Source organism: Homalodisca vitripennis, chromosome 1, assembly GCF_021130785.1.
Source record: "Homalodisca vitripennis isolate AUS2020 chromosome 1, UT_GWSS_2.1, whole genome shotgun sequence".
NCBI lineage: Eukaryota > Metazoa > Arthropoda > Insecta > Hemiptera > Cicadellidae > Homalodisca > Homalodisca vitripennis.
The window spans coordinates 24,489,028-24,633,206 of NC_060207.1; the positions used below are offsets into that span (position 1 = coordinate 24,489,028).

Here is a 144,179-nt window from a genome sequence, read left to right on the forward strand (position 1 = left end):
CCTAAAAAGGATTCAGATAATAGTTCTTCATCTTGTTCCGGAGTTTGGTGAGGTGTTGTCAACACACGGGAAGACTGCTTGATACCCACCTGAACCTGGATTTGGTTAGAGACAAGGGACATGGTGTCCAGTTGTACAGGATATTGAATAGATGATAGAGCAGCAGAAATAATGATGTCTGATAGTTCGTTACAATCAGTAGTTGTTACAGATTCATAAGATTTGCATGTGCTTCTTAAAGAAGTCCATATTTTTATAGAAGAATTCTCTAGAAGTATTGTCTTTTTATGAGCTCTTAGATTTTTGACGAACTTTGGTCAAGAAGTGTTGGTTCAGTTTTTTCTGGTTTGACTGTCTCCAGGAGTTGAGTTGGTGTTTTGAATTTTTTGGACCTTGGGTAAACTTAAGAAATACTCGTAGTCAAACCATGAATGTTCATTTTTTATTTAATTGTTTTAATATTTTAACCATGACATCTGACATATATTAAGACTTGTGCTTAGTATTTTTTTCCAGCATGACAAGTCCATCTGTGACCTGTAATGGTTGGCAAATATAATACAGCCACTGTCTCTTCCACACTTTTCGCACTTCGGGTGAGAGAGACAGCGAGTAATGGCTATAAACACCTACTGGTCATCTCTTTGAATGGTTACTATGTAATAGTTTCAACATTTTTGTACAAAAATTATATAAATAGTAACAACATATCGAGCTTTTTAAATAATATTTGGCTTAAAGTGCATATTTTCTGTGTCTATAAACATTGGAAAAGTTTCTCAGAATATTTAATAAATTTGGAAAATAATTATAATATTTAGGACGTGTGTACAAAGTTATCTGACCCTGAACAGCTGTTGAGACTTTCAGCTGAAGTTCACAAAGTGGTAGAAACATTTGTTTACATTTAAATTTAAGAAAATATTGAATAATTATACAGTGCTTGATCAGTAGTGTTATGCAGATTTGCAAAGACAAAGTTACTATCTAATTTTTTATTTTAGAATGCATCAGTGGCGAATAAACCATCTAATGCATTGAAAATAATATTATACATTGTTCTAAGATTCACTTTGATGTTAAAGTTATTGCAACCAGTTGTCTCCCTTAACGATTTTACAGTAGTTGAAGGAAAAGCAAAGGGATTGCACACACCTCCCCTTATATCAGAAGCAGAATACAAGTGATTGAAGTAGATGCATTTTGGCTAAAGCAGTCTTTAAGCTTACGTATGCACATATTTTCTTGATTGGGGTAAACATCAATATTACTTATAGCACTAGAATCATAGCAGACCATAAATAAATGTTTAAAATCTAAGTTTGATTCCAAAACCAACTTATATGTTTATTTTCTTGGTCAATGCAACACCATAAATTCAACTGTGGAACCGTAAATAAATTAGAGTGGAAGTGAATTTAATCGGTCGTATCTCACTCATGGTCACAGTAACTTTTCAGTCATACTTAAGTTATATATTTTCTTTATTAGGTCAAAAAAGCAAAATATCATTATGGCATTTTAAACATCTTAAACAGAAAGTAATTAAAGTCTAAAGTAGACGTTTTTTAATCAATGTTGGTATATATTTTCTTGATTGGGGCACAAGTCAAATTCTACTATGGCACTTGAAATACCTTATATAGAAAATTAATCCAAAAAGATGGCAGTTGACTCTTTTTGATCAAATTAGGTTTTTGAAACTTATATGCATGTATTTATTCATACAAAAAACCCTAAAATAGAACTAGTCAAAATTGTATTGTCGTTTTGAATTTCTCGACCATGGATACTGAAATAATATGTATCTGATATGTCTACTAATGTTTAAAAAAAATAATTATTTTGTGTTGTTGTGCAGTCTCCAAAAGTTTAAATTTTCACTTCAGTTATAGCTACTTTTGTAGAGCATAAAATAAGAATAATTTTTATCTCAGATGGCTGATGAACTTAAAACTTGTAATATTATTACCATTTAACATATTCTGGGGGGGGGGTGCTCCCTGGTATGAAAAATTTGTAATGGTAACCCACCCTTTTGGTCGTCCTAGATACACCTATGATTGCGTGCATATGTGTTCTGAGGGATAGTATTGCAGATTAGAGTATCATTAAATTTAAATACATTGTTTAAAGTATATTTATTCACCTTATACGATTGATTGTTTTTCTGCCATAATAGTTAACTATAATATTGATTCATAAATACCACCAAACAATCAAACCGTAAATTTAGTTAGTGCCCTAATTTTAGTCTTAAGTAGTGAGAAAAATTATTTTAAAGATAAATTAATAACCACAAAGTTAATTATTAAATGACAATATGAATACATTCTGAACTAAAATTTACTTGTATGTCACAATCTTTAATAAGTTAGCTTATTATTAATCTAATATGCATAACTTCTAAACCATATGGTTTATAATTTTATTATAAAAAGTAAACATATTCATACTGATATTCTAATTTAATTTGTGTCTTTTTTTGGTTTTGTAGTTTTTTAAGCATAATAATCATGGACCAGCAATGACAAATGCATTTTCAAAATGTGTTATTGTAGTTATTATTAATTAATTACTGATGTCTTACAATAAAAGTTCCTGAGTGAGACTTGTCATAATCAATTGAGAAACAGTGATTCAAGAGTATTTCAAAGTGTTTTACAGAAAAATATCCAGTTTCTATTTGGTACCTACTGTTTTATTCAAATGAATTAAGTATTATATACTGATAAACAACAGTAAATATTGGTTAACTGTGTTAGAGGGGAGTATGGAATTTATTATTTTGATTTTGTTATCACTTTGTTCAGTAGTTTCTTCTAACAGTGAAAGTAATCCATTCAGTGTAATTAGCTTGAGAACAGATTCTTTTTTAGATCTTAGAAGATGCAGAGTTTCTCACAGTGGCCTTGAATATGATGGAACTGTTAGTGAGACAAAATCTGGCCTTATTTGCCAGAATTGGGAAACTCCAAATCCTGTCCATAAAACAAAAAGTCGTTTTAAACCGATTTGGATTTTCCTGAAGGGAGCAAGAGAAAGGCTAAGAACTTCTGTCGAAATCCACGTCACTGGTCTGGCAGGCCTTGGTGTTATACTCTGGATTTAAACGTGACAGAGGAAGATTGCAATATACCACTTTGTGTCAAGAGGGAATGTCGGTTAACTGGGATAGGAGCAGAGTACGCAGGCTACACATTTGCTGCAGATTCCAAGCCGTGTCTATACTGGTCAGATGTAACAAGCAACCAATATAAACAAGTGCAATATGATTCACTGTTTCCCGACAGAACTCGGAAAGGCGCAGAAAATCATTGCCGTAACCCTGATGGAGATATTGGAGGTCCATGGTGTTTTGTTGCCCCGGAGTCCCAACCATCTGAAGAAGAAAACAAGTCAGTTGTAAAAGCTTATTGTGGGATTCCTTTTTGTCATCCTAAACCTTGCATGGTGGCAACAGTTAACGTCGGTAGTCACTACAATAAATATCATTCTGTCTTCTCCCTGATACCATTTGATTTGACTACCATAGAGTTTTCAGCGAGATTGTGGAATCCAGAAGAATGGAAGGACGGAGAGCTGAGAATAGCCCTCAGCAGCGTACCTATTCCTTCCACTGGCAGTTACATGAGAACACAGAAAATCGGAATTGAGATAGTTATTTCAAACTATAAATCAGGCATAACACCTGGAGATGATGAGAAACCTGATTGGTATATAGAGCCAAAACTTTTGAGTGGGACACATTGGAGAGATCTCGAATTAGCTTGGACTAATAATTTTATTAGCCTCAAAATAAAAGGGAAATCGTTATACATATTTAGTAAGGATTTTAGTGGTAAGGGTGAAAATCTGGCCAATGAAAAGTTGAAATATTATAGTATCCAAGCAACAAACGCACTTTGGAGTTTTCCATTTTGTTCTGATCAATTTCCTTATGAAGAGCACATCACAACTCATGGTGATTTTGACAGGCGTTGGCCTCTTCCAAAAACTAATTTAGGGTTAGAGTTGCGATTTTTTGTTAGAGGTTTTCACACTGCTATACTGGAGTTAAAAGCCGCTGCTATGCTACAATATCCAAGTATACAACTGACTTTCATAAATTCAAAAATGGACAATTTGACTACTTTAACAGTAAAAGAGGATTCTACTACTGAAAGAAGCCTCTTAAAAGTAACTGATTTTAACGTATCATTAACGTATTGGGAATGGGAAGAGTTTGTCTTGCATGTGGATGGGCCTTCTTTAGAATTAACTTGGGTTAAAGATTCTAGATCTGTTTCAATGTTGCACGTGACTTTCCCAACTATAAAATCTTGTAAATGGTATTCTATAGGTTCCAGACAATCAACAGTTCATTGGGCTATTGGTGGGTATCCTCCTCCTCATAAACGTAAACTTCCAGCTGAACTACCAGAATGCATGATGGAAAAAGGAACAGGAGATTTCAAAGGATATCAGTCAGTCACTGCAACAGGACTAACTTGTGTTCCTTGGAATGATCACAGTGTAAGTAGCAAGTTCCGTGATAACGACTTTGTAGATGGCTCGAAAAAGAAAGCAAAAAATTACTGCAGAAATCCATCGCGTTCAGTTGAAGGACCATTCTGCTATGCTAGAAAGTTGTCAGATTATGGACCTGTTGTTGTCCAAGAAAATTGTTCTCCACGACAGTGTAGGTCCAAGGAGTGCAAAATGGGAGGGACTGGTAATGACTACATAGGGACATTGAACATTACTAGTAGTGGGAGGATATGTCAGGGCTGGACTGTGAAAAAACCTCACTATATACCTCAAAAGTTGCTTAATAAAGAACTTTTTCCTGAACTGTCACTCGACAGAGTAGATAATTTCTGCAGAAATCCTTCACACGGTATTTCTGGCCCTTGGTGCTATACTACCAGTACCAACGTTGAAGTTGATCGTTGCAGTGTACCTGACTGTGACGTGGCAGATGAGTGCACTGTCATTGTAACTGGTGGGAATGTTGTCAGGCAAAATGTATATATTTTACCACTTTGGAAAACAATCGGGCTTGAATTTAAAGTGAAAAATTGGGATCCAAGGTGGAATGAAGGCCTCAGCATCATACTCTCTTTATCAAGTAAAAGCGTTTATTATCGTTTAGTCATTGGAGGCGATGATAATAACAATGTAATTCTGCACTATGTGCATCCTTTATATGGAGAAAAATTACTCAAGACAAAGACAGTCGCTCATATAATACCTGCTGGTAGTTGGGCTGCGTTTGTATTGGTAATTGGTTTTGGAGAAATCTCTTTAAGGCACAGTTCTGTTCCTAACGCATTCTTTAAATGGAAATCTACTTATAGTGCAGAAATAAGTCCTATTCAAGTAAAGTATCTGTCATATTCAACTCTTTCTGGTAATCACTCAATTGCACTTAATTTTCCTTGTAAAGAATGTCATACACATATCACACCAGCAGGAATTGTGAGCATAGTTTATCCACTAAATTGGTGGAAAACACAAACTTCTAATCCAAAGGTAACAGAATTAAAATTAAATATTTTTGGATCTGGGGCATTTGTGGTGATGTTTATAAGAATGATTGAAATACGTTCAACTTTCTTGGCAGTTGAAATCGATGGACATGGACGTGTTATGATAAAAGATGCAAGTTCAGTTTTAGCGTACAGTAATCGAACGTTAAAATTCACAAACTCTAGTGCGTGGACTAGTTTAAATTTTCTGATTACAGAAAAACAGATATCACTGAAGTCTGGTGAAACACCCATTATTAAATACCAGTCACGTAGTCCTCTGATATTTTACTTTTTTACTTTTTCTGTGTCTCAAGATACTGTTACTTGGAGTGCTAATTGTGAACCACCAGATATTACTGCCAAGCCAATTAACGGAGGTTGGTCCGATTGGGGTCCATGGCGATGTAGTGTCACTTGTGGTGGAGGACATGGGAGACGGAGACGTGATTGTACTAATCCAACACCCAACTTATTTGGTGAACCTTGCAGTGGAGTCAATGAAGAGGAAGGGGAGTGTAATGTATTCAAATGTGGTGATGTACCTCCGGATTTTTACAAAGAAATAACAAATTCTATAACTAAGGAGGCACATAACATAAGGAAAACGGTGGGTGACCATTTGGTGGTGAAGTGTGACTCGCTTATTTTAGAAAAGTTAAAAGATGTATCACCGTCTACTAAAGTAGAATGGACTAAAGATGGCGTGCCACAGGTTTTGCAAGAAAAAATAGGTATTATAGATATTGATAAGTTTAAAATAGAAAAGGAAAGCGTTACTTTAAATGACAGTGGTATTTATATTTGTTCTTTAGAGGCAAAAAAAAATAAAGCTGTAATTAAACTTATTGCAGTGACTGTCGTTACGGACACTTACACTATGTTTGTAAGGGAAGGTTATAATTTTGTACTTGACTGTCGAGCTACATCGCTTACTTATGTCTTTAACGGACTTACTCAGTTCTGGGCTTTCAATAAAACATTGTTTGAGAACCATGGAGCAACATCTTACAGTCTGTTAGATGTGGATATCTTGGGTGCGGTCAAATCTGATCATCAAGGTGAGTGGGAATGTGTGGTTGTGCAAGCGCAGTACAATCTCACTTGGGTCACCACATGGTTTAGGCTGAAAGTAAAAGAAGGTTCTGCATTTGCTTTTATGTTCGACACACTATTTATTGGAAATTACTTCACGTTGTTTGGAAAACACTCCAAGTGGAATTCTTTCTTTTTTCTTTTGTTTTTATTACCTGTTATCTGTACAATTAGTTTCATGATTATGAATTACAAACGTATGGGTAAAAGTATAATAAATATAATAAAAGAGAAACTAGGTAAATACGCTTTAAGAATAATGACTAAAATCCAGGAACCGGCTAATGAAGGTGGAGAGGATTTGCTAGGTCAACCCCAAAGAACATCAAAAGTATCAGCCTCAAATAATGAGTACGTTCAATTTAAAGACAATACAGTATATACACAATCTCCAACAAAAAAACCTGTTATTAAAAAGAAACTGAACCAGAGAGGCTCCGGTTCTGCAAGCGTTGCATTTGAAGCAAAAAATCAACAAAGGAAAGTTTCAGATACTGTTAAAAGTCAAGAACGTAGAGGTCAGCAAAGGAAGATGTTAGAACCTGGCAGAAGGCAACATCCTGCAGATCTCTCAGCTCAGGTCCATCAAAGCCGCTAAACAGAAGAATCTGTTATGACAAGTCAAAAGATAAGCAGTCACTTCATGACAAAACAAAAAATAAAAAAACTATTCAAATTAAGGCCATCAATGTCAAGCTTCAAAATGACATAATAAAACTCATTATATATGACTTTTGTTCAATAGAGACCTAGCTCTGTTTCATTGCAAAATAATGTGCATTGTAAGATTTTGTAGAAGTTAACATATGTAATAGAATTATTTATTATTCTTTTGGTATATAGAGGTAGAAACGTACATAATAACATATTGTACAAATTAAATTTAATTGAGTTTAATCTTGATTTTGTAAATGTATGTTGACTTTTATGAATAAAAACATCTTTAATAAAAACAAGTTTTTTGTTTGCTGTGTAGCATGCCTAGTTAATATTTTGTAACTGATTTTAAATCAACTTAGCTAAGATATTTGAAATTTTTGACATTGCTCAAAAAATTGACAATTTAATAATAATAATACATATAGATATAACATTTTTACATTGGTAATATGGATAGTTATGATGAAAGAGATCAAGGTTAGAGCATGAATCACATGTACTGCAGTTTGCGATAGCTTTTTAAATCGCTTCCTTGTCTGTTAAGTACAACAATTTCTTAATTTATTTTATACTGACTTTACTGACTTTTTTTTAAGGACTAGAGTTTTTAAATGTCTGAAATAGTTCAGAACTAACTAGAACTAGGTCGTGATCTAAATACTTCTGTAGTAGGGTGAGCTGAAAAAGTCCACTTCAGTCGATCAAAACCATATTATATGTTTAAAAGTTGTGTAGTACATCTAGGATGATCAGCATAACATGTTAGGTCATAATATCACATGTTTTTGAATAGTTGATATTTTGAGTATTTTGTAATGCATTTAGATTTGTCCAATCATAACTTGTATATCTAAAAAGCTTTGTAAAAAATGTAGAATTCATAGTGTAAAATATTAAGCCCTGAGAGTTCATATTTTTAGACTGTGCATTTGCATAGAAAATTATGTTTTTATGAACAAATTTAATTTTAAACTAATTAATAGTAAACTTTTCAATGCTAAAAAAGGCCCTGGTAATGGTTAAAGTTATGTTAAAAGTTTCTTTAACCAATACAGAAAATAATAGGTTATCATAAGACTTTTGAATAATAAAAAGAGAAACTACTCTCCAGCCCTAGGATAACATCATAGATCTGCTTGAGATAAATGAATCGTAATTGGTGGTTATATTACAATTAGATACTGTCATAGTCAAATCTTATCAATTTTATTGGATCTCAAATTTCCTAACACATGCTCTCCATGCATTGCTTTACTTATTTCGTGCTCCAATAATGCTGCAGATGGTAACTTTGCGTATAAGTTTTCTGCTGCCATTTACCATTCCAACTAAAATGTTTTTATAGGTGGGGAAAGTAGCTGAAGCTTTGTGAACACGTGTGTATTGCTGCTTCTTGTGTTCATCTGTAATGTAACTTGAGAATTGCATAATTTTCTAAAAATTGGTTGCTCCATCTTCTGTGTTGGGTTCCATTTTATACTGAACCAACTAGGTGGAGAGAGATCTTCACACCGTATTTGGTCAAGTTTGTCAAGCTTTTGGATGGTGAATCAGAACCTATATACTATCTGAAATTGTGGTTGTAACTGCAATACGGTTGGCAGTTGTAACCCATCTAGCATGATTCAGCATTCCTAGAATTCTGTCTCCAAATCCAAAGAGACACTCACTGGTGCGAACTACTCGACAAATATAAAACGAGTATTTCTGAACGGTACTGAGGTCTTTTCTTAGGCCAAAAATTAATTCTTCAACAGGGCCTTCGGTCACTTCAAACATAACAGAAGGCAATATTTGGCAGTTGAACAAAGCTTTCTCAACTGACCGACTGTAACCTGAAGGACCAGTTTAGCCACCATCCAAAAATTAAAACAGGTGTATTGCATGGCAGCTATAGTTTGTATGTAACTGGCATACTGCATGAAGTACAATAGTTTTCCAAGTCTCTCTTCTAGGGTTCTTACTACCCATCGTGTTTACCCATATTTATTACCCATATGTGACAGCTGTCACATCCTAAATAAAAAAGTTCAGACAAGGTTAAATATTTTTCAGACGTACTCTATAACTGAGTTAGCTGTATCTACAGCTTTTTCTGGTATAGGTTTTACATGATCTAGATATTCGGAACAGGTTCTTGTATGAGTGATTCAACTGGTTTTTGTAACATCTCACCAGTGCTTTTTACATCTTCACTTGTTAATGTATCAAGTTCAATCGATTCTTCCATAAAAATATATAGCTTAAACATAGGCATATCTAGGACGACCTAAAGTGGGGGGAGGTTACCACTAGAAATTTTCCCAGGTAAGCTGGGGTACGGAAGCTTCCCAAAAATATGTTAAATGTAAATACAGTAATATTAAAAATTAGAAGTTTGACAGACGTGTTAGAGCATTATTATTATTCTTATTTTATCCTCTACAAGAACGGCTATAACATAAGCGAAAATGTACCCTTTTGAAGACTGCCCAATAGCACAAAAGAATTTAAAGAAATTACGCTGTATTAATGAGAATAAAAAAAGCTCAGGAAAATGGCTATATCTTATGAACTAAAAGTATCGTCCTCCACATTTTACCTAGAATGTATACGTTCTAATATGAGTTTTCAAAATACATATCTTTTACATACATATTACATGTGTTTTACTTGAAAATATGGGCGTATATTTATATTACTTAAATAATTTATTTAAATAATATGTATTAGATATTTAAATGTTAAGAAAATTCAAACCATGTCATCCCTAATAAAAAATATTGGGATATAAATTGACATGTATTTTTATAGATGATATATTTACTGTGTATACAACTACACAAATTTCGACACATGAAATTATTAATTGTGTGGTTTTTTACCGCGGTTGAGCGGTCGACGTCCATTATGTGCATTGCGCATAGACGCAGCAAACGCTCGGTGATGAACAAATATAGATAGACATACCGTACAAAACACGAACTTCAAGTTAAATATAATTTACAAAGCACGATATTTCGTTACTTTGGTTGTGTAATTTTGGGTTGTCATGCACAAAGTATGACAGATACATATGTTATAGCGATCGGTTAGTAACTATCGTTATAATTAATGAATATACACGAATATAGATCGACAAAAGATAAATCTATTTTGTTTTTTGCCGATTTTAATTTCATAATACTAGTGACAACAAGGACTCTGTATATATATATTAGACATTCTTTTGGGTTACAGTTTTAGACAAACTATTACAAGCATCAACCTGAGATCTGACAGGGGAGGCACTGTGTAGGCAATACTTTTGTAAGTCTTTCACATAACACATTTTTCTTTTATTTAGCAGTTTCTTAGAAGCAAGTACGTTAAACCTGAAAAAATAGAACTGATAATTCTTATTATAAACAGTATTGAAAAACATTGCAAAATACAAATTGGAATAATGTATGCAATGAAAAAAATGTTGAGAAACAAATCATTAATTTTTTATAACCAAAGTTTCTTAATCAAAAAATTAGAAATTAACAGACAAGAACTTCAAGATGCTTATATTTTACATATCAGTTTCCTACCAGAATTAATAGTTTTATAAATCAAAGAAGTTTGATCATAAAACTTATTGCTATAGTGCAATTTGACCATGCTGAGGGCTTGACTGTTGCTTTTGGCAACCTAGAAAATTATCACCAAGTCCATTTTATTATAATTATTTATTTATATTATATTACTGAAATTGATGTAAACAAAACGTGTTCTAGTTTGGAAAATAAAACAAAGAAAAAAACCTTTAAGCCAGATATTATTTAAAAGACCACGATATTTCTTTACTTTGATTATGTACTTACAGATTTTGGGAACATTTCATTAAAATGTTGTAACATAAATTAAATAATTTATTTCATAACCTCAGATATACAGGGTGATTCGGTTAGTGTTACCGGCACTTTCTGAGCTGATTGTACTATAAAAAATAAAGAAAAAAGTTCATATAAACATGGGTCCGGAAATGCTTCCTTACTGGGTTATGGCCAATTGAAGATTTCACCAAAAATTGTGTGCAGGAGGTCAAATGATGATTTGCCGCGTGTTTATGAAGAGATATTTATAGGCGAATGCAACTTTTTCTAACGGATTTTTAGATGAGAAATTGAATAAAGTTCATCTCATAGCTGTATCTCATTTAGTTTTTTTGTTATATACTACAAAAAACAGAAATAAAAATAATTTTGAAAACACTTTTTTAAGGTTTAAACGGACAATTATTTTGTTAAATAGGCATTGAAGACCCACATTTTTACAAAGAAACTTGCAGAAAATTTAATTCTGAATAAAATTATGTGCCACACGGCTATTAACAGCGAAGTATTAGTTTTCTGGAATTTAATTTTACAACAAACATTCTACCAAGCAAGAAATACGTATTTAGTAAATAAACACCGTAATGTAATGGTATAAGGTACAACAAATAATTGATTAGCATACAATTGTAAATACGATTTTAATAGATTAATGCTCAACTAAAAAAACAATAATACTATTACTTTTTAGGACTATCCAAATGGTTACATCATGTACCTACAAATATTTGTCCCGTTAGCTTTACAGAAGGTAAATTATGTTTTTATAAGTTGGTATCACAAATTAGCTGTTCAACAATACACTGCAATTTATTGAGGAATCCAAATTATTTGTTATCAATTCTGTACTAGTTTAAATGAGTGCAATTTAATACAATTAATTTACTACTCGTTTGTTAGTGAAGTGTATTTTAAAGTAACTTACTATCACAATTGCAATGCCTTTGTTATTTACAACGGAAGAATATGCCGACATGGTATTTGTCTTAGGCGTTTGTGACGGAAATGCAACCGCTGCTACTGCAGAATAACCGAAGACGATTTCCTAATCGCAGAGTTCCAAACCCAAAAACGATCAGTGGATCATTTCGTACCCTAAGAGTAAAAGGTAAACTTCCTAGTATTAATAATTATCGGGATCGCCCTGCCCAGAATAATGTAGATATGGAAGAGGCCTATAAATCATGGCTACTGAAACGCAGTCCTGGTGTCAGTACACGGCGTCCTTTCTAGGCGATTCGCAGTGTCTCAGTCTGAAGTATGGAGAACTTTGCGCAAAAATAGTCATGTTCCCTTACCATAAACAACAAGTTCAAAGTATTCAACCAACAGATCCTCCTCTTCGATTGGAATTTTGCAACTGGTTAATTAGAAAACCGTCAACATCATAGAACCATTTTATTCACTGATGAAGCTCAATTTACCCGAGATGGCGTCAACAACCTTCACAATGAACACACTTGGGCAGAGGGAAATCCACATAGTACAATCATGCGCAACTTTCAACACAGATTTAGTGTAAATGTATGGTGTGGACTCATTCATTGATCGATTAATAGGACCATTCATTCTCCGAGGACATCTAAATTCCCGCATGTACCTAGAATTCCTTACAGAACAACTACCACTATTATTAGAAGATGTTCCATTAGCAAGCAAGGTGCAATATTATTTATCAACATGATGGTGCCCCTGCCCCACTTTTCCCATAATGTAACAATGCACTTAAACGAGCAGTTTCCCGGGCGATGGATTGGTCGCGGTGGACCACACACTTGGCCACCAAGATCACCAGATCTAACTCCATTAGATTTCTGTATATGGGGTTGGATGAAGACCCTGGTGTACCAGGAAAAAGTAAATACACGTGAAGAGTTAATAAATCGAATTGAAGATGCCGCCGCACAAATCAAAAACAATCGTGCAGCGTTGCGGAGGACAACTCGATCAATCAGAAAGCGAGCTGCTAAGTGTATTGAAGTACGAGGACTGATTTTTGAACACCTGTTATGAAAGTGGTACGTAGTATTATAAGCTTTAGATGAAAAACAATAATTTTTATTTAAAACTTAATTTAAATTGCATCCTAATAAATCTTATGTGTAGGCTACTCTATGTCATTAAAATGCGGTTTTTCCTTTGCTTTGGAATTTCTTGCTTGGTAAAATGTTTTGTTGTAAAATTAAATTCCCAGAAACTAATAATTCGCTGTTAATAGCCGTATGGCACATAATTTTTATTCAGAATTAAATTTTTCTGCAAGTTTCTTTGTAAAAATGTGGGTCTTCAATGCCTATTTAACAAAATATTGTCCGTTACGTTAAACCTTTAAAAAAGTGTTTTCAAAATTATTTTATTTCTGTTTTTTGTAGTATAACAAAAAAACTAAATGAGATACAGCTATGAGATGAACTTTATTCAATTTCTCATCTAAAAATCCGTTAGAAAAAGTTGCATTCGCCTATAAATATCTCTTCATAAACACGCGGCAAATCATCATTTGACCTCCTGCACACAAATTTTTGGTGAAATCTTCAATTGGCCATAACCCAGTAAAGGAAGCATTTCCGGACCCATGTTTATATGAACTTTTTTCTTTATTTTTTATAGTGCAATCCAGCTCAGAAAGTGCCGGTAACACTAACCGAATCACCCTGTATAAGAAAGTTCACCACCAAAGGGTTGAAAGTTTATTATTTTTATTTTTATAGTTAGGCCAACTATAAAACACGATTTGATAAGCATTTAGTTTTGTATGCATCTTACACAATTTTGGTTGAAACAGTACCGGAGAAGTGTATAGCAGTAAATAACAAGTAAAGTTAAAGAATTATAATTTTTATAAATAGTAAAATCAGCAATCTAGAAAATGTTTTGTTACTTATATATTTATTTTTGTTAGTACTACTACTATCTGAATTCATTAATAACACAAGCCACTAATACGAGTTCACGAGTAGCGTCAACAACGAAAGCGATGAGAAACTACGTTGAGATACAAAATTAGCCTTTCCAGAAGACTGGAACCAGAAGACTGGTAGGCAGGCGTTCATGGCCAATGGCCATTGCTCGCTGTCTCTCTCTCGCTCGAAGCGCGGGAAGTGGGGTCTGTATTATGTGTGTCAACCCCCACAATTCGCAGACGGATCTCGTCATTCCGAAATCTTACGAAAACATGAGGTCTTGTGGTTTACTATAAGTAAAATATAATTTAAAATATCAAACAAATCCAAACAAAGCTGAACTATGTTACATTGTTCGACTACAAGTTTACTATTCAGTTTAACGCAAGTTAAGATATATCTTGAAATATTTGTATATATGGGGGGGGGGGGTGTTCAACCCCCAACACTTTCTCTCTCCTGAATAGGCCTATGGACCTTGAATGAATTTTATCTTCACTGATTACAGATTACATTTATTTGATCGTATGACAGTCTCTAAGTGTAACCCCCCACCCCCCCCCCCCCCCACCCCCCCCCCCCCCCACCCCCCCCCCCCCCCACCCCCCCCCCCCCCCACCCCCCCCCCCCCCCACCCCCCCCCCCCCCAGACGCTAGGGCCGCGCTAAGTAACTTTGATTGTTACCGTTCGAATATTTACTATCTGACCTCTCACTCCTCAGATGGCAGTCCGAACGCTCAACTTTTCCGTGCCTCAATTCCTAGAATTGGATATGTTATCTCTGTGTAATTGATACAATTAAAGCTCAAGTCAGCAGGTGCGCATTGGATCCAAATGTGCACCAACATAACACAACGTAAGTTTAAAGATAATTAGTTGTGTTGGTAAACCAAACCGTTGCCGCTTGGACCGCTGTTGAACATCCGTTCTACAGTCTGACAGTAACATCAATTTTCGTCTGACCATCATTGTATCACTGTATCACTGTACACTGATCATCCGCATTCTAATGAAATACTGCCCTTGTTAATGTTTTGTCGTTTATGTTATGATACTCGTGTTTTGGTATTATTTATTTAGTAATATCGATTATTGTTATTGCTATTTATTCTTATTACCGTTAATCGTTTTGTGCCAATTGTCTTAATTTAGTGTAAAGGCATAAGTCTACAGTATGAAAATAAGGTAGACTGAATTAGTATACTAATAAATAAGGTATTGCATAGCCATCGGTAGTGGAAGATTATGGGTGGTGGTATTCCATGCATTTATGTAATAACACCTTTGTATAGAATAAATCATTGTTTAATTTTGTTGTAAACTTCAGTTCAATCAAAAGAATTCTCGAAAGGTAATGTTTTATGTACATTTTGTTACTCTCTTGGCTTTACTTTCGTAAAAGGCTGGAAAACAATCGATATAAATATCGATATTACAATCGTATATGTAGTAAATATTCGAACATAGTATTAATATTAGTCTATGTTCACATTTTATAGTTTAATTTTAAAAAAAAACAAAAGTTAAAACGGTGGAAAAACTAATTTAATGATCAACTAATCATTCATCTGTGAAAATATAATTAACACACAAGGAAATACTATTGAACTTTTTACAAGTACTGTACGTATGATTTTATAGATAAATCACAAAGATGTAAAGTGTGCTATGGCGATATGAATTGAAAAGGTAAAAGTGTTTTGGGTTTCTGTGAATCTTTGAATTAATGTGAACAGTCCTTCGTTACATAAACACAATATTGTTTATTCTCTAAAATTGGATTGATTAAAATTTGTTCTACACAGCATTTGCATTTTTCAATTGCCTTTAACAACATAACAAATTTCACATTCTTTTGGATATGAAAAAACCTCTAATGAACTTAAGTATCTTTGTAATTACAGGCTTGAAGAGAATAATTGTATTATTCCTAGATTGATACATTTCTTTTTCGATTTCCTGTGATTAGCTATTATAAATATCGATCTTTTTACATGCAATATCGATTGTTTTGCCGGTCAGTTTCAATAAAGTCTAATCTATATCTTCGTATTATTAGTCATAGACATGCGAACCAATAAATATTATAATTCATTTTACTTTTTCACACAAATTGTAATACTTTTATATAAACTCCCATTAGTGCCAAAATTTTTTGTCCATACAGAATTACATCCCGCTTAATAATAATGTGTAATATATTGACATCATAACAATAACCATGCTTATAAAACTAACATTGTGCGCGCAAAATGTTTTTCATATCTTATTAGTTAATTATATTATTGTTTATTATAAACACCAGTTATTTTATATTTTCCATACACTTTAATTCAATTCAGCTATCATATGGTTCTTGTTATATATTTACATTTTTACTTAGAAATACAATTTATGGAGATTTCTATAATTAATTTTCGTCTTAATGTTTTCGGTCCAAAGGAAAAACAACTTGCAAAAATTAAAATTGAAGACAGTACTGTCTGAGAGGTTGTTCACAGAATATTAAAATACATTAACTATCTTAAACCTTTGAACCGTACCCTCAAGCAAGATTCCAAACCTAAATTGTTAGGAGGGGGAAAAATTGCCATTATTAAACTTGTACGTCCAAATGTTATACCGTGTTTTAAAGGGTAGATTCACGATAAAGGCGGGCACCCGGGTATTTTATATCGAAGAATGTATAATCATTCGATACCTAAATATTTCGTATCTCAAATCCCTAGACCTTCAATTGATATAAAAAGTATAGTCCTCAATAAACAATCAATATTGTTTTATATGTAACTAATATTAATTTTTTTACCACGTGATTAAACAAATTATTATAAACAAAAATTTAAAGGAAAAAACTGAAGACAACCATATTTGCCTCCTCTCACAGTTATCAGTTTGTTTCTTTTCCACAAATTATCACATATAATGGGTTTTTCGGTAACGAGCTCCCAACCAATGTTTGAAACAACGTAAAAATATGTCTTTTATTCACCCCTATTTTTCAAAGCAATGTTGTGTATCTTTTCTAAAATTGACTGGCCATTTCTTTTAATGATCAAATGTCAAATTATGTAAAATTGAAACATTACCTTACGTGTATTATTTTGAAACAGTGTTTACAGCTGTTGATAATAGATTTATTAGAGTTAACTGTTCATATTAATTAATCAGTATCGATTGATTATAATCGAGTTGTTATGGTTTAAGTAACTATCGTTTTCTAATTTCGATATTAAAAAACCGGGTTCCCGCTTATCGTACCCTCCCCGTTTTATATTGCTACTTTGGTGAAACTAAGATAGTCAATATAGCTTTATTCAATAAGTATTGCATGTATAGATGAGAGTAAGCTGTTTACGCTATTTTGCGGTGTGTGTGTGTGTTGTGTGTGTGTGTGTGTGTGTGTGTGTGTGTCGTGTGTGTGTGTGTGTGTGTGTGTGTGTGTTCACGCCACATTTTCAGTGGGATATATAACTAATGCTAAGGTGGCTACTCGGATTGTACCATTTCTGTTATGTGAATGACGAAATTAAAAACCTTATATTCTGAAACAAATTGCCCCGTAGAACTCAGAAAACGGCTGATATAAATAGGTTTAATAACAGGGGCATTACCCATAGGAGAGTTATATATAAAGATTCAATCCCCTCAATCCTTAAGCTCCAAATTTATCCCGTCATCAATAAACATTCCTGTGGAACCCTCCTCTAGATATTAAGCCGCATCTAAAACCTCCGATTTTTGTCACCAGTGTAACCCGAACATAACTTTGATCGGGGCCAGATTTTTAGATTTTTGTCCTTCTTCACACTATGGGTGCAAGTTGAGTACGCGTGCAGTAGAAAAGAGCTAATCAGTATTGGTTGGGCTGAAAAAGTATGCACTCATTTTTTTTTTTTTTTTTTTTTTTTAGTTTCCAAGTCAGTGTGTTCCATAATTAGTTATACTAATGATTATTTATAGTTGACGTAACTATGCACTTCTTGTTATTTGTATTTTATCCCCATCTGCCATATTGATTCTTATGTTATTTTATGCGGTCGTGTTTGGGCTACAAGTAATTTATTTACACTCTGTCGTTTTACATGAATTTTATTAAACTCCCAAGCCTAAAAACTTTATGGTATTCAACTTAATTGAAACCGAAAACTACAATCATGTATTTAAACACCAGGGATCCTGAAATTACTATCGAAGAGTACTTCGCGAACCTCTTAAGCGTAATCATCTAGTCCTGTGATTTCCCATGGGAGCTTTTTCCCCGAAGTTACTAAAGCTTTGCCATGTTGTTCCCGAACTCTGGAGTCATAAAGGTAATCCCGGATGTTTAACATTAAAACTTACAGATCTGGTGACTAATACTTTTTTCAGTGGGAAGAAGCTCCTGGGAACAGTCTTGGTCCTTTTTTCGATCGTCTGGAAGCCATTTGTTGGCTGAGTCTTTATTATAAACCCTTGACAGTACGGATTTATATAAGGAAAATCCCACTACAACCTCCCACCAACTCTTTACTTTTTTACAAGAGTTCAGATACTGGAAGACTTTTGAGAGGGGAAATCAAATAGATCGAGAAATATTTCGACTTTACAAAATGCTTTCGATCAAAATTGGATCACAACAGTCTGCTACTCAAGGTTCGCAACATATGGTATTGGCGACCCCCTCTTCTCTCTAGGACGGTTATCTTATTAAGGAAGGCGGATCTAGGTGATAAAACCTTCCTACATAAAATATCATAGCCCATTTACCCCAAACGTCTGGATATCTCTCAGGGATCACGTTCTGAGGATTTCATATACTCTTCAAATACCTTTTTCTTATCAATCGGCCTAGCAGATCACACTTACGTCAAGCTGGTTGTCCTATTTGTTTGCGGACGAGTTCGCCAAAAGTATATGTTTAAAATTCGAATCATACAGGCGATGCCTCTCCGACTCCAGGCTTCTTTCCTCGATGGAATTGAAGAGTGGTGTTATTGACAATAGCATGACTCTGAACTCATACCAAATTCTCCCTTGATGGTTACCTTTCTTTCTTTGAGTTTTCGAAGGAGCTTATAGACTGCTGTCTTCGACATATCAACTTTTGTTGGTCCATTAATTGCAAATATTTTCATCACTCTATTAAGGATCTTTGGGATAGCCTTCACTAATGAATTGAGACTCTTGAGGAGTATGTAGATTTAACATAAATTAAACACGGGCAACCAACCTTCTCGGCTTATTTTTGTAGCAAGATCATCTAGAGGCATTAACAGCCCCTAGCACTCGGAACACTTTTCTGTTATATCTACGTCTGCCAGCTCCTTGAAGTTATTAACAAATAGTGTGGTCATCATATCTTAGGGCCAATACCTTCAACACATGTTGAGGTCGATACAGAGCAGATTTTTTGACGGAATTGTTGGGGTTCGTCAGAAGGCATGCAATACCGGGACGTAGATGTTGGAAACAGCTCTTGAAAGTTGACTTGGGCCCTACCTCTGGTTCAGCGATCTCTTTGGTTCAGCGATCTGTTTTGCTGATAGTCATCTTTTACTACAAGTAGTTCAAATGCGTGAAAGATCACTAATACTAAATCTGCTGATGGAGAAAACTGGGCATACATGCCCTCTTTGAAATACTGAGGCCCCTTCTTCAAGAAAACACGTTCTAAATCAATTGTTATCGGAGGTGGCATCACCATGCGTTTGTTGGGATCTGACGCATGCGTTCCTTGACACACAAAAGAACCTCCACAAAAAATTAAAATGTAATAATTCAAGACGATTGGGAGTGTTTCTTTTTTTTTTATATAAATTTAAGTTTTATATTAACAATAAGAAGAAGCTTGGTAGAAAGTATTAATTTCGTGTGTTGACTTCCCCCTACATGGACACACTGTGGATACTTCATGATTGTTGGTACAACACTGGCAATGATGGATTCGCCCCGAGTACTCAATTACTTGAACGGTGACGACCTATTTTCAAAACTAGAATGTCCCACTTCTCATCTCGTTACCCACTCGTCCCTCATCCTAGGACACTTTTTATAGTGTCTCCAAACAAACTGTATATTAAAGGCTATAAATATGAATTGTGCGTGTTAATTCTCCCCTACATGACAGCACTGCTGGAGTGTGTGGATCTTTGCATACAGAGGGCAGACAGAAAAATCAGTTCTTGAAAATTCTACATTTCGTTTAGGTAGTGTCTGACGAGGATAGCCTATTATATCGAAACGACCTCACAAAAATAAAAAGTTTTAAGTATTGGTTTGTGTGTTTTTACATGTAATTCGGTTAAAATCTAAGCTTCTTAATACTTATGTAGACAGCAATCAATTATCTTTATGTCCTTCCCATAACCAACAATCAATCCTAAATACTTTATGAACTGATTGCTATTTACAAGTATATACTATTAAATCTAAAATGTCCCAGCAATAATGATATTTCCACCACCATCTTCAAATGGCCATTTGTTTATTCGCATTATGAGGACCATGAAAAGGAATTTCCCAACAAATAACTTTCCAAGGGAGCTATTTTCCGGCCACTGATGTCCACTAACTAAACTGTTCCCTTATGCACCATTACTCATTTACGACTAGGATCACACAAGCCCTTCTCTCACTCTTTTATCTTCTTGCATAATAGCAAGGCCATTAAATATTACATTCTCAGTCCACTGTGGTTACTTTTTTACTTAATGACTAGCTGGTGGTTTATATTACCGACCATACATTCTAGGTTGAATGTAAAACCACTGGAGTTTTATTTGAATATATTTCTGTAAAAATTCATAAAATTGTTCTAAAGAACTGAATGAATTATTTACTAATTTATGTGTATATTCGTATAAACACGGTACTATGGGTGCATACACAAACCCTTTACACAATATTACCTGAAAGGTTTTAGGCGTTTGGTGTTCCACACGCGGTGTACACAGGGAATAACAGTTTCTATAGTCATTCTACTCACTGAGTGGGCTCAAGTTAGGTACGTGCAAATCTCATATTAACTTTTAAACAGGCATATTTCTTTCTACATTTATTTGTCTTTTGTTTTCATTGAAAAAGGACGTCTGACGGGATTTTAAATATTCTTTTTTACATCAAAATCTTCCAAATTGGAATCGAAGATAGAAAACATAATTTCCCTACTTTCACAGAGATTCATTCTACCATTATTCATCGTACTAACAATGTAATGCTATTAACAATTCCAACAGTGATATGAAAATATCTATTACCCCCCCCCCACCCCCCCCCCCCCCCACCCCCCCCCCCCCCCACCCCCCCCCCCCCCCACCCCCCCCCCCCCCCACCCCCCCCCCCCCCCACCCCCCCCCATTCTCCGATCCTTCCACGCGGCTCACAACATGATCCTGCAGGAAGAGGGGATGTTGACGACTCTGACGGCTGCGGTAGTGCTGCCTCTGGTTACTACCAACAGGTACGTTGTATGTGCCTGTAACGTTGGAGACAGCTTGGCATACGTCTACAGTCCAAAGTATGGTGTACGTGAGATCACACAGGGCTCACATGATCTCCATCGAATGCGTGATATGCGTGACGCCCTCGGGGCATTGGGTCCTGTTGACGGCCAGAATCCCGAGTTGGGTAACTTGACTTGCTCAATGACCGAAGTAGAACCTGGAGATATAATATTCTTGACATCGGACGGAGTTTCAGACAACTTGGATCCTGTTGTCGGTAAATTCACCGGGTCTCCCGACAGTTGAAGCTCACCAGCGCCATAAACTCACATTGCTCAGAACTGAAGACCTTCTGAGGAACGGAGTGTCAGGTGATGGTCCTGCCGTTTCAACAGCACAGGACGTCGTCATGTTGTTGATGGACTTTGTCACTCGGCTGACAGCAGCCAAACGAAGAATCCTAGAGGATGTGGAACTCTACCAAGAGGCTGGAGGAGGGCCTCTGTCCAAAGGTGAACAACGAGCACGCCGCAAAGATGTTTGTGCCAAATTAGCTATGGTCCCCGGAAAATTGGATCATGCTACTGTAGTCGCATACACCGTTGGGAATTCTCACACATGATTATTTTAAACCTTTGCATTGCTACATATATGTTTGTATTTATTTGAATTTTTGCTTTAACTTTTCACTTCTGGAGTGTAAATTAGTTTACAGTGCCTAGATTACTAATGAGCTATTGCAGTTAAGTCTATAACATTTTTAATTATTCATCACAATTATGAATAGAATTTAAAATTACCATTGTTATAACATACATTAAAGCGCTTCTTTGTTGCATTAATTCATTATTCATTGTGTGATACTAATGCAATACATATACTCACCTTCTTTTGTTCATTTTCATGATTATTTAGTACGGTAGGATATAATATTTTAAGCGTAATATAATGTAACATTGTAAATAAAATCAGAGTAGGTATTGCTTTGTAAATGTTTGTTTATACTTTATTTATCAAATAGATAGGGACAATCAGTCAAAATGTGCAATTGATAACATCACAGAGATGTCTAAACTATTTTGCTAAGGAATGGTTCGATTTGTTTTTCAGAGGTATAACTTCTAGTCATAAGGTTGATTACGATGGATAAGCTGTTGTAAGTTACACTTTATCTCAAGTTTAGATTTACTGTTCACAAAGTTATCGTATTATGATAACACTAAGTACATACCACTTGAAACAGTGACACACGTTACAAGTACCAAGTTTAGCAAGTAATCAAAATTATTATTATTAAAAACGTTTCTGCGTACATTCCTGTATGATTATATTGTAACTTTTTACTAGTGTCATGATGAAATGATTATGTAAAATAATAAGACAACTTGTTTTTAATTCAGTTTGGGGCCTTATTTTAAATTTGTGAGCATCTAAAAGATGATTATATGAAATATAACTTTGAACCTATAAATCAATTGCAGTTGTGAGAAATTTTGAAAGCTTTAGTTTAACCTGTTTTACTTAACTATTATCGTCAACAATGTGGCTAGTTTGACTAGGAATTTCTGGTTGTGTGTTCATGATGGTCCTTCCCGCCTTGATTTTAGTCTGTCCGTCTATTCCACTCTGAAACATGTGCTAAACAGGTTTAATCTTCATTCTATTAGATAAGCATCCCTCATAATTCTACAGCTCAATAGAAGTCCCATTGTTCTTTTGGGTGAAACTCTGTTTGTTTCACTACAGCTGGTTCTCAATGTTTTATGTTGATTGTTTTACGAACACACTGTGAATACTGTTGGTGATAAGTAATGTGCCTTGTTGAAGTGTACAACACTTATTCTGTAATTCACTTCAGTAACGTACATTACATATCCATTTTCTTTATTAATATTGTAATATTGATCGGGAGAGAAAACAATCTTTTATTTAGTACTATTCTTGATAGTACAGAGGAAAAGCTCTTTTAAGCGGAAAATAACTTAAGGTTAAAGTTTGTATCATTGGCAGTTATGCAGCAGAATAATTATGTTTAGTGATGTCAAACATCTCAGTTTGTGTCTAAGAATTCAAATTTATAATAATTATTTATACTTTCAATGTATAAATCCTAAATTCTTTTATCATTATCGTAACAGACATTACAGTTAGTAGTAAAAAAAAGCAAAAGTAAAGTTACTGTAAATGTTATACTAAGATATGGTTAGTATTAACTGCTGTAGTTGGAGGGTAGAGCAATTTATGATTGTTTATCCATAATATAAATTTCCTGCAGAATATGTGTTAACTCATTCCTGGATGTTAATTTTAAACATTATAAAATATATTTTAATATTTTTCCGAAAATTACTTGCATTTTATTTAAGACTGGATTGACCACATGTGTCAAAGCATTTTGTATTTACCTTACAAAGGTAAGGTTGGTTTAATGTCCTGTATTCAATAATTTTTAACCCAGTGTTAGTCGTGCACAATCTCAGACTTGGAAGAATCCTTGGAAAACACCGGCAAAATAAGTAGTTTTACACAAAAATTATGGAAAAGGAACGTAATATCATTATAAATCTTAAAATACTGAATAAAATTGTTTAAGTGTATTTAAAACTTAACTTTTAACACTGTTGATAAATTACAACACTAATTTTAGTCAAACAATTAAAGTAAAATGTTTAATTAGAGAAGTTTAGAAGGAATGAAATTAGTAGCAAACATAGGTAGCTCACCAGATCAGGACTCTACGTTCTGATGATTTGTTAAAGCTCTGTTTTATTTTATTTAGTGAGTTCTAAATCTCTACTAGATTGAAATATAGGTTTGCAATCCTTAAAAAAGTGTTGTGAACATTTTTCAGCGCACGTAGTGAGAGTGTGCATGACTAACACTGGGTTAACCAAATTATTGGAGTCTTCAGTGCCCTTGAGATAGAGTCCCACTGGTCAATAAATATGTGGACTCAGAAGTTGACAGTAAACAGTAACGTAGTGTCTTGGTTCCATTCATATCAGAATGTATTGTGTAAACCTAGGATAGATTCTCATTCTCCGTACGACTGGTGTGCAGAGTTTATACATCTCTCGGTGAACAGAGCTTAAGATTTTCACATTAAGATTTTATTACATCGACTTTCCACACTTCATCTTACGAGAATTCTTTTTTACATTCCAAATATCTATAACATTTATTATAGTTAAAAGTTTTTCAGCGTGGTATATTTCATTAAGTATCAAAATACCAACATGTAATTATTACTAGAAGTGAAAACTTAAAAATACCCAGAATATAGATAAAGTAGAGATTGCGTGATTCTAAGTTTTGTGCAATTGACATTTATTTATTTTATATGTGCAATAAACTGCAACCAAACCGTACATTATACTAGTTCTAGATTATTAGCATATTAAACCAACTTCGATGTAGATAGTTATTGTAGTCTAGTTTTTGTAGTAAAAGAGATAGAAGCTACATAGCATATATGGAGTTTTATTTATTTTTTTATATAAATTGATTTAAAGCTATGTAATTTTGATCTTTTGTTAAAGACAGTGATCACAAAATAATATTCCTATTTGAAATAAAAATGTAAAGCTCCTGCTATTAGTAAAATGAAATTCTCCTTAAAGATAAATTGGTCAATTTTATGTCTATTGGTAAAATAAAATTCTCCTTAAAGATAAATTGATCAATTTTATGTCTATTGGTAAAATGAAATTCTCCTTAAAGATAAATTGGTCAATTTTATGTCTATTGGTAAAATGAAATTCTCTTTAGAGATAAATTAATCAACTTTATTTATTCCATTAAAATTTAAAAATATTATATGTTATTACTGTCTAATGTCACAGTAGGCTATAGTTTGTAATACGTGTTTTTTGTAGTAAATGAATATTTCTACATAGTATACATATGGAGATTTAAAGATTTTATAACTAAATAAGTTTAATGTGAGGCAAAGAACGACATAGAAACAACTGCTTTAACAAAGTGAATATACTAAAACATTCATTAATAATATGTTCCTCTGAAATTTAAAAAAAACGTTGATTGATATTTATAATACTCAATATCTGAAATTTAATTATGTCCAGGAATATATAGCTATATTTTAACATTACATTTGTGGACATTGAAACAGAATTTCATATCTCCACATAGTTACTTAGTTTGTGTTTATGTGTAGCTTGTGGAATAAATATATTTTAAATGTATTATTATAAAAGGAATAATGAGTCCAGTTAGTGTTATTTGTTGAGATGTTGTGCTAGACTTAATGTTATTTATCGTTTTGTTTTAAGTTTCAAAAGATTTCTTTTATGTTTTGTTGCTTGTTATATTTGAGTGCAAGAGAAATATTTAATCTTTCCTGTACGTAGACAACGAAAGCGCACAGTCTTGTTAATGATACAAATTGTTTGGTGCTATTATCTCAAATTGCTGCCTGTCTTTCTAATTTTAGTTGTAAAGTATTAACACTAATGTTATTTTTGTAGTATCATAAGGATATTGTTGATAGAATGTTTTGTAACAGATTATTAAAATGTTGGCAGCTAAATAGGGTAGAATAGGTTTTATCACTACAAAATTGACGGTTGTTTTAAAATATGTTATCTTTATTCATACTTAGAATTATTAAATGGCCTAATTGAGAGTAATGACATTTGCTAGCACTAGAAAAAGGATCCTGCAGTTTTAACCTGATAGTACAACACAATATATCTGGTTCCTAATGTGTATTTTGTGAGAAATGAGACATTCATTAAAAAATGCTTTGCCATAAAAAATATAAAAGATGTTCCAGAATTGATGTCTAGGAACTTTAGTGCATATTCCAGGGATCCCAATAAGGCTTCAATAATAGATACAAATGTCTGAAATACACAAATGAGAGCTAAAGCGCTCTGAAATTGGGCAAAAACTATTCTTGCCATTGCATCCAAAATTATGATTATTTGCCATGTACAGATGAAAAAGATTTGATTTTAGTAGAATTATAAATGCTGATGTGTTTTGGAGGGGGAATTCTTGGAACAAAAAAATTCAAGTTCCTTTTAAAATTTATAGAGAGTACAGTCTTCATTGTTCTCGTACAAATTTTGGTATGAGGCATTGTTCTATTAAGAGCAACAAGAATTAAGTCTTTTGGAACGTAGCTTGAATGTGACTTATTCTTAAATTCAATAAACACCATGTCAAATTGTCAAGCTTTAACGCTTAGTCCAATTAGAGTGTAAGGCTTGAGAGTTCGACCATAGTAGATTATAAGTGACTGAACAACATCTTGCAATGGCAGTTTGTCTAAAGTTGTTCAGAATAGCACGTGATTTTACATTTAACAGCTGTTGAAAGCCTTAACAGTTGAAAGTCTACATTTAACAGCCAATCAACCTCCTGCATAGGCTCGTGTCTGCGGTTCTCTTATAGAGGTCATTTGTGTTTTATAATAAAAATAAAATTACATTGCTTTTATTTTAGCTTAAAATAATAAAAAATAATTTTCAGATTATTAAAACTTGTATGTATTATTATGCTCACAACTCTTGTAACCCGATGATGACTGTACCACTAACAGTTGAAAACGCGTATAAGGTTACATTAATTCATTCAGTACTGCAGTGAAAATGACTTAATTAGTGCAGTGAATAGAAACCAGTTGTATCTTCAAGCATATTAAACAGTTAGAGGTAGTCCTGGAATTTCAAGCTATGATACCGATGGAGATCTCCTGATTCTGAAATTCATGCATTTTCCTTAGAAACTCCATGGAGGCTCCAACAATATCTTCCCTCCAATAAAAACATCTTTCATTACTGCCTGTTTTTAAGCAATGTTTCTGAACTTTTGGAAGTACATTTTTTCTTTAAATTCTTTGTAATTTTTAGGTTGATTGACATTGTCCTTGATAATGGTTAGAAGAAATTATACATCTTTACAAAATCATCAAAGTCCAAACAAAACAAGAAACCCAATTAATATTCATTTAAAATAAATATGAGTTTGATATCCAGGTTCTCAGGGGTATGCGACCAGTATCATAATTATCATTCAACATTTTCTCACACTTCATAGAAATCGATAACACAATTAAAAATACTGAAGATTTTATTTATGTTAGAAGAGCCTAGACACTGAGTGATTCGAAAAACTTGCCTAATAGTCATTAGTGTAACATTATGGTAAATAGTTTTCCAGCAAGTTCAAAATATAATGATAACAAAATGATCTCTATGTGATGTTAAAACACAAAACCCCAAGGCTTTGAGCACTCTGGTTATGTTCGCATCACGTCCGAATTGATTGTTTTGAATAGACAGTTGTCACCAGCTATTCGATATGGCAACTGTACACTACTGCATCATTACTTAATATATTATTACTCAACTGATTTATTTCGTGTCATTTGATATTCACATAATAGCGTTCAAAATCGTAGGCATTCCTACGACAGAGGCATACTATTAACGGCAGTTATGGTCCAGGAGGGTGGAAAGACCTCCCAAATTATGTTGGAAAATGCTGGTGTTCCGATAGTTTTTTTTTTTTTTAATGGATGTAGCTGATTTAGAAAGCTGCAACTCTTAAGGTATGCATTTCCAGTCAGCGCGGCTAAAGTTTTATTCAACCCTTAGAATTACTCTAAAACTCCTTTTGATCAATTCTGGAACTACCTATATACTCTTTTATGCAGAGTAGACATGCATAGCTAAGGCATTGAAACAGAGATATTAATAAAGCATTCGTAATTTGTAACACATCTTATAACCGTCACTAATCTTGATTCTAGGAGACAAACTTATTGGAGCCAAAGGCATTCTGCCCAATACCATGTCTTCTGTCTAAAGTATATATTTTCTAGAACCTTTGTTTTATTTTTAGTGTGCATCCTAGACTAAAAATAATTAACAGCTGAGCAGTCTGGTTTAGTTAGGTACATACAAGGGCTTTAACACTTTAAATGTAACATACTAAGAAAATGTCTTTAATAGAAACTGAATATTCCAGTTCTGAGTTTAATATTATGAAAATACAATTTTGTATGTTTGAAAATATACACTTAGTCAGATTGGCTTAAAAATAAGTAATACTCTTTACTTGCATTTTATAGATATTTACTACAAACAAATTATTTTATAATAAGCTAACAAGTTTCTGTAAAGTGTGTTGTTGTTACTAACAGTTTTCGTTTCACAGTAAAATCATAATCTAAAGCACATCGCTGTATTACTACTGTTAGGTTTGCTTTATAATAATTGCACTTAGTTTGTAGTAAACTGCAGTTTTAAGGAATTACAAATATAACTCTTTTCATTAAGTTTATAAACTAATTTTAATTCAACTGTAAAAATAACTATCAAAGTAAATAGATTAATCAAAATAGTTTTAATTCAGGAAAACGAATTAAGTACTGAATGTATAAGAAATAAATTTGTGTACTGTTTATATTTATTAAAATTTACCAGGCAAGAACCAATCTGTGCCATAAACAGCAGAAAGAAGAATTCTTTCAAGATTTTGTTGAAACACTTGGACAGTGTATGAAAATGAATTAAATTCCATGTTATATCTGAAATACTTAGTGTTAATTTTCTATACTACAAAATGTGCTAAATAAATTTTAAATGGCCTCAGATGTACTATCTGTTTATTTAAAGTATTGGATGTTGATTGTTTGTGCACTTAGTGTAAATTTAGGATGTGATCGTCCAGTTTTGTTTTGTCATGTTTTTGCATACTCATAAGTATGTTTATAAATATTTTTCAATAAAATGTTGATATACAGGATTTTATTTATTCCAAAAACACCTGTTGCCATGTTTCATTTCAGCAATTTTTCACTGTACGTGATAACTAAAACACTGCAGGTCCTTTTGGACAGTTTACCAAAAAGGCCAGGTGGGACTTAAAAAGCAATTTTTTACTTCTCTTACATAATATTTAAAACACATTTGACTTCTTTGATTTTCTTAAAATATTCCATGACCTTAATTTATTTTGAATCATTCAGAAAAATTTTGAGAGAAACTTACATTTTATAAAATGACAGTGAAGCGATCAAAGTAAAGTAAAGAATGTCTTGTGTCACCAGGCAAAGTTAGGGCTAAGAAGCCCTCTCTGACACGTAACCTAGGGACCAATGGCTTAAAGGTGACTTCTGAACCACCAACAAAGGCCGAGCAGGTGGGCTGCTTGCATGGACACGATCACTCAGTGGTCACCCATTGAAGCCGCAGCCATGTTCAGCATTACTTGACACAGTTATCTTGCAATAACCACCATATCTCCTACACAGCGCCATTGACAAAGCTGTCGACAATCAATTTTGAATTTTTTAATAAAATGTGGTATCTTTAGGAATTGTTAAACAATAAGCCTTTGATAATATTTGATAAATGCCTATGATAATGTCTTTAATAATAATAAATTAATTAACTATAATAAATGCCTTTGATAAGTATTTGAAGAATTTGAGAAAATTGCTGATGCTAGTACTTTTAGAGATCTTTTTATGCATATTTCACATACAGATTTAAAGCAGTCATTTGACCAAAGTGAAATAAATATAAATAATTTAGATAAATATGTAAAACTAGTTGAAGGAGATAAAGAAAATTTAATTTTTTTAATTTTTGGAAAGGAGGAATGTAAAATTATTGTAAAAGAAGAGGAAATATTAAAACATGAAAATGACCTTCTAAAGAATGATAAAAATTAAATTCTTAGAAGATGAAAATTTAAATTGAAACAAGATGTAATAGTGAACTAATTAAAATACTAAATAACAAAAATTAATGTCTACAAATCAACTGTCTAACAACAAATATGAACTGAAAAATCTACAAGAACGGAGCTGACAGTTGATGACAAAAACCTTATTGTTTCATATATTTGACATTTACCTCAATATGGAACAGAATTTTCAGGAAGTTTACCTTTATCACAGGGCAATACAAAATTATCCGCTTATTTTTTTCACAGGACTAAAATCAAAACAAAACCTCAATGACAAGACACAAAACTGAAAAAATCATTGCACCACTGTCGTATGATTTGCCTCTGCAGAATCTTATTATTCCTCTTGAAGAGCTTCAAGAAGAAAATTCAGCCATCTAAAACTAATGGATAAACCAAAGATTAAAAGTTCAGAAATACAAATACTGACTATAAAATGGGACCCGAGTCCCTTAACTGAGAAGTGTATGTACGAATTATGCCTAGTCAGAATAAAAATGAAAGTATGGTTATTATTGGAGGTCATCATACATAATGTGGCAGTAATAATGCAAGAAATTTGTATCTTAAATTGAGTTGGTACTTTATAACCAAATGCTGGAATAAGACTTAAGAAGTGATATTTTATTTTAGCGCATAGTGCCTGGTCTAATGGAGAGGTAACTTAAGTATACAAGTTAGGGTCAAGTTGACCGTTCACCAACATTGTGGTCTAAAGGTATTGCAACTGCAGTGATACCTTCTTATAATGTCCAAGGTAAAATGTGGCGGGACATATTGTTTTCTCGTTCATTTGTTTTAATTTCACCAATGAAAATTGAATTTTTTACCACAAAAACATTTTGCATTAAGGTTTTCTGCTTGTATAAAATTTTCTGTAAATATTTTTATAAGCTCTGAAATCACTGTTTTCAGCTATTTTTCTAGGACGTGTTAGATGCGAGAGTGCAGTGTTAACAAAACAATTGCCTTCAGCAGCTCAGCATAGTATTCTTTGAAAGCCGTTCTTTACCACCAGGTCTATACAAATTACAAGAAAAATTAGCTATCGTCTGTTTCAGAATGTGATCAAATAGCAGTTGCGTGGTAATGCATGAAGAATGACAAACCGTTAGCTAAATAACATTTACAAAACTGTGATACAATAATTTGTTAGCTTTTTTATGTATGGTTTTTTTTACACAAAGTATAAAATCGCGTTTTAGCAATTGGCAATTTACCTAATGCAGATTGGTTACCGTTCCCGATTAGACATGTTCCAATGCTTGAACATATAATTGGTGAATTTTAAGTGAAACTGGGGACCTCATCTAGAAAGGGTCATTGCCAGGGGTAAGTGGTCTCTAATGCAATGCAGACGTGTGATAGGTGGGCCCTGGGGACTGAAGCCGAGGCTCTTGTACTGGCTTTATGTTTCCGTGGTCAGACCTGCACTAATGTACGGAGCTGTCGTATGGTGGCCAAAATGGAAGCCAAAACGGTGGTAGCACGTCTGGCAGGTATCCAAAGGATGGCCTGCCTCGCTATCACAGGGGCCTTTCCTAGTGCGCCAGGCGCGGCTCTGGACTGTTGTCTTAATCTCGCCCCCCTGGACATTGTCATTCGAGCTATGGCCAGGAAGAGTGCCTACTGTCTTCAGCAGACGGGATTCTGGTCGGGCTGCAGCGGTGGGCACTGCAGAATCAGCACTCAGATGCCACAAAAGTTTTCCTTTGACAAACCCTTTAGGATTATTTTGCCCTCAAGGGATGATTGGTCAGAGGGGAAGCAACCTCTTCCACCAGCGGAGCTTGAATGGTACACAGACGGCTCTAAAACAAAAAGCGGCACAGGTGCTGGAATTCTGGGAGTGAGACCATGTAGGGAGCTGGTGGTTCCTATGGGTCCGTATCCGACAGTCTTTCAAGCGGAGGTCGCAGCCATTATGGAATGTGCTCGTGAGAATCTTCGTCTGCGATATAGGGGCAAGACGATTAACATTTTCACGGACAGTCAGGCAGCGCTGATGGCGCTGGATTCTTGCGCAATCAAATCCAAACTGGTTTGGGATTGCTATCAGACCGTTTCCTCCCTTGCCAGAATCAACAATGTAACCGTTTGTTGGGTTCCTGGTCATGAGGGGATTTCTGGGAATGAAAGAGCTGATGCCCTGGCCAACCAGGGCTCAGCAACAATTATGACGGGCCCTCAACCATTCTGCGGTGTTCCAAGGTGTGAATCCTCTAGGGTTGTCTCGAAATGGATTCGCGCGGAGCATGGGAGAAGGTGGAGGTTGCATCCGGGTTTGAGAGTGAGTAGAATGGTATTACAGTCACCTTCCTCCAAGGTGGCCTCGGACCTTCTCTCATTAAACAGATCAATGTCTTCCAAGGTCATTGGTCTCATTACGGGGCATGGTCACCTGAAGAAGCATCTACACAGAGTTGGTATCCTTCAGGAGGATCCGCTCTGTGGAAGGTGTAATGAGCAGGAGGAGACTGCTGAGCACCTGCTCTTTGATTGTCCAGCAATAGCAAGAGAGCGGTATGCCATCTTTGGTAGCTTGAACAGGGGTGGCGAGTTTTCCCAGGAGGACTTGATAGGTTGTTTTCGGCGGTTTGTTGAACTGCTGAAGTTGTAGACTGGTAGTAGTCCTCATGGTGTTTTCGGGGTGCGCAAAAGGCCCTTGAGGCTTAAGTGCATGGCAGTAGGCCGCCCCAAGAAAAAAAAAAAAAAAAAAAAAGTGAAATATTACTTATGAAATCCCTTTATTTTGGTGACCATCTATAACTTTTCCTTAACCAAACGAAGACGATGTTTATGTAACTAAGTACTCACCTCGGATTGGATACTTTTGTTTCTATCTTAGCCTCCTGATGATACATCAGTATGTAATGGAATAACAGTAAAATTTTCTTCACTATTTCCCTTATCAATAAAATCATTTATTCATTTCTCTCAAACCTGTATTCTGTTATCAGTACTGATTTTTAACTTACCGCATGTATTTTCTTCACATGTGCCGTCATAAAAAAAATGGATAAACATTCTGTGTTAAGATGACTCAGTATTTAAGCTTATCATTGGATTTTTCTTGTTACTTAGAAAAGTATATCTATTTAGTATGGTAGATTTTTTCTCCTATATATATTGCAAAAATTCTTTTCTATATCTTGCCTAAACATTTTCTCTTTAGGTAATTTTATAATAATATAAATTCTTGGATAATACCTCTTTCCTTTTTATTACCTCTTTTGTCCAACCTTTAGGAATTTTTTCAATGTTGTAGTTTTGATAACCCATAATAGAACGACAGAAAAATATTTTGTTTTCCAAATAAAATCAATATGTCTTACTGAAGCAAAAAGAGAATGCCTTCTGCGAAAATTGAACACTGGTACCTTAGATCATAGGTGTTAACTGATAGGTGCCTTATCTATCTAAACCTCTAGTGAATAATGATAGATATTAACTCTTTATATTACTGATAAAGACTTGCAAATAATTTGTGCATGTCACTGTAGGAAATTAATATTTTTTAATCACGGTTTACTTCTTAAAACTGCCAGTTGATCCCTTATGTCAACATTACATATGGTTATGCCGTCTTAACAGAAATAAATGCATCTTGGTAGAAAACCATCTAACGTAATTAACCTTTAATATATTATAGTTAGAAAGATCACTTTTCTTAATAGTTTGTAACACTTCACAAATTACAATGATCACAGACTTCTAAAAATTAAAGTAACAAATACTTATACATTTTCATTATCATAGTTTAAATTACTTTCTATAATTTGGTTATTATTATTTTCACTATGATATTGCATTTCCGAAATAATTAATTCATTTTCATTGCTATATTCTAAAATGAAATTATGGGTTTAAAATAAAAATTCTGGGATAAAATCTTGCTAAATATCTTGTAAACACAGCATCTACTGTTGTTCTGTATCTTGTACTTAAATTTATATCGTTTGAGGTTTTGACATTTCTTTAGCAAAATGTGTATTAAAATCTGTTTTTACCAAATTTATTTTTTAAACCAATACAAAGTAACACCTAATGTAATCGAGTAAAGGAAAACCATTTTCTTCCAGGATTAAATTACACTACAGTTTTGTTAGCTAGAAAAGATCTAATTAGTTTATTTTAAATCTCGTCAGGACAAAACTAGTAGTGAACTGAGATAGGAATGTTAACCGTGCTGAAATTCAATTTAAAATCTGATAAACATACATTTAGAGCCCGCCAAAAAAAGTACTCACTTCAATAAAGTCCACACACTGTAAAAATCCTCTGTTTACCCACAAGACCTAACTTGCAATACTATGTTGTATTATACCAAAGTACGGAAGTCATAACAGGGTTTCACTATAGTATATACTTTTGACAAGATATTTCTCTTTTTCAAAGAATCGATGAGAACATTATGGATCTGGATATTTTTATACATTAACACAAATGATATTAAAATAATACACAGCATGTAGTTTTTATAAAATCTCATTCTTTATTCAAAAGCAGAATGTAATCAAGACATTATATTCTACCATTGGGTATTGGTAGAACTGCCCCATTCGTTGGCACCAGTTGGTACAGACCAGTCACCAGTGTCTCCCACCTAAAACAGAAAATAATAATTCAGTTCTGAATAAGTTAAACCCTGGTAAATAGAAAATTCATAATAATAAGCTTTTCTTTAGATTTTGTCTTTTAAAATATAATCAAACCGTACCAGTTTTAATATTAACAAAAAGAAAAAAGGAATAAGTTCAATTTACATAGATCAAATTCACTTTGTCTTTTTTATTTTTCGAGGTACTTATCTAAGATTTGAGTTTGGTGGATTTCTAGATTTTGTTACCTATTGGTATGCTAGTTTCTATTTCTTAACTGTGTCCTCCCTCCACTCCTTTCAGCAGGCTAACAGTTTTCATAGATGTTTAATATAGTACTCAATAGATTGTCACCAGTTTAAAGTGATAAAAGTGAATTGGCAACACATTGACTCGCAACCCAAAATGAAGAGACAACTAGAATGTTCTCTACTCGTTGAAAAAATTGCACTGAAATCAAAAATATCTAATTATGTGTAATTTTATGTGTACTTTCAATCAGTGGACCCTATATATATAAGATTGTTTTCAATTAGGAACAATCCCTGGCTTTCAGCCCTAAAATTCAAACGTAACAAGAAAAATTGCTAATTCGATTTAAAAGTTAATTTCAGATCTTAATCCAAAGCTTTAACTACTTAATAATAGGATAAAATTGACAAAAATAATCATTGTTACAGCAGTATATATGTTTTAATACATCAAGTAATTTAATTACTATAACATTCTACTGTTTTTTAAAACACATGATTTTTTATTCATAGCTCACTATTTAAAAACAGACAAACCTATACTGTTCGTTTGTTTAAGGATAGGAAACTTTGACAGTGTTGTTCTCTTTAACAACAAAATATTTGAGCGAGTGCCTAAACTATGAATGATAGAACCAACAAAATGGTGTACTTCACGCAGTATGTATAACAGCTGTACCTGAGCGGGCCATTCCTCAGTGGCGGGGAAAGTGGTGGCTGCAGCAGGTTGAGTAGGGGGAACTACATCGTCAGCCCAGTTGGTATGTCCGGTGGCAGGCACAGGCACCTCAGCAGTTTCTGTCCAGGTCTCGGTCGGACTCACGTACTCAGTTTCTGCCTTGGGCACAACCACAGGAGCTACTTCCTTGGTGGCTTGCTCCTCTTTCTCAGCCTGAAATAAAACCAGCTTGATCATAGTCAAACTTAAAACATAAGCAATTCTATCTCTTCAACTTTAAGCATCTCTTTAAAATTGCTGACAAACAGTGTCATACCTGGTCAAGTGTTATACAAGTGTGTATATTACAACATAGACACAGATAACTCATACAAATGGCCTATAGTGGTGTAATAATCATGGCATTATTTTTAAATTTTTATAAGTGGAAAAACCAATTTTTGTGAATATTTTAAAATTAAATGTTTATATTGTATTTGTTTCAATTGTACTGTAAAATTGTCTTCATTGGTTAACAACTAACTTATTCTAAACAAAAACAATAATCTTGCTAATATTTCTTTGTTTACATTTCAACCCGTTGGATTCAGTAATAAAGCTTGTCATATCTGGCATAAAGCGGTGATAGGGTAGGACAAATGTCATTAACCCTTCCCACGAATATTACAGCAAATCTCATGTGATTAAATTTGCTCAACGTGTATGACAGGAATCGTAATTTAAGTTTGTTGATGTGAATTGTAGGTTGTAAAACCTGAGTTAAAATGCACTAATATGTAGACTGAGCGTCAGACAACTGTGCTCCGTTCATTGTTACTTGTTTACTGTTAACGATCCCAAAGTGGTTTTTGCAGCTACCAAACCACCATTTTGGAATATATACTGGCGGTGTTTTGACAGGTTTAACCGTATGAGAAGAGTGCCAGTGCAACTCTTTGAGACCGTAAACTTTGTTCCTGTGTTGAATTGTGTGTTAAAAGGTTCTCAAATTGATTACATTTAGTTGTAGGTGACTAATGAGAGTTTTATTTCTTTTTAACTGTGATTGTATCTATAGCTGACTAGTACTTAAAACTCAGAGAACCTTTTTAAATTGGCTACTTCCATGTTTTGTATTGTCATGCATTTTAATCTGTAAAATATATACAAATATACATTTTTTCATATATATTTGTCCAAAAATAAATTTTCAGACCTAAATTTAAATAGAACTTTAACAAAATTAATGTTTTTATTGTATTAGCAAGCTAGGAGGAAATAAAAAAAAATTATATTAAGCTTTCTAAGGGTTAAATCGGCTAGAATCGTAATGTACAGCATGGAAGCTACTTACAGCAAATGCACCTGGATGTTTTTGTTTTTAAGGGCCAAACACAAGTATTAAAATGTTGAATACTACACTAAAACAGTTTGTACAAATGATTGTTTGTCGTTATGATCAGGAAATGTTTGTTGCATTTGAAACTTTACAACAAACTACTGCAATGGATATTTTTAGTTTTTTGCATCGGTTATGTACAATAAATCAGAATTTGAGATTATATGAATACAAATTTATATTAGAAAAGTACGTATTTAAAACTTGGATTTGATCTTATTGAAAATTAAAAGAAAACTATCACGCTTAATGTACTTGAAAGCTAAATAGCATTAGTATCAGTTTTGCCAATATAATAGCATGAACAGGGCCACCATATAGGGGAAAAAATGCGCTTTCCCACCCCAGTCCTTGCCCAATCTGTTTGAGAAAATATAGAGCTGACCTGTATGGCATTCCCTGCTTGCAAAGTTTATGTTATATGATGTCTAATTGTTTATCACCAGCTCAGACTACAGGATGTGCCGGATACAGCTCGTTTGAATGCAATACGGTGATGAAATTGGTCCTGAGACTACTTTATGTAAACCAAATATACCTCTTCAGGATCCCTGTAGAAGAAGAGATCAACCACAACATTCCACTTCTTGTCTCGGGGTTCAGAACCTCGGAAGTAAAGCACTTCTCGAGCAAGCAGCCACCACATAAGTCCAATGGAGTGAGGAGACTGAAAAATCATTAAATTACTATTTATTTAGGGTCATGTTGGTATTAGTTAAAATAATGAAAAAAGTCATTTACATCATATGTGTACAGGAATAACTATTTGCTAATAAATTCTAAATTTCTAAAAATATAAGGGAAATTTAATATTTCCCTATTTAAATTCTATAAAATTCCTCTAATTGCAATGCAGCTAAGTTATTTTAAGTTTTAGAACAAGATTGGTAATTTTTTTTCTTAAACAAGCATTTTACTCAATTGTACTGAGTTTGTATCTGGACTGAAGAAGACTTCTTGTCATAAATCCCAATGTTGCCTATTATTGTGACTTGCCTTATACATTTGTAATGAAATATATCTTTGGTGAATAAGTATCCTATTCTATTGTAAAACCTCATTTTGGACAAATAATTGGTTTAGTAGCCAATATAAACCAGTTGTCATTCTTTCTCTGCTTTTACCTTATTGCTGCAAGGGATTGCAATGTCAACAAAGCGAAGTGGAGAGTCAGTGTTACAGAATGCGATGACTGGAATGTTGACATATGAAGCTTCAGTGATGGGCTGATGGTCAGTAGCCGGGTCGGTCACAACCAAGAGGCGAGGTTCCCTGAAGGCAGCCTGTAACACAAAGTATTGACGTTTACCTTTGGAACTGATTAATTACATATCTGTGTACAAATTACTGTTTGGTCGTTACTGTTTTTTATGCTGACCTGGATCTGGTTAGTGAAAGCCCCTGGAGTGAAACGGCCAGCAATGGGTGTGGCGCCTGTGTGAGCTGCAAACTTGAGCACAGCCCTCTGTCCGGTGGGCCTGGAGGAGATGACGAACACCTCACTGGGGTGCTCAATAGCAACAATGGCTCGGGCAGCCAACAACAGCTTCTCCCAGGTGCGCCGCAAGTTGATCACATGGATACCTATCAATGAGATTCATAAGAATTTTTAAAACACTAGCTTACTTTTTAGTGGTAAACACAAGCAATTATGAATAATTATACCCTTAACAAAAAATAAAATTGAAGTGCATCAGAGAGATTTAATTTTGTATCTAACAGAGAGCACACAAATTCTATATTAAACATCAGAATATACAATGTAGTAAAAGATACAAAGTACTTCTAAAGCTTATATTTATTCCCACTTCCTCATAAGCTTGACTACTTTAAAAATCAAAGTTGAGACCGCTTTAAAAATCATTTACCTTGAATAAGACAAGATAGCAAACGTTTAATTTCTCTACAATAGTGAAGACTAATATATAAACCATCCATCAACTTGACTACACATAATATTATATTTACTTGAAAATAGTTTTTATGGTTATCAATCAAAATTAGATCACAAGAACGAGTAACTTACACTTTTATTTATGGCGATCCCATATATTAAGGTGTAGCTTTTACGACAGCTTGAAACATTATAACCTAATTATAGTATTAATTAAATACAAAATTTGTCACTACATGAAAAATGATATACTTAATAATTTGATATACCAACCATCAGCACGCCTCTTGTAGACATACTGCTCCATCTGATAATCCACATTTTCAGTGCCAACGTGGGTACCAGCACATAACATTTTGGTTACATCCTCCTCTTTCAAACTCAAAACGTCTAGACCTCCAGACATCTTAACGCTTTATTAAGTAATGGAAAGCCTGAAAAAAGAAAATAAAATCATAATTTAAACTACCAAAACTTAGCTCTCATTAAAAATGTTTCACATTCACAATATTGCATTTTCATTGTATCTGTTGATCTAATTGTTATACAATTCTGATTGATTACATTTTATCGCATAGTTAATTTCAAGAGACGAACACTGTCGTCTCTCTTTCATTAATGACATTTTGGTGCTAGTGAGAAATGGTTTTGTACATATTCTGTTCCTTGTACGATTTTCAGAAGTTTGATGTTCAGAGTGCACTTTAAAGTAGAGTAATCACATTTTGTGTTCCAATGCACACAAAAAACCTTTTTTTAATTCTTTGTGTGGCAGCCATTGTTGCCACAACTCTATCTAAGTAGCATAATACGGTTGAAGAAGAGTTAAAAAAATTACTTTTTAACTCAAGAATTTATATCAGACTCTACAAATTTATATATCTTTTCACATATCCTGCTCAAAACTGGCCACCCAAATCTTCACTGTCCTATCTAATGGAATGTCTTAACCCTTAAAACTTAGTTTTCTTAGTGAATGAAGATAGTAAGCAGAGTCTGTGTCTTTACAACTCTAGCACTTCCATTGGATAGTTACATTTAATGAAAGCAAATAAAAATACATTCCTCATGATAGTACCTAAATTCAGCTTAGATCACGTGAGTGTTTGTTGGTATATTTTAAATGTGTATGTATTTACCTACTTGTATAGCCTAATAACAAATAGTAAACAGGGACAGATTGATCTTCTCACAACAAGAACCGATCGTCATAATGACGTGTAATTTTCACAATAAGACAGATAAAGTCAGTTCTTTCTAATAATGTAGTTTTTTTGGATTCTCTGTAAGAATATCTCTACCAAAAATAACTGACTTCGGATAATACCAAAGTTTCAAATTTAGATATTAACTTAGTACTTGCCGTCTCCACAACAATACTAACAAAGCACTGTTCTAATTTTTTACATGTTAACGGTGAACTTCAGCTGAAAGTATCAATGATGGCTGTTTAGTGTCAGTTTTAAGGAATATAAATATTACTATCATTTCCAAATTATGAAATATTACAGAAAACTTTTCCAACCTTTCTCTCTGTATAAAACTTCCTCGAATTCCAAGAAATATTTAATTTTAAAAATTAACTAACTTTTAAATTGGTCCAGCTATTCTCGAGATAAGCACTTAACAAACAGAATACGTGGGACACAACACTGCGTGAGTAAAATTTGTGTATTATTCCACTTGAACTATATTTGTGTAAGTTAACACAATATTGGATTTAAAAAATCCTTACAATATTTTTATAGTCATAAATTTATACTTATAATAAGGGGTTTTTTTCTGTAAAAATTTGATCGTTTAATGTTTTGAATAAACTCTTTATACGTGTTTATTTTTCACCCGATATCCATAAATATTATATGTACCGGTACTTCTTCAAGACAAAATATAAAAAGTACATCTTCCCAAATGATATTGCTGATTCCATTGAGACAAAATTCTTGCTATTCGCTTATGATAAAGGTTTTATTGTTTTGTAAATAGCTTGGAGGATTGTCATCGCCTTTAACTCAACATGCGGAAAATTGAAACAAGTGGTGCAATGGTGTGATACAAAATGAGGATTAACGGAAAAGTGTCAGAATTACCTTTTGTCAAAATAAAAACATATTTACTATGCTCAGTTACAAGGAACAACAATTTGGTGAAAAAAGTGATGAATATGAAATTCTTTGATGCTTTTCATCTAGGCCTACAGGTAAAAAAGTACCTGTGAATGGTAACGATGACATTGTTATTTAACATGACTTTTTACTAACTAGGCCTGCTCAAGACGAGATTATCCAAGGATGGCCTACTGAACCTAATAATGGAATCATTGGCTCAGGAGTTAGGGCAAGGGGACACCATGTAAACAGAGATTTATCATTTAGGCCATAATAGGCTTAACTCTAGAAATGAGGACAAGCTTCAAAGATTACCTCACCAAAATCAACTTCAGATAGCCTAATAATTGGCATGATGCATGAAACAAATTTTTACAATAAACTAAACTATTATGCATTCATTAAGTATTTTTAAGAAAAAAATCATGAGTGTTTGACCAAATTTAGCTAAGATATTGCATTGTTACTAAAAACTAAGTTATACCAAATCAGTTCAAAAAAAGTGCTGCCAGGATTATGATAAAGTGTCATAGGGATAAGTAATAGTTCATAGAAGTAGTTATTATAATTTTTATGTAACTTACTATAGTTAACATTATCCCCCAATATTTACTAGAAAATTTACACTTAAATTATTATTTGACTAATTATATGGTATTCGCCACGTGGGAATAACCTAACTCCAATATTTCAGGAGAATTTAGCTTTGTAAAGGATATTTACCCTACTTTCACGTTGGAAAAGCAATTAATCACTCTTTTTAAAACATTATGTTTAATTTAGTGTAGAAATATTTGCAACAAATTAAATAAAAAGCCCCAACACTTACGTTAGATAATGCCACAAGGAGTTTCCTTTCCAGATAGAAATAAAGTGGACGAAATGGGTGGGAAATGGTACTAATCGAAGAAGAAGAAGAAAACAGGTACACCAACAGGAAGTATTGTGTTGCGTACAAGAGACAAAATTTTGTACAAGTTAAATAATCGTTCGTCTGTAAAGTTATATAGTCTCATTGTATGCTTTTCTATTTTTGTATTATTTATTTTCAACGGCTTTCACAATTTATACATAAATGATTTTAAAGATGAACAATCTCTTAAATGTTTATGTTAATTAAGGTTAATGAACTTTGATTAACCATGTCCTTAAGATTTATCACCAAATTTACTTATTGTTTGTTGTATATAAACAGATTGTAAATAAATTAAAGTAAAAAAAAAAAAAAATCTCAAATTTAAAATATTTAAGACATATTTATAATAAGATTAGACATTTCAAGAAAAATATAAAATTAAATCTATACTATTTACAAAATGCTACTCTTTTGCGATAAATATGCATAAAACATTTTTAATTTATTGAAACATGTGTATTTGAAACGACTTTTTGCTATGAATGTGAAGACGGAAGAATAAAATTAGAAACTCATGTCATCTGACAGAATAAAGAAATAATATTGAACATGTTTATTTATTTATTTATTTATTTACATACGGTATACACCATTTCACATTTGTTATAGGTATTGTGAAAATACAAGAGGCTTGATATAAACAACTTACATAAATAGTTTACATGCATACATGCTAAAGCAAACAGAAGCAAAAAAATAAGCAAAACAAGTGCCAAATAACATCAACATCGTGAATAAAAAGAAAAATTACAACAGCAATATAGTTCATAAACAAGTGCAACATGAAGGTAGAACCGTAAAAAAGACTTAATTAAAGTACCGGTAGCGTATAAAATATAGAGTTACTTATATACTACTGAGACATATATATGCATATGAACAAATACAATACGAAAGAAAAAATAAAGATTAGCGTAGCCTATGTTCATTGATATATATAAAAAAATCACAAGAAACCATTTCCATTTAGCAAAAATATAAAACATGCTACAATACATGCAAATTTTGATGCTATTATAATAATATATGAACAAAAGTGTTAAGAAAATAGCAAGCAATATATAACATTCACAAGAAACCATCTCTATTTAGTGAAATATAAAATATGCGACAGTACATGCAGGGTTTGATGCCATTAAATATAAACAAAAGTGTTAACAAAAAAAAAACAAAAACAAAAAACAGCAAGCAAAATATAACGTTCAGTGTCAGAGTTTCACGTGTGGCCAGAGAGATTGTTACCATCATGGTGGTGTTGCCTTGGTAGTCTGGCGGTTTGTGCGCTTAAACTAGCATATACCGGCCGTGGTAAGTTAACAAGGCGTTGTTTAATTAAATGTGTGTTAAAAATTAACCATTTTAAATAGTTGTTTACAAAATTACACGCCTAAGACAAAGGTTTCAAGAACTCCATTTAATGTGATCTATGCCGACTTTTGTAACCAGCCGGTGAAGAATAAAAGTTAAGATGATAGTTTAACAACAACTTTTTAATATACAATAATTTTATAATCACATACTCAAAAATATGCCTGTACTTATCCTTTGATAGTAAAACGTTTGATAGTATTTGAGAACAAATTATTGAGAAAAATCTATGGGCCAACCCTTGAAGATAGAGAGTGGAGGATAAAACATAATGTAGAGTTGAGGCAACTATATATGGACCCAGACATAGTGGCCGAGGTGAGAAGTAGGAGAATGAGATGGGCTGGCCATTTACTAAGGAAGGAGGACAACTCCTTAGTCAAGAACGTCCTGGTAAACAATCCGGAGGGCAGAAGACCGTCAGGAAGGTCCAAGTTGAGATGGCGAGACCAGATCAGAAGAGACATAAGAAAACTGGGAAGAAGGGAAGAAGAGGCAATGGATAGAGAGATCTGGAGGCAGTGTGTTGGCGAGGCAAAGTACCACCTTGGGTACCAAGAGCCACGGCAGTAACAGCAGTAGTAGTAGTAGTACTTATCCTTTACAAAAATGTGGTTTTAATGAGATCTTAAATGTCCCAGTTATGAATTTTCAAAGTTTCTGTTTATCTGAAGTTTATAATTTGCTTTATGTGTCTAAACAGGGAAATAAACAATCTGATATTGAATATAACTCCAGTTATTGCAGCTTTGCTATTTAGTCTATGGTTAACATCCATAACCATGTATCTATTTTTTATCCTCGAGTAAAGCATTCGCGTTGAGACTGGCGAAACTACGCGTAAATAGTTGTGATGCAACGATTGAACTTTGTATATTTTTGCCGCCCCTACAATTCTGCCGCCCGTGGCATAGCATCCCCTCTGCCCCACTGTAGCTGCGGCTCTGACAACAATGATCGTTTCTTGTATATGATTCTGACCATATTTCGACATACCATGATGCTGAGTATATTTTCTAATTAACAAAGCACTTCCCCAGTGATTTATGTTATCAGAGTGATTTGTGGAGAAATAACAACTCAGGAACTTTGAATAATTGAGATCTGTAAAACGAGTTTCAGAATGCATAATATCCACTTACTACAAGCATATACAACCATATTTATGAGTGGATATAAAAACTGAATATATTAGTTATGTTGATCCAAGCTATTAGCGTTCAAAAGACTAATTCCGAAGAAATACTTATGTCAACTTAGATAACAGTTGTTAATAAGTTTATCATTGTACTTATTTGCTAAGCTAGCTGTGATATAAGTTTCTCAATTTTACAAAAAGCTCGGTCAACAATTTTTTGTCCCACTGACATTTTTGTTAGAAATGTGCATTTTTAGCTGCAACGTCAGCATAAAGTAGAGGCCGGGTTCCGATTAAAGCTGAAGATTCAATAATTCTAGTAGTTCGCTCGATTTGTTCGGTTCAGATGTCATTTTGGGTAGATGAGACTATAGTTGAACGTGGTCTGTGTTGGATGTTTTTTTCTAAGATTTGTGTTTATTTCCCTATACACAGCACAATCTTTATAACTCACATGGTGCTTCCCTCCGCATAACACACACTTAAGAAGAGTGTTCTTAGATTTTTAGCTAGAACTGGTGTTAAATTGCATTTAAAACATCGGGTAGGATACCAGCAGTAAGCGTAAGTATGTATATCCATACCTTTGACACCTTTTGCACTGGACAATATAATTTGTCTTACATGGAAGTTGAATTATAATTTTAGCGTTCAACATGAATTCAGCTTTAAAAATATTTTTGTTTTTATGTGCAGGTTCTAAATGTACAAAGTATATGGATAATGGATTCTTAGTTTTTTTTTGTTCTCTTTTTTTAAGCCTCAGCTACACAGCTATGTAGGCTTCGATGTTCACTGGTTTATCTCGTGTCTATACATGGTTGGCCCTCCCTGGGATTTGAACCCGTGATCTCTCAGTTAGAGAGCCGAGACTATAACCATTAGTCTACGGAGGAGGACATGGATTCTTAGTTTCAAAACTCCGTAAGTTAGCAACATTTTGAACTGAGCATCCGTAGATTTCTATAGCGGTTTTAATTTCAGCAGGATAATTTGAAAATACATATTTTAAACACAAATGTATAAGTCCTGTCCTTTTTTATGTGATATGTATGAGAGCTTACTTTTTGTTCAGTTAATTACCTATTAAATGACATGTATAACTCTCCTAAACTAAATTAAACATATAAACTTCCATGGCTGGCGTGTTTAATTTTATTTTGTTTCTACTAATCCATTAAAAAAATGAAATGTTCGTTTTGAAATACACAACTGATGGATGTGACCATACTTCTTGTATCAGATATGCTGATTCGACATACAAATTTTCTATTTTTCTTTCTCTCGGAGACGGTTTCTCTTCTATTGTATCTTTTTTTATTACAATCTTCATTCATGATATTGGTTGTTGCAAGCACCTTAAAACTAATTTCTTGTCACTAGCTTAGTCACTTTCAGTGTAGGTTTCCTTAATGTAAAAATTACTTGCATTTCCTTTTAACTACCTCAATTCTCTTTGACACTGATTGCCATGGATTTGTATTAACATCCTCTGCGGTCACAATCTGGATAAAACGGAAATGTTTGCACTAATTGAATTTAAACAATAGATGTGATCCTTTCAAAGAACGTAGTGTTAGGTTTGGCAATTAAAGGCTTAGTCCTGTGGGAGGGTGCGTCGTTTTAAAACAAAAGTACTTGCACAAATATCTTTACACGAGAGTATTATTAAACAAAGACCAGTACTAACTTATATTACTTATAAAGGTTTTCCTGCACTTTATAAAATAAAATTGCATAAAATGATGTACAATTTCGAGAGCAAATATAATCTTTCCTGTTGTATTTATAAACATGATTATAAGGCGAAATTCAACCTACTACCTATATGTTTCTACAAATGTCGCACTATGTTTGCTACTGTCTCCTGATTAATGGATTCTACCTTATAGGATACTGGGCAGAATAGGATGAGTAGTCAGAGAAACAAATGCGGTCATCTCCCCTAAAGAATAAGTTTATTCTACAGTGGGCAAAGTTTTAAATGGAGGAACAAATTTTCAGACCAGGAATTTGAAAAAAGGCAACTTTAATTACCAAATTACACTTTCGACTTTGTTTATGTATCAGTATTTTAAAATATATCACATACAGTGTTCAAATCCGTTGTCACTTGAAACGTTGTAGTTGTGTGCAATCTATCTATCTAGATTGCATCTAGTGGTAAATAACGTAACGGTGATTATAAATATATTTAAAAACTCAATGTACAGAATGTATTATTTATTCACTCTAACACTTAAACTGGGGATCAACGGCTTAAAGGCCACCACTACTGGCTGGGTAGGCGGATTGCTTGCAAAGACAGGATCGCTCAGCGTTCACCCATCCAAGCAGCAACCACGCTCATAGAAAACTAGGTTATATTGAGTAAACTCTGAAAATAGTAACATAATCTAAACATTTAAAATGTAATTCATAACAATCACGTATTTCCTATAATATTACAACTCACAATAAAATATGTAGTATAGTAGCGCTTTTTATGCTTTTAAAAACAAAACTAGCTTTACCGAACATATTTTGTCACACAACCCCCATAAATGAAACATCTATATTCGGATAGTCAATGCTTTCCTTTTCAGAAATCCAAGCGGTTCATTACTACAAAATACTTGTAAAAACAAGTTATCCCCTTATTCAAGGCGACAGTTCAATTATCGGATTGAATTGGGTGTATCAAAACGTATGTCTCACACTAATACTGCAACTGAGAATGTCACTTCTGATAATGGTACAAAGAAGGCTGAAAAGCCAATCTGGAAACCAGGAAGAAATTGATTCAGAACAAGACGTAGAAGATGAACGAATGTTGAACATTTCTGCCTTTGTTTAATACCTTTAACTTTATTAAATTGAAAATGTATTAATTTTAAATAGTGTAATAACTCTTAGTTACCCAACTCAGAAAAGCAAAAGTATATTTTTTATTTTAATAGTAATTAGTCAAACTATGAAATGTGTATAGTAAACAAAATGTTACAGCATTTATTACTTAATGACCTGTGTAATAGTCATAATTCAACATGTGCATATGAAAAGTCTTGTCCTTGACCGGTTGTTCAAAATAGTCTTGGTTCAAAAACAGTTTCAGGATAAGGCTTACCCAACATATTTTGGTTAATACAATTTCCCCCCAACCATAACCCAATACATATGTTGTTTTAGTAATGTGATTAAATCACAATAATGTCAGTTTAAGTTGTACCGATTTTATAGTGTCTTCTTAATTTCTTTTTCTTATTTATTTAAATTTTAAGAATGTGTACAAGTTCTTTTGGATCTGTGCTGAAGTGTTCAAGTGATTCAATCTATTTTTCCATCTTGATTGTTTATTGTAACTCATACAAAAACAGTTTGAATAAATAAATATATTGTTTATTCCATAGTTTATGCTGTTTAGCCATTATTTAGCCAGTATTTATTATATCTTAAAAAACTAATTCAACACTGATTGTATATACCAGTTATGGTAGATTATATCATTTTAATGTATGTTTTATTACTGTAAGTTATTTGTAATTTTTGCTAAATTTATCCATATTGTTGAATTGGTTAAAAAGATTAATGAAGAAAGAGTATATAAACTTATAAATGAAGTAATAACATAATAGTAACTCGTGAGTGAATCCAATTTGTTGAAACTTTATATTTAATGATAGTATGTATAAATGTCATACCGCATTCAGACTGCAAGGCGTAAGCTAATTCCCTGCCGGCTACCGCCTGCCATGCCGATCCGAAGCCATCGGTCAGTTTTCTAAAATGATTCGTCTTGGAAGTTGTATGGTAGTTGGTTGTATTTGTTGGTTTGTTAATGTGATTTGTTTACGATCTGTCATTTAGCTCAGTCCTTGATATAACACTTTTCTTATGATCTATATTAAATCAAATAAGTTCTGTAGCCTAATAAAGAGATTTGTGTGTGTGTAATTTCTACTTTAAATACAACATGTTCGATTGAAAGTTGAAAAAGTAATCAGTAGGTTAGGTGTTAGATTTACTTGTGACTCAGGTGCCTACCATGGATATGCCAAAACCACCTCAAGGTAACTAACCATCGTATTTATTGAATTAGAAAATGTTCACAGTTAAAAATGTATCTATTACACTTTTAAGTTGGACTATTGTTGTGTACTAGGGCTATGTTCTTAGTGTATACCCTACTCCTGTTATTTGATAAAAAAATATTGTAGACTAGGCTATGCATTTATATTGGAATGTGTATAAAATAGTAACTATTCGGCTGCAGTATAAGCATCAAACTCTTGAATGGTTGATAATATTGAATCATCAATTACAATGATTGGGTAGAGTACATGATAAGCGGACCCGGTTTTTATGTTGATTAGTACAATCATCAATACTCATTATAATATTGATTTATCGAATACTCATTTATAAATCATATCAACATAGCCATAATAACAATCATATCTTTTAATTAAAATAATATAATGCACAAAGTGATAATCTTATAAATAATAAATGACCTCTAACGATTAAAAAACTATTAGAACTTGAAATATAAAATAATCATAAATAATAATGAAATGATAACAACATAAGAAACATTTATAATAATACAAAGTATGTATAATTATTTTTATGTTTTCTCCTGGGTAGCAATGATTAATCACTTTTTATTTATCAATAGACACATGCTCTATATTTAAATGTTGTTTTGACAATGGAAGGGTTGTGAGGGCGACAGGTTTTTTTCAGACATTAAATTTTTCATTGTTTAGTGATACAAGTAATCATTAACACTACATTTTGAGATCTTTAATCTGATTAATTCCTCAGAATTTAACCAAATACATAACTACAATTTAGAGGAAAATAAACAATTCACACCAGAGCATTGTGGCATCCTAGTCAGAATTCACAAAAAATGTTATATGTGTTAACTCAATGTAGGCCTACAGTGTCTGTAGAACATGTATTTATTTAAACAATCACTAATAATTAAAACTCAACTGAAGAATACAGGCCACAATAGATCTGTATTGATTGACCAACTTCACATTCTGTTATGCGTATGTTAGTTATTTATTTCATATATTTCAGTTATGTGTGAATATGTTACAGATATTGAGCTAAGAAATATAATTGACAAACTGGCAAAGTTTGTCGCAAGAAATGGACCAGACTTTGAACAGATGACAAAAAATAAACAAAAAGGAAATGCAAAGTTTAGCTTTCTTTTTGGAGGTGAACACTTTAATTATTATCAGTACAAAGTCACTACGGAACAAGCAAGTAAGTAGTTTTTTTTGTAGGGGTATGTAGAATCGTTGATAAATATTGTGAACTTTATATTATAAGCATCGTAAAAGAGTTAAATCATGTAAAAAGTAAGAAAAGTTGACCATTATAATTTTATAAGTAGGCTACTTCAATGAGATACATTTGTACTTAAGCCTATGAGGATGTAAAAATTAAGGTGTGTTATATATTTAAAATTAATTAAAATTATTTTATTTATGTAGACTACAATATTAGTTAATAAACTATATTACAAAACGTGCGTTGCGAAATGTTAGTCCAACATTTATGTTTATTAAAATATGCTTACAGTACTTTGATCTGATTCTCTTATTGAAATTGTTAACAACTAAAATGGGCTTACATATATAAAATTAAGTATAAATTTAAAAAAAGGAAAAATGTAAGATTTCATTGTTGTTATTTTATTTTTCTTGTAATATAGAAATTTTGGAGTATATTTGTGTTAATATGCACATTTTTATAAAAAATATGGTAATTCTAAGCAATATATGGGTCAACCTCGATTTTTCTCATATTACAATATAATGTTCCAATAGTCAATTAGAAAAGGAAATGACTAGAATTTCTTGCCGGAAAGCAGTTATAGGGAGCAGGCAACTCATATTACAATATAATGTTCCAATAGTCAATTAGAAAAGGAAATGACTAGAATTTCTTGCTGGAAAGCAGTTATAGGGAGCAGGCAACTCATATTACAATATAATGTTCCAATAGTCAATTAGAAAAGGAAATGACTAGAATTTCTTGCTGGAAAGCAGTTATAGGGAGCAGGCAACCGCGAGAATTACCTATTAGTGATCAGGGGCACCGACGTGATCTGGGCTTCAAATTTGGAACTACTCGAGTTAATTTTTTTTCTAAAAGAGCAAGCAGCGCGAAGCGCTGCGCAGCGGGCAAGCACCGTGCGTGATCTTCGTATATACTGAATTGATTCAGGCCAAAGGAATGACACAGATTCCTTTACCAGATTTTTACGGAGATTTTGTATTGGGCGGATTATATTAGTTTACTTTGCTTTCCAGCATGTAATTATGTGTTTAAAATTGTTTTACATACAATACCTACATTATATTGTAATATGTAATAAAAAATTTATCAGAAATTTTTAATAAAAAAAAGGATCACGCACGATGCCTGCCCGCTGCGCAGCGCTTAGCGCTGCTTGCTCTTTTAGAAAAAAAAATTAACTCGAGTAGTTCCAAATTTGAAGCCCAGATCACGTCAGTGCCCCTGATCACTAATAGGTAACTCTAAGCAATATATGACCGTCTGGCGGTTGCCTGCTCCCTATAACTGCTTTCCGGCAAGAAATTCCAGTCATTTCCTTTTCTATTTGACTATTGGAACATTATATTGTAATATGAGAAAAATCGAGGTTGACCCATATATTGCTTAGAATTACCAAAAATATAAACATTAGCCAATGATAATAAGAAAGTTATGACATTTTATAATAATTATATGGAAATTGCTAAAAATGGCATGGCATTTTTGGATAACACCTGTAATGTAAAAACACATGGCATTGTTGACTAATATTCCCAAAAAAAATGTATGACACTGCAGACGTCACGTTTTTAACGTGTTAAAAGTAAACCCTACTGTCATGGAGCACAGTTCAGCTTTCGGTTTACGTTTTGGATTTGGATGTTTAAATCATTTTGAACAGTGTTAGTTAAATGCTGGCAATAACCTAATTATCTGTTACAGTATTGAAGCAGAAAACTGTAAATTCAAATGTGGGTACCGGTCCTCAGTCATTAAATCTGATGCTCTCGAGCCCTGGCCAACCTGCACTTACCATAGGAGGTAAATTTGCTACATGATATAGTATTCATATCTCATAGATTCATCCCATTAATTACTTTATTGGTTACCTTTTAAAATTTGGAAAATATTAACAATTGTTAAAAACAATTGATAATACTGAATTTCTTTGAATTTTTACAAAGAAATTTATTGACTCAGGTTGTATTGAATAAGTTGTATAAAGGTTTTTCTATAACAATTTTGTTATTTACAGAGGTTAGGAGATAATTTACCTAATGGTATGAAAAGAATAAAACTGTTTACAGACTTAGAACATTTCAACTTAAAAAAAAGCAAATACTTTGATTTTTTGTAATTTAATTTTTGTTATGTATTATGTTTTGTAAACACTCGTTGACAGCATAAAAAACTATATTCCAAAAGATATTGTTTTAAATTAATAGTTCTCAAAATGAAGCAAAGGGGAAGTAAAATCCTGATAATGTTCACAGTTTATTTAAAAGATGATTTGTTATTTTATCTATGAAATATTCAGATAATACGTATTTTACCGTGCTTTAACTGTATTTTTATTGTTTACGAGGATAGTTATTGCTAAAGTGTTGATATTCTTTAAGTTCACAGTTCGAAAATCTTTATTCATGCAACGTATTATATATATTTTATAGTTAGACAATATAAAATATTCTTTATTTTTGCTATTTCTTAAAAAATGCAATGGTCTCATTAAAATTTGAATTTTTCTTTCTTTACATTGTTTTGACCTAATTAATTTTAGGATTTATTGTTTGATTTTAGTTGGTTGAAGAACTCGTTTATTGAATATACACTAGTCATACCACTAACCAATCCCAAAGCTGTTTTTTCAGTCTAATCCCAGTAGTATCCTTGAGGCTGTTTGGGAGCGAGTTTAGGAGTTTTGATGGGAAGACTAATCAGTTGCCCTTCATGTACTGTAAGAATAAAAATCTATATTTCTGGGAAGCTTCAGATTTTTTGTGTACATGACAACTATATGGATGTAGAGTACTGTGAGTGTTAGAAGCTTTAGGTATTTGAAAGCTTCCTTGCAGCTGTCTGTAGGGCAAGGCTTATGAATGCCCTAGTAATCTTTTACTGGAGCACTTAGATTTTTCTAAGGTTTGCTTCAGATGCTCTTCCCCACGAGATCAGTCCATACCTTATATGATATGTAATTCTATCACCACATAGTATGCTGTCTTAGCTGTTTCCAGACCTGTCCACTTCATCCTCCTTACTTCATAAATGCAGAATGAAAGCTTTTTGGTCAGGTTATGTATGTGATCATTCTAAGAGAGATCAGCATCAATTGTTGTTTAGTAGTTTAGCACGTTTTTACAGGGATTTCAAGATTTTGCTCATGTTTTCTGCTGCTCTTTATCTGTGTTTTTGATGGATTTATGGCCAAATTATTCTGAAGACAGTATTGGAGTGCTTTATCTGTTAATAAAATATCTTTAATAATGCTTGTTTTGTATCATGCGTAATGTATTCAGATATCATCTGCATAGATTATGGTTTTGATATTGTCATCCCTGATGAAGCTGGAGAAATCATTAGTAAACGGATTGAAAAAGGAGGGGCCCAGGACTGAGCCCTGGGGTACTACTCTGCTGACACCTGTCTGGACCTGTATATATGAGTTTTTCCTGAGTATTTGTGTTTTGTAGAATTTCAACTATTTGTTTGCATCCCTTAAAATAGCTGGTCATCCAGTCTTTAGCCAGTCCCTCTATTCCCTGAGTTCACATTAAATCAAATCATGTATTACCATTGGTCACATTTGGATGCATGAAATAGGCATTGTCATAAAATGATAAAATATAAAAGCATAGTAATAAACTACATTGTTATAATTTAAAGTGATAAAATATAAAAGTATAATTATGCAATAATCATATAAGAGCTCTACATAAGAGGTAGAGGTCCAAGGTAGATTCAACTCAGAACCAGTAAATCTACTTCACAGTTGACAAATTCAGCTACTGTATAACATGGATTGCTCAACATCTAGGTCAACACCTTAATTTTAAACACAGTAAGAGATACATTGTACCAGCTTCTTTCTCATTAAATTAGATTTCATAATTTAAGAACAAACACTCCAATAATAGTTAAACTTTATTTCTATTATGTCTTTTGTTTTCAAAGAAACATCATTAGACCCACATAACTGAAATGAAAGTAATTTTTTTGTATTGTGTCAAAGCCTTTTGTGGTTTAGGATATATTTTTGCTAATGTGAAAGCTGAGTGGAACTGACTCAGACTGAATAATTTGTTTATTATACTCACAAGTAGAGCAGCTAGTTCTTTAGCACATTGTTTTACAGCTTGTGACGGAATTTGATACAACTCGACAAACTCCACATGATAACTTTGTGTTTCTGTGTTGATTATCTTCTAAATAGTTTTTAGCTGTTCTGAAGTTAATGTATATTTCCTTTGCTTTGAATTTTTCCACTGCATAACTTTTTGTATCTTGTGCAAATTTAGCTGGGAATTTATTTGTTGTCAGCAATGGTGTTTTGTCTTGTGAGAAAGCAACATTTTTAACGATTCCATTATACTCGAGTCCTGTGGTGTTACAGAACAAATGTGAACACTTTTGGAGTTCACGGCTACTATACTGACAATTCTATTCCCCACAGGTCTTATTTCTTTTATCTCTTGGTTATTATCATCGCTTATTGGAAAATCGTATAGATCTTCTTCACATGATTTATATGCGATTTAATTCTTTTCTCTCAAGTAGCGACAATTAATTCTACTTGTGTTCTTGGATTTGGCTAGTTATGTCTATTAACAGTTCTTTTGGTAGGGTTTGGTTGGTTTCCTTGATCAAAACTTGAGATAGTTTTATTGGTGAGGTTTGGCTGGTTTCTCCAATCACGCATTCTGAGAGTGTTTGTGGTGGGTTATGGCTGGTTCCCCTGGTTAAGCTGTGAGGTAGTTTTAGTGGTGAGGTTTGGCTGGTTTCTCCAATCACACATTCTGAGAGTGTTTGTGGTGGGTTATGGCTAGTTCCCCTGGTTAAGCTGTGAGGTAGTTTTAGTGGTGAGGTTTGGCTGGTTTCTCCAATCACACATTCTGAGAGTGTTTGTGGTGGGTTATGGCTGGTTCCCCTGGTTAAGCTGAGAGGTAGTTTTAGTGGTGAGGTTTGGCTGGTTTCTCCAATCACACATTCTGAGAGTGGTGAGGATTGATTTCCTCAATCCTGCCATCTGAATTGCAGTAAGCACGTACAAAATTGTTACATTTACTGTATCAACGTTTAAAATATTTCTTCCTGATTATAAAATTATTTGAATAAAATTTTATTATTTACCTAAAGAAAATCATACACCACCAGTTATAAGTGATTTTATCATTGCAAACAATTTGTCTCCTGACTATTCGTGATGGTTTGGAAGGCTCCTGTCGGTACACTTGTGTGTAGTGTTAGTGTCAGAGAGGGCGGGATTGCTGTCATCATTCTATTACGATTAAATAGGTCTTATTTGAATCAGTTCAGTTTTAACCCCCTTTAGCTTGTTGAAAGAAACCAAAGTTGCTAATGATTTTTTATTCATTGTTTAGTCGTAACATGAATGAATTGTGTTATGGCTAGTATAAATTAATTAATATATTATTTATCTATTATTTTTCACTCTCAAATTTAAAAATATTAAAATGTCTTTTTTAATTTTGATAAAACATGAAACATGTTCTCAGTTTAAACATTACAGTTAAACATGGGAACAAGTAAGTATTGAAACATGTTCATTGTTTTCTTTTTTAGTGATAAATCATTAAATCCTGTCTTATTTTTTCCATTATTACAGGAAAAGAGTCAGTTAAATATTCAAATTCAGTCTCAATCAATCCTTCATCCATTCCACTGCCAAGTGATCATGACCCATTTACCTCCAATCCTGCCTACCAGCTATATTACGCATTTGCAAAAAGCGTGTTAAATAAAGTTGGTTTATCGTCCTTGGCTGCCATGTCCAACTTATCAGGTACATCTTAGTTCTTAGGGTAATGCAACAGGTGTCATAACTAGCATATAAGTTTTCCTGTACATGCCGCGACAAAACATTGCTTACACAAGTATATTCTTGAAATATTTCGGCCTTGCTGTCAAGAACCTTTTTCAGTTTCGGTTAAACAGCTACTGACTGAAAATGGCTTTCCATAGTGAGGTTAAAATAATACCAGACTTTAATTGTATAGCAAATGTATCAACCGGATGTGAAATCCTGAAAATTAATATATTAGTTAGTCATCAGGCATACTTTTTTACTTGACCTTTGTAAAATATTTAAATTGAACATTTTATTTAGAAATTTTATTTCACCACTATGCTTAGATTTGTCTCACATGTTCAGTGTTTGACTTGCTACTACTTTTTTTTAGTAGTAATCTAAATTATATGTGTACTTGCAAACTAAGTATGTCATCCTAATAATAAATGTGTAAAACAAGAAATGTTAATGTTTTTAGCAAGTAGTTTTGAAGTGTCATGTTTATTTGGTTTGGTTAATTGTTTCCCAATCGCTTAAGAATTTAACAATGGGACCCTGAACAAATATTCCAATTGTTTCGATCACAGGAAATAATACTAACAGGAGTAACACAAGATGTATGTAAATGTATACTTTTATAAATGTAATGAGAAAAGATAGCAACTGCAGTGATAATAACAACTAAGCAACAAAACTGGATAATTATTGAACTTCGAAATATGAATAATGTAACATGTGTACTGTGAAGCAATATGATGAGTGTGTGTGTTTGCAAGTATGTGTGCGTGTGAGGAATATGTGGGAGTGTTAAGAGGGTGTCAGTGATGATTTCTTTTTTAAGAAAAGGGTTCTACACAAAACGTGTCATTGGTGGAATGGGTTGATTCAATATGAATGTTGAGTTAAGCTCCATTTCATCTTCCGCATAGTGCAGTGTCTGAAGTTTGTTGCTGTCACAGATTTGACTCCTTGAATAGATTCTGACATGATGCAAAAAGTTTGTTTTGAGCTTCTTCATCACCGACTTTTTTTATCTCTTCAGGCAGAACTTGACTCCAGATTCCAGGAAAAAGATCTGTGACAGCAACAGATTTCAAAAGGAATCTGTCAGTAAATAACTATTTTTAGAGCAGTAGATTTTGGAATTACTAAATACTTAAAAAAATGGGGTGTAAAGTATTATCCTGGATGAGAAAGAACATTGCACAGGTCAGTCGCTAGTACAGTGGTTAGCTGCAGCTCAGCAATCCCAGCAAGCTCATGCTCAGTCATCTCCCAGCGTGACCACCACCGAGTCTCTGACGGCCCAGCAGGCGATGCTGCATGAACAGATCCTGGAGAGTGAGCAGAACCTCAATGCCCAGCACACTGTCAGTATACCCTTGTCAATATCCACAAATTGGCTGATTGTAACTGTTTCAATTATAATTATTCAGGTTTTTATCCCATTATTGTAGTGTAGATTTATATTTTCTGTGCTGTTGTTTATGTTCTTATAGCCTATTTATTATATTTTATTTCTTGAGGGTTTAACCCTTGGTGCCGGGGTCAAGTTGCTGTATGATATGCATAGTATGTTGAGCCAAAATGCCTGATCTTACAAGGTTTTTGTTTTAAAATCACTCACGTACGTCTCTGGCTCCTATGTACAACATCCACAATTTGATATGCTCCATCTATAGTGTTGGGTGTTGGGTAGATATCGTTACAACATAGTTCGTGACTTGATTCCGATCAGTGACTCATCGATGTGGATCTGTTGGTGAGCAGTATAATGGAAATTGAATAAAATATTGGCATGATCTATTACAAGTTGAAATTTAGTACATAGATCATATTGATTTCTGGAAATACTTTTATTGTCTACCAAGTGAAAAAACTTTTAAAACTAATTGAAACTGGGTACGAGAAACGTTTGCTTGAATCAAAGTTGACTTGTAAAAGAGCGTTTTGACCAATAGCAATGGCAATCAAACTAAACCTAAACCCATCTAAAATTAGTAATAACAAAAGCTTTCGTCTCGTCAATAGTCATTGGCAACCATTCTCCAACTGTTAAATTATCTTTTATTGAGGCTGAATTTTTTTTTATGAAATGGTTTGCATAACTGTTTGTTTCTCTCATCAAACTTCTAAACAATAATTCAGTAATTAAAACAAACAACAGGTCTAGATTCAAGATGAGGCAGGTGTTTTAGTCCAGGCAGTTTGTTGTATGTAGTTGGGATCTGAGGGAACTCTTCATCAGGGTCAGCTTCAATCCAGTCAGGAGGGGAGACAGGTAGTTGGACGTTAACAGACGGCCCGTCATCGTTTGGTATTTCTGGGTCATCAAAGTCAGAGGAAAATATATAGTTCTTTAGTAACCTAAAGTAGGCCACTAAAGAGAGTCGCAAATCACAGTCAAACCATTGTTATAATTAAACACAGACAAGAACAACATACACAAACCAAACTGATATGTAGACACTAACGCAACAAAGATACTTACACTTTAAAACTATCAATATTTACAATTACATGTGAAGTAAACAACAGACATACATTTCACACCACATTCTACCAGCTTACAGCTCTAACCGAGACTAACGCATTCTGTTTCCGAAGTTGCAAAAATCAGAATCTACCCAGAATTCAACATAACCTTCACCAATAGTTTCTTTGAAACCTAATGTTGGTAAATACTATAAAAAATAAAAGCGATACCAAGAGAGTCGGAAATAGCGGTCTCTGCATTTCTTGCATATAATGCCAGATGGCAAATAGCGACGCCGCGGCACTCAAAGGGTTAAACTGAAATATCAAACTTTTCATTATTATTTTCTGATTTGTTATTGTGAAATAAAATACATATATATACAATTTTATATTATGGTGATTTTGTGGTTGGAAGGTCATGAATTATGGAAATTCAAATCTTTAAGAAATTCAGTCAATAGTAGAGATAAAATATTAAAACTAATTTTCCTTTTTACGTAATTAGACTCTAAAGAAAAAGTATTATTAGGTAACAATATGCAAGTAATTGTAGTGAAATAATTTATTCTGTTAACCCATTGCCCTTGTATCACGGAACGCTTCCGTGACAGCTAGTCTGGGCTCAAAATTTATATCGCGGAACCGTTCCGTGACAAGTACAGCGCCATCTAAATATTTTTTTTTAAACTCCTTTTTAACCAAATGTTAGTATAAATTAGACTAATATTGTTGTAACACATAAGAAAAACTGCAATACTACAATTAATTGAAATTTAAATGAATAATAAGTTATTATAAGAATATTAGTGTACTACAAGAGAAAAAAATCAATATTCTTGGAATTTTCAGTATTTAGAAAAACATTTATTCTGACAAACTATGCATATATATATATATATATATATATATATATATATATATATATATATATATATATATATACACACACACATATTCTAGTATTACTAGGTAGAGAAATACATTTAAAATAAAATAAAAGCAACAATGGGGTATTTAATTTTATATTATTTGAGTAAAAAAAAAATCTTTTTCAATTTAAAAAATTCCAAAACTTTTTAGTTTGTATAGCATTATTATTTTTCAATTATGACTAAATATATCACTATCTATTTATTATTAAAGCCCATTTTATAAGCCAATGGGTTAATAGTACTTTCCAAAATTACCAGATATTACCTTATGAATCGCTGTATTTTTATACTGAATGTCATTGAACTAAGTGTCTCCAACATCATTCAGGTCTTTCATAGTTAATGGTAGAAATAATTTCCACACTCCAGTAAGTCTTGAAGCTCTTAAAGGAGTTTTGAATGGTCTTACCAAGGCGTCACGTACTGAATACTGACACAAACATAAACTTATCCTTTCATTACTAAAGATTAATCATATCTAAAGGGAATATACGTCATATCAACAACCTATCTTGTATTTTTGCTCAAGGACTGGTTCTATAAGTCTGCTACAGGCTGGTTAGCTGGAACCCAACGTGCACTTTGATTTTGAACATCTGATAATAACTTTACAGAAACATAAAATGAATAAGATTTTTCCCACCATATAAAATGTTTTTTTCTTTAAAATCTTAAAAATGTATAAAATGCTTAATTTCAGCAAAACAGTCATCAAGTGTAATGAGTCAAAATAAAAACTTAATTTTGAGTTAGTTTTTGAATAGTTTATTAATTAAAATGTAGCTATTTTCCCATTGATATGTATATTTTTTATTTTCCCCTTTCATTGCCAATGTCTGGGTAATAGTATTTTTTAAGAACATGCATAAAGTTCTGACACCCAGGTGACTGTTTTAATAATCTTTTCTCTCGCTAATTATATTTTATTACAGGTTTTGATGCAACAACAACAAGCTGCTATTGATGAAACGATAGCAAAAACGCAGAAAGAAAACATGAATGCTGAAGCAGCAGAATGTCACCTGAACTTTGCGGAGCTGGATGCAGTGTTACAGCCTATAATAGATTCTTGCACTAAAGACTCGATATCATCTGGAAAGGCATGGATATTGCAAAGGGCAACTCATAAGAAAGTCGACAATCTCATTGCTTCATACCTTTTATCCAAGTAATCATAAAATACAATCAGTTTATTAGTATAAAATATTTTTTGTTGTTGGTATATGCACCTTTTTAGAAATATACTTGTTTTTCTCCAAAAGGCAACTTTATCCTAGGTTCTATATTAAATCCAAAGTAGGATTAAACAAATTTTTTGAATGTCACTTATGTTAGGATTATCCAAATTTAATTTCCCTTGTCCATTGTTTTTCACCAATTATTTTACAATAATAGATAAATTCACCTAAGGTTATATTTTTAATAGTTTCTTCTGACTCTTTATGGTTGATTAAAAAGCGATAGTGTTTCACATCACAAGTTTTCCCTCCAAATAGTTCTATTAATGTCTGACAGATCGGGCGATCGTCTTCACTTGTCAACTAAGAGTGTTTAACAACGGTCTACGTTTAGAGTTTTTAAAAGTTTTATAAATATCCTACAGATTGCAGTTGTATGTCGAAGTTGAAAAATCATTCATACGAGTTTACTCTCTGCTTTTTAGCGCTTCTGATTGGGTGTTTTCCTCAGTTGTTATTATAATACTTTTGAGGTTCGTGACACAGAACTAAACGACACAGACGTACATGTTGGCGGGTTTAGTCTAGACAATGGCCCGGATGTTGTAATCGGTTCGCCCGAGCCGCTTTATTTAGACTATGATTCAGACATCATCCCTGCCACCCCGGAACCTTGCTCGCGTGTTATCGTTCCTAAATCACGGATACCCCAGCAGGCCCATGTTCCATCTGAACGAATACCTTCACAGCTGAATTTTTTAGTATACAATAGCGAACGATACGATGTGGCGCACCATTGCTATTCGTGCGGCCGCTGACCGTAAATTAATTCGTGCCCGCTGGTGCCCGCATGCCAAAACAATACGGATCCGCAATGGGTTAAATGTGGACATTACTTACTTACTTACTTGATACTTGTTATCTGCATCCCTGACCAGGTAGCTGGATCAATGGCGTCAAAAATTTAGCCATGTACAAGACATTTTGTTAAAATATTAGCTCAAATGGTACTTGATATGTAATGTAGACAGGATATTCTTTCAATTTGCATATTTTACAGAAACTTATTTGACCTTGTTTTGTATTTTTTTATCATCAGTCATTTCAGCTGAGGCCTAATTACCCCTAAAATATGCCAGTCGTGAAAAGGCTGTAGTCGTAGTCCTGATTTTACTGATTGCAAGCTCTATTTAGAATAATCACAATATTTGTGCTGTTTATCATGTTTACAAGGTTTGAAGGCTACAGTTAAGAAACAAGTACTCGTGATAATAACTTTGTGCTTTCCTTGTCAGAATGAAAAATATTGAAGTTTTCTTAGAAAAATACTATCAAATTAATATTAAAAAAAAAATAATAAGATGTTGAGATTGGCCAATTTTAGATTCACAAAATTGGTGGTGTCTTTCTGTTAATAAGACTTCATGAAATAAACAGTAGTATTGGTATTTTGTAATGTTTATATTACAAAATAAACCAGCAATATAAACTCAATTTTCAATATCTAAAATATAATTTTTCATCACGACAAAAACTAATTTTAACATGTCTGTTTTAGCGTAGAAAGAGTATATTAGAAAGAGTAACATGTCTAAAGAAGTGTCCTCTGCAAAGTGTATAAAACAGCTTGTTTTGAATTTTTCAGAGTTTTAGAAGAAAGGAGGACATTTAATCACAAACTGCACATCATCTATCTAGTCAATGACATATTACATCATTGGTTAGTATTTTTATGTGAATCATTCTGTTTAAGTACTTATTAAGTTCTGTTTTAACGATTATCTCATTTGCGCACATCCACAGTAAAACTTTGCTCCATTTCTTCTTATGATCTTTATTTCCTAGTTTTACAGATCCTCCAACCCTGTTCATCAGTTGTTTTAAATATATGTAAAAAGAATATTCTCATATTTTGTTTTTGTTAAAAAATAACACAAGGTTACATATACTGTATGGATGGTCAGTACTTTCCGCTATTTTATTTTCAATTGATTACGAAATTTGACAAGAAATGTAAGTTCTTCTTTTTCTTCAGTTACAGAGTGCAGACTGAGTGTCAAGTAAATACTTGTGATTTTAATGAAAGTGAAAATATCAGGTATGTAGTGAAAATTAAAGATAAAACTCAGAAAGGAGGAATCGGATATTAAACTTTAGATTGAGACATAATCAGATTTGTTCAAGTCAATCAGTGTTCACATTTGAATACTTTTAACAACTAACTAGGAACCTCAAACACCTTGTTATCTAGTAAACCAATAAATAATTATCAATAATTGACTAACTTTTTATGTAATTTGGTATAAAAGTATAAACATGATACCTTGCAAAACCTAAAATGGACATACAGTTTATAAGTAAATATATATTCAACGATATAATTTATGCTTCATATAGTAAAAATTGTTGTTGATGTATTAGGAACGTTGAAAATAACTATTTTATAAATATTGCATTATTTATAATTGTTTTAAACAGATATTATCACTAACCTTTTTACTGAATTATTAAAATTAAATAAATTATAGAAAATTCTTATGACAACATATTAATTTTAATATCAAAGACATTTTGATTTCTTTTACAATTTAACATTAAAATTAATAAATTACATTGTGAAAGAAATAGAAATGTCTTTTATATTAAAACCTGATGACTTCCACCAAACATACAAAGAAGAACATGTTAATTTCCAATTGTTTAACTAAAACTGTTTTTAGTTTACATCTTTTGGAACAAAAGTTTTAATAAGTATAACATACTTTAAGGGTTTCATAAAATAAACATTATCTTTTTAATTATAATTTTTTTACTTTTAAATGATCATAAAACAAAATATGTACCTTGGTAAAAATTTGGCAAATTGAAAATTATTGTTCATTAACTTCAATTTTGTTTATCATTTATAAAATGATATTTTATTATATTTAAAACAATAAGATGTCAGACACCATATGCGTAATAGCGATATCAGCTGTCAAATGCAACAATTTGCAGTGCTGTGCGAATGTAAATGTAGAAACTCATTTGCAAGCTAAATATTATTTATCAAATCATATCAGTTTGTCAGTTAGGTTATCTAGTTACGGTTTTTAAAACACAGTGTACAGCAAAAACATGTTTTAACGGTCAGTAATTTGTGTACTGCTGATTAGCCGATAACCAGTGATGTGGTAGATATTAGGAAATTCCTGTGTTGCATATCTCACCCATCGATTCTCGACTCTAAATCTTTGTCTAAGATTCGGTAGATTTGAGATTTGGCTTTGACACATCACTAGTATATAAATTGTCAATTTTTTACAACTTAACTACTGAAGAAAACATTCCTACACATTAAAGACAGGGTGGAAGTATGTTAGTATTAGATAGTACTTTTTCAAAACTATTAAGCATATCTACTTTACATTTTGCAAATCATCACTTCAAATTATGGTAAGTAATTTCATTCAGTTTTGTCAAATACTTTTTGGGCTTAGTAAAAAAAGCTTTAGTAATAGAAATGTCATGTAAATATGCACAAAGTTATGTTGAACATATGTAAATTTTGTAAACCAATAGCTATATTACTTGTTATTATAACGGTACCTACATGTAGTGTCTCCAGGAATATCAACGAGACAACAAGTTTTCCTTACACATGGTTAAGTTAGTTTAAGATGTACTCGAATACCTGTGATACCCTCATTAACTCTAGCTACCAAGCAGTGCATTAGTTTGTATTGCAGTTACAGATATGGTAGCATTCATTATAAACATACAACTTAAAATTTATAATAAAAATAATTAATTTTAGTGAATGTTTTTTGTACAGTTAAGATACAATGGAAAAGAAATTTAAGAAGGTTCCTTATATTATCTCATTTTATATTTAACACTTCCACAATTATTAATTATTCATCATTAATTATTAATTCGTCAGGAATTGATATTGCGTGTGCACCAATTAACAATCCTGATAATTATTATGGACTAGTGATGTTTAGTTCATGCTTAATTAAATACTGCAAGTTTGCTTTAAGCTAGTTCATTTTATTTAAACGGTCAACACCATTTTATACATACCACACGATACATAACAAGTAAATTATGCAAGACACAGCACACAATTCTGCAATAGAAAGAATAATCAAAATACTTTCATTATCCAACAATAATAAAAAAATTTTATATATATTTCTAATATTAATATTAATGTCATAAAATATGTAATTAATAACATACAAATGCATCCCACCAGTACAGGCACATACAAAAAACAAAGAAGAAAAATATTGTTACTTGAATCAAAGTCAAAAAATTGTTGGTTTCCCTTATCCTTAATAATATAATCTAAGTTATGTATTTTGATAGTTTATAAAAAGTAATATTTTTAATTTGTTTGTGAATAGTGTTAAAAATATGTGTGCCTGTGAACGTTAATGATGTCTTTTTCTTTTTTACAAAACTCTTCTATTGATTACCGCAGTGCAAGGAAGAACAGTGGTGAGGAACTGAAGAAATCATTGGAAGGAGTTGTTGTTCCGATGTTTTGTAACGCAGCGTCAATGAATGCAACAGAAGAACAAAAAGCCAAACTAAACAAGGTAATTTATTATGGATCATTGTTATTTCATTATTAAATTGGTTATTAGTAATGATATAACAGAGGCGTAGAATTAACAAGAATGGTATTCTAATGTTATAGGTATGTGTACAGAAGTATATGAACCCATACAACTAATTTTGTGTGTGTATTCTAATAATGTTAACGAAGAAGGATAATTTCCGTACTCTTTTGTATGCCTTAAAATTCTTTAATAATAATGGCAAAAACTGTAATAGATTATTTTTAGTTAAATGTCTAAGTATAATGATTAAGTATGCAGGTTTCCCAATTTTGCTTCAAAAGAATTACTTCATTACGTTTTTTCAATGTTTCTATGTGTACCCTAAGGGGTATCTAAAAGATTAATGTACCTATGTAAAAAATTGAGCCTGACAAGGTACACGATAGTCTGAAGTATTTATTTAAGTGTGGGATAAAATTTAAGACAAGCAAACAATAAAAATGCAATAAGGAAATGCATAGCAATGTGTACCCCATTGGGTGCATGACGACCTTACGAAAGATTGTGTGTACCTGGGTACACGTTAAAGAAAGAATTTATTTTCCTTCTTAAAGAATATATCAAAGGTAGCTTTCAGCTGTTTTATTAGCCAACATAAATGGCGTTAACTGTTTTGATCCATGTACTTAATTATTACAATGCACAGTTATAGTCCATGTGATATATTCATTATCAAAATATCAGAAAGTTACTGAATCCAGTGCCATTTAGAAATACCTGGTGAATTCAAACCTCAAGGTATCTATGAAAAAATTAAAATATGAACAATTTTAAATCAAGCTAGTAGTTTCAGAAAGGTTGAAAAATATCTTTTAAACTTCATGATGTATAAAAGACAAAAATCCTTTACTTCAGAGATTTTAGTTGAGTACTGTTTGTATAACATATTAGATGTATAATACCGTAAAAAAAAACTAAAATTTACGGTCTCATATAACAAGAAAATTACAATACGAATCTCATAAGGATTCATCTTGACTAATGTGTCGTAACAGTGATGGCAACACAAATTGCTAAAATCTGCAACTCCAACAAACGCCATGAAATTACATGTGTGTTTTAAGCATTATATAACAGTCTGAGTCTACTCAGTACGGGTCCTGAACCGTATGTACTCTTGTAGTGAGTAACTGTAAGACAAGGTATTTCAATGTTGCCTCATTTGTTTTTAGGAATAATATATAGGAAATAATGTACAATGGATATAAAGGTTATGAGTTAATGAAAGCTAACTCGAAAATAACCACACTAATTTAACAATATAATGTCAGGGGGCATATAGACAGCTTTTAGTAATTCTTTGTTGAAGAACAGTTGATTGCTGTTACATATTGTATTCATAGACTTTAACATGGCCATGCCAGTTTAAAATTTAGATTGGATCTCATAATGGCTTCAGACCAATTTATTGAGGATGAGTGCCTATTTCAAAGTTTTGAGGAAGGAAATTAAAAAATATAACCATCTATGATTAGGAGCATCCATTATAGAAGCTTTTAATAGTAGTACCAATAAGACATTAGAGCAAAAGAGGGATACCTTCTTTAACAAAAATGTTGAACAGGAACAAGAATTTTGTAACTAGTAATGATAACAAGTTTTTCAAATAATTATTTTTATTCTTTGTAAAGCCTTTCGAAATCAACAATTTTATTTTATAATTGCTCCAAGAATTTTCAGTAACAAGATTAATATCTTTTACATTGTATAGAATCTGGATGGATTAATTTACATTTTGTGTTACGTCAGCTCTTGAACCTGTGGGAGACAAAACACCACTACTGCTCGGCTGAGACTGTAGCCAAGCTGAAGCAACCGCTGGAGTCGTGGCAGGAGTACCAAGCTGGCCTTGTCTCAAGCCATAGCGACGTGCTACAGTCCCTTACTGCCACCACCAAGACCACCTTCCAGAACTACCAAAGTCAACACCAGGCCTTCGTCACACACGCACTGCAGCAGATACAGGTCTTACATTACATCTTGTGTACTTCATTAATGCAATAAGTGATTAGTGTTTCTTTGTGTGTTATTGAATGAATAATCTTGTTCCTACGACTTACTGTTAACCCGAATGTTGCAGAGTTTAGAACAACAGAAGCAGACGCTGGAGAGCCAGAATCAGGTGGCGGCAGCAATGGTCACAACAGCTCCTCTACCCTCCTCTACACCTCCTGTCCCCCTGGGTATAACTTGTTTAATTAGCCAAATCTTAGTTCAGACTTCTTTGTAATTACTTCCTTATTCGTTTTCTTAATTTTTATTGTAAGATTTATTAGTTATGTTGGCAAATGATTATTTTCAAGTAGGAATTAGCCAATTCAAAATATTTTGATCCCCCACACATTCTTTTTTTATTCTGTATTATTGTAATAATTTTTTAATAATTAACTAAGTATATAATTAAATCAATAATATTGATTTCAAATTTTGATTTATAGTGTTCAGATTTTTGAATTTGATCATCATACAATAATCAAATATCATATCAATACAATAGTGTAAACTTATATTTTGTGTTTTTGTTATGTATGAAATATGTATAAAGGTAAGTTCAGATTTTCATTCCATCAAGCTACTAAAAAGCCCTTTGAAAGTATTAAAGGCATTAAAGCATAAACTAATTGGACCTCTAATGTTATGTCCCATCTGAATAACTTTGATCCTACTAAGAATTGAGAATGGAATTGGTTTATCCGTAATATCAGTCGTCCACGTATATTTCATAAAATCAGAATTGAAATGTACAATTTACAAAAGAATTGTATTCTAATGATTTTCCAAAATAGAGGTAGGTAGTGGAGGTTCTCAGGCGGCGGACCACCAGCTGCTCCACCAGACCCAACAGTTGATGCAGCAGACTCAGCAGGCACAGCCGCATTTGTTACCTCAACAGCAGAGTCAGCAGCAACTGCTACAGCTGCAGCAGCAGGCCCTCAGCCAAATGAATGCTGAGCAGCAGCAGATCATGGCTCCTTCCAATCATATTCAAGGTGTGGAAATCTCAGTAGTTACACTAATCCACACTTGAATAGATGATGAACTTTATGGCACTTTCAAGATGTGCAAAGCAAGCACAAGCTCTATTCATTCTCATAATTTTTCATGTTCATTTCTGTTAATTTTTTTCATTTGAATATCTCCAGTTAGACTGATACAGTATTTATTAGTTATTAGGCTCAAATACTTATCACAGTTAATGAAGTATTACTTGTATTTATTTTAGTTCAGTTCTGGATTCATTTTTAAACAACAATTGGTAGTTCTTGGTTCTCTTATTTTTACCTACAATACTTGTTTTTTAATTATTGAAACAGAAAGATCCTATCCACTTTGTTGCTGTGTGTTTTTTTTTTAATTTATAAAGGTTTGTATCTCAAAATGTAGGTTGTTTATTCAATGTTAAAATGTGTTGTTTTCCTTATGAAAATTGTTAAGCTTATTACTTAATATTAAGTAATTAATGTATTATATGAAATCACTATTTGTATGTCCACGTAATGACAGTATCTATAAGTTTTCTTGGAATATTTAAGGTTATGTGCAGGTTCAAATTTAAATTTAACAATAGCTTAGAAATAGAAGATACTGGAACATTGAGATGGTGTGCTAAAATTCGTAACCATAACAGTTTTCTCTACGGTTTATGATTAAAAACAGATTTTAAATTTCCAAATTTCAAGAAAATAAGTGTTTTTAATTCCAAACATAATAGGTTGTTCATCTGAGAATCTTTGTTTTATACTTTACAAATTAAATGCAGTAACTGTAAAAATAATACATGAATTGTAAAAAAATGTATTAATGATCTATGGATTCCTGAGGAATATCTGAAAGTATTTCTGTTCCAAGTTTTCATGGTGACATTTTGTTGTTAAACTTGGTGTATGTTGGCAGCACCTGATCACGTGATGCCTCCTGGCTACAATGCAGGAGATTCACAGTCTGGGATGACCCAAGATGGGATGCAGCCTTTCCCACCCCCACCTCCAGATATGGGTGTCCAGTTTTACTCAACCACCTCCTGGCTTTTTGCCTTCATTCCCACCCCGTGAGTTTCTTGTTATTAATTAGTTTTAGATTTTTAAGGATCAAGAATCAAGAACTTTATAAGTCATTAGACATACAATTCTGCATTAGACTTCATCATACCTAAATTAGGCTCAAGACAGATCCTTTAGGAACACCTGTTTTTATTAATTAAAAGTTGGAATTGTAATTTTTCTGATGAACAATATGTTTCTTGTTACACAAGTAAGAAGTTATTAAACTGAGTTCTTTGTCTTTTAGACCACAATATTGAAGTTTTTTTAGTAAAGTTTGTATGAAATACAATCAAAAGCTTTGGTCAAATGAATTAGTGTAGCACAAGTCATCATTTTGTCTTCAAAGTCTTTTGAAACAAAATGAAATACAATTTCCACTACTTTATTTGTACTTAAACTGCTTATGGACCCAAACTGTTCAACTCAAAGTAATTTATTATCAACTACAAAAAAATTATACAGTTGATCTTATATACAAGCTTCAAAAATCTTGTTTATTATAGGGACTACTGATACAGGCCTATAACTTGATGGATCAGACTTTGTTCCTTTCTTCCTTTGTATTGAAACATACATTATTTATATGTTGGTGGAATTACAATTTACAGTAGTTTTAAGTTTTTTAACTCTGAGTGCTGCACACCAAAATGTTGTGAACACACACCACATGGGAAAAATCATTCCTTACCTATGAACTTCATTGAAATTTCAGTTCACAATATGACAACTATACAAATTGGATCTAATTACTTTAATGTGACTATTCAGTAGAACACAACTTTCCTCATTCATACTATACACCTAATGCCATAATGGTTACTGGTTCTGTGTTTTAGCTGCAACTGGTATAGAACTGCCTGACCTGTCGAGACCTCCTCCTGGGTTTCATTTGCCACCTCCACCTCCGCTGATGCAACCTGAAGTGATGCCAGACGACTTGTTACCATCTCTCCCCTACTACGATCTCCCGGCTGGTCTCATGGTTCCTCTTATAAAAGTAAGTTGAGGCTATTTGATACAGACATACACACTCTGTTGAGGTATGCTCCTTTACCTGAAGTGATGCCAGTCGACTTGTTACCATCTCTCCCCTACTACGATCTCCCGGCTGGTCTCATGGTTCCTCTTATAAAAGTAAGTTGAGGCTACTTGATACAGACATACACACTCTGTTGTGGTATGCTCCTTTACCTGAAGTGATGCCAAATGACTTGTTACCATCCCTCCTGTACTACGATCTCCTGGCTGGTCTCATGGTTCCTCTTATAAAAGTAAGTTGAGGCTACTTGATACAGACATACACACTCTGTTGTGGTATGATCCTTTACCTGAAGTGATACCAGATGACTTGTTACCATCCCTCCTGTACTACGATCTCCCGGCTGGTCTCATGGTTCCTCTTGATACAGACATACACACTCTGTTGTGGTATGATCCTTTACCTGAAGTGATACCAGATGACTTGTTACCATCCCTCCTGTACTACGATCTCCCGGCTGGTCTCATGGTTCCTCTTGATACAGACATACACACTCTGTTGTGGTATGATCCTTTACCTGAAGTGATACCAGATGACTTGTTACCATCCCTCCTGTACTACGATCTCCCGGCTGGTCTCATGGTTCCTCTTGATACAGACATACACACTCTGTTGTGGTATGATCCTTTACCTGAAGTGATACCAGATGACTTGTTACCATCCCTCCTGTACTACGATCTCCTGGCTGGTCTCATGGTTCCTCTTATAAAAGTAAGTTGAGGCTACTTGATACAGACATACACACTCTGTTGTGGTATGATCCTTTACCTGAAGTGATACCAGATGACTTGTTACCATCCCTCCTGTACTACGATCTCCTGGCTGGTCTAATGGTTCTTCTTATAAAAGTAAGTTGAGGCTACTTGATACAGACATACACACTCTGTTGTGGTATGCTCCTTTACCTGAAGTGATACCAGATGACTTGTTACCATCCCTCCTGTACTACGATCTCCTGGCTGGTCTAATGGTTCTTCTTATAAAAGTAAGTTGAGGCTACTTGATACAGACATACACACTCTGTTGTGGTATGATCCTTTACCTGAAGTGATACCAGATGACTTGTTACCATCCCTCCTGTACTACGATCTCCCGGCTGGTCTCATGGTTCCTCTTGATACAGACATACACACTCTGTTGTGGTATGATTCTTTATGTGAAACGACGCCAGACAACCGTTCATATCTCTTTCCTACTACAATCTTCCGGCTGGTCTCATGGATTTAATCAAGTTAAATTAAGGCCATTTGATAACAGCTCACATTACAAATTAATAGTTTATGAAGTGGTTTATTACAGTACTCATATAAATTTTTCTTTGTTTGTATTTATTGTCGTATTTGAACATATTTATGTTTAGTTCAATTTTATTTTTATATTTAAATACGAGGGCTGTTCAGAAAGTAACCTCCGGTCGATTGAAAAAAATACACTAAGTTAAGTAAAAATATTTTAATATATACATCTTACAACTACATCTTTGCACTATTTTTCGACATAGTCTCCGTCACGATTGAGGCACTTATCGTATCTCTTCACAAGCTTTGAAATTCCTTCTGCATAAAAATCACCCGCCTGTGCCTTGAGCCAGCCTGTGACCGCATCTTTGAGCTCTTCGTCGTCATCAAACCGCTGGGACCCGAGCCATTTCTTCATATGCATGAAGAGGTGATAGTCGCTTGGCGCCAGATCTGGGCTGTAAGGTGGATGGTTGAAAAACGTCCCACTTGAAGGACTTAAGAAGGGCTGTTGTTCTGCAAGCAGAGTGAGGACGGGCGTTATCGTGCAAAAAAACGATACCGGAAGTCAGCATACCACGGCGTTTGTTCTGTATAGCCCGTCGTAATGTTTTTAGTGTTTCACAGTACACGTCTTGATTAATGGTCGTCCCACGTTCCATGAATTCAACCAACAACACCCCTTTGGCATCCCAAAACACCGTTGCCATCAGTTTTCTGGCAGAAAAATCTTGCCGGGCTTTTTTTGGTTTGGTAGGCGAATCTGAATGTGCCCACATCTTTGATTGTTCTTTTGTCTCAGGGTTTACGTACTTAATCCAGGTTTCGTCACCGGTCACGATTCTGTTTAACAATGGTTCTCCTTCGTCCGCATAACGTGACAGAAAGTCTAATGCAGAGGCCATTCTTTGAGTTTTGTGGTGGTCGGTAAGAATTTTGGGCACTCATCGTGCACATAACTTACGGTAACCCAATCTTGCTGTCACTATCTCGTACAAAAGAGTCTTAGAAATCTGTGGAAAATCAGTAGACAACTCCGCCATTGTGAAACGTCGATTTTCACGAACTTTTGCATCAACTGTCTGAACGAGTTCGTCAGTCACCAAGGATGGTCTACCACTCCTCTCTTCATCATGAACGTTTTCTCGTCCACTTTTAAATAAACGTACCCATTCACGGACAACTCCTTCACTCATAACTTGTGGTCCGTACACGGCACAAAGCTCACGATGAATAGCTGCTGCAGAGTATCCTTTGGCTGTAAAAAACCGTATAACAGCACGCACTTCACATTTGGCGGTATTTTCTATTGCAGCAAACATTTCAAACTGCCACAAAAACTAAACTAGCGCAGGTACGATGTTCACTCGACTACAGCTTGATGCCGACTGACCTGCTTAGTGAATGCACAGATGGCGCGCTACTCCCCTCCACTACCCCCACTGTGACCAACCGGAGGTTACTTTCTGAACAGCCCTCGTATGTAAAAGCCAAGTATCTGTAACTAATGCATCGCAATATCTCAGAAACCGCATAACAGATTTACATGGAACTTTGTAAACATGTTTGCTGGATCTGTTAGGTGCTCGCTAAAAAACAGTTAGAAAATGTTGCAGCCAATCACATTTAGAATTGTTAAAAATTACAATAATCAATTGAATTTTACACGATTCTATAGATAAGCTCAAGACAGGTTTTTTGGTGTCATTTCATAACCAGTCATGAGAAATTGTGGAAAACAATGATATCACTTGTGTAAATACATTATCCTTTATAAATATTAGATACCTTGACTTCAAATATGAATTGAAAATAAAATGATGAACATTATGGTGCTCGTTAATATCCATATTTGATCCCATGAGATTAAGGGCATAGTACAGTGGGGAGAGTATGTTTTGAAAACAGTGACAATAACTATCACAGATTTTAGTTAGGTTTGGGAACAGTTCAACATCAACATGAAGATTCCTTCGAATCCTACAGTTGGAATCTTAACGTTTCTGTACTAAAAAAAAGTACTTTGTTAAACTTATGGGTTGAATGTTTGCATTTTTTTAAAATGTGAAATAAACTAAAGCGTTATTCCAACCTCTACATTAAGCTACAAAACTTTATTACATATGGTTTCTCCGTATTATACTCTGTATCACTTTGTGATTAACTTAAATTAAAATTTCAGTTAGAAGACTGCAACTACAAAGCCCTAGATCCAGATTCTATAAGACTGCCACCCCCGGCTCCTCCCAGTGAACGCTTGTTGGCAGCTGTCAAGGCTTATTATGCTCCTCCAGGTCACGATCACCCTAGAGACAGGTAATTTTGGGTTTAGGATTGATGTTTAAATCAACATGAAATAAAGAGTTATTACTTTAGATGTTATAAAATCACAATCTTTACATACATTGCTAATCAATCTTTTTTAATCGAAAAGTATAATTAAGCATGTAAATTGTTGTCTGTTACAGCGATGGCTGGGAGAAGCTTGGTCTTTATGAATATTATCGTGCTAAGAATTCTGCCAAGAAAAGGAAAGAGGACGATATAGCTGCAGGTATTAGAGAGAGATCGAGGTCACCATCTCCCATTACGAGGCCAAGATCACGAAGTAGAACACCTCCCACAAAGAAAAGATATCGCAGGTAGCATTCATGAACTGTTCAGTTGAGTTAAGAAACATAATGAATGATATTTAATGTTCTATTACTAACACTAATTCAAATTATTCTTCAGCCGAAGCCGATCAAAGTCTAGAGGGAGAGAGTCCAGAAGTCCGTCGAGGCGCACCAACAACAGAAACAGTGTTGCCAGGAGAAAATCCGGGCGGAGGGATAGGTCTAGATCCAGATCGAGGTCTCGATCTCGAACTCCACCTCCTCCCACTACTCCTAGCAACAAGGATCGCAGCCCCACCCCACCCCCTGCGTCATTCTTGTAAGTTAAATCTGATCCCCAAAAACACTCTTAATCACACAGTGTAGTACTAAATCATTACTGTATTTATCAAACTTGATATATAAAATATATCTGTTATTTTGTATAGACTCCTATTTCTACAATCAATATATACTACACTCAGTTTACACGGAGAAATAACGATAATTATTTTAAACTATTGCAGACAGCCCTACATGAAGCCAGTAACAGAGAAGATAGATGAAAGCAACAAAGGACATCAAATGCTCCGCAAAATGGGTTGGGGAGGGGCCGGCCTCGGAGCTAAGGAGCAGGGAATTGAGCAACCAATTTCAGGAGGCGAGGTATCTTTACTTAACAACTTTCTCAATTATTAGGTTTCTTGCACGTTGTTGTCCTAAAACATAAGCATAGAAAATTGTATAACTTTACCATTCAAGAATCACATTGTCAATTGTTTTTGAGTATTGTCTATTCCATATGAGAAATACCATCTAATTTTTTACATTTTTGATGTTGTGAGTTGGTTCAATATACATAAAGTTTTAAGGCAATTTAAGAACTAGAGGATTTTGGTCCTCAACCCTCTCGTTCAAAACTAGGAACAAAATTATGTACATTATTTAAAGTGCATCAATTTGTCCTAAAAAAGTCAAATTTAAATGATTATGTATTAACATTCTTCCCCCATTGTTTCTGAAGATTTTCCTATTTTTACATAGGTTCTAATCAAAGTAATTTTGGTCTTTTAGTAGCTTTAGTAAATTGGTGTTACTATTTTATTTTTATATCCAACATATTGTTTTTAGTTTTATTTCTTTTTATAATTCCATACTATTTTTTTCAGATTCGAGATCGCGTAGATCAATACAAAGGAGTAGGGATAAATTTGAATGATCCTTATGAGAACTTTAGAAAAAGTAAAGGGCAAGCATTTATCACAAGGATGAAGGCGAGAGCTGAAGAAAGATCGGATAGATAATTGAAGGGAATATAAATGTAAGATAGTTTGTACTTTTCACTCTTATGTGTGAACAAATTTAGTTCTTAGACTTATGCGGCCAGTGTGATGTGTAACATCTAAGTTTTTTGGGTTTTATTATTTGGAACATGGCTAGCACAAAAAAAATTCGTAAAATATTCCTGCACACCTGTGGAGAGCTATCTTCAGTTAAATAGCCTATAATACATACCTGCTTCCATAGTTGTCAAAATCTTATTTGATCACTGTGGTCATACTGGTTCTTGACTAGTTAAACTTCTGCCAATCATCATACTCCACCCCCATCAATTCACCTTTATGGTCTGATAAAGGAGTTTGTAGCAACTAAATAATATTTACAATATTAAGAAAGTTGCTAGGATACAGTCCCAAAAATATTTAACAAAAAATAAAACTGAAGCAAATCAAATTACAAACTATCCAATTTGTTGAAGCGTACTTTAATTTTTATACTGTATGATGTAAAGATGTTATTTTATTGGCATTATATCACTGCCAGGTCATCAAAGGGTTAAATAGTTTTATCATGCTGATGATAAGTTACCTGCCTTCCCTATGGGCATATATTATTAAAGACATTGGTTGAGCATTTTATTGCTATTCCAATCATTATTACTGAAATGAGAATTATGTATTTTCATTTAATATTAAGTTTGACTAAAAAATATGAAATGTTTCAAATAAATGTTTTATTCTATTGGAATATTTAGTTAATTTTTAATACTGCATGGTATTTCCTATAAGGAACACATGCCAAATTACATATCTTATAAAAAAATTAATCGTTAAATATGTTGGTTGCTAATCTCAAGAACGGATAGACCAATTCGGTTAATTATTTTTGTAAAAATGTCCATTGAAATCCGAGGAAGGTTTTTACGAAGCAAAATATAAGGAAAGTTACCTAGAATATTTTTAAAATTCAGAAAAAATGTAGTTTTCCCCCCCACCCCCCCCCCCCCCCACCCCCCCCCCCCCCCACCCCCCCCCCCCCCCACCCCCCCCCCCCCCCACCCCCCCCCCCCCCCACCCCCCCCCCCAACAGGTGACAATAGGTCTATGTTGAACGACCATGTTCTCAGTGGTTAAAAACAAAAGTTAACACCTCATTAGCAGGAAATATCTTTATTTTGTTAGTCATTCAATACAGGTGACAATAGGTCTATGTTGAACGACCATGTTCTCAGTGGTTAAAAACAAAAGTTAACACCTCATTAGCAGGGAATATCTTTATTTTGTTAGTCATTCAATACAGGTGATAATAGGTCTATGTTGAACGACTATGTTCTCAGTGGTTAAAAACAAAAGTTAACACCTCATTAGCAGGAAATATCTTTATTTTGTTAGTCATTCAATACAGGTGATAATAGGTCTATGTTGAACGACCATGTTCTCAGTGGTTAAAAACAAAAGTTAACACCTCATTAGCAGGAAATATCTTTATTTTGTTAGTCATTCAATACAGGTGACAATAGGTCTACATTGAACGACTATGTTCTCAGTGGTTAAAAAAAGGTTAATACATATGGCAGGATATGATATTTAATTAATTAATTTATTTATTTTTCTTACACAAGTTTTAGTGTATAAAGTTCTTCATTTGATATGAACAGTATACATTACAGTATGTAATATACAGGTGTATCTTTGGATAATAATTAGTTTAACTATTCCAATCTTAATGTATACATTATCAAGGTTATAAAAATGAAAATAAAATTATGCCACATACTATGATTTATATTAAAATAAATATAACTGTATATTACATATGAAACAACAGTAATTTATAACAGGTATAAGTTATGGTATTTTGGTATGATAGGACCACCTCTCAGGTTTCAAGCAGGTTCTTGAGACTAATGACACTGGCTGATAAGCCAATCAGTGAGTTCGGTTTTGAATATTTGTGTCTGCTAAGCTTCTTAACGGCTGGGGGAGCTTTTGTAAAAAGGTTTTCCCTATATAGCTTGGTTTAGTGTCATACAATGTTGTAAGGTTTGATTCTGAGAAGTTAATTTTATGGCGAGTGTTGCACTGATGTTTTCTAGTGTTTTAATTCTAATAAATTATTGTCCAAATTATAAGTCATTGTTTGATATACATAAGTTGATAGGACTGTTAGCATTTTATTTGTTCCAAAATATACAAGATTCGTTAGTCTGTTAGAAATTTTTCGAAACATCGCAATTTTTCAGAAACAGGCATGTGTTTTGCACATATTGAGGGTTGCACTTTTACAAGGTTATCTTTTATTGAAATTGGTTCATAAAACAGTATTGTGTTTAATTTTCGTACACAATAAACATTGAAATACTGTTGCTTCAAAACTTTATAAATGTTATACAATATTTTTATAACATTTAATTGAATTCCTTTTTTATTATATTTATAGCATTGCTGGAAACTGTGTACAGAAAAGCATCTATATTACTCTACTATGGTTGTGAGAAGCAAAAGTATAGTATTAAATAATAAAATTGTATTTAACCTTTAGTTCGCTAAATACAGTATAGTGTGAGTGGGAATAATCAGCATGCTCTAGGTAGTCGACTTATAGCATACCAAGAGAGTGAACTAAGAGTATTTTACTACCTGGAGTGTACAATGTTAATTAATATAATGTGGCTGGATATAATATTAACATGCTCTATCTAGTCGACTTCTAGCATACCAAGAGAGTGAACTGACAGTATTTTACTGCCTGGAGTGTACAATGTTAAATGTAGTGTGGCTGGGAATAATTAACATGCTCTATCTAGTCGACTTCTAGCATACCAAGAGAGTGAACTGACAGTACTTTACTGCCTGGATTTTTGACGTTAAATACTAGTAATATTGTTTGTGAAACCTACAATAATAAATCGTTCTACACAAAATTTTTGTTGCAGAAACAAAGGGAAACTTTTCCAGGGAAAATACTTGTTTACCCTGGCCTCTTGCGCCTTAATTACCAACTGAGTTTAATCAGTTTTGATAAGAAATAACTGCCGAGGATGGAGAGCAGACTGGAGACGGCGAAATGAGGGGTAGAATGGCGAGGCTGCTCTTGGAATATTAAACATAACGTTCTTACCTAATTATCAACGGGTCTTCAAGCGCTTAGCGAATTAACTCTTAGTATTAAACAATATTACTTGAACTTATCAGACTGAAATATTTCAAACTCAGGAGTCATCTAACTGTATTGATTTTCTTGTCAATATCACATTTTAACATTATTTTTTATAAAGAGCAAAGATTATTTTATTGAGATTGACTTATTATTAGTTTTGTGAATGAACAATCTTCAGATACCTACGGAGTATTCCTGAATGTTATCTATACATTCGTATCTACACATACGAATTTAGAATTGGCGTCTTTCTGCTGGCGACCTTGGGCTTTGTTTATTGTCATGGCGTATCATATATTGATAGGATGCAGCCGTTTAGACTGAAATCGGTAGTTTAATGGAATCAAGAGGATTCTAAGAAGAAAACTTGGTTCTATTGCACTACAGCCTGAAAGGTTGATTGATATCTTATTACTAATCAGTCAATCTATTACATTGTACTACATATTACACCTTGCCGGTATTTAATTACAGAACCAATCAAGGTCAATCGCAAAGACACGCCCGCAAGAGCTATGTGTACTGAAGGCTTAAGTGTAGAAGAATGTGCAGATGAACTAAATCAGTCAATCCAATCAAGTGTACCTATGTTACTAATACATTCATATAAACGTGGCAAACATGGTAAATATGTTACAAGCTTATTAAATCTCAAACTAATTTGTAATAAATCATATTAAAATGTTTCCTCGGTACATGAGCCACTACAGCAGAAATAGTTCCAACAGAAGTTTCATTCAAAGTGTGTCGTCTGTAAAAGAAATGTACAGTCCCTACATTAAAGAACTAGAAAAAAAATCTGATGATGTAGACCTGCCTGTGAAATATAACAAATACTGTCTATTTTAAACCACAAATTTAATATTGGGTATAAACTACCCTTAACTGACGCTCAGTTTGTGATGAGTGGAAGTGCAAGAAGAAAGATCACATTCCTTATGCCATACATGTACACCAAACAAATGCAGAACAAGGCTATAGGCTACTTCAGAAGCTAGAATCAGAGTATCAAAGCCCATCTTATGGACTATGTAATTACCTACGATCTTAAACAAGCAATGCCACTGCCCAAAATACCCATTAAAAAGGAATGTTATTTGAGGCAGCTGTGGGTGTACAACCTTGGGTTTCATGTATGTAACAGTAGCACAGGATTTATGTGCATGTGGCCAGAGAACATAGCTTTTCGTGGCTTCTGTGAAATTGGTTCTTGTGTATATACAGCGTTTTTTAAGTATAATTTGGCAGAAGATAAAGAAGATGTGGTTCTTTTCAGATCCCTGCAGTGGGAAAAATAAGAATATGGAAATTTTTACATCATATTATATTTTGGTCCATATTGAAAGATTTGAAGCAATTATTTATACTTTTCTTTTACCCGGGCTCGCATCCAAGCCAAGCGACAGTGACTTTGGTGTAATTAAAAAAGATCAAAAACAAGACTACTCTTTTACTGTACCTGATTGGAAAAACGTTGGGAATGAAAAGTAAAAGATCCTTTCCAAGTAGTTAGTATGGTCACTCCAGATCTTTTCAACCTGAAAAACTGTTGGATACCATACAATGGTATGAGTACTGATAAAAAGAAAGTTGGTATTAGAGATGCTACTTCAGTAAAAGTGACTAAGGGCAACCCAAAATATATTTTTTAAATACTCCTATCCAGACATTGAATAATGGATCGAGGATCATTACGTTAAAAAATAACCTTCTTGTCGTAAAAATATGTATTGGGGGATCTATAACTACCATAGTATTAAAAGAGGCTCTGGATAATGTAGCAACAATTTACCCTGGTGGAAGAGAAATTAACTCCCTGAAGCACCGTGACTTAATGTCACTTCTGACTTTCATACCACTTGTGCACCGTGACCTGTACAATAGCCTAAAGCAAGCAAATGTAAAGAAACATGAAGAGGAACAACATTCTCACTGATAGAAATTGATAAATGCAAACGTTTGTGTTGAGCCTTCACAATAATATTTTCCTTCTCAGTTCAAAGCCACATAAATGAATAAGATATGATGCAATATATATGTATAAATCCATTAAAATGGTATAAGTGGTAATAACTTAATTTATTATAATAAACATTTAATCACAAAAAGTAGTAGTCGCCGGGACGATCAAAGTACTTTTTGTGATTTATTGAAATTATATCGGCTGCAGTTAATTTTACCTGATAGGGATTGTCCAAATTTTGAGCTTTACAGGTTGACTTCGGTGTACGAGTATTATGGTCAATACATTGAGACTGATTATAGCATATTTTCCGTTGAAATAAAAAAGCCATGCTTGAGATAAATTTATGCACAGTTAAATCGAGAATCCTCATTGTTAGCTATTTCCGTAGAAACCAAGTGTCTTTCTTTAAAAAGGCTTGAGCAAGTTGCACGTGTTTTAGATATTATTTTGAAGCTTTCTCTGTATTGTACAAAAAAGCGCCAGTTAAAAGACAACTTTCAAAGAAGAGCAATAATTCAGTTTAGGAGGGCAATCTTAAGAGGCGATCTTCAGTTACGAAAAAGCAGTAAGCGTCTTCACCTCAGAAAGTTCCTCTGGTGCAAGAGAGGGTCACAAACTCGAGGCACTCTAGTAGGTGGTCTTTTCGGCAGCTTCAGTAGCATCTGCGAAGAAGTTAACCAACAATCACCTTTTAGTACTAAAGGAAAATGTTCGAGGTCAAGAAGCCGCCAAACCTTTATCGGGCCAACTCTGTCAGTAAAGAGGTCCGGTAAGTCTTCTCTTACAAGACCAGTCCAGAAGTCTTCGAGCTCCGTCTTCGCGAATCAAGGTCTACAGGACCTTGATTCGCGAAGTCCAAGTCTTTACATTTTCTCCTGTTTGGGAGAAGTCACCCACTTCGAGGTTCGCTACATACTTCAACCTCGACCTCGACTTGAAAAAGAAAAGTGCCCGAAAATCTTCAAGGAGGTCCTACAAAACTTCTTGCTTCCTGACTGCCTGCAACCAATCGACAATTGAGTATAATTCTGCAATGTGGGTCGTCATGTTCATCTAGAAATCCTGGGAGCGGTATGAAATGTACATGTCGGAGGATGACCGCTACACTACGTCGCGGTGGTCGGAGCGGCGTAGACACGGAGGTAGCATACCCCCAAAGATTACCCCCATCATTCCCTACCTCAAAATTATAATGCAGTCAAGAATTTTGTGATAATTCAAGTACAACCTTATAATAAAATTATAAAATTGTTACTGCTTCGTAATTTATTTACAGCAAAAAGAATTTCTACAACTTTAAGACAACCAAAGAAACGCCATAAAAACACTGTTAGATAGATTAAATTTAGGTTCCACTATGAAAAGAATAATACATATTTTAAAATTAACCAATTCCAAAAACCTGTAAAAATGTAACAAAAACGAAGAGTTAAGAAGTAGTTTTATTGAGAGAAAACCAAAGTAGAATAAGAATAAGAAGTAGTTTATTCCAAACTTTGTACAATTTTACAATAAATGAAATGGTGAACAAGTAGCGATGGCTATTGCAAAGATAACTTAACTATGTGTTTTACACTGACAGTCAGTATACATAACTATCTTCTCGTGTACCTAGTCGACACCACAGCACTCGCAGTCTATGCTTGAAAAAATAACTCTTTATACAAAAATAATATATACTTAATTAAAGTATTACACCACAGAATTGTTTCATCAACCACTTCTAAGTGAAAAAAAGATACTCTTTTTTACATACAAATTAAAGTATGGAAAATAACTCAATAATACCTGTTTCTATCTATTCTATATCTATATCTATTCTATCTGTTTTTATTTGCAGCTTACGATAAAACGTAAATATATAACTTACGTCATCTTTAGTCAGTAACCATTTTCTAACTTTAGCTAAAAACTGTTTGCAGTTTTTATTGTTTATTTTAACGAAATTTGGCAATTGATTGTGAAAGTTGTGAAAAGTTGATTGTGAAAAGTTATTAAACACAATTTTAAACTTGGACCTAAATTTTAAGAACAATAGAAATAATCCCAAGTTATCCGATATGAAGATAACATGTCGTCCGACATGTTTCCTTTATTGCAGCCCTTACAAGTAATGTAGAGTGTAATGTGTCGCAAGCAACACAAAAGATTACACACTTCATCACACCCACAACAGGGAATACGAGGTGAATTAGGTGATGATTGAAGATTTACTCTGTTATCTTCCGTACTGTAATTTGTTCGTTTTCTCATATTTTAGCAGGCTGTTCCAAAGTAAATATTGCAAAAAATTCAGAGAAGTATATGTTAAAGTAATTATGGATTAGGTGATTCATTATTGGACGTGGTGTAGTTTATTTAATCTCACAAACAATAAAAACGGCACGAAATTGTCAATTAAAATGGTCTTTGTATTTTAAACATACAATCAGAACAAAATTTGTTCATTGGGTGATTTAGTGTTTTGGAAACCAGCAAACACAACAAACTGAAAAAATTGTTTTTATACTATTCGGAAAAATTAGATTGTAATGGAATAACCGGATGGATACACGGGGGGCTCTAGAGGACTAAGCACATTTCAAATATTTCGTAATAAAATAATATAAAAAAGATATAACAAGAAATAGCCGAAGCCGTCCATTGTAGTTGAAAGGTTATCTCAACTTGTGACTAGAGGGACTCGGCTTAGACACAGAATGTGTGCACGCAACTCTAAGACTAACCTAAGTAGTACACGGTATCTGGTTCTAACCTAAAAACAAAAAGGACTAGATTCAAATAATAAAAAAGTATCCTAGACGATAACAAATATATAAGTTGAGTTGTTATTTCGTGTATTAAAACAGAATACAGTATATTGTAATTTAAAATTATTTTTTGTACTTGATTCCAAATTACTTTTATTTCATTTTACTTGGAATTCGATTTTAAAACAAAAATCTCTGACCGGTTAGAATTATTTCTTATCTTCTCGAGCAACTTCCATTTTCAGTCTTATCTGCTATTTTAAAGATAATTTTTGCATAACGCTGTCGTGGTGAATCAAGTCGAGTATTTTTCATGTTTGCTATCATGCTAGTCTTTAGAGTATAATATTACAACTTTATATTTAAAACATGAATATAAACAAACACATAAATACAAAAAAATTTCATATGTGATTAAAACGTGCTCTCCAAAAACACTGCTCTGATCTCCGATATCACAGATAGACTTCCATTGCTCTTTAAAAATTCAAAGTTACTAATAATTGAAAAGTACAGAAAAATACAGTTTTTATAACCTTATTTTAGTAATTTAAAAATAGATATGCTCCTTTGTTTCATAGCCTTGAGCTACTGCCCTTGAAGGTAGGTAGTGAAATTTTACAAAATAATGAAATAAGTACAAACGAACATTAAATATACATTTTTGTTAAATAAGATATGCGTATTTTGAAAAGCTAGGTTATATTTTCCAATTGCATACATCAGGTAAATGTGCAAATATTATTTGCCCCGTTAAAATCCTTGTTTCAATTGACGCTATCTGAACTTCGACGAGAGTTAATCAATTATCTGTCCTAATTTAATGGCTACTTTACAATAGTTTGATGTGTCTTAATATGTTTTATTACTTGCCACGGTAAGATTTGTATTCATATAAGCTATTTTTATTTTTATATTAAGCACACATTAGATGAAAAAGCAAACATAAGCACCAGTGGATATGGCATGTTTTTGTCTTAATGTAATAAGATATCTTTAAAGTTATAATAAAAGCACTTAAGCAAATTTAAAGCTAAACTCAGTTTTCAAGTGGTTTTAAAGTTTGTTACTTGACCCAATTCTTTTTTGTCTAACCAGGTCACTGTAATACTACAGGATTCATTCACCTCAATCCTAAGGAGTTGCGCTAGAGACTTCTGTTTTGTTTCCCAGCTATTGTGAACTAAAAACAGAGAATAAGCAAATGAACAAAGAACCAAACCTTCAGTTGTTATTGAGAAGCTTGCTTTGTTCCTCAATGTCCCATTGTCTGGTTCCTTCGTGAATCAGGCATTCTCCTTTTGGACATATAAGAATGTAAGAAAAACAAGAGTTACTCTTGTGAAAATCCCATGGGACGGATAAATTCTGTAATGTAATTATTTTATTCTTCTAAATATCTTATGTATAAATGAAAAATACAGATTACTGGGAATATTAGGCAATATTTATTAATTATGTCAAAAAAGGGTTTAAAATGGTTGTGAAATCGTAAATAACCAAGGTACGATGCTGGGTGAGTAGTAAAACCGTTGTAGGAAATTAATAATTTTCTGATAAACCTATTTTCTTTTACATAAGCAGTATTTTACAACGCTGGAGGCGTGAGTTTGAGGAGGGCAAAATGTGTATCCTAAATAGTCCTTCCAATGGTCGCGCGCCCACTCAGATTATACTCGTATAAACACACGATCTGGTGTTTCTTGAAATCAATAGAGGAGTTTTTTTTAAGAAAGAAATTATTCGTCAGCCATGTCACTACTGATGGAAGTAGAAAAGGGTTAAAAATATGAAACGTTATTTTATTTATCATATTTCTGTAGTTTTGAAGAAAAACGGTGCTGGCCTCAGCTCATAGTCTAAATTGTTTGGGAAATAATTTTCATTGCATAACTGGCTTATGCACTGTGATATGAGTTATGTTCTTTGATGAAGAACGTAATTAATGCGGAAACGATGATATTATTTATTCGTTCTAAAATAGACCAAACTATCAGTTTAATACAGGTTTGGCTACATGTAGAATACTGTGTTATATTGTTATTATATTATAAAAGAATATTGTGATTTCAAATTAAAAAAAGATTTTATTTTATTGATATGGTTTTAAGTGTGCAACATCTTATTAACTAAATTTAATACACTCTTACGCCTGTATAAAACCTAAATGACTTACTCTATCCTCAGATTAACTGCAGACTGCAATTTTAGCAACAGGATGTGTGACTAAAGCTGTGAGTAAAAGGAAACATTAAACCTAGTTTAAGTGTCTTTATGTGTTTGCGCTTGCACGGTTGCGTAGTTCATTTTACAACAATTTCACCATCTATAACGTCATTGCAGAAATTATATAACGTTCTACTTCTAAAGCTTTGGTTGATGAAGAGCACAGAATGTCCCTGGTTTTGAATACAAATACTTCTTAAATCAGACTATATGAGTTTAAATTGCATTTAATTAACCGGAAGTTATTTTAGAGATATAAAACGTTACTAAATCACACCTGTTTTCTCTAAACGTTTTGTACCAGCTATATACTTTACATATAATTATATTAACAGACAAATAATACAGGATAATATCAGTAATTTTTATATCCTTTTTTATGAATACTGCAGTAAACAAGCACGAAGCACACAAGGACAAAGCACATTAAACTTATTTCTGAAAGTGACTTACATGCATAAAGATTACCTCGGCGAGAAAGAGCGTACTCTGTATTAAATTTGCAAGTCAACAAGTTGATTTACTTACCCATGAAAATTCAACGGGTAACAAAATATTTTTGCATATTGACGTAAATAAAACTCAAATCTTGTAACCTACTATTAAATGTTCTCTAAAAATTAAAAAGCTGGACCTTAATTGGGTAATCTTGGGATTCTGTCTTACTTACAAATATCCAGTATTTCTCATTTTCAGAAGTAAACGTTGCAGACTAGCACCAAGTCAGGGTAGCAATGCATGACTTGACATAAGCATGACTTGTGTAGGTAGCACAGTGCTTAATTTCTAAAATTTTAGGTGTGGGAACTCTTAAAGCGGGAAGCTCAGACCGGTGGGTATGGAATACACCCCAGGAAGGAGGGGGGCCCTCACCCAGGAAAACTTTTGAAAATTATAACTGTAAACCTTTGTTTTTAGGCCACCCAGACATAATAATACATTCATTTTTATAAAATACCAAGTGATATTTTAATGCTGTTTATTTTCTTTAAGGTGCTTGATTAGGATGTAAGAAAATAAAAACATGAATTTAAATTATTGAGTTTACTCTCTTACTCTACTCTACTCCATTAACACCTTGTTGCCTACTTTAAATTTCCCAGAAATATTTGGTTTGATTTCATTGACCATTTTGTTTGAATCAATGAAGCTCGCCAATATTAATTTTTTAATGAATGGTAAAATAAAAACAAATTTAGCCTTATTCACAGTTTTATTTATACACATTACAGTAGTAATAATAATACATATTAATATGTAAATGGATGTTTGTTAATATAACAGCTTTTTTACAAGTTTGCATATTTTACAAAAAAATTGCATACCTTATGGGTACAAAACAATATTAATACATTCCAAAAAAATAAAAATAAAATAAACCAACTTCTTGGAAAGGAAAAGGAAGCTTTTAATTACACACAAAATAAATGACACACAGAGTGGAGTAACACGGTTTCATTTTTTAAAATTTAGTGTAGTTTTAAAAAGTTAAGGTTGATTATTTTATTTGCTTATTAGTTATTATAACAAATATGTACGGATTTGTAGTATAATATTGTAAGGCAATGCCAAGACTGTTGGTAAACTTAGTTTTAGTTGTTTGTTAATATTTTAAAGTGAAAACTACAAAAGAAACAAAACAAAAATACACAAAACTAACTGTAAGTACAAAAAAGAACTCAGAAACTTGAGTCCAGAACACAACTATAAGTTAGGCATAGGCTAGTTATTTTAATGAAAACTTAATGTTCTGAAATTCTAAAAGATATTTAAAAAACAGATTTAGGAAAAAAGTTCCCACAATGCAATGCTGTCTTCATGGTAAGTTTTCTGCCCTCGTTGTTTTGACTTGGTGTCAAGTGCAGAATGGTGTCCCTTCGCCAGCCAGGTTTTGACGTGTCGCTCGGGATTGTATCTAGCCACAGGAGGTCCTAGGAGCCTGATCCGCAATAAATCGCAAACAGTGCTAATGTAGAGTGAAGATCTAAGAGGAGACATAATTAGATTCATTGCAGAAAACCCACGTTCACATTCAGCACTAGACACTGCAATACTATTTATGATGGAAATCAGTTTCTTAAACGACGGCGGTTGCTCTAGAATAGTAGGTTTCTCTCCACTTAACATAGGCTTCAGTCCCTGCTTGAAGTGTCTGAAGTCTCTAATTATATCCTGAGAGCTGCTAATCTTAAATCTATCGCAGATTCGCTGGATCTCACATTCTCCGTAGGTGATGGATAAGTCTTTTGGCCAATACATGGGGTGGATCACTTTGATGTCATTCATGATTTTGGTGTAGTGTTCAGCCGCATTTGAAGATGATGATAGCAACCTTGAAGTCAAGTTGTTAGCGAGGCTCCGATAGAACTGTTTTTCTGGAATACTGGGTATCTTGGATCTTACACAAAGTTTAACATCTTGAAACATCAAATCGTCAATAGCAATTTTAGCTTCCACTGAACGTCTACCCATGTTTTCAACTCGGTTTTCAAACACTTTGATTAACAGTGTTACATCACTGTGGGCTTGGATAAGGTTGAGGCTTGATTTTTGAAGCTGTAAGGACAAATCCGATAACTCTTCTAGAGCATCGAACATCAATGCCAGGTTGTGTACAAAAGTTGTAGAAGATAATGTACTACAAAGCCCTTTGTAAGTTGAACGTTGCTTCGAGTCCCTTTGTTTGTCTTCAGATGCTTCAATGAAATGATTGTACAAAGCTTTAAAATCTGTCCAAACTGCTTTCATCGCCATTAAGCTGGAGGCTACCCAACGAGTATCTAAAACACGGCCGATTTTCAACATTTGCTCCTCTAGTCCTTTAGCAACTTCTGCCAACTCCCTGCTGTTTTTCGGTGAACAACTAAACATGTTTCTAATTTTATCCATGAATATCTTAAAATGATTGATTCCAGCTACTTCTTCTATGGAATCGTGCACGGCAAGCTCTAAACGATGGTTCAAACAATGCCAAATGAACAAGTTGGGGAACGTTTCAGTAAGCTGTATAGCAAGGCCAGATTTCTTGCCTAGTAGCACTGAAGCACCATCACAAGTTAGAGCAATCATATGGTCTTTCATGAATTCAAAGCTTAGACCTAATGTTTGTAACTGATTTAAAAGTTCTTGTAATATACCAGCTGATCTTGTGCTATTTAGCTCAAAAAGTGTTAAGAACACTGTCATAGGGTTTTGCATTCCCTTTAGAACAGTTCTGATATAAACCACCAAAGCATTTTTAAAGCAGGGAAAATTTAGAGTCTGACTTGATTAGGCCATTTATCAAGTCTGATTTCATTTCATCAGAAATATGATGAATTATATTGGAGCAAGCAACATTTGAATGTAGGATTTGCCCTATATCTAAGCCATTCATTATTTGAAGATAAATTTCAGTTTCAAACTCAAAAAATGGCCTATTTAGTTTAGCTTGCTTATAAGCCGTGCGGAAAATGCGCTCAGTTACAATCTGCTGCTCTTTATGCATAGAAGCAACAGCTTTTTTCATTGTATCTTTCTTAGCTTCAATGAGTATTTTTTCAGCTAAAGAATGAGCTCGAGACCCACGGTGTAAAAATATCTTTTTCCTAAGAGAGGATTGCTGGTCTTTTTTATTGTTTCCATAAGCGGTAACAGTTCCTAAAACCCACTCTTCGCTAATCTTTAGGCCCTTCGTTTTCTCTGCACCTAGAGTACTCACACTACGGCAAACGTTGCAACCTAGTTCTCTGTTCACAATTAACCATGGATTTTTAGCTTTAAATTCAACAATTTGTTCTTCAGACCAACAAACTGGCTGTTCACCCCCTATTAACAAAATCATTATTTTCATTACTAACTTTAGCTTCGTCTGCATCAGATCCCAAACCCACCAACCTGGATACTATTTTGACCGACGAGGAAGTCGAAGGGGAATGGTAATCGCAATTATCCTCATTGATCCCGATTGCGTCTTCTTTTTTATCTTGATCAACAATTGAAGTTGTAGTCAATGCTTCCGAACTGCAGTTCTCATTATTCGCATAACCTTTTTGTTTCTTAGGGTTAGGTTTAAAGAAATCAACAATTTTTCTGGTAGTCATAGTCAATTAGGAAACTATTTAGCTGCACCAGCACTAATAAGCATAAACACGAACACAATCAACGACCTGCACCTCAAAAACGAACTTAAGCGTGATGGGATGCGATGCAACTTGTAACTTAAACGCGAAACACACCAAGGTCAAGTCAACTAGTCAACACACTTGTGATCACTGGGGCGGTGGCGCGGTGAAGGAATGGAGGGGGAAAGGAAGGGGGTGGGGTGGGTATTGCTTTGTTATTGAGAGGCGCAGCCGCGCATGCGCGAACTAGGATGACTCGCCCGTCACCTTCCTCCTGCCTGATTCCGTGCAAGACTCATCACAGCACAGCTCACAACTGCTTGTACGGGCGCTTACTATCTGCTTACGAGTCACTCGCAAACAAAGCATAGCATAATATTGATCCTACCTACAATTTTTTTTTAACTAAAACTTGTACTCGTAGTTTTAAAAGCGTTCCCTTGCGTTCCGGCACTCTTGGGAGGTGAGGGAACGCCGTTCCCTTGCGTTCCCACTGAAATTAACCACTGAGGTAGCATATGCATACTTGATTAGTAACGATTTCACATGGCATAAGTTGTCATGCGTTGTTAGGCAGCGAGTTAAGCAACTAGCTGGAGTTCCTTAGCAGATTGAGTAGACAATTTCTTAGTTTATATAAAAATATTAAGGTATACACGTGGAGGAAAAAAAGTCCAGAGAAGGTTAAATATTTTTAAACGATTTAAGATAAAGCCACAAAACTTGTAATAGACTTACTGGACAAAAATCTAATTTAACTCATATCCAATGATCCGCTACTTCCGCAGGAGTACGGCACATATGGAGTCCGAAGAAAATTTTAAATTTGAGTAAATTGGTATGTACAACAAATTAAAGTTATTTATTTGATTTTCAAAAAAAGCTAAAAGAATTCTTCTGACTCCTTATGGGCCGTACCCCTCTGAAAGTAGTGGGTCACTGATTATGTGATTAATAATATTTTTTGCCCAGTAAGTCTGTACCAAGTTTTGTAGCTATAACTCAAATAGTTTAAAAAATATTTAACCGTTCCGGGACTTTTTGGAAACCTTTTATAATATTGAGGTAATCCAATGCCTCTAATACTTAAAAATTTGGAAATAAAGTATGAGAAATAAATAATATTGATTTTTAGGGCATATAACATAGGAAACGAATATTATCTAAGAAGCTGAAAAGCAACAGTGAGACAATTTTACATATAGTTTGTAAATATTAATTCACAGACTTGTCAATTGTTCAAACAACAATGTCTTAACTATGTAGAAGTAATGCAAAAATATATATTTGTAACATCAGTTCATGTTCCTCAGAGACGGTCGTGCAGCAGTTACGTTTCTACATAAAGATTGCAAAATGAAATTAAATCAAGGGAAATCATAGATTTATTGTCACACATCATATCAACAGAAGAGAACTGCTCGCAAAAATGTATATTGCCACATTAGTTTTACTAATTTCCAACAAGATTATTACAGTTTTATCTGTCTAGGAAGTAACACTGGGCACAATAATACTTGTCAAACATGTGCTGAATAACTTTTTAACGATTGAGATTTATCATGATTAGTTCTCACTCTTGGTCACTAACAACTCTGTATTGTTAGTTTGAGATTTGCATGAGACTTGCCTTATTATATTGCTTGAGTTACACAAGGCACTCGAATTCATAAATAGATCATTATAAATAATAATGGAAGGTTCATTATAATTATAAAAGGTTGCAATCTCACATGATGTTTAGGAAAATCATTGAAAGTCTTGCGCTGGCACTGCGGTTATTGAAGCCAACACTAGTGTAGGCTACGATATGACCTGATGTTTAGGAGAATCATTGAAAGCCTTGCGCTGGAAGTGCGGTTATTAAAGCCAAAAATAGTGTAGGCCACGATCTGACCTGAGGTTTAGGAGAATCGTTGAAAGCTATTCACTGGCACTGCGGTTATTGATGTACGAAAAGTCTGTAAGAAAGTCATGACGTCGAAGAGAGCTCCTGAATGGCCGGTAATAAAATGAATTTTTTTGCAATCATGGCTGGTAATGGGGATACTGTCAGTTTTTTACACCTACGTGGTTTTTAACCTGTTGGCTGTTGGTCTACACCTTTTGTACATTTTCTTAAATATTTCCCATTCATTTCATGTGAAGACATCTAGTGGGATTAAATTACACTTTTTGCTGTATCCTAATTTGAAGACATGTTATAAAATTATTCTGAACATCCTATCCTATCCTTTAAAATATATAATCTTAAAAATAGGTTAAATAGAGTACATAAAGTCTTTGTACTTAATAGAGATTTATGCCACATCTAATAAGATTTAGGAACGGAATCGGCACATTTTCATTACAGTTAAAACTTAGTAAATAGTGTGGTAACGTTGACGCTTATACAGAATAATTTATATAACTTCCAGGATGATTTCCATTTTAAAATGGAAATGTAACGAATGACATTGACAATAACACGTTGACATTGATCAGTGTCGGAGGAAATGCGAGGGCTCCCCTTTTACTGAAAATAAATCAAGTTCTGTTGATTGACAGACTGACAATCTGATGAAAAAAGTTTACTGGAATATGATCTTTTACAATAAATCAAAATTGTTTTGTAAAACTGGAAAATCTTAACAATGATTACCATGACTGGCTAAGAAGTAGTTTTAATAAAAGTTAATAAAGAACAATCGTTGATTTCAAAATCATCTGACAATGAGTGAACTCACTCAGGTTTTCCAAACAAAGTTTACCATTGATTCGAGTCGTATATTAGTCGAATAGTATAATATCTAAATATAAATTGATTTTAAACATTACAATTAAAAATGTATATCGTGTCTTAGTAATTTAATTAGTTGCAGGATACGTGGCGTGAACGTTGGCTTAATAATCATTCTTTTTGATTTGGGTTTGGATTTTAATTCGGCGTAAATTAACATTTAAAAATGTTACAATAGAGTTATTATTGTTTACCGTGATTCAATTTTATTATAAAAGTGAATATTTTTAAATTATTCCGTTTTTACCATTCTTATCTCCATGCTATACATAACCGTCAATTGTCACACTCTATCACTATCACTGAACACTAATGCTGTACGTTGTAAATAATGTCTACAAGTTTGATTTGTACTAGTTAATGCTTTTTCCCTTTGTAACGTCAATTGAAACATTATCTCTACCACCAAACATTATCAATGTTCGGAACATGAGAGTTTAATTTGTATTTGTTCATCCTTTTTCACTTTGTAACGTAAATTGTCACGCTATCACTATCAATAAACACTATAAATGTTTGTTGTGAATAATACCCGGAAAATGAGAGTTTGATTTGTATTTGCTCATCCTTTTTCACTTTGTAACGTAAATTGCCACGCTATCACTATCTATAAACACTATAAATGTTTGTTGTGAATAATACCCGGAAGATGAGAGTTTGATTTGTATTTGCTCATCCTTTTCCACATTGTAACGTAAATTGTCACGCTATCACTATCTATAAACACTATAAATGTTTGTTGTGAATAATACCCGGAACATGAGAGTTTGATTTGTATTTGTTCATCCTTTTCCACTTTGTAACGTATAATTGTCAAGCTATCACTATCTATAAACACTATAAATGTTTGTTGTGAATAATACCCGGAACATGAGAGTTTGATTTGTATTTGTTCATCCTTCTCCCCTTTGTAACGTAAATTGTCACGCTATCACTATCAATAAACACTATAAATGTTTGTTGTGAATAATACCCGATTGTCACGCTATCACTATCTATAAACACTATAAATGTTTGTTGTGAATAATAAACGGAACATGAGAGTTTGATTTGTATTTGCTCATCCTTTTTCACTTCGTAACGTAAATTGCCACGATATCACTATCAATAAACACTATAAATGTTTGTTGTGAATAATAACCGGAACATGAGAGTTTGATTTGTGTTTGTTCATCCTTTTTCACTTTGTAACGTATAATTGTCAAGCTATCACTATCTATAAACACTATAAACGTTTGTTGTGAATAATAACCGGAACATGAGAGTTTGATTTGTATCTGTTCATCCTTTTTCACTTTGTAACGTAAATTGCCACGCTATCACCATCAATAAACAGTATAAATGTTAGTTGTGAATAATACCCGGAACATGAGAGTTTGATTTGTATCTGTTCATCCTTTTTCACTTTGTAACGTAAATTGCCACGCTATCACTATCAATAAACACTATAAATGTTTGTTGTGAATAATACCCGGAAGATGAGAGTTTGATTTGTATCTGTTCATCCTTTTTCACTTTGTAACGTAAATTGCCACGCTATCACTATCAATAAACACTATAAATGTTTGTTGTGAATAATACCCGGAAGATGAGAGTTTGATTTGTATCTGTTCATCCTTTTTCACTTCGTAACGTAAATTGCCACGCTATCACTATCAATAAACACTATAAATGTTTGTTGTGAATAATACCCGGAACATGAGTTTGATTTGTATTTGCTCATCCTTTTTCACTTTGTAACGTAAATTGTCACGCTGTCACTATCAATAAACACTATAAATGTTTGTTGTGAATAATACCCGGAACATGAGAGTTTGATTTGTAGTTGTTCATCCTTTTCACTTTGTAACGTAAATTGCCACGCTATCACTATCAATAAACACTATAAATGTTTGTTGTGAATAATACCCGGAACATGAGAGTTTGATTTGTTCATCCTTCATGTATACATCATGGCTCAACTGTTATTCTGTGTATTGCAAGTCCCAATACATTGTAATAGTACATTGTACATTGTCTTTAAATTTATATTCTTATACTTGCATGTTACATTTATTTAAGTCTTTAATAATTTTGAACTACTACTTATCAATTGCCGAATAGTGATGCCTTTTACTTAAATCAATCTTTTTCTACCATTGATCAGGGTATACTTGCAAATTTGGTTCATAATTATCAGTCACTATTTTTTTTATTTACAACTAGGATACAGACTAGCAATGGTTTACATGGTCCAACTATTTCATCATTTTAGTTTAGCATCTTGAGTAGAATTATCTAATTATTTGTCTAATATTTGTAAAAATGGAGATATGTCCGTTGATATGTAAAATAAAAAAAAATAATAAAAAAAATAGGTCAGTGGAGATAGTAAGTTTTCACATGTATTCTCAAGTCCTTAAACAGTGGTTTAGGTGCCACTTATAGATTCACTGTATGAATACTTGGAAACAGTTAGTGGTAGTTGGGTAGAACCTAGAGCTCCCTAGATATTTGCTTGTCTTGACAAACCTTAAGCTCGTCTTGTTTAAGTCTGTTTGGTTTACAACTTGTTATACAAATACCTAATTTTGTTTGCTTTAAAATTCAAGTTTGTAATGCTACGTCTCTCTCATTTAACTACGTGCGTTACAGTTAGACAGTTATTGTACAGTAGTTTAAAAGAAAAAGCATTTATACAAATAAATGTGATGTGCTTAAATCACATTATTTTAACTGAATGCACATTTACATAAATTTTTTTTTTTTTTTTTTTTTTTTTTTTTTTTTTTTTTTGTTCTCTTTGGACAAGAAGCTTATAAATTGCACTTAGTCCTGTAAGGACCTTTGCGCTGCTTCCGGAGTGATAGGATATTCAGGATGGGTAAGGTTAGGGAGGGTTAGGGAGTAGGGACCGCCTCCTATCGAGATCCATGAGGAAGAATTAGGCCACTACATCTCAAAGTCATCCCGGAAGAAGGGAGGCCAGCTGTGAACCAGCCTCTCCAGTCAAAGTAGGCAGGGGGTGGCACACCCTTGTTGAGGTTAACAAGAGCCTCTGAGGTAAGGGAACAAACCCCACCAACTCCAACAGCCATCCTCCACAGTAGGCTAGACCTATCGAATTGCCCATGAATCCCAGAATCTCAACATTTGCGGTTAGTGATGTGCCGCTACTGGACATCCATAAGGTTGCCCAGATTGAAGTGGCACATCGGTTTTTGCTGTGCCCAGTGGTGGGTTCAACTGGTAGGTATAAACCAGCCAGAAGTGATCCCTGCTGGGTGTTTTTGTTTTTTTTGTTTTTTTGCATACATATAGTAACAACTGAAATGCGGAATAGTCTGAAGGTTAGGTAAAAGTCAACTGGTCGTTTTAAAATTTCTGTATACCCGAAATAAAATACGTATATCTTCCTTTACGCATTGTTAACACATTTTTTAATCAAGCTCATTTCTACGCAGGTTTTAAGTAACGATCTCCAATTTTTTAAGGTAAGTAAATGTTATACAGGCAACACTTGTTAGTGTATAAAAAAGACTAAAATGAATAAGACATGAAGGTTTTTATTGGAGTAAATAAATGGTTTTAAAACAAAGAAGAAAGACGAGGAGAGTCGAACCACTTCACCAAATTAGAGCAACTCCTGGGATTTGGATTCAATCTCTTACATTCTGTTATTTTTCTGTATTGAAAATCTAAAGCTATTATGTAATTAGAAGTAAGAATGAAGAAGTAATAGTTTAACATTTGAAATAAGGCTGGGTAACTGAAACATACAACCATGTATTGTTTATAATTATTTACTTGAATGATAAAATGTAAAATTATATTTTTCTCTCAGCAATAAATTTATATTATAGTACTTTTACAACTTTAAAATATGCTATCAGAACATTTATGCATAAAAGTTATTCGGAATGCTAAAAAAATCATAGGCAAATTTAAAACCAATCCTATAGTGTGACAATAGGTCTAACAATAATTTATTAAAGGCTTACAAGGTTTGTTTTTGATGTCGGGGTCAGACTGATCAACGAACTGCCCTTAGACTTGCGTGTTCAAAATAGAAAACCAGTATTTAAAAGGAGGCTAAGGCGTCTACCACTCTGTTGGTGAGTGCAGATCATGAGGATTAATCGATTCTGTTGGGTTATAATTGCCGTTATGTCTAGCCCTTTAGCTTTTTACTAGCAAACATTCTTTGTTTAGAATAATGGTTACTATAAAATTAATTTTTTATATTTTTGAAGGGTACTTCTTTGTTTATTTTATTTATATTGTTGTATTGTTATTTTGTGTAATCGATTTGACACATGTCGTACAATATTGTAAATTGTCTATAGTACTAAAGCTATTATTATTATTACCTCATTCTTTCAACTAAACCCAAGGTATTCCCTAAGAGACTTCTGCTTTGTTATCAACCAGCTATTGTTGAGCTGAAACAAACAATAAACAAATGAACAAAGAACGTAACCTTCAGTTGCTATTGAAAAGGCTACTTTGTGTTTCGATGTATTGTCTGATACTTGGTGTATTAGACCTCCTTTCGGGTATATGAAACAGAAAGTTATGAATATTCTATAAGATGTACCATTAAATTATTTGAATTATCTACGTGTGGAGTACAGATGAATGGTTTTATTCTAAAACATTAAAAACAATTAAAGAATACGCAACAACTAAATAAATCATGTACTTTATTTATTGAAAATCTGTTATAAGCATTCAACGTACTCTCGTTCTGATGTTTTACAGCATTCACTAAAACCCTTCTCTGAGAATCTGTTTCGCACTCCAGAAAGATCACAGTTTCATTCAACTCACTATCTGATTGAAAACGGCATCCCTTTTTACATGTTGAAAGTGGTGGAAATCACATGGTACCAGTGAGAAGGTGAATGGTGAAACGGTAGATGGGCATGACTTCATTCTCTAGATCTCTTCTGGTGTACATTCGTTTTATGAGCAGGGTCATCATCCTTATAGCGAGTAATGTGTGACCTGTTTCCATTTATTTGAAATCTTTTCTATCGTCAATCAGTGGTCTTCCCTAACATGACATCAGTAGTGTTGATGTTTACTTCATCTTAAGATGTTAGAGGACTGACTGAATGTGACGGCTCTTCTTTACCCTTCGTAAACCTTTCGCACCATTCAAAAAGGCATGTTTAGGTTACAAGTTTTCCTCACATTCCACCTGAATAATTTCCAAGGTTGTAGGTTGGAAGCTGCTATAGGTTTAATTTTAGGCTGTGTTCATGGAACACGTATGGTTAGGTGTAAGAGAGGACTTAATAATCCTAACCTCGCCAATTGAGTATGTTTTACGTTATATTCAATAAAGACAGTTTTAATTTAATTTCATGTCATCACACAATGCCTTCTTCTTCTCGACTGAATGCTTCCAAGCAGACGGCGCACATATCACAATGTGAATGAAGGTTAGACCTCTCAAGGACGACACTCTCAAATATAAGAGTGCGAGAAATAGAATACAATCAGTCCTGTTATTTTTGTTTGAAGGTTATTTTTGACGATGGAAGGATTGTGAAGGAAACATGATTTTTCCGGACATTTGCCATCGTTCAGTGAAACAAGAAATCAGTAACACTACGTTTCGAGATCTGATCTGATCTCTTCTTCAGGTAAAGAACTAACCTAATACATAATTACAAACTAGGTTAAAATAAACAAATCATACCAAAGTGTTGTGGCACGCCTAAGTCAGGAATCACACACAACCACCTTGTTGTTTGTCAACTTCACTAACTCTAAAAAACTATACACAACACTAATCATTAAAACTGAACTACAGAATACAGGTCACAATACGTCTGCATTCGTCTACTAATGGCTTAGAAATGGCTCCAATGGGAGTAGGAATGTGAATAAGAAAAGTTATGGATATTGTAAACACTGGTACAACTCTGTTTTGAGTAATTCACTCTCCCCCTCTCTGGATAGAGTGATAGACCAGCTGAACTCGTGTAGCCCCTATAGCTCTGGCTGTCCTTTCATTCCTCCTACACTATTTATAAGTTGTGTTGGAGAGTAATGTTCGGTATGTCCCTAAGCGGGACAAAAGTTATGCCCAGACTCTACTATAGTGAATTTCATACTCCGCGTTCTGAGATGATAAAAATCTGTGGCAAGTGAGTGTTGTAAACAAGGAGAGGATGATATTATTGGTCTCCACAATGTATATATTGACTAGTTATCTCGTCAAGGGTTTCACTGCGTGTAAACCACTCAACATGCTTACCTTCTGTGTCACAATAACAACATAGATTGTTTCTCAATCGGTGACACAAAAACTTACACACTGGGCATTGACTGGTTTGTCACTTTACTCATAACTAGATTGTTTGACTCAAACATTTCAACCGATAGCTTATTTTGATAATCAAATTCATACTACTCGTCGCTAGACAGCTAAAACGTTTTGCATTGAGATAACCTAGTTAAGGTACAATAAACCAGAACAAATCTTGAAATGACAAATGGAATGTTTTTTTTTTCTGATGTTATAAAAGTGGAAGAGGTACTTACAATAGAGATATTGCATTATTTTGTATATTTATACCGTAAATCAGAAAATTTTACAATCTTGTATTTTTTTAGACGAAGGATGTAAAAATGTATCCAAGTACTTAAGATTAACACGAAAAGTAAATTCGAGATTTAGTTCGTGATTCCCTTAAATATGGAACATATTTTCATTTAAAAAATATTATTTTTATCATCGATATCAATTTTATTTCATAAAGCTAGATAATTAAAGTAGTAAAACATTATCTACTTAAAAATGGGCGAATTAAAAATTATTTATTTTTTCCATAAAATGTAGTTTATCGCGTTTCATTGGACAATAGGGCAGTAAATTTTATCTTTTCATTAGACTAAATTTATATTTAAGCCAGGGTACAAAATAATAACTTTAACCTCATAAAACTAAAATATATTCCAAATATACCTTAGTATATTTGGCACATTTTAAAATTTTGCGCTGCTATGACTACAAATATTTATACAGAACTAGGCTTCTTCCTGACTGATTAAAATTGGTTTCAGTTTCAAAACTTATTATATGTTCCAAATTTACAAATTTGTATGTCAATCAGAAATAAGCAATACTTCGCATCAGTGTTAGTTACTCTAGTAACTTTCTGAACGAAGATATATTACATTGTTGCTCAGGTCAAGCGCATTTCACCATATGAATATCTCCGCTGCTTAATTTCCCATATGTCTTTAGGTATATGTTTTTGTAAAAAACATTAATATCTTAAAAAATAATAAATTAAATCCTATTAGACAATAACATTATGCATATAAGGTAGGTGAACGCTCGTGTCGCGTAACAGTCTTCGCTGAGGTTACTTGTAAATTTCAAATTCCATACTTGGGCCTGCACCATCTAGGAACTCACTCTTACTCGTATATATGAAGAAATAAAGTTTTTTGCTAAAATTAATATTTATAGATTAAAATATTTTTGTAAATATCTGCCACATGATATAATAATAATTTTCTTAATAAGATATTAGGTTTCACAGCACTGCTAAAATAATGAAAGTTTCGGTGAACTAGGGTGGGTACAACATTGAAAGAGTGCGTTGAAATCGAATCTTGCCACCGACTTTGAACATTTACTTTCCATTGTTATTTTTTCTTATTTACTCTAATAATAAAAATATCAGATGTTGAAATCTCACATGATGTACTCAGTTACTTTACATAATTTTTAATTTGCTATTTTCTCGTTGCCATTATGGAAGAGAGCTTACAATGGACTTGTATATAAGTCTTCAATAATAATAAATTATAGCAATTTTATTTATTATTATTAAATTTTTACAACAAATAGAGTAACGAGTAAGTGAGTTTTATATATACGTCCCATTACGATGGTTAGCCATAAGACCAATGTAAAAATATTCGCTAACGCTCAGGCAAATGCCATGAGTGACTTGCACCATAGTCGAACTCTTTGTTGATTATATAAAAATGAAGCTTCATGAAAACTTTCGAGTCTATGGATCAGTTCGTTTTCGAGATATCGTGTGGACAGACAGGCAGATAGACAAACAGAAATGTAATTTTTTCAGCTCCACCAATGATATAGGCTTCATTAACGCTCAGCCGGTAACAAAAGTAAACGTACAAGCACTGCGGTAAATGTCATGTTTAATGGCTACTGCAGTAATGTGGACATAGAGGCAGTCCCGCTTCTCCACATTATACACGATTTCCCAGTTACTTTTTATGTGTGCTGGAAAACTTTCTTCTGCAGCTACTCTTTTAACGCGATATTAAAATTGTACATAACTCAAATACTGTAAATACCTTATCATTTTTAATGCTTTAAGATAAATATAACTTATTAATTAATGTAAAAAAAGAAACTAAAATTCCTTTTAACAATTTAATATTAAACACACGTATTTCGGAATTAAGCCATCTTAATTAATAACATTTAGAGGTTCTACGTCTATCATAACTATAGCGGGAACGGTTGCTTCAATATGAATGTCGAGTTTAGCTCCAGTTCACGTTCCTCTTAGTGCAGAGTCTGGAATTTGAAGCTGGCACAGACTTCAGTCCTGGAGTCTGGAAGGTACTAAGAAGAAGGTGAACTAGAGTTAAACTGAACATTCACATTTAGAGGTTATTAAATTGTGCACTTCAGATGGCTTGAAGCTGAAACTAGTGTCTACAATATTAAATTTTTTTAAAAAGGCTTTAGTTTCTTACTATTTTTAAAGTTGATCCTCCATTTCGGAGTTGATGCTATCACAGATTCACTTATCAAATAAATTCAGTTTTTGCTGGTCTCATTAAATTTAGTTTTATTACATTATACTTCAAGCAACCAAGTAACTTCTCAGTTTACTATGTGTACAAAGTTATACAGCTTGTGTTATAAATGTTAATAGTTTATTATTAGTATGAACATAGGAAATTGGGAAATATAGCTTTACTCTTATAGGCCTACTGTTATTACGTCTTCTTTTCTTAAAAAGTATTGAAGACACTTTGAAGATTATTTTCTAAACTTTCATTTTTATGGGCGTGGAAAATATATGTTATTTAATATTCAGCATCATCGATACCGAGAAGCCCCTATTTTAGCCAGCTTATCCTAATTTAATTTCTGTATAATTAATTTTACTCTAATACATGACACTTGATGTGTTTGTTTACATTTATTATTTTCAAATGATTTTAAACGGATGTCTGTGAGTGACATATTCCTTTAAATTATTTTTCATGAAATTAGTAAATATTTGCAATTTTAAGACAGTTTTAGTGCACCAAATAAACAACACCATTGGTTCTTGAATTCTTGCTACATGAGTTGAGTCATTAAACAAGATGTTATCGTAGTTATCCCATCTTTTATTCACATGGAAATAAAAAGTCATGCTTAATTTTACCAGGCGTTTTTTAATCGAATGGACTCGTGAGTTTTGCAGACCGTTCTAAGAACCCGATTAAGAGTGTGAAACATATACACAAAGGGCCATAGTAATTTTACGGTGAGCATGGATACTCTAAATTATGTTAAAAAAAGCAATAATATTAAGAAAATGAAAAAAATAAAGCGATATAATATGTTTTATTTCTAGTAAGTTAAAGCAGTACAAACAGACAAAAACTTAATAGATACGGTAAAGCAATGACATGTTCTCTCTCTGTTGACACAATATGAGCTCATGAAGCGAAGAATCTGTTCCAGTTCACTATTTTCCAGATGTAGGATCAGTAACTGAGTACAAAGTACTATTGTTCTCTCTCTGTTGACACAATATGAGCTCATGAAACGAAGAATCTGTTCCAGTTCACTATTTTCCAGATGTAGGATCAGTAACTGAGTACAAAGTACTATTGTTCTCTCTCTGTTGACACAATATGAGCTCATGAAGCGAAGAATCTGTTCCAGTTCACTATTTTCCAGATGTAGGATCAGTAACTGAGTACAAAGTACTATTGTTCTCTCTCTGTTGACACAATATGAGCTCATGAAGCGAAGAATCTGTTCCAGTTCACTATTTTCCAGATGTAGGATCAGTAACTGAGTACAAAGTACTATTGTTCTCTCTCTGTTGACACAATATGAGCTCATGAAGCGAAGAATCTGTTCCAGTTCACTATTTTCCAGATGTAGGATCAGTAACTGAGTACAAAGTACTATTGTTCTCTCTCTGTTGACATAATCTGAGCTCGTGAATCAAGCAATTCGTTCCAGCGCACTAGTTTTACTATGTAGGACCAGTAACAGAGTACGAAGTATTGGTCTGATCTAGATCTCTCTACTTTTTATCCGTTCTGCATTTTGCAAATATCTAACTATTCTTAAGCTTATACATAAGTTAAATTTCGATCCAGACCGTCGCCTACAATTTTATGAGGAAATGGAAGGAATAATTTCTGCTCATCCATTGTTTGTCCGAAATGTTGTGTTCAGTGATGAATGAAGTTATTTGAAAATGGTAAAAATGATTAATGAGAATCTTAATGGAGAAGTATATTTGTAAATGTTACACAATAACTACTGTTCTTACGGAAAATGAACATGAACTTAATGAAGACATTGTTCACTTCCAGCAGGATGGTATCCCAGCATTTTCACCGTTCTGTACGACATTTCCAGGAACTCATGTACGTGGTCAGGGATTGGTAAGCATGATCTAATAGAATGGCTTGCGCGGTCTCCGAACCTTAAACCCATGGGCGTGTTTTCTATGGAGTGACATTAAATTAATAATCTACAAAACACAGTAGAAAGCGTTGAAGAAGCAGAAATGTTGAGACCTGCAACCAAATACCACTTCAGACTTTTCAAAACGTGAGAGATGAGTTCACCCTACGCTTGCCTCACTGCCAAATAGTAGACGGGCTTCAGTTTAAACATTTGATTTAACTTGGCAACGAGGTGAGTTATTGATATATTATAACACTGGCTATTATTTTGGGTGGAAAAGAGATAGCGATCTCTGGCTTTTACAATTCTTTTACAAGTTTTTATGTTCTTCAAAATGAGGGGTCACTTGAGAGGGATTTACATTTGAAATTTTTTAGTTGCCTTCAAAATACAGCATTTTTGAGAGACACCTTTGTGTAAATGTTCAAAATCATCAAATGAAAAAACTTTCTTTCCACATTGCACCACTACCCAAAGAATATCTCCTTATATAAACTTTTGAAAAAAAAAAGAAACTAGTGGGAGGGTGTCCTTATTTTTTATTCATCCTAAATGTAAAAGTAAAGGTTATAATAAGTTATTACAATTAAAAGTGATGTGTATTATTTCATTACAAATTACATTTAATTGGTAAATTTCAAAGTTAGAATTTAATTCTGAAGTAAAACCTCATAGTAATTTCCACACATTTTTAATGTAATTATCCAACCAATCCCAGCCATTTGCAGGTTAAAGCCAAAATTTAAGCAAACATTTAGAGGTTTTTAAACTGTTTTTGCTGAAACTAAAGATACTGAATGATTTAATTAGTCAATTTATATTACATAAAGATCACATTAAATTAATGCCAAGCATTCATGGTTTGAAATATAAATAAAATTCTGAGGGTATTGAAAAACCAAATTATTAATAAATGTAGATAAATTTGTACCGTTTTCATAGTTACTAACTTCTTCTTATTATCTGGATATAAAATATTTATACTTCTGTTCATGGAGAACTATCACCAGTCTTATTCCATAGAACTAGAAAGTTCTTATACATTTATATTAATATTCATTGATAGTACAATTAAATTTGCGTTTTTTTACATATGTGACATACGAGTAGTTACTTAAAAATTATGTATCATTTCTCCAAATATATAAAACACGATATCAAACAGTCTTTTCCCTAAAAACATTATCACCGCAACATACATAAATTGTGGCGGAATTTAAGTTATTAACACAATTTAAAATAAATGAAATAAAAACAGTGTCCTGATTGAATCTCTGGTTTAACCATAAATTCTTCGGTATTCTTCAGTAAATACCATTAAATTCCATTTGATATTAATTGAATCATTTAATTTGATTCAATTCAATATATTTTACTGAAATGTAATTATAACAGCATTTTACTAATTTTATTTCTACTAAATCTCAGCTAAAACTGGGTAATTTTATACAACTTAAAATTATTGACAAAATTTAGTAGATCTACTGCAACCCCATCAAACATTCTACGTAATGTTGTTGTGCTGAAACTTTGGTCTCGACGTTACAATTAGGATAATGGATACTCTCTGGTCTTTGTCTCTTATTAGTTAACGGACTAGTAATATAAACTCTGCAAGTGCAATAACTGTGTACTTTGAGTTCGAAATTTTGTGAGTTGAATTACGACATAACATAATTTATACTTATGTTATTTTAAACAGGTAGAGATAAATTTACATTTTAATTTTATTTAAAAAATTACGACTTGGAATTAGTTGGTAATGTCAAAAGTTGTTTAACCCTTTCGCGTCTGATGTCCATTAAACAATCTCAAGTAAACACCTCTACTCAAAGAATCTAAATTGAATTACTAATTGTCTAATTGTATCTCTAGATGAGTTGTATCCCTCTGGCGCCATGGACATCTTTTGTGCATGTTTTCTATGATATCAGTATATATATAATTTAAAAAATATTTATTACTAGAGCATAAAGCAAACCATACTTCATAAGCTTTATTCATTACAAAAATGGTGGCTTTGAAATAAAATCAATATTTAACATTAAAAGATCAACATTTTGTACAGGATAAATGTTTTAGGAAATAACCCTATTAAAACTAGGAATATCACTCTATTTTATATAGATTTATAAACATTTATCCAAATGATATACAAAATCAAACCTGATAACAAAATTTAATTTATTAGACTAAATATATACAGGTAGTATATAAGGTTTTGATACGCCTGGATATATTCGTAACGGATTGAGATATTATTGTACAACTTTCATAACTCTTATTAAAATACTTATATGGATTTTTGGAAGTTGCAAGTATTTACCCCTCCCTTTCTAAAGGAGTAGCTTTACATTTTCAAATTGCAAGCCCAATCTTGTGACATACCATTTTAAAGGTTGAATTCGTTTGAATAACTTCATGGGACTCACGTTACATCATAAGTGCTTTTACTCAACAGCATAACGACTTCGATTTTGAAAATTACGTGCGAAGCCGCGGGTAACAACTAGTGCATTAAAAGGTAAATTAAATATTAATGTTACTGATAAATATTTAATAAACATCGAGGACAATCTAGTTTTGTGTTGACATAAGTCTTCTATTTTCAAAGACAAAGACAAAACAAGAATGTGATCTCTTTGTTTTAATGCGAAGCATACAGTGAGGGAGTACAGAATTCAATAAAAGTCGTTAAGGATATAAGTAATTTTACTGAACGCTCCATTATATAGGTTTGAAGAAGTCAGACGTTCAAAGTTATGTCTCTAAAAGTGGAACGTATTGTTTGTAAATAAAAATAAATGAAATGATCCGTTTCCAAATTATTTTGTTTGTATAGAGCAGCTCACCAATCCAGTTTCCTTGTAAGAAACCTGATTGAAATAGAAGCTGTTATCGAAATCCAATTCCTTTTATGTCACTTGAATTACTTCAGTGACAACAACTCCGACAGACTCAGTCTCCCAATATAAAACTCATTTCCAAGACATCTTGGTTTTGAATTGCTCATGTTTTTGCTTCGTGTTATTAAAATCGAACGCAATATTCTTACAGAAAAGTGTTGAGGGCTTCTTTGGAACATAGTTTTAGCGATTAAAAAAATGCCACTTTAAATTTAAACTAATTACTCAAAATATTTTATTATATCACATTCTGAAGGTTTAATTGTAATTAAGGAATTTTTTTGTTCTATTACTATAAATTCTATAATCCTGTAAAAGTATTTTTTTTACATTATATAAAATGTCTAAATTTGCCAATGGCGCAGTGTAGCGAGTACGGCGGTTATCGCAGGATAACCAGATCAAGCAACGTCGAGCGTGGCCGCTGCTTGGATAGGTGACCGCTGAGCGATCCTGTCCTTGCAAGCCTGCCCAGCCATTGGTGGTGGTTCGAAAGTCACCTTTAAGCCGTTGGTGCCCAGGTTAAGTGTTAGAGAGGGCTTTTTAGCCCTAACTTCGCCTGGTAAAATAAGACATTCTTTACTTTACTTTTACTTTAAATTTGGAAACTTTAAACTATACGATCCAGATGTAATTATTGTGGAAGTGTTATTAAAAAACCTTGAAAATAATGTCTGAATGTGAAATGAACCTTCAAAGAGATAGTTAAATACCTCAAGTGTTAATACATTTACCGGTGCTTCATACGTAAGCATATATCTAGAAATTCTACGGTTTTGTAATACCTCGGAAAGATTAGTTTTGTGGGCCGTAACAGGCTTAATTGCAGTTTATGCAGAATTTCTAATCTATAGCTCATTTCTTTCTCTGACAGGTAGAAAGAAAGACAATCATACACAAAAGAAGTTAAATTGAAAATGAAGCATCATAAAACTCATTCTTGTAAAAATGACGTTTAATGAAAAATTTCAGGTCTTACATAATATAATCTTTATCAACATGTGAATTTTGAGTTTTGCTCCAGTTCACCTGCCTCCTAGTGCAGCGTCTGGAATTTGACGCTGGAATCTGGAGTCATGTTCTTCTAAAAAGATATAAAAAGAGTGCGACTTTGTGCTCCTGATGAGACACTGAGAATCCTTTTTCGCCTGGCCTAGATTACACTATATTTGGTGTCTCTGATGTCGAAACAATGTAAAGGATTCATTTTGAACTACCTCTTCGCCGACTTTAGCATTATCTCTTCAGGCGAACATGAATCTAGATTCCATGAGTCAAGTCTGCCACATCGTCACTAAGAGGAATTTCAATTGGAGCTAAAATCAACATTCACATTGCACTAACCCTTTCTATAATAGCTACGTCTCTCCACATATCTTTCTTGATACATTCCGATTTTTTTTTCATTAAATTGGGTTTCATGTAAGTTTTTAAATAATAATAGTCTACACATTAGTCACAAGAGCACACAACGTGTCATAACAGGCTTCGCTGCAGTTGGATGCAAAATTTCAAGTTTATATTGTCAAAAGTTCAACTACTGGGAGATATATTTTCAATGCACTTAATGTATTTAATACACGTATTGCCACCTAGGAAGATAAATTAAAAGTTTTAATACCTTCCCCGGATATTTTAACTCAATTTGTTTTACAATAATTTATTTTCTTTGTTTATAGTGTTACGGTAAGTTGAATAAAAAGGTTCAATAACATGAAATTATAGCCCACTTACACTCTCCATAGTGTAAAAACCCAGCTAAAAACTTACCAAACTATGAAGAATAAACGGGCACTTTACTCCGTCAAATACACTTAACATGAAATAATATGAAACAAAGAGTTAAAAATTAAAACAATAATATAGTTAAAATATGAGAAAATCTTGTGTACACATATCTAATAAAAACCATTGCTATTAAAACAGTTTTTCACTTTATGAGAAGTTTTTCTTGAAAACAAAAGAAACACTTGGCAAGAAAAAATACTTGTTTCTTCTGGCCTCTTTCGCCTTAATTACCAATTGAGTTTAATTAGTTTTGATAAGAAGTAACAGCCGAGGAGGGAAAGCAGACTGGAGACGGTGAAATGAGGGGTTGAATGGCGAGGCTGCTCTCAGAATATTGAAACATAACGTTCTTACCTAATTATCAGATCGTTAAGTGCTCAACGAATTAACTTTCCAGCAATATTACTTGAACGTCTCTGACAGCCATTCAAACTCGGGAGTCTTCTAACTGTAACAATTATCTCGTCAACACTTCAACATCGACCTTTAAAATTGTTAGTAAAGGCAGAAAGAATACTTGTAACTATTATTGAGACTGCGGTTACTGAATTAAAGAATGCACTATAAACAAAATACGTACCTTTGAGATATGCAAAACTAATTTTTGGTGTACATAATTTATTTTATTGGAATACGGGGAGGTGGGGGGGGGGAAGATTTATTTTGTATTATATCTGACCACAGACCAAGATGTTGTAAAATTTCGTGTTTTAAGTATGTTACTATAAAACAGGTCACCAACCTCTGAATTACTTGCCTGCTGAGTTGGCCTTTGTTTGGTGTGTTGGACTCTTGAGTCACAGTACGGTACTTCTGATGGGCTACAACCCTTTCTCACTTTCTCTTCATTGCTACCTATGCTAGAAATAGAAGAATAATCTACAGTACGTATAACATATAGGCATAGATATAACAGAAAAAGAAAAAAATTCCATAATTTTACAGAGTTTCAGTTACTACAATGACAGTTAATGACAGATATTGTTGTATACGTTACACGGTGAGCTGCATATCCCACTTTTGGTTATACCTTGATTAAACATTTACTTTAAGTGGGCGCTAGCGACAATGAAAACTAAATATTGCTTCATTATTTTAATTGGCATTAATTTAATTTAAATTTGAATATCATGTTGTTATTCAAAACAATTTGAAATTTTTTTGTAATTTGTATATATATTTTTTTGTAAAATTTAAATATGCATCAGATATAAAGTCAAAGATAAGCCATATAAATTACAACTAAAAGATCAGTGAATGATATAAAATCTAATGAGAAACGTAACGTTATAAAAACGTATCAAACATGATGGGATTAAGACATATAACTTTACCATTACAAAATTACCAAATTTAAACACCACCTTCTCTGCGAATAATACGTAAAGGCAATTAAAATGATATTAACAAGTATATAGCAATATGTATCTAAACTATATTATTACACAAAGAGAAGTACTTTTCTCGCATGCATGATTTTATCCTACTAATAACCAGACCTAGATTAGTAAATAAGTGTTTTTTAATTATGTGAAACATTGTCAACTTATGTTGGTGACTGAAGGGTTAGGGGGATAGTGAAGGGATTAGAGATGAGTTGCAAATGTAAAATAATAGGTCGTGGTGACCTTTCTATAAATATATATTTGTTACATGCCAAAAACTGGTCGCCAAATTCCTTGTATGGGCAAATATGAGAATGGTATTTATATTTAAATACGGAGTATAGGCCTTTAAAACAATTATATTAGCTTTGGTGTAACTAAACTATACAGTTTTAATTTTAAATGTATTATTCAGAGTTAAAAATACACTTTTAAACTGAAAACTAAGATGCCAACAGATATAATGAAAATAGTTCGAAAAATTGTATGTGAAAAACACAAGAATTTCATATGAAACGAAAGTACAAATCTCAGTAAATGTGAATGTTATTGTTCCAGCTTTTAAAATATTCAGACAAATATCGACAGACAAAATATTTAGCCATTGTATCCTGGCTCTGTGAATTGTAAACTTCATATATTGAGCCGAGTCCACGCCATTAGTTTGTTCAGTCGTTCTCAATATTAAAACAGTAAATCAATCTCAAACATGTTCAGTTTACAAAAAATAACAAACATACCGTGATCAAAATATGACAAAACGATTAGATTCTGTCCAAACATAACACATTGTGTTTGTTTCACAAAATATTAACGTTTCTCTGAGGAATATTTTTGCTACAATAAGTATATTTCAGTAATGATTATTGAATTATTAATTTTCAAAACACCTAATACAACGCGCTCAGTATTTTAAAGTCTCTCTCATGAGCAATTACAATTAAAGAAGAAAATAATTTTCCCTGACCATTTTAGTCATAATTGACTAATCGTTAGTGAAGCCTATAACTCAGGGTGACATGTAACATCTTTATTCTAACTTTCCGCACGATTTCTCTCTCAAGAACGAATTGACGTATAGACTTGTTATTTTGCACGAAGCTTCATTTCTATATAATTATTTTTTGTAAATAAACTATAGCGGAGTATAGTTTCCAAACCAAAAATGCAATAGAATTTGTCACATCAAAAATATTTCTAAACATTTCCTTCTTTGGGAAAAATTTGCAAATTATCAAGGGATAATTAGGAAAATTATAATTAACGAAAGAATAAAACTATTTCAACGAAGAAAAAAGCGTCAAATTGTTGAAAAACTGACAACTGGTAATAAGGAAGCCATGTTTAATGATGGGTTAGCGATAGCCATGGTAGCTTTATTTCTAGTTTGTTGGAAACGAGAACTAAGGGTGGAACATATGTATTCGCTAAGTATAATGATATACTTAAAAGTGCAAAAATTGAAGCTTCCACTATGAGTAAAAATTATGTTATTATTTTGATGGGAGGTGCCAATAACATTGTAAACGTGCGCTGTATTGACTTCAAGGAGGAGCTGGATAATTTCTTGAGGTCGTTAGCAGGACCGAGGGTGGTCCTGGTTGGAGTCCCCTTTAGGTATGACTCCCCTTCTTTAAATCCCGAAATTTACAGAGTCAACCTTACTTTAAGAAACATAGCTGCTCTGCACGATAATACTTACTTTATATGCATAGAATCCGTGTACCGTAAAAACTACATCAAACATGCGCTGCATTTCAACTATGAAGAAAAGTCCCATCTTGCTAACCTTCTGCATCTCGCTATTAGGGAGTCTAACCTAACGCCCATCAAAGCAGTTTATAAACTCTCTGTAGAAAGTACAAATTCTAACACCACAGCCGTACCTAAAATTCCTCCTAGTGTACCAACTAAAGTATTCCATCACAATCGTACTTTCGACAATAAACATTTTTTAGGAATAGCCCATAAACTTCACGGAGTCCCTTGGTCACACTATCTCGCAAGTGTGGTAAGTGGCAACAAAACTCTATAAAGTTGGCTCATCAGAATATAAGAGGCCTTTTGAATAAACTTAATTAAACTGAAATGTTTATAGACGAGGAGAGATCTGATTTTATATGTTTTAGTGAGCACTGTATTAAAAATACTCATTTTCAGAAATTTTGTTTATTTAGAATTATGTGAATCGGACAGCTTTCTGCAGGTTCCATATGAGAAGGGGTGGAGTTGGCATCTGGAGCCAACCTGACTTAAAATTTCCAACACTGGAGTGTGAGGTACTAGAAGGAGTCTGCGATCTAGCTACAGTTTTCAGTAGACTTGGTTAAATGCTGATAATTGCAGGCCACAGACCACCAACAGATGACTCAGAACTTTTCTCTGAATTGTTTCGAACTATCTCAGATTACTTCTACAAAAATATGTGTATATAGACACACTTTGACTGTTGTAATGGGGAGACTTTAATATATACCTCAGTAACTGAGAACGTAAATTCCACCATTGTCCGCAAAATAACGCTGTTATATTTAAGTGAAATTCTAAAACTACGAGACATAACCTCAACTTCATATTCGTTTCACACGAGGAACGCTACAGTTGCCTTTGTCAAGTGTAGTTGAGGTCAAATCGTTATGTCGATGAAACTTTCTTCGAGTGCTAAGTGCGAGAGGAAAGCTCTAAGTTACGTCACCGCTGTATACTCGAGTTGGAGTAATTACGTGTAATAATGGAGTACTTAACGAGCCAACTTCAGTCCTTCTGTTATAATCCACTGTTGGGTCGATTAATCCACTAAGAGTTATGGAATTCACAATTTAGTTTACTTAAAAGGGTGACATTTACAACAGCAAACGGTATAAATAAATGTGGTTTATCGTATGAAAAAGTTGAAAAAAATTTTCTTTTCATTAGACAATTATGCATTACGTAAATAAAGTACTGTGAATTTGATATATTTTGTGTTTGTAGGTACTATTTGCAATGGACAAAGTAAAATAAAAAAATCGGTTACAAGTTGGTAATTCTTCAATAAAACAAAATAATGGTTTCGTTATTTAAATCATCACAGGTTTCATATGTATACTTGTTGGAGATTCCTTCGATAATTGTTTAAAGGAGGGCAGCGTGAAAGATCCAGTGCATTTTACCACCAGGTCATACTTTTTGTGTACTTTTGTAATTGTGTATTATCTTGCTAAGCCGTCGTATAAAATATTGAGATGAAGAGATAGTAGACGAGACCAAAACCTATATAGAAGTGATAACAGTAGGAGGGCGGGGGATACGGCATGGTGTGACCAGAGATGGTATAATCAATCATTTACACCAGCGATGGTTTGACGACAGTGGTTTAGAAAACGCAGTCACAAATGCTTTTTATTTAGAAGCTCGATCAAAATTATGACAGCTTAATAACAGCCAATGGCGCAGTGTAGCGGGTACAACGGTTATCGCAAGATAACCGGATTTATTAACGTCGAGCGTGGTTGCTGCTTGGTTGGGTAACCGCTGAGTAATGCCCATTGGTGGTGGTTCGGAAGTCACCTTTAAGCCGTTGGTTCCCAGGTTAAGTGTCAGAGAGGGCTTCTTAGCCCTAACTTCGCCTGGTAAAATAAGGCATGTCTACTTTCCTTTTACTTGATGCTGATTCGTCAATTTGTTAGTTTATATAAATGACTTTGCTACGTTTCGGCAAAGTGACGCATTGGTTTCGAGAGTACGTAATGGCCTCCATAAGTACAGTTAGGGAATGTTTTAGTTTATATAAATGACTTTGCTACGTTTCGGCAAAGTTACGCATTGGTTTCGAGAGTACGTAATGGCCTCCATAAGTACAGTTAGATAGTGTTTCAAAGGGCACATGAGGGTCCGTACGTGTACAGTGTTACTTACTTTCTGCTCATTAGAAACAAAATTTTTTGCAGGATTAGATTTTTTTTGGCAACATGAATAATGCTATAAATGTATCTGCAAACAATTTTACAAAGTAATTAGTTCCCACATTTATAAGACGGAACATTAATGAAATATAACGTTTACAAATAAAATGTAAATGATGCATAGACATTATAGTTAGAGTAGGGTTATAAAGGTTTAATGTGGTAATACTTAATTTTCTCTTAATATTTTTATAGTTGCAATAAAACTATATAATCCTTTTAATATTCATTTGTTATTTACAAAAACTATATGTAAATATGGGATTTATATGACCTAACTAGCTTTTTTGAAATAAAACGTGCGGTATTACATTAATTTCTTTATCATGCAAGTTATGATATTGCATATGTAACAACGAGGATGGAGTTTAAAATATATTGAATAATAATCGTTATTTAGCACGTGGTAACATTCTGTTGGCTCACGTAACGCGTAAAGTTTGCACACAATATTTACTGAATGTGCACAACCTCGGGCACTGGATATAAGAGTGTCTGGAGTTAAAATATATTGAATAATAATCGTTATCTAGCACGTGGTAACATTCTGCTGGCTCACGTAACGCGTAAAGTTTGCACACAATATTTACTGAATGTGCACAACCTCGGGCACTGGATATAAGAGTGTCTGGAGTTAAAATATATTGAATAATAATCGTTATCTAGCACGTGGTAACATTCTGCTGGCTCACGTAACGCGTAAAGTTTGCACACAATATTTACTGAATGTGCACAACCTCGGGCACTAGATATAAGAGTGTCTGGAGTTAAAATATATTGAATAATAATCGTTATCTAGCACGTGGTAACATTCTGCTGGCTCACGTAACGCGTAAAGTTTGCACACAATATTTACTGAATGTGCACAACCTCGGGCACTGGATATAAGAGTGTCTGGAGTTAAAATATATTGAATAATAATCGTTATCTAGCACGTGGTAACATTCTGCTGGCTCACGTAACGCGTAAAGTTTGCACACAATATTTACTGAATGTGCACAACCTCGGGCACTGGATATAAGAGTGTCTGGAGTTAAAATATATTGAATAATAATCGTTATCTAGCACGTGGTAACATTCTGCTGGCTCACGTAACGCGTAAAGTTTGCACACAATATTTACTGAATGTGCACAACCTCGGGCACTAGATATAAGAGTGTCTGGAGTTAAAATATATTGAATAATAATCGTTATCTAGCACGTGGTAACATTCTGCTAGCTCACGTAACGCGTAAAGTTTGCACACAATATTTACTGAATGTGCACAACCTCGGGCACTAGATATAAGAGTGTCTGGAGTTAAAATATATTGAATAATAATCGTTATCTAGCATGTGGTAACATTCTGCTGACTCACGTAACGCGTAAAGTTTGCACAAAATATTTACTGAATGTGCACAACCTCGGGCACTGGATATAAGAGTGTCTGGAGTTAAAATATATTGAATAATAATCGTTATCTAGCACGTGGTAACATTCTGCTGGCTCACGTAACGCGTAAAGTTTGCACACAATATTTACTGAATGTGCACAACCTCGGGTACTAGATATAAGAGTGGCTGGAGTTAAAATATATTGAATAATAATCGTTATCTAGCACGTGGTAACATTCTGCTGACTCACGTAACGCGTAAAGTTTGCACAAAATATTTACTGAATGTGCACAACCTCGGGCACTAGATATAAGAGTGTCTGGAGTTAAAATGTATTGAATAATAATCGTTATCTAGCACATGGTAACATTCTGCTGGCTCACGTAACGCGTAAAGTTTGCACAAAATATTGTCTGAGTGTGCTCAACCTCGGGCACTGGATATAAGAGTGTCTGGAGTTAAAATATATTGAATAATAATCGTTATCTAGCACATGGTAACATTCTGCTGGCTCACGTAACGCGTAAAGTTTGCACACAATATTTACTGAATGTGCACAACCTCGGGCACTAGATATAAGAGTGGCTGGAGTTAAAATATATTGAATAATAATCGTTATCTAGCATGTGGTAACATTCTGCTGACTCACGTAACGCGTAAAGTTTGCACAAAATATTTACTGAATGTGCACAACCTCGGGCACTGGATATAAGAGTGTCTGGAGTTAAAATATATTGAATAATAATCGTTATCCAGCACATGGTAAAATTCTGCTGCGTCACGTAACGCGTGAAGTTTGCGCAATATTGGCTGAATGTGCTCTAGACCACTTTTAATCAACGTAAAACTCCAATATCCAATTATCAATAGTGCGATATTTTCGTTATCAGCAACAAAATTCAGTCATCTGCTCACGATTTTTTCTCCATTTAAATACAACAATTGTATGCAACTCAAAATGTTGTACTGTAATAATAATTCTTATTTCAACATATTAATTATATTTTTAAGGTTACTATTTTGCACATACTTGGTTGCTCGGAAAGAAGTGTACTTCAGATAACTGAGTTTTTGATATATGTGTCACTATAAATACTATTTTAAGGCCTCATATATTTAAGAAAATGTAAATATAATATGGACGCTCCTAATAGTTATTGAAAGAATCTTAGAGTCTATCACTCGAGAGCCTAGTTTAATGTTTATATAAACAACACTGAGTTCGATGATGGTAGATACCACCATGGAATTTGGCTTAGCTTTAGCGTAAATATTTACACTGATCTTACGGTTAATGAGATGGCAACGTGAAATTAGCAGAATAAATAAATTTGTAAACAAACTGCATATAACCATACGAGATTGCAACACGTGACGTGTATTATAACATTGTAAACAGCTTATCAGGATTTCGGACTTCGCTATATCTTACAAAAGGTATATCACAACGTTTTGAAGATTGGAATCTATCCTCTTCGTCAGGTGGGGGAGGTCTAGGTCTAACACATAGGACCGGAAGCGACTTGCCTTTACCCTTTCCTCCTCCTGACCATCGCCTTCCTGTCCCATTGTTTCAGATGACTCGACTGGGTCCAAAGAAAGAGCCGATATGGATTTTTGTGTTTGTATCCCACCTTTATCCGTGCTGGTGTGATGTATGATTGTGTTTCTTGTACTCGTGACCTGCATTCTCTGCAGTGATACGGTCAAAGACTTTTTTTTGTATGTACTACTACCTCCCCCACTTGACGAAGAGGATAGATTCCAATCCTGGAAACCTTGTGTTATATCTTTTGTAACATATAACGAAGGCAAAAGTCCGAAATCCTGTTATTCTGCCAAACATTCCATCGTCAATAAAAACTTTAAACAAAGAAAACATGTAAACGTTTCTTTTCTTTATGATTATTTGTATGCCTGTATGTCTACAGAAACAAAAAACATCTCAAGAATTAAAGAGGTATAGACTAGAAATTCTGCATGCAACCCCCTCGAGGCTGTTACTCGACAAGTGGTTGTTTAAAATAAAATGTGAAATGAAAGTATTTATTCATATAAATATTTAAATTGTCCGTAAACCTGTAGTTCTTATACTATAGACGTATTATGAGAAGGTGCAACATCTGAGAACAGTTTTTAACACAGTTTGAATATAATTATAAAAAAATCCACATAAACACAATACTGTAAAAAGGTTATTCGAATTCAGTCACAAGATTTGTAGTTTATCTATACACATTATGTTACATATGGCCAATGGTGCTCAGCGCTCTATTGGTTTATATAAGTAAAGCATTTCAAATGATGCAATGTACTGGTGAAATTGCAAATCTTAAATAAATTAAGTGACCCATTTCCGTATTACCTAGTTTGTGGAAACAAACTCGCTAATAAAGCTTCCTTTCAGGAAACCTGCTGATATATAGAAATACAATTCTCTTTATGTCACTTGAATTACTTCGGTGACAGTAACTCTGAAAGGACTCAGTCTCCCAATATAAAACTCACTTCCAGACATCGTCTTGGTTTGAAATAGTTCGCGTTTTGTTTAAATTGTACGTAATGCTCTCCAGAAAATAATGGAATTTATATTAATTGACCGAAATAGGTCAGTCAAGCAATTTATTACTACAGAATTTAATTAAGTAAAAATATTTTTCTCGCTAGACAACATTAATTTGTACATCTAAAATTTTGATTTTTTTTGACAGGGAACGCGATTGAACTGATTTTTCAAGGAGTGACGAATTTGCCGGGGTTTCATAGAAGATTTCTCGTTTTCGTTGAGGGAACTCACTCCCAAAATTTCGAGACTCTCAAGAATATTTATAACTAAAATATTTAAATAAAAATAATATTACTTGTGACGAACTACACATTACGTTTCTTTGGGGACACAAGAAAGAGAAACTTTTTCAGGAAAAAGTAGACGGGTTTTGGCCTCCTTTTCTTGCACCTTAATTACCAACTGAGTTTAATTAGTTTTGATAAGAAATAACTGCCGAGGAGGGAGAGCAGACTGGAGACGGTGAAATGAGGGGTAGAATGGCGAGGCTGCTCTTGGAATATTAAAACATAACGTTCTTACCTAATTATCAACGGGTCGTCAAGTGCTTAACGAATTAACTCTTAGTATTAAACAATATTACTTGAACGTCTCTGAATGAAACTCAGACTCTTTAACATCAGTTTCCAAATTGGAAAGAATAGTTTTTAACTTTTAAGAAGACTACACTGGTAGTAAGTAGCCGAGAGCCAATATCCAGCTCAAGCATTCAACCTGGATTTTCTTAAAATCGATATAGACATTTTTTCTAAGAAAGGCATCAAACTTCAGTCACGCTAATTTGACCGGCAAACAAACACATAATACGTAGTTATATATCACTGCTAGGCAGCAAGATAAAGAGTCTGAAATTTCACTTTTAAAAGATCTGTACATAATACGGTCAGTTAACGTTGATTAAACATTTTGTTTACGTGTGTTGCGGTTGAATTTTAACTGTGTCAAGTCAAGAAAAATACGATATGAGAAATAAATTAGAGTTTAATTTTTTAAACCCTTTTGATACCATTTTGACATCCATCATGCGTGGATTACTATAGATTTCTCTCTTACGGGTATTTTATCTCTCGATTTCAAGAAATACCAGTGCTTATAGAATCAAAATTGTTCTTGGACTCTTAAGGAATACCAATTCCAAACAATCATGTTCGATCTGAATAAAATTATCCACACAGCTATAGTTTAAAAGATAAACTTATTTAAATATTGCATATCGTCCGGAGAAAGGTCTTTAGTTGTTATAAGGTTATTTTTGATTTAACTGTATGTTATAAACTTTTAAACGTAACCACAAGGACTCGATGTTGAGGAGTAGGTATATCTTCAAATTATGTCTCCACTTCACTTGAAAAGGTTTACGAAATACAAAGCTATGAAACATACAACATTGTCCAAGTGCTTTTTGTATTAACTTTATACTTAAATGCATGTAAACTGTTGTTGCCTTATGAAAAATAAGATATCTATTTCATGTAAAATGAAAGATAAGACATATACATTATAACACAAAAGAATATTGAGTGAGATAAAATGTAACGTGAGACTAAGGTTACATTCCAAGCGTGATGGGATCGAGATACTGCCTTTAATTTCATAGCAGTATCGGATTTTAAGCTTTACGTTCTGTGCGTATAATAAGATATCTATAGAATATAACACGAAGGATATGCCATATAAATTCCAACAAAATAATATTGAGTGAGATGAAATGTAACGTGAGACGTAAGGTTATATTCTAAGCGTTGTGGGATTGAGATACAGCCTTTCTTTTCAAGCAGTATCAAATTTCAAGCTTTGTGTTCTATGCGTGTATTAAGATATCTATAGAATAAACATGAGGGATAAGCCATATAAATTCTAACACAAAAGAATATTGAGTGAGATCAAATATAATGAAAGACGTAAGGTTTCATTCCAAGCGTGATGGGGGTTGAGAAAAATACCCCGTTTATGTTCATAGCAGTATCGGATTTCAAACTTTAAGTTCTCTCCTAATATTACGTAATCTGATTAAAACCGATAATTGGAATATAATAATACTAGTTCAAAAATTAATTGACCTGGTATGTAAACTCGATTTACTACGTTTATTTGACAATTAAAATTTAGAAAAATATACATTGTATCCTGAAATAATAAGCATATGTAGACAATTATGACAACTAGTTTTTTGCAGATTCATCCTTATAAACTGTTTTATAATAAACACTGTCGTAACAGGACCAACACTACAATAATTATTGTGAATAGTTTTTGAATTATGTGGTGGATTGTAAATATGTATTATCGACGGAAAGTAAAGATGTGGAATGTAGAGGGTTAAAGTGGGTTGAGATCCTTATTTATGGTTAAAATTGATAATAATTAGTCATCTTTAATGACAAATCCCTGCACTATTCGTAATTGTTCGTCTCCTTTCTTCTACCTTAAATTGATTGATGTGTGCTCGAAAAAATAATTTCTAAATTTCTCTTATGCTCGTGTATAAGGTATGTATAGTTGTATTAGTAGTTGAATCATATGTAGATTAGAGGGTAAATGCATGGATTAAAGTAATACTCTCATGTGGTTTTAGATACCACTTCGTATGCCAGCTGATTGACTGTCCAAGACGCACATTCAAGGATAACACAATTGTGCTCAGAGACACAAAAAGCCAGTCTCGCAAGCGAGTGAACGAATAATAAGAGAATTTCCAACAAAACGGAGCTCTCAGGCTCAATAAAAATGAATGTTTCTGTCGCAACCTTCACTGGGCAGACAAAATATTCAGTTGTGTCCTGTCTCTGTTATTTGTCCACTTTATATATCGAGCAGCGTCTACACCATTACTTTGTTCAGTCATACATAACGCAGTTAATATATCTGAACAAGTTAGTTTACAGAAAAATATAACTATAATATCGTGTTTGAATATGACACATTCATTAATTACCCGTTTATCACGATATAGAATAATCAATCGGGTTTACTACAAATACATGTTACGCTGAGAACTAGTTTTGCTTCTTCATTACAAACTCCTATTTTCCTCTACTTTCACGTTGTCAACTATACAGTACTTCAACTTATTCAGTCATTTTTCAACTTATTCTTAAATAACGGTATAGTACAACGTTTCAGGTTTCGGAGGAGGTCACTGTACAACTTAAAGCCAAAGTAAGCTTCTCCTCCCAAACTCACTCCTGAAAGTGAAGCAGGTGATCATGGCGAATACTGCGTTAAGAGACCTCCTCCAGGGAATGGATGCTCCCGCTCAGGTATTGCGGCTCACCTTGCGCAAGGACTTTGTAGATCATTCGACGTGTCAGGACCCCACATGCATTTTCCACTGTGGGCAAACTGACAGCACCTTGAAAGGAAAATACTTGATTAAGGTGCCTCACATTAAAAATGAATCGAGCTACACAGGTTTGTAGCTTTTGAATTTGATACATATCTCCCCTAGAGATACTGTTTCCGTAGGCAGATAGCAGTAAAGAATACAGATAAATCAAATGAATGCATGAGCTGGAGCTTAGCACATTCAGACAGCAGGCTTCTAAATCTGTAAAGACCCTTCAACCTACCAAGGGCACGCTGGATAGCATGAGTAACATGATCAGAGAAGGTGAGCTCACTGTCCAGCACAACTCCGAGAGTTTTGACTGAGTCAGAGACAGACAGACTCTCCCTAGTGAGCTCAACTCTCCCCCTCTCTGACCAAGGATACCAAGTAACCAAGAAGGATTATAGTTTAGGGTACACCTACAAGTACCTGAAGAAGGATTATAGTTTAGGGTACACCTACAAGTACCTAAAGATGGATTCTTCGATTCCGAAATATACATTGTACAAATAAAAATTATAAAAGTGTTCAAACTCTATTATTGTTTACTTATATCAAACATTTTTCGAGGCTGCATTTCTAATATTTTTTCTTCGTTCATATACTGTACCATTTAACGTACAACTATCTGTTCTAGAATCTTTGATAGTACTGGTAAAAGCGAGATGGGTCTCCGTTGTTGGACACTTTTAGGGGACTTTACTTTTGGCAATGGATGAACAATACCCATTCTTCAACTCTGCGGGAACACACCGTACTTCAATGATTCATTAACGAGATGAGAAAATGCACCCAAGGCATACAGACTCACGGAATTAATCATTTGGATGGATATTTTATCACTACCAACTGATCTTGATTTTATTTAATTTATTACTGGTTTTAAATCATCTGCCGTGACAGCAAAAAAGATAAAGTCATTCATCGATAAAATTCTCTTAGTAGTTCTGAATAAATCAATTTGTTCAATACTGGCTTCATTTCCATTCCCCATATTGACAAAATACTGGTCGATGTCATCGAGCTTCAGCTGGTGTGGGATGCGTTCATTTCTGTTTTTTATTACTATATCATAATAATAGTAATCTCAGATACACCAGTATTCTCAGGGATATACACTACTAATAGTAATCCAGATACTAGTAGTATTCTCAGAGGTTACTTTTATCTCTACACTGTTACAGATGTTAAGAGAGGCGTGAAACGTATTAATTTATTTCAAATTTGGTTGATAATTTCAGAGGGTGAACTCTTTGCTTGTTGCTCACAATAGTGATTATAGCGTTTACAAAGCCATCTCTTAATTATAGGACTCGATAAATGTGACCTGAATCAATACACGGATTTGATTAAGTCACCACCTGCCGTGGTAAAGTAAAACAGAACAAAAGGGAAATTACAGGAGAGAATCGAAATTGGGTTGAACAGTTCTCATTAAGCGCTAAAAATCACTGACCGGACCAGAACTCCTCTCTCGTAATGTGTTGTGTGACTCAGAGCGAGCGTGAAGAGTTACGACACTGATTAAAGAATGTAGCAGACTACACCAAAACTAATTTTTGAAATATATAAAGCACTCGTATAATACAAACATATATTATATATTATAATATATATAAATATATATATATATAATATAACTATATATATAAATATACTATAAATATACTATAAATATGTATATATTTCAAAAATTAGTACGATTCGTGCGGCAAAATAAGAAAAAGTATACAGTTTGTAATTTTTTGTTTCAGAGAAAACGTCGAGCGTAAATTTCTTGTGAATTAATTTATGTATGAATAAAAAATGCAAACCTATTTCTGAAAATGACTTACAGACATAAAGATTACCTCCGTATGAAAGAGGAACTTTGTATTAAATTTGCAAGTCAACAAGTTGATTTACTTAGCCATAAACATTCAAAGAGTAACATAAAATATTTTTATTTATTGATATAAAACCCGAATTCTGTTATCTAAAATTAAATTATCTACAAACTTACGACCCTATGGATTTCTTGAATGGAGTTTCCAAATACCTATGTCAGTTTACACCTTTATACAATTGACGATTAGCCTATATAGAACTATTCTGGTAGTAGGCCTATACGTAGTTAATCTTTGAAATAACTTTAATTATTTTATACGTGTTAAGGAAATTTTCTAAAAAATATGCATGCGGCGCCCTTATGACGTAATTTTCTGACATTTTCGACATTTTCTCCGATCATGACTCCCAGAAATCAAAACTACTCGAATCCAGTCAAAACTCGAGCGTCGTTTTCATGTACAATTCAGAAAAACAAAAACTTATTTATGAATGCAAATATATGTTGTTAAGACATTCCCTTCATACATAATATCACATTTTATATTGCCATATTATATTATATTTGCTCAATCAAAATTTTGTTTCTTGTTAATATAGTTTCAGTAAAAAAACGATTGCAAATACTTAAGATCGTGTACACCTTATATTGTCTATTTTATTATACTTTTAAAAGCTATTCATTAAAATGATTGGGGGTTGCTATAAAAGGTGGGGGACATTTCAACAATTTTATAATGTTTTTTGAGGTCATACACGTGGTGGAAATAAAGATTCTGCAATACATCGTAGTCCAGGGTTAAAGATTATTTAACAGCTTCGGAAGTGCATGATCAAAAGATTTGAAAGCGTAATATTAAATAGAGTGTGTATGAGTTTGTTTATAAGAAACTTAAGATATGTATGAAAGGAAAGTCTTACAACACATATTTAATCTCTAATTAGTAGACTACACCAAAACTAATTTTTACATTATGTATTGCACTCGTCTATATATTATACTTTTACGATTGGGAAAATAAGAAAAAGTATATAGCGTCGTGTTCTTGTATTAATAAAAAAAACCGAAAACCTATTTCTGAAAATGACATACAGACATAAAGATTACTTCCGTAAGAAAGAGGAACTTAGTGTTAAATTTGCAAGTCAACAAGTTGATTTACTTAGCCATAAACATTGAACGAGTAACATAAAATCTTCTTATGTATTGATATAAAACCCGAATTCTGTTATCCAAAATCAAATTATGTACAAAATTACGACGCTACGCATTTCTTGAATGGAATTTCTCGAATATTTTTGTCAGTTTACACCTTCATACGATTTGCATTTCTAGACAGTTCTGTTAGTATACGTAGTTAATGTTTGAAATACGTCAAATAATTTTATACGTGTTAGGTAGATTTCATAGAAATCTGCATGAGTCACCCTCATGAGGGATTTCCATGACATTTTTTGAGATTTTCTCTGATCATGACCCCCAAAATTAAAAATCACCATAATCTAAAAGTACGCACACACACACACACACACACACACACACACACACACACACACACACACACACACACACACACACACACACACACACACACACACACACACACACACACAACGTGTATAACGGCAATAGCCTAATTCGATTTCAATAAAGATTGAATCACAAAAAGTACTTGCCACGACATGAAGTCTTAATTTTGTACTTGCTGTGTGAGTGTGCTACCTCCGACTATACCTCAGAACCCTTAATGGTTACGAATCAATTACGAATTTATATTTAAGATTTTCTGTAATATATGAGTATACCAAACTAACATATGATCGGAAGACCAAATACGACATATATGTATGGACTTTTGCAATACAATACGAGCTTGTAAACACGATGACTGCCGTAATTACAAAAATATCCGGACTTGACTTGATACAAAGGCAGTAAGTACCAACTTTTAAGACTTGTAATAACTTGGATTAATTTAGAAAACACCCAAATCAATATATTTGTACATAAATTACGTATTTATGGATCACTTTTAGGTTTTTCGGTACCTTTAAGGTTTAAAGATGGCGGTCATTCAATAACATAAAAGTGTTTGGAAATTCTTAGTTCATTTACAACAATGTTGGTTCCATATTGAAGTTCTTAATACATTCAGATCGTATTATATTAAGGAAGGGAATCATATCTATAGAGGAGCACACAAAACAAAGAGAGACCAGGCAGGAGGTAACACAAGAAGACCGAAGGAAAAAGTAAAAATGTATTCATATTCATTAATAATCTCATAGATCAAATTATTTTGACCTATCCAAACTATAATGTCAATAGCAAATAAACTAATTACTAAAGCATAATAACGCTAGTACTGTACCTGACATTATTTTAATTAGATAATTGTCCACTTTCAAGCAGAATGTTTACCAGTATATTCTAGTATCATTACAAGGATTAGAGTCCCTTGGCATTGTATCGATACATTGTGCATATGCCCTTATCCGATTATAATATTTGGAATACAATTGATCGATTATTGTAAATATTGTTCGTTTATTTCATACATGAAGGATCATGCTTATTTCAAAGTTTCAGAACTTTCTGGATATTTAGTTTAGCTTTATCAGACTTTCGCCGTTACTTTAATAATTATTGTTATAGCAGTAATTTGAGAAATGATAGTTTTATTAGTATTTATTTAACTGTATTCACTGTCGATCGTCGATGTCTAATCATTATTGTTTCGTTTTAAGACTATTATTAGAGACAGGAAATAAATCCTGTTAAGAAGAATTGTACTATAATTCTATTTCAGGTTTAGTATGGAAACCGTATTCCTAAAATTGCTTCTCAAAAGCATTAACATTACAAGGCAATTTTATTTCTTATCGTGATCATAATTTTAAACGAAATGAAGCCATAAAACCTTTTATGGGATTCCATATCAGCACTTCTTATCTTTATTGGCCTATTACGTTCGTTTGAACATATTATAAATTTATATCAGTACTCCGTAATGTCTAGGGGGTTACACAGCAACTGCCCGCTCTTTTTACCGTTGTATTACTTATACATATGAGCTTGTCTTGAATATCACAACTGTTTATAATATAAACCGTTATACAAAAAGCGTCACTGTCTAAAATGCAATTACGTATTTTAAAATTTGTTTAAGATTCTATATTAAAGTAAATCCATGGACAGAAACAATTAATATGATACGATAATTAAGAAATGATAAATAGGGAAAACTCAGGTTCCTATCCAACTAAAATGACAACACATTTATTGAGCTGACCTTATAATTACTTGGACATAATATCTGATCCACCTCTGCTTCCTATCTCTAATTTACAAATATTTGAGATGGCTATTGTTTAAAAAATTTTTACCTTTACTAAGTAACGTATATTAAATTTTAAACATTCTTTTGATTTCATCATTAGCTTGAAAAGAAAAAGATTTTAATTAGGACTCACATGAATAAGTCACTAGAGGCAGGTCGGTTATTACATGCATTCCTAAACTCATAGGTAAGCGGTTACGTTTCAGTTTACAGATTTATTTTTTGAATATTTGGAAACACTTATTGGCAGTTTGGTAAAAGCTAGTGTTCTCTAGGCACTCGTTTGCTTTGCTCTAACGTCAATGCATATTTATTGTTTGTCTATTTATTTATCAACGCATAATCAACTTAAAAGATTCCATTATAAACTTTTGATTAAACCATTCTGGTTTCTAATAGCATTTTAAAATAAATGTAAAATATTTATTCCAAATGCTTTTTTCCAGTTATTCGTATTTTTAAAATTCTAATGTTCATATAATGGAAGAGTCCTTTGGGACCTTAACAAAACTTCAATTAGTGTTTTAACTCTAAATTCATGGTAAATTATTTTTTCATCAAATTGATATATAGTTTTTAAAAACAAAAAAATGAAAATGAATTATGGAATTTTAGTAAAGAAAATAATTGTATTTTTAAAGGACAAAGATGAGTCGAATTTAATCACTTTACCAAATTAGTAGACTCCAGGACTTGAATTTAATCACTTATATTCCGTATTTTCTCTAAATTTAACATATAGCCATTCTCTCGTTAAAATACGAGAAAATATACCTATTATAACCTGGATAAATAATATAACTTTTGAAATATGCCAACTAGAAACTTGTGTTTAAGCATCTTTGTTAATATTTACAACTCAAAATAAATTCAGAGTAAAAATTTCGTTCCACAAACCGATTTTACCAATTAAAATCCTAAAAAATATTATATAAATTAAGAAAATATAAAAGATTAATTTAATCATAAAGATTGACCGTACATTTTATATTAATTTCATGAAGGTGACAAAAATATTCTAAAATTTACGCAGTACTATCCAAAATTGTTATATCAAATAAATTTTAAAATCTAAATTGCACTTTGAAAAATATTGAAATAAAAAACTAGCTGTTATTAAAAAGTAAAAAAAATTGTGAAGTGTCTTATGAATATAGCCTTGATGTTGAAATGTCTCGAAAATATAAAGTTTTAAGTCTTGGATTGTTTTTTTTTTTTTTAACTTAGTGATTACAATATAACAAGACAATATAAAACCATTGCTAAACATTAATCTTGTCCCATATGTTGTCGTCAAGCTGAAGCTGTTGTTATTGTGCTGAACACAAACCTACTGTGGTTTAGCAGAACAAACTTTGGTCTCGTCGTTACAATCAGGGTAATGGCTACTCTCTGGTCTTTGTCTCTTAATAGCTAACGGAGTCTTAATAGAAACTCTGCAAGTACAACATAATAAACAACTGTGTGTGTTTCCAAGTTAATGTTGTTGTGTTGAACACAAACCTACTGTGGTTTAGCAGAACAAACTTTGGTCTCGTCGTTACAATCAGGGTAATGGCTACTCTCTGGTCTTTGTCTCTTATTAATTAGCGGAGTAGTTGTAGAAACTCTGCTAATACAACACAATAAACGACTGGGTGAATTCACAAATTAATGTTGTGCTGAACACAAACCTACTGTGGTTTAGCAGAACAAACTTTGGTCTCGTCGTTACAATCAGGATAATGGCTACTCTCTGGTCTTTGTCTCTTAATAGCTAACGGAGTCTTAATAGAAACTCTGCAAGTACAACATAATAAACAACTGTGTGTGTTTCCAAGTTAATGTTGTTGTGTTGAACACAAAGCTACTGTGGTTTAGCAGAGCAAACTTTGGTCTCGTCGTTACAATTAGGATAATGGCTATTTCTGGTCTTTGTCTCTTATTAGTTAACGGAGTAGTCGTTTAAACTCTGCAAGTACAACACAATAAACAACTGTGTGTATGTTGTTGTGTTGAACACAAAGCTACTGTGGTTTAGCAGAGCAATGTTTGGTCTCGTCGTTACAATCAGGGTAATGGCTACTCTCTGGTCTTTGTCTCTTATTAATTAGCGGAGTAGTTGTAGAAACTCTGCTAATACAACACAATAAACGACTGGGTGAATTCACAAATTAATGTTGTGCTGAACACAAACCTACTGTGGTTTAGCAGAACAAACTTTGGTCTCGTCGTTACAATCAGGATAATGGCTACTCTCTGGTCTTTGTCTCTTAATAGCTAACGGAGTCTTAATAGAAACTCTGCAAGTACAACATAATAAACAACTGTGTGTGTTTCCAAGTTAATGTTGTTGTGTTGAACACAAAGCTACTGTGGTTTAGCAGAGCAAACTTTGGTCTCGTCGTTACAATTAGGATAATGGCTACTTTCTGGTCTTTGTCTCTTATTAGTTAACGGAGTAGTCGTTTAAACTCTGCAAGTACAACACAATAAACAACTGTGTGTATGTTGTTGTGTTGAACACAAAGCTACTGTGGTTTAGCAGAGCAATGTTTGGTCTCGTCGTTACAATCAGGATAATGGCTACTTTCTGGTCTTTGTCTCTTATTAATTAGCGGAGTAGTAGTGGAAACTGTACGTCCAATATAATAGACAACTGTGTGTATTCCCAAGGGAAACTGTTATTTTAATTTCTTAAAACTACTTTTACAAACATTTAGTAAAATACATTTTATTGTACTTTAATATTGTTTGCAGGCCACTATTTTTGGAACAGTTTTCTCTTACCGGGGTCTTAAAAAACTATATTTATAGAAAACACAGACCATAAGTGTCTTACTGTGTCATCACATGTCATTATGACGATCGGATCTTATTTTCTGCCTCCCGAAAGAAGCGATGTTGGCGAGAATTAGGCCATTCTGTCTCTGTCTGCTGTCACGGAGCGTAGAGGAAATCAGAAGACGGTTTTAAAATTATCTTATCATTTATAAATTACAACTGATATGATTTACATTCACTGTTAAGCCTTATAAATGCGGAATGGCCCATCCTGAGCGAGAAATGCAATGTGGTCTGAAAAAATTTGATGTTAGATGTATCAACGGAATAAAGAGTGATCATCCAAAAGAATAATCCAAATGTATTATCCCATATGTTTATCGAGTGATCAATGTTCTACATAATATAGCATTCATCCGTCTTTTTCTAGTCAAATATTTTTTAGTTTGGAAAAATTTCACTTTAGTCACTTAGAGAACATTATTTGCGTTGAAATGTTATAACAGAATGGGCTTTGACGCCGAGTACAATTAGAGGGCGCCGCGCCGAGCCGGCCACTTCATTTGCATTTTGGAGCTGTTTGCCTCAAACAATCGTCGCACACGCCGCCGCAATCCTTTTTTGATCCAGTTAATTTAAAACAGTTCACACAAGAATGTTATTTAAATAAATTTATAGAGTGTTATTACCGTTTCATATTTTGATACATTTGTACCTACATACTTTTTCAATGAAATGTGATTTTACTTTAAGTAGTTTTAAATTAGGTTCACTATTAGACGTAACATCGGTAAAGGCAGGGCCAAGGTTTTATTTAATGTATTTGAAATTTAAAAAAATATTACATGTAATTTTAAGGAATTTTTATCGCAGGCTTTAATATATTTAAAGTGGGATGTTAATGTTTATAAGTAAATAATGGTATAACAAGTTTAATTCAACAAGACAATGTTGAAAATATTATGTGAGCTTTTCTTAGGCAGAAGTGGTGTGATGTATAGAAATAATTGTTTTCATTTAATTTTTGCAATGAGTTATTATTTGTAGTTGTAACGCAAGGTCAAGCTATTATTAGATTTGACTTGCTTTGGAAATAACGAAATGCAAATGATACGTTCTCAACAAGACTAAACACTGTAGCAACGTCGTTACGGAGTTATTCTGCACGTTATTCTGTATATCACGCCTTTGAAATTTTCCATTTAAAAAATTTAATAATGTATACTGACAATAACACGGTGACATTGAGCAGAGCCATGGAAGCGTTTGCATTGTACTGACAATAAACCACATATTTACTTTAATACGAAAATCGTACAAAAGAAATGTGAAATATTTTGGAAAATTCTATTCTTTGAAAATGACTTTTGTGATCAACTAAAGAGTTATTTAATAAAAATACATCTAAGATAACTATATTACTTTACGAATGCTGTTAGGTTCCATAACAAATGCAAACTTTAATTTAAGTTAAACAATAGAGTATTTAATCATACAAATATGATTCAAGAGTCTATGATTGTTGTCTATTGAGCGGAAGTGCGAGTTTAATTTGTAATCGTTCTAATTGTTATTCCTTTCAAACGCTGAAATGTTTTTAAGCATTTATGGCTCGTTGTAGATATTTGAAAACTAATGACAGATAAAGAAAATAATTGTTACAGTTTTATTTAAAGGTTCAGTAATTCCGAATTGCCCTGTAAGATAATAAAATATCAAGGAAGTTTAATTTCATACTGTGGTAGAAATGTTAGGTGACACGAAGCTATAAAATGTTTGATAGCATTGCTATCTAGCATTCCTTATCTTTATTGCCTCATTAAGTTAATTCAATAATAGTAAACATTTATACTAGAAACTTCTTTTTGTGTAGAATTGTACGCCCTAATGTCAGTATGATATGATTTACTAATATTACGTAGTGTGTGACATTATAAATTCTCATTTTATTTATTATACGGAAAATGAGACTGATCACCTCTTTTAATATTCATCAGTTTTGGAGCGTATCTCAATAAATCTGTGTATTAATGGGGCGATTGAGTATAAATACTTGTGGTTTGGTGTGGTTTTATATAATTGTTTGAAGTCGAGTAATCATGTAGCTTACATGTGGAATAAACCTCTTAAATTAATTTTTATATTTTATTTTCTGCGTATTATGCTTACCACAGATATATTAAAAACTGTATATTATGCTTATGTACAATCAATACTTCAGTATGGTAATTTAGCATTGGGTGGATGATTTCAAAATAACCTTGTTCCCTTAGAAGTCGCTCAAAAAACTATTATAAAAGTAGCTCCGAAGTGAAATCGTACTTATCAAACCAATTTAATATTTTAAGAATTTAAAGTTTTTAACGTCTCGCAATTATATACCCGAACATTAGTTTTGTACATCTATCAACATCGAGATCCTATTTCACCAGTTCTCACTTCATAGTAGAATTATTGTTCCTATACTCGTTAACACTTTAAATCAACATCATTTTACTATAATGGTCATACAATTTTCTCAAAATTAACAAACTATATAAAAAACCCAGACCTTGTTGACCACTGTTATTAAATACAAAAAAAATCAATAAATGGTGAGTAGATGGTGGGCGAGATGGGTTTCATCAGCACTTTTCCTCAATCTACACCCAGGTATGCTGCACTCTTGATGTATTAAATTTCTGTTATATGTTTTTGTTATACATTCGATGTTAGTTCTAGAATGTGGTGAGATTATGCAATGTTTGGAATGCAGGCCAGTGAGGACTTGTGGTGCATGCATGTGCGTGAGTGGTGTGTGTGTACAATTATTATTATGTGACGCATTCTATGCAATGTAAAAATTGTTCGTGCCAATAAAAGTATAGTGTGTGTGTGTGTGTGTGTGTGTGTGTGTGTGTGTGTGTGTGTGTGTGATTATTATTATTATGTGACGCATTCTATGCAATGTAAAAATTGTTTCTGGCAATAAAAGTATATTGTATAGTGTCTGTGTGCGCGCGCCCGCTCGTGTTTGCGTTGGTTTTGTGTGTGTGTGTATGTGTGTGTGTGTGTGTGTGTGTGTGTGTGTGTGTGTGTGTGTGTGTGTGTGTGTGTGTGTGTGTGTGTGTGCCCTGCCTAGGATGTACACGTGTGGGGTGGATAAATTCAAGTCTCTCTACTCATTTTAGAATTCTATCTTACAGTCTTCCTGATTGGCCTGTTTTTATGTTTAAATTACCTTTTTAATTTGCCAACTTTCATTTTTTAACATAAGGCTTTTAACATCTTTTCTAATCCCAGATTTTTAATTTTGTATTAACTATTTGTATTTAGGTATTGGATGCTCTGTTCTTGTATCTTTTCTTTTTAGAAGTACATTTATTTATGCATGTGGTTAATGAAAGTTTTATTAATGACGTTAACGCTTTCCCCTATTTTAATTTAAGATTTTTGAGTGTAATTAGTTTAGTGCAGACTTCTGAAGTCCTTTCCCCACACAAAGGCTGATGCTCATTTGGGGATCGTTTCCTAGAAAAAAAAACGTTGATTTATTTTTGTTACTCTATATGTAAATTATGGGAATAAGCACAATCAATCAATCAATTAATAATAAATTATACAAAATCTTTTTATTCTTTAGTTTCTCTTACTTTAAGTATTCTTTTAATACTGACTGCCTACTTACCGGTTTGTCTAATAAGATAATAGGTTTGACAGTTCTTGAAACCGAATGATTATAATCTAAAGATCAACACTTCATAACGAAGTAGTAGTTTTCTTAAATGTGCTCCCTCCAAATGATTAAAACCAATGATTATACTTAACGGTGTAAAAATAACTACGGTTAATAATAATTAAAATATTAAAATGTTGTATCTAATAAAATGAATAAATGTAAAAAAAAATACTATTTAAGGATCGTAATGATTGGTCAGGTCTTATTTTAGAAATATATCTATTTAACTGAGATTAAAGGATCAAATTTTCTTGAACTTGCTCCATAACCATCTTGAATGGTCCTCTATCTAAATAATTGGGATCAAAACCTCATAACGAGGTAGTCTATTTCTTACATGTCCTCCATCCACAGCCACAATAGAAGCCCTCCATGGGCAATAGAGAATCGAAGCTGGTATGAAAGTTTCCATTTCTAAAATATTTTTAAGATAGTGATCGCTCAATGTTTTGAAAATGTAGTATAAAAAACTTATCAGTGAAGCATAATTGAGCAAAATCAAAGTTGGAATAGTTTACAACCACTTTTCATTAGTAACGATCAGTTATTTAAAGTTAGAGTAGTTGGTTTTATTAATTTTCTTGGCTTGACCCATGGGCAAGTAATATTAAGTAATGTATTCGTGGAAATCTCACGAATTTGCGATAACAAATGTGAAGTTTGATTATTTTTAGTTCTCACATTATTTTTTGACACTGTTAATATTATTATTAAAAACATGTTTAATATCAATCAAGACCAGATCAGATAAGATAAATTAAGACAATAACGCATAGTTTATAGAAAGTATTTTAACGAATAGAAGACAATGACAATACAGGAATATTAAAGTTGAAAAATTTAGATCTCTGTTAGGAGCCAAACTATATTTTAATTACAAAAAGATTTATGCAATACAGATTCCAACGATGTATTATGTTATTTTCCCACAATAATGCTCTAATTTATAATTGTGATATATACAGAATGCCCCAAACAAGTGACCAGAATTTGAGAAACTAGTTCAGGGCACCAACATAAGAAAACATTCAATTGGTCGAATGTTCTAAGATGATTTTCCGCACGTACCTATGTGTTTTATAAACGTTATATTTAAACTAAGTATGATTTATTTAGCAACAAAATTGGAAATCTTATATAATTTATACCTTCAAAATGTCAGTTTTCACCTATAAATACCAAATTTAAAGGTTTTTACTAAAACAGATTATGTTGGCAAGAATATTCCATTGGCATTATGGCATTATCCTGTCATATGATCAGTAAATTTAGCACATATTTTGTTGTAATTATTTTTTCCTAACAATTATTTTTAAATGGTCATAATTATTTGATTAAAAATATTGAAATAAATGATACTAAAAAATTAGTTTTAGGAATTAACGAGAGGGAATTTTGTGAGACCTTCAGGTCAAACTGGCAAACCGTAAACCACACCACCTCTCTGATACGGTACCGGCATACGCTAATGTTAAATATTTCAGAATTATATTTTTGATTTAGTATTGTGGGAAGAGTTGAAAATGAATTGGTTTAGTGTTGTTGGACAAGTTGAAGGTGAATTTATTTACCAGTTTTTCGTTTTATTTGGAGAGGAAAAGCCTGGAGTTGAACAATGTTTATGTTTAATTGTGGATTATTATACTCCTTTTAATGAAGAATAGTACGACAAAGGAAAGGGAGAGACAATTAAATCTTCACCTAAGTGTAATTCCTTCATAAAAATCGATTAGGCAATTAGTTACAGGAAACACATGGCTAAAAAAGTGTTTATTGAGATCAATGTTTTAATCAAAATATTGTGATACAACAATGATTTTGGGATCCATATAAACCTTGAAATCACAATAACCTTAATTCAAAACTACAGAAAAACTTTACTGCACTAGTATATATGTCCCTAGACACATAATTACAGGCAAGAATTTGTTTGTAATGATTCCATAAATCAGAAAACGTTTTTATCTTACCAAAATATTTAGGCTGCAACACAGTAAACCAGTACACACTGACAAGAACTTTGAAATAGAAGGCAAGGCAATAACATGTTGTTCTCTCTCTGTTGACAAAAACTGAGCTCGTGAAGCGAGGAATCTGTTCCAGCCCAATAGTTTCCTGATGTAGGATCTGTAAAAAGTACGAAGTATTGGTTCGACCTGGAAATTTCTTTACAATACTGCATCAGGTCTGCATTCTATGAGTAAGCTTATTTAATATTAATTAACGTAATTGTCTTACGGTATTTTTGCATTACAGCTCAGCACATCTCTTCTGTATGGTTTTCCTGTTAACAATAATGTACACCTTCCTGTATTATTATCATACAATTTTTCAGTCACTCTGGAATGATACAATTGTGAACCCAAGTAAGTCTTGAGATATTTTGGCATCGCCGTGAAAGTCATGTTTGGTAAACAAATCAGTATCAAATAGTTTTGGTTGTAGTCCAAATGTGATATTGATATGTATAGAATTATTGTGTTGGGTTGGTTCTTGACCGTTAGAACGTAAATAAATATGCCTTAATTTACTGCCCTGAGTGTAATTTTATTAATTAGTTATGCATAGGATACGTGATTCTTAACTTATTAATTGTTTAATTGTAAATAAAGTGGAAAGGCAATGGACTGTTGCGTGTCAGACATAAAGAGGTTTCAACATTTATACTGTGGAAAGATCCACATATAGCGTAAAACGTAAAGACACATATATAATAAAACTGAGTGAAGAGTGGATATAAATCTATTCATAAGTTTAAATACAGTATAATTGAATGAAACTAAAATAATTACATCTAACTATATTCAAGTCCTTAGTAAATAATAACAACCAAACCGGCCGGAACTGACATGTTTTTATAACTATTTTACAGACCTTTCAGTCGCACGTAAGTATATAAATTTAATTCATCGGGGCATAAAAACAAACTCTAACTATGACACTTAAAATATCTATTGGAAGATTACAAGGGATGATACTAGATACTTTTTTACCCAAGTGGGTCTTGAAAACCAACATACTTTTTTACTTAGACTCCACTGTATATATCATAAGGTCTATTTGTTCTTTTTGGGTTTTAGACTGTGTTGTCTTTCAAATGCGTAAGTGATGCTTTTAAGACATAACAATTGTTTATAAAATATAATTGTTTCCATTTTCCTGTCTGTCTGAGTTTGTGTGCTAGTAACGCTGCAGTGTTTGACACATTAATCTATCAAGGAGTCACCACTCCACACGCGAGGATCAGACAGTTGCCTTTGTCAATTGTAGCTGAGGTCGATTATCGCAGTTTAACTTTGTTCTTGTGCCAAGTGGCGGCGATAAACGCCAAGTTCCATCACTGCCTGATAACTTTGGTTGGAGTAATTATGCAGACCTTTTCTTGCAATCCGCAGTTCTTTAATTAAAGTTCTTTATGGAACATGGATGATATGAAAGGATAACATCATTTCGGACATTTACCATCGTTATGAGCATCAAAATCCATTCACTACGTATCAAGGAGATCTTATTATCTTATTCAGGTTTCACAGAGTCTTAAAACAAAGTCCTTTTATTTTTTCGATCCACAGTTTATTTTATTAAACTAATGCCATACTAAAACTCTATGAATTTGAAATATTTAAAATATCCTATGTACAGTTGATTTCTTCCATGACTACTGCAGTTAAAAGTTTGAATGAAATAATTAAAGATAAATTACCTATCAGGTAATAGGTTATTAATATTTGTATATTCCTTACAACCCAATATTATCAAACTATTAAGTGACAAAAATAGGTTTTACTTGGCATTTCCATTCCTAGTGCTTTTCATTTACAAACAGTTTTTTTAAAGCTTCACTGTATATTTTCACTAAATGTTTAAAGTAAATAAAGAGGGTCCTGATGATTTTCCAAAAAAATTCCAGCAATGTATTTATGTACGTTGGAGTTTTCGTTCACGAGTATAATATATTGAAAAGGTCTCTTCCCTACGTTATAGCTGTCTGTATGTTGTATTAGGAGCACATAATTTAGTAATGTATCGGAATTAGTAGGTATTCATGTTTCACGTATACCGTCATTTATTAGTTGTTAATTAGTTACATTATAAACGCATTTCTGTAAAAGTATAATTAAACATATTATGTTTATTTCAATCATTGTTTTTGTACATTTATTTGTTTCTTGAGTAAATTGTAATGGATATAAAAGAGATAAAATTGAACGTGTAAGTAAAGGCCAATACGTCGGAAACCTTTTCATAACTGCATTAAACCCACTTCTTATTATAATCGTTGTATTTTTATGCTTCGATACGATTTATTGAAACTAACGTAGTATGGAAAAAGATACAATATGTTTCTATTAATTGTACCGTAGGTATACAAATGTAATATAACAACAAAATCTTTGTTTAAATTATAAAAAAATACAAAAATAATTTAAAATATGTAAAATAAAGATAGATGAAATAAAAGATCTTATGACGTAAAATACAGTTCTGTTTTAATTACTGGGTTTTATATTTTTGGGGATATGTCAGATGTAATCGAATAGAAGCAGATATATTAATTACAAGTCAGATTAATTTTCAATTTAAGTTATTTTGACATTTTGAGTAAAAAGCTAATTATTTAAACGACTCACGCTCTCTGAGACATCGTCTTGGCGCCACTGCTCATAAAACAAGAAAGCCTACAACTTCATTTGCATTTGGTTGTTGTTTATATACATTCTGACATTTACTGATTTCCATCAAACTGTAAGAGTCTTGGAATAAATATTTTGCTACTATAATATTACTTGTGTCATGCACAAAATATAAATTAGTATAATGTCTCATCAATTTTATATACATCCATATGACACAATATAATAGAATTTATGATATATTTATCACAATTCTGTATATATATATATATATATATATATATATATCTGTACTAGTAGGCTACATACTCAATATATTATATGTTCCTTTATAATATAATTTATATTATAATAAACCCTTTTATATATATTAATTGTAGTGATTTAAAAGTTTTACTTTCGAGTTTACAACAGTGGGGTATAATGTACTAATACGAGATTGTATAATATTCTAAATAATATTCACCATTACTGTGCTGTACTTGTATGTATATATGTCTGTATAGTTTATATTATAAAGGACCTAGTATCATATTCCTTTAGGCAAATATGATATTCAGCAATAGGTTAATAACCACAAAAGCATTACGTGATTCTTCACATATTTTTTTGGGTACTGTTGAGTTATGAATGGTTTAAACAATTCCCTCAGGAACAACTGGTAATCACAACATATGTTATGATTAATGCACGGTCTGTGCATTAATGCCAAGTGAGCATCTTGCAGTAGAATTACCTTCTTGAATGTCATCAGATGTATCATGTGGTTGCTCTGGTTCATATCCATCCGTTTCATTGAGGGAGATATTACTAATAGTTTCTCTTCCTTTTACAAAAGGGAACCAAAAACAGCAACGCATCAAAATGGATATACTTTCTTCTTTTTGTTGCTCCTTGGCCTGATGTGGTTTTTTTCGTTGTGCTGCAATTTCCCTCAAAAAGCAGTCCTTTAAATTCTTCCACTTTTTTTGAACGTCTGTACCTGGAATACAAATTTAGTATTAACCCCCCCTAGAATAATTAAAAATTATATTTTATTGATTTCAAATGTAAAACCTATGCCATAACTTCATCATAACACTTTTGATATAGTACTCCTTATTTTCAGAATTTATTATTTTCAGGTACCTTGCCACTGGGAACAGCTTCATTTCGTTACACTTTGAAATATTTATTGGGTGCCAGCACAATTGGTCACATCATTAAAGATACTTGCTCAAAATTGTGGACATGTTTACAAACCAATACACATGCCTACCAAATCAGAGGAAGATTGGAAGGAGATAGCAAAACAATTTTACTTGCGAACGAACTTCCCAAATTGCATTGGTGCCATTGACGGCAAACATATAAGAATTCAGAAGCCAAATCACTCTGGATCTCTTTTTTACAATTATAAAAATTACTTTTCGATTGTGTTACTTGCTGTAGTAGACGCAGACTATTGTTTTACAGCAATCGATGTAGGATCTTACGGTAGTAACAGTGATTCAAATATTCTGAAAAACTCCGCACTAGGTGCAAAGTTTGATTGATGGCAAACTGAACATCCCTCAAGCTCAAACTCTTCCTAATGACGAAAATGGAAAACCTATGCCATTTGTTATAGTTGGAGATGAAGCATTTGCTACATCAAGAAATATAGTGAGGCCTTATCCCAGAAGAATTTATCCATGAAACAAAGAGTATACAACTACAGAATGTGCCGTGCTCGAAGAATGGTGGAATGCACGTTTGGTATTTTAGCCAACAAATGGCGAATTTTCCCATCGGCCATTGAATGTCCAAACGAACTTAGCGGATGACATTATTAAATCATCCTGCGTTCTCAACAACTTTGTAAGAAGAAAAGATGGTAATTCGAGTTGAAGATGAATGCTATGAGTGTCCGCTGGTATGTATACAACAAGTCGGTGTACGGGGTACCTCTTCAGGTATCGAAGCAAGAGACTACTTGGCAGATTACTTCATTTCACCTCAAGGCTCATTACCTTGGCAATACGACCATGTTTAAATCAATAAGAAGAAGTTGGCATAATAAATACATGGAAGTGATTTACAGAAGAAACCTCTGTTTAAAAAATTGTTTAATACATGTTAAGAGTAACTAAAGTTTAATAATTTCATTATTAATCATTTATACAACCATATCTTGTTAGCCAAAACTACATTTTGGTTTAAATAAATTGCTAATAAAACTATGAACGATGTTTTATTTACAGAAACCTATTAGGTAGACCCTATTAAAATGAAATATTGAAAAAATGTTTCTTGTGAAATAATAATAAAAAATAAACAAAACTGTTGGGAATAAATTAAAAAAAGCATACAATATTTTAATAGACGATAATATAATAGATTTATAAGATAATACAATATCAAAGACGAAAATAAATTGATAATCGGGAACATATAGAACTGCAATGAATCCGATAAGATATAATTATAAGTTAGTGTAGGCTACATTTTTTAGATATCCTGTAGGTGGTATTTTTAGCCAATTAATGCTATCATATTTAAATCACTCACCTTTATGTTTCTTTTCTTTTGATGTAAGGTCATTCCAGTTTTCTATCACTTTACCACACACTCAGTCCACAGTTTTTCTTTTATTTTATATTTCGGTCACTGGTACTCTTTTAATTGTTTATTATAAGAGAGCCGGTCTCTTTTCTACTTCACTAATTAGCAAATCAGTAATCAATGACTGATAATACTAATTTACTAGTAGAGGTTTCACTGTCAGACATATTTATTTAGTTAACAAACAGCCACCGCTCGACAGTACTCAGTCCAAAAAATGCGACTAAATAATCGCCAGTGGATGCATGTCGATGCCTGTCCGTGTGACTCATTTTATTTCCGCGACAGTCGCGTCGCGGTCAAAAATAGGTCCAGTTGCGTTTTTTTAAATCGCAGTCGCATTTCTGTCGCATGTGGATGCGCCTGCATTTAAAACAATAGGTTCTATTTTTGCGACTAAACAATCGCGCGACAACAAATCGCAAGTGGAGGCCGGGCCTAAAAACAATAAAATACTTTTCTAGAATGAACCACTACCGTATGGTGTTCCAGACAAGATACAAAAGAAATCGTTCCATTATGAATTACTGTATTTCTACCGAGTACAAGACGATACCTCAAAGGTATCTTTACCGATAATCCTGCACGTGTCGGCTCATGCCGCCATTTGCACCACAAAGGGCGCTGTTGCCCGAGGCCAAGCGGAAGATTAGTCCTACTGCTCTCTGTGTTGTTCTGTGAGTCAGTTTGTGTTGTAGTAAGTAGTCACGATACCGGCAGTTAAGGCAAAGGAACATTTTGTGGTGGGTGAGAGGATGCAATGAGTTTGAATGGTCTTTCTTATTTATGTTTTAAAATGTCTGTCATGGTATTTATAACATTTATTATACAACGATGTTCCTTTCTCATACAAAAATGTTTTATTTGAATCTTAAATATTTTTAAATTTACCAAACGGAAGCTGCAAACGAAACTCATATTTTTTTAAAATTTAAAAGGCTAAAATATAAATGCTTTTACTTTCAGTGTGTACATACATGCACATACTTGCCTATACATGCACTTACTTGCACATGCATGTACAAACATGCAAACATGGATATAAAATATATCTCATAATCTGCGCCAGTTTTAATTATTTGACATGCAAGGAACAGATCCTTATTAGGCATGATTAGACGTGTTCATCTCCATGAGGTTTTTAATTTGTTAATGTAGCCTATTTCTTGTTATGCGCCATTAACATGAAGATATTATAATGTTGACACCTGAAGAAGAAAACAGCTACAACATCTCGATATTGTATGTACTAGAACATAAATAAATGTTCTATATTTATATCTAGAATTTTATTGTTTGACTAGGTTATTTTTTTATTTGCTTCTTTCTGGAGTTATTTGAAATAATTTCATTCATTTGTGGTTGTCGTGATGAAAATAAAAACTCAAGAAGTATCTCTATCTTTAAGTATTGTCAGAGAAGGTAAATAGTTTGAGGGTTGATTTTTACAAAGATGGTGGTCCTTAAGCTTTTTAATATATTATAATATTTTAATAATAAAATAAATAATCAGTACTAAATGTAATTAATTAGTAGCGACTCGTAGCATAAATTTCTGATTTTTATAAATTTCAAATAAACAGAATATCAATAAACAATAATATACTCAATGCTCACAGCAAGTGGTATACCTAAAACCGATTATTATTAAACCCAATGTAGTGATGCAAGGTTTACATTCAACACGTACTAAAATTCATATTGTTTATACACCTATGCATTTATTATGGAGTTTTCTTTCAATTCAGAGGCCAGTAGGGCGGAGCCAGCATAATATTTGTCATTCTTGGTATTTTCCCTACAGTATCCGCCCTTCATTGGCATTCAAACCTAAAAATGAATGTGGTAAAGGTATTTTATTTTCACCTCAAGACTTTACGTATGGCCTATTCGCTTACAGAGTTAAGTATACAAAAATGGTTGTTAAAGAGATATGCACTGCTTTTATGCGGAGTAATATACTCAAGATAACATATATGACTGTTAAAGTTCATAATTCCAGGTCGTTCAAATTAATAGTTTGTATTGTAAAATAACTGAGAGAAAATGTTACGCAAATTAATATGTACGGAAATCATACTGAAGCTTGTAATTGAATTGGAAGCCTGCAGTGTATATTTAATAGAACAATGGCAGGTTAATTTACAGTCAGTCGGATATTGTGTTTACAAATGTGACCTCTCGTAATTGTTTGTTTCTAGTACTTTGTACTCACACCTCCTGGACATGTGTAGGGGTGTTAGCAACCTTAAAAGCATAACAACTGTTTTAAAGATATACATTGTTAATGATTTGTATTTATAAAATGTCTTCTAGTGTTGTTCTATGATATATACTTTCTTAGATATTCATTTTAGAAATTGTGATCAACGTTATCCCGAAATATTAAGAGATGTTGGAAATGTGTCAGTATAAGAATAGCTCTCAAAAAATGTTCACTGAGAGATTATTATTATGGCTTTTCAGATTTTAGATCTATCTCTATATTTTCCTATAACATTCTTTCTTATGTCAAGCTCTGTCTAGACATACATATATCATGTGTAATATACCTGGTCGCTTTTCTACTTTTATGAAAGTTGTTGTGCTACAAATATTACTATAAGAAGTGAATTAGTTCTGCACTTGATTAAGAAGAAACCTTCAAAATGTTTATACCCTCCTCAATCCAATACAATTTGCTAGAATTTTACTTATCGGATCCGGTAGTACTTTACAAAACCCATCTGTAAAAAGAATCTTAATTCATATAAACGAGCATATTCCAACACAAGCACCTTAGATAGACAGATTGATTAACCGTTATTATAAAGTTCCGAGCTGTTTTGTATTTAAAACAGAACTTACCATTGAGCTGCACGACTGGCTAATGTAATTATTACTCAGATCTAATGTACACGATGTGCTCCGCATGCCTAATGGCCGGAGTAGCATTGTGATTTATCAGTTGCCGTAAATCAGTTGTGAATATGGTGCTTGTTTTCCCATTAAATTATTTTTCAATTAATACCACCTAATCGCTTAAAATTTTCTAGCGCATATGAAAAAGCTTCTCTATCAAGTTCTGTTGATTTGAATACCAAAATATTTTCTTTCGTACGAAATTCTTACAGAACAAATCTGCAATCTTTCGGTAAATTATATTTTTTGAAAATAATTAATAATTGATCAACTAATCCAAGGTTTTTGACCATCTAGGCCCACCATAATCTTTTTGAATGCTGTTACGATTCAAAATAAATGTAAACTGTAGTTTAAGTCAGACAATAGAAGACAAATATCATTCAAGAGTCTATGATTATTGTCTATTGAGCAGAAGTGCGAGATTCATTTGCATTCGTTAAAACAGCTTTTCCTTTCAAATGCCGATGTGTTTAACCATTTCTGGCTCATTGTAGATGTACGGAAACTAATGTCAGTAAAGGAAAAAATATTGTTATTGTAGGTCACGAAATTAAAGATAAGTGCGCTAGTAATTAACACAGGTATATAAAACAGGTTTGCTTGTTAAATGAAATGAAAACAGCGAATGTCTTAAACAATGTATAATACAACTGATTGTTTAGTTGGAATTACTTTTTTAATTTCGGATGAAAAATTATTTTTATCCAGGCATATTCTGATAGCTCTTGAAGACAATCAGTAATAAATCATTATAATTTAAGAAATTTTAGTACGGCAAAAAAATGTATCTTTAAAGGCACAACAAAGACGAGGAGAGTCGAACCACTTCACCAAATTAGCGCGACTCTAGGGAATTAGATTCAATCACTTATATTCTTTTATTTTTATTTATTGAAAATTTAGAGTAATTCTGTGGTTAGAAATACGAGTGGATATTACTTTCTACGTGTATAACAGTAATCCAAAATATTAGCAATAATTATTCCAACATGTATTTCTTTTACTGACAATACTTTTTACATTTGCAATGAAAGTAGTAACAGATTTTCTTCTATGATCTAAAACTAGTATACTAACTAAGAGAGCAGGTAAGAGATATAATTACTTAGATAATTAACTTTGTGACATTTTAACTTTTGAAATGTCCCGTTCAACACATATATCATAGTGTATTAAAATTCGTAATGATTAAAATCAATGATTATACGTATGTAACGGTGTATAAAAAACTGCGGTGTATAAAAATGTAAATGTTGCATCTAATAAAATAAATAAATGCAGTAACATAGACTATTTAAGTATTATAATGATTAGCCATATCTTATTTTGGTTATATATGTGTTTAAATAAGGTTAGGGGATCAAATTTTATTGATTGTGGTATATAACCATCTTGCATGGTCCACTAGATAAAACGTTGTTTTAGACGGTTTGATTAAAAATAAAGGACCTGTAATAATAAATTATGTAAACTATTGTTATTCTTTCGATTCTCTTACTTTAAGTATTTTTAATACTGCATAATTACAGGTTATTCTACTGAGATCATAGGTTTGACAGATCTTGAAAACGAGTTCTTGTAATCATGTCCTCTAAATAATTGGGATCAAAACCTCATTACGTTATTTTATTCTTACATGTCCTCCCTCCATAGATACAATAGAGGTCATTCTCTGGGCAATGCCGAATTGAAGCTGGTATGAAAGTTTCCATTTCTACAATATTTTCTAGATGGTGGCCGCTCAATGCTTTGAAAAGGTAGTATTAAAACATATCTGTGAAACATAATTGAGCAAAAAGTTTGGAATTATTTACACGCAGTTTTCCTTACTAACGATGAGTTATTAGTTGTTCTTATTAGTTTTCGTGTCTTGATCCATGGGTAAGTAATCTCGCGATAACAAGTAAAGTTGGATTGTTTTTAGCTGTCACATAATTTTTTGACACCGTGAATATTATTATTAAATATAAGAGAATTTTTAAAAAATATGTTAATTGATCAATTAAGGGCATAACGCATAGTTTTTTTAAAAGCATGTTAACGAATTAAGACAATGACAGTATATTAAAGTTGAAATATTTTGATCTTTGTTAGGAGCCAAATCATGTTTTAACTACAAAAAGATTTAAACAAAACAGATTCTAAGGAAGTATTGTGTGATTTTACAACAATATTGCTTTGATATAATTGTGATAAATACAGAATGCCAGCAAATACAATTGACCAGCATTTGGGAAATCGGTTCAGGACATCAATATAAGAAGAAATTTAACTAATAATTTTTCCTAAGATGATGTTTCGCCTGTCTGTGTGTGTTTTCTAAAACTTATATTTATTGTAAGGGTGATTTAATTACAGCACCAACATTTGGAAATCTTATGTACCGTAATTTATACCTTTAAAATTTGTAAGGTTCTAAACTATAAATACTAAAATTCAAGGTTTTTACTTATACACAGTATAATAATACAGTAT

At 33.1% G+C, this 144,179-nt stretch overlaps 3 protein-coding genes across 3 annotated transcripts; 2 read left to right on the forward strand and 1 right to left on the reverse strand.

The window, feature by feature from the left end:
• Positions 1 to 21,345: 21,345 nt before the first annotated feature.
• LOC124355774 (PP2C-like domain-containing protein CG9801) lies at positions 21,346 to 29,205 on the forward strand (the record flags this gene model as incomplete). Its single annotated transcript, XM_046806954.1, is given in 2 exon segments — positions 21,346 to 21,720; positions 21,722 to 29,205. Coding segments are annotated over 2 exon segments (708 nt in total), but the record flags the coding sequence as incomplete, so codon positions are not given.
• A 5,423-nt stretch (positions 29,206 to 34,628) lies between these two features.
• LOC124358457 (40S ribosomal protein SA) lies at positions 34,629 to 42,020 on the reverse strand. Its single transcript, XM_046810755.1, has 7 exons — positions 41,897 to 42,020; positions 39,233 to 39,393; positions 38,444 to 38,649; positions 38,190 to 38,348; positions 37,604 to 37,732; positions 35,688 to 35,900; positions 34,629 to 34,762 (listed from the first exon to the last, which is right to left on the reverse strand). The coding sequence occupies exons 2-7, from the start codon at positions 39,363 to 39,365 to the stop codon at positions 34,688 to 34,690; spliced, it is 915 nt and encodes a 304-aa protein (XP_046666711.1). The 5' UTR covers positions 39,366 to 39,393; positions 41,897 to 42,020; the 3' UTR covers positions 34,629 to 34,687.
• A 6,203-nt stretch (positions 42,021 to 48,223) lies between these two features.
• LOC124355860 (calcium homeostasis endoplasmic reticulum protein-like) lies at positions 48,224 to 75,030 on the forward strand. Its single transcript, XM_046807036.1, is given in 19 exon segments — positions 48,224 to 48,538; positions 49,581 to 49,751; positions 51,492 to 51,590; positions 55,396 to 55,582; positions 56,756 to 56,948; positions 59,921 to 60,156; positions 61,812 to 61,886; positions 64,635 to 64,752; positions 66,526 to 66,741; positions 66,857 to 66,959; positions 67,563 to 67,766; positions 68,671 to 68,780; positions 68,782 to 68,824; positions 69,656 to 69,816; positions 73,279 to 73,412; positions 73,565 to 73,738; positions 73,830 to 74,030; positions 74,218 to 74,356; positions 74,860 to 75,030. Coding segments are annotated over 19 exon segments (2,724 nt in total). The 5' UTR covers positions 48,224 to 48,513; the 3' UTR covers positions 74,995 to 75,030.
• Positions 75,031 to 144,179: the final 69,149 nt, after the last annotated feature.

What these genes read in the sequence shown, in the direction of transcription:
- LOC124358457 (XM_046810755.1), bottom strand. Translation starts at nt 39,365, where the DNA reads ATGTCTGGAGGTCTAGACGTTTTGAGTTTGAAAGAGGAGGATGTAACC. An exon ending in CTACAAGAGGCGTGCTGATG is followed by an intron (nt 38,650 to 39,232) that starts GTTGGTATATCA and finishes TCTCATTGATAG; the next exon opens with GTATCCATGTGATCAACTTG. An exon ending in TCTACAGGGATCCTGAAGAG is followed by an intron (nt 35,901 to 37,603) that starts GTATATTTGGTT and finishes GTTTTATTTCAG; the next exon opens with GCTGAGAAAGAGGAGCAAGC.